The following is a 120,533-nucleotide window of genomic DNA, read 5'->3' on the forward strand; positions in this document are numbered from 1 at the left end:
GTATTAAAAATCTTGCATATTTTTTAAGGGTCTGGGAGGGGGGGGGGGAACGTGCCCCCCCCCCCTAGATCCACCTATGTGAATTCCAATACACTGCACTTTTACTTGAAACATTATTTTCTCTAATTTACTGAGTGAAAATTAATATAAAGATGAAATGTTTCTATAATGTGGGCAACAGCTTTTAGCCTGATTAACTCATTCATTTATGTCACAGTAAAAAACAGGCCAATTTTCATTGTTTTTCCATATCATGTTCATTCCACAATATGCCAAGCATAAGAATATTTTCCAGAATATTATGTTCTTCCTTACAATAATATGTATTATCTCAAACAGGCTTAGTTTTTCAAGTGCATCTTATTTTCTGAATGAAGGTCAAGTTCTCCCTCGTGAGTGAAGAAACTTTCATGAGGTCAATATCAGGGGCATTACCAGCATTGCTGGGGTAGAAGGGCATCTGTGGCGGACTAGCAGAAAGAGTTTAAACTGGCTTCCACCAACTGCCATGAGAGGGTGTTGGGGAGAGAGGACGAAGCAGTTGGGTGTGCCAAAATTGGCCCCAGCTTTTGGATTCTGCACTGCCACTTTGAATGTTCTTGTTAAGATGTGGGAGTTGGGCATTAGGGGTGTGCCAAATCTATTTTAATGCCAGTACTAAAGTAACCAGATGGTATTCAAATACACAGGCAGGTTCCTAAACACCAAGGCAAGTTCCTGGGTAGCCAAGCAGGTTCCTGAGGACTTGGATGGGAAACCAACTACCGAGATGAATTCCTAAATATCTCCCAACCCCCGGTGGGTACATACTGCCTGAGGGGAATGCCTCCATGAACACTGTTTTACCTTGATGAACACAACAAGTGAGAACATATGACTGCAAGAACACCGTCATCGCTCTCATTCAATTATGTGAATACCCTTAATATTGGCCGGGTTGTCTGCTGCCCATGGAACTCGGAATCCAAAAAGAATACCCAAGTTTCCTGAATTTTTATTTAACCGTGCCATTCTCTGAAGACTGGATGCTGCCTAGTCATGTTGCTTGACCAAGTGTCATCTTATTTTGGAGTCTCTCATTGCCAGGGGCCATAGAGGCTAATCGTATGAACATAATTGATTTCAATTTTGTTTCTCCATGGTTATTGTATATTTGTAGAGATTTTTTTAGTTTTATCCCACAGATGAAATCAGCAAAAATAAGTTTATAAATATGAGTAGAAATGCAATGATGCTTGTGTAAAATTAATTTATAAATTATTCACATCTGAACCAAGCTGAACAATTAGCTGGGTATCAAAATAGGAATTATACAGAATTATGTTACAAACATTTTTTAAGTGAATGGTGCAGAGAAAAAGTTACTATACCTATTCAATGTATTCTTGTAATAATTATAGTCTTATTTGATTGCAACCAATAGGGTGGTTTCCTATTATTTTTTTATTGCCTTAATCGAAAGATTATTACTCCTGGAGTACGTATTTCACACTTTTAGATTTTTAAATGACAATATCTATTTTTCGCGATTAAATGAAAAGTGAAAATTTTCAAGCGCACGAAAACGTGACGCTTAAGTATGAATGCCGGGAAATATCTCCGTACGTCGTATTTCTGGTTCCCCCTCCCGCCCGGTGAGGTGACCTTGAGGCGAGGCTTAACGGTGATACATCGCAGGCTGCTAGGGGGTAGCTGAGTACCTTGCTGGATGGTAGCGCTTGGCTTAAAAAAGGTTTATTAATACCTTATCAAACGAAGAAAACTTTCCGACCTTAGCCAGTTTTAATAGGTGATTATTAAGACATGTTTCCCTGAGCTCTGTGCCTCATGCATGCAATGGTAACCTCAGACGATGTATAACTCCTATCCTCTCGTGTAGAAACTAGGTCCCTGTGACGTCACGTGGAGTGGCATCGCATGGGCGCCAATCTGGCCTTTTTCAAATGAGGATAAAATTTGACCCTTGCCATTCGTCTAAACCGGTATTTCAAAAACCAAATAATTTGTGTATTATGAATACACTAATGGTGGGTAACGAATCGCAATCAATGCCTTTCGTTTTCTTTGATGAAGGAAACTACCCTATTGCTATTCTTTTTTAAAACTTACTAACATGTTGTGGTGAACAGGAGTATATATATATGAGGGCTACCCAGAGAGTAACAGAGGTTTTGTGATGGCTGGGACTAGCGCTGCTCTCTTAACGTCAGAGTGTTTCTACACCTCATGCGCAACCAATCAGGGTATCTTGTGCATCATGCCTATCGTATTTAGTATACAAAGGAATGCTAAAATGAGCGCTACAATTGAAAATCCTGCCAGTTGTCAAGTGCAAGCTATAGTAAGTTTTTTGTAGGTAAAAAAATCACAAATCAATTGAAATTTTTAGCCAGATTTGTCAGGTATGCGGTCAAGGAATAATCGCTCAGAAAATTGGTATGCGCAACGCAAAACAAGCATTGGGGAAAACTCAGGAAGAGTGTTTTGTTTTTCCACGTCAACGCTCGTCCACACATTGCCAATCGAAACCAAGAGCTCTTGGATGGTTTGGGATGGGAAGATTTCACTAACCCACCATACAGCTCGGATTTAGCACTGGGGGACTATAGGGATTAACACCTGTTCCCATCGATAAAGATTTGGCTCGCTACGCAACGATATGACACTGACAATGAACTGCATGCCGGTGTTCCTAAACCAGTGTTTGAACTAGCCGGTGGCAGATTTCTACAGGCAGGGTATTGAAAAGCTTACACCACGTCATGAGGAATGCCTAAATTTAAATGGCAATTATGAATAAAAATAGCCAAAGAGTTAAAATTCAAAGTGTATATTATAAAAATTGTTATTTTCACTTTTTTATTTTTCATTTCGAAGTGCCTGTTACTCTCTGAACAGCCCTCATATAATATACATTTATTTATTATTCACCTAGGTATACAAGTAATCATCTGCAATGGTGCAATGAGAGGCGGGGGGTTTTGGCGGTAAAACCCCCCCCCCCAGAGCCCAGACAATTTTTTAAAGTTTAATCTATTTTATTTAATTGGATTAATATTACTTATAGAATAGTGCAAGGATTTATGAAATATCCCTCACAACGCCGTAAAACACACCATTTTGAACCATTTATCTTAATTTTTTTCTGGCGGAGGGCCCTCACACCTCCCGCTTACCCTGGCAGGTATGCCATACCCCCAGAATCCCCAGTATTCCTAGCTGTGCCCCTGATCATCTGGGTAGTTATGTTTCTGAGTCCTCGGGAAACTGCCTGGGTACATATTTGAATACACACATTGCAAGTGGCAGTAGGTACTCAGGATTTGTGTGGGCGGCGGCGTAATGCAACCTGCTTTACACCAATGAACTCGCGGGTTGCATCCACTCAAGGATACTAAAAAATTTTGTGTCGATTCTGTCAAAACTACTGGCATATTTCACGTATTTCGAAAATATTACACACGTACTAGTGAGCATTAAAAATGAGATTAACACTATACAGAGTTTTTGAAGACTTAATATGATGGAATTCCGCATAAAAGTAAATTATAAGACCGAAAAATACATTTTGTATTATCTTGAGGTGACTTAATTTTGAAAATTTTCATTTAAATTAAAATTAAAGGTGAAATTTAATTTAAATAAATATAAATAGGCCATTCAGTTCCATGAAATGTCACTTGCCTTCTTCTCCGTGTCTTTCCACTTCCTCCACTCCAGAGTGTTTCAACGAAATGTTTTGAAAAGAAGTTACCTGAAGGTAATACAAAATGTATCGTAAGCGGTTGTGGTGGTGGCTCCACAGTCTAAACCAATAATGAAATACCGCAACATTTATCTACTAGGGTTAAGTTAATTTACAGGCTAATCAGATGGGTAACATAAAATATTCCATAAGATCCATTTCAAAATTCTTATCATTCATTGATGAAATGCACTCTGCATTCAAAATGAATAAAATTGTAGAAGAGTACAAAATATTTCTGTAATAGATATAAGAATATTCTAATGTGTATGAATAGTTACCCAATCATCACCACTACTGATACATATTACTAAAAGTGAAGACCATTACCCAGAAGTTCTTCTGGGTAAAGATCATACTTTTCCATGTGTCACTCCACCAGTAATTAATCAAGAACTGAATGTTTTTTTTCAGAGTACCGATGTATTACTACCCATACCCAACACTCAAAAGTGTGACCTGCCCCTATGAAACATGTAGATAATGATTGAGTTACTCTTGCAGGCATTCAAAGAAAGTATGAAGAAGTTGGTAATGGAAAATGCTTCAATGGATGACCTAGAAAATGCTCGTCAGGCTCTGAAGATACTATTTATGGATGCAAAATTGTGGAATAATGGCTATTCTGAAGTTGCTCTTGAAGGAAATATTAAAAGAAGGTCATCACAAAAAAAGTCTTCAGTTTTGCAAAGAAAAATGTCAGCATCTTACAAGTAAGATAAAAACCATTCATCATAGTTAAAATTAGCTTATAAACATTTGTAAAACAATTATTTTTGGCTTTCCCCTAATCAATTGTTTATAGAATGGCCAACTTTTCTTCTCCCCTGACAGAAGCATCATCAGGGCCAATGATCTCGCCCATGTTATGTGTCAATATATTATTATGGAGGCTTCCGTGGTGATTACTAAATTATAATGATTCCGTGGTGTCAGTATATTTATCTGATAATGAGAGTGTATTTTGTATACTCTAGACTGTGTTTATTGTTCTTGTAATCATTGGAAGCCATATGTCCGTGAACCTTTGTCAGTTATCTCTATTTTAATTGTTTTTATTGTTCGTTATCTCTAGGGCTTCTCTAAAATTCTCGTTTTGTAATATTTCTCAACACATGGACAGCACCTGTGAAAGTTGGTAATGCTCCGGCAACCTTGTAAGCAATTTTAGTATCAATTCCGATCCTGAGACAAATGATTACTTCTGCCCCCTGACGTGCAGCAGTAGCCTTTGTATTTACCTCTTATACTCAACCTAGTTATTATTACTTTCCTGAACCTTTTCTCGAATGAATTGATGTCATCAAATATTAATTCCGAGTGGGTAACCGCTTCTTTGCTAATCATGGACCTTGTACACAGGCCTTGTGATTTGTTGCCATTTGCACTCATCGGTGTCGTGTTTGTTACACCAAACGTTGGAGGATTGAAAACACACCCGATACTCTACACAGATTTATTTAACACAATGCAACGATACAACCTCGGCCATACGGCCGTACACCAGATATCCGGGAACACACACAATGCCACCTTGGTCCCAACACTTAAATTACCAAAAACAAGTGACACACAAAAACCATACATCACAATCTGCACAATTCCATCCCTCAATGTGCACTTCTCTCTCTGAATGACTAATTGAAGCTGAGCTTTGACAACGTGACCAATTCATGAAAAGTGAGCTTTGCTTTTTCTTTTTTCCAGAGAGTCCTTATATGAGGGAACTATGGGGAGTAGTCTTTGTGTCCCTCTTTCCCTTCCCCCCAACACATCCTTCTGATGAATTGCAATTTTGGGTATCAGAGAACAATCCCATCGTAACTGACCACATACATAGATAAAAACTCTGATTTATCTTTATGTTCTTGATTCAAAGATCAAAATCAATTATCAAAATGGATTAATATCTTAATCTCCAAAGCCACAAACGCTATGCACATGTGTGGCAACCAAAAAAATTCTGAAATTCCGTTTCTGCATGCATAATGAAATTACTAGTTATTAACATAAAAGGAGTTTGGATGCCATCCTATCCATAGAAATTAAAGAGCTTTAAAATGATGTAATGTGTTTTGAAATTTAATAAGTGGTCTTTCAGATATTGGTCTTGAAACTGAGGTGATGCTAATAATCAGGTACCTGCATAGGTTTTTTTCGTGTGATTATACCCTTGCATACAATTACCAAGAAAGTTTTTGATTTTTTTAAACAGGGATTTGGTCATGTGGCATTCATAAACCCTAAATTGTGGCTAATGCCTGGTAGTTGTCAAATTAATTAACCCCAAATAGGTCATAAAATATCTGTGCACCATAGATGAAATTGTGATATAAATTTTGTAAACTTGACATGCATTATCTCAGCAGAGAAGAAGAAGCAGCCAAAATTATTCAAAGGTTTTTCAAAGCCTTTTTAGAGAGAAGATTATTTCTCATTCTGAGGAATGATAAGCAATTGATTTTGAGAAATTTGGAATATTTGAATGATTTATTAAAATCAAAAAATGATATAAAAATATTGAGGTAAGAATCTGAGGTAATGCTTCAACATATTGACAGTAAGAGCATAAATATGGTTTTAGGTTAATTTAAAATTTAAGATACTAAATAATCACCAAAATGTATGAAAGATAGCATTATTTCATCTCTTATCATTACCTATTAATGATGTAAAGATACATACAGGAGATGAATGGAAAAATTATAATATAATTATATAATGGTAATAGGGCCTCAACAATCAATTTTATGAAAAGTAGTTTTTTGAAAATCAAGGATAAGTTTTTCTAGGACCATGGTGAATGAGGAGCCAAAACTAAAAGAGACTTATGGAATCATTCAAGACCTAGGAAATGAAATTAATGAGTACGAATGGAGAGGAGTGACATTTGACATTAGCAAAGACAGCTGGATACCCTTACTGAGATATGTATTCAAGTGGAATTCTGATCAGGCAAGAAAATAAAGAGTTTAGCTAAACATTCTTTGATTTTTAATTTCTCTCACACATGCCATGAGCCATGTTTTTGCTTTACAGGAAATAATGTCGCTTGTGTTCCTCACTTGCCCTCTGGATCACTGGATTTTAACAATAACTGACAATGATACAGGACAAGAAGTACAGATAATAAATAACACCTGCATTCCTTATCCTTACAAGAATAATGAGGTAAATCCTTAAATCCTGAATATAAGTTATCTCTACTTATTTTGGGGAAGCATGGTAGCTTATTGGGTAGAGAGCTTGGATGCTGATCAAAGGGTGAAGCTTTTGGACATCCACAAATGAAATATCTGTTAAGTCTGAGGAGATCCAGGAAAAAATAATCGGTTCACATATCCTTAATGTGTGAAATTCTCACTCATGCTAGTCTGTGGCTTAGTCTAGGTTGAGGTTGAAAGACTGCTAAAGTGAGTGAGTACTTTCCTAACGTATTATCAAGCTTTAGGGGTGGGTGGGGGGCATGGCACGCTGCTGCGATGCATTCCAGTCGGACACCTCTGCTATGTGCATTGTCAGTGGTCACTATGGGCCACCTTGGATAACGCCATATGTGTGAGAACTTAAAAATATTTATAAAATATAAACAACAAAATATTTCCCTTTCGTTTGAAATGGTATCCAATCTTAGTAACCTTTAAAGGTTTGAGAATTGCCTCTTTTGACTATGAAAAAATGTCATTTTTCCATTATTTATTGGAATATTTCATGAAGCATATTAATTTTGTATGAATTAATAATATTGTCACTAACAAGTGTTACCATTACATATATTTTAAGCTGATTTTTTTATGCAGCACTATTCATGGCTGTTAAAAAGTTGCCCAAGTTGACCCAATTTTGTGATTTCTAAGCAATTGTGGTATTCATGTTCAGCTTCTTATTCAGCTTAAAACTTAATTATCACCAGTTTTACCATATGCATAACAAGCCATATCAAAATAGCTATATTTTCAATATTTTAGCCGTAATATTGTCCAAATGATAGACATTTGAAAACTAACCATTTTATTCTCCCTTGTTATAATGGCCAATTTTGGTATTTTTTCAAATGGCAATGATTTCATGGAAAATTAAAAATGACCAATTTTAAAATCATTTGTAATGGCTTACAGCATAAATTTATCACATAAATATCCACAATTAGTGACCCAGAATCTCCTGCATGAATTAGAAAGTTGGAAAAACTGTGAATCACTTATAGTTTTTCTAAACTTTTAGGAATATCCACAATGGTTACCCGCACTTTTCATTGGGACCAAATGAAAATCTCAGAGATATAACTTTTATCTAACATTGAGTTTCAGTCCAACGGTGCTTAGGTGGTTAACTGAAGCTAGACATTTTTTTCTGCTCATATTGCAATATGATTGACTTATTTCTTTTTACAGAAAGGATATACTGTGTTTGCTTACGGGTTGGATGATATGCAGTCTTGGAGTTCTGTGCCTTGGAGAGTGAATCAAGTCGCTCCAAAATCAAGTCCACCCCTCCTCATCTGCCTCAATGATTTTTGGATTCCAGATGCAGAAAAACTTCCCAGACTCAGAGCTGATACTTTATGTGGTTACTACATACCAAGCCTACAAAAAAGGATTTGCAGGTACTCAACATCAAGCAAAGCATGCATCTATCCTACGATCTCAAATGTTACTTTCATCAAACAGTGATTCATATGTGAATATTTGATTGCTCTTTATTGGTTTACCGTTTCCCAAAGGCAATATTTTTATGTGTGAGTTTTCTTGCATGGCAGCTGTAGTGCATTTAAAAAAGTCCTAGCCCAACTATACCATCAAAAATGACCATCTCTAATCAACAAAATTACAATTTTTTCTAGAGATGGGTCGAATAGCAGATTTCTCGAACTCGAATATCGAATAGGAATATTAAATCATTGCTCGAATATTCGAATGCCTCACATTTCGAATACCTCGAATACTAAATGATGAATGCTGGAATGTTTGACTCGGTTGCCTATGCAGAAGGCAACACAAGATTTTGGGGAGTAATTTTGATATATTTTAAAGGATTCGAACTGGAATTTAGCAGATTAATGAAATATTTTAATTTTATGGAAAAAATTGGGCATATAATTAATTCAAATAACATCACTTTACCCCTACTCCTGCTGCCAAGTGCTAGCTGACAATCTGATGCATTTTGTAAAATATAAGCTCTTCTCCACCGGATTTTCTTCAATTATTTTCAGTCCATCTTTGGGAGTTCTCACGAGATAAGAAGATGAATTGGAATTGCTATCAGGGAGAAACCAAATATACTGAGAAAATATCCCTTGGTCTGGGACTGTAAAAATAAAGATTTATTGCACCACTCATAAATTGTAACTTGATATATGTTTTCGGAAAAAAATACCGCATCAACTTCCGAGAAGCTCTGCTGCTCATATCGAGTCTCGCCAGAATGCCAAGTCTCCGTCCTATTTTGACATATATTTCCTCGCGTAAAATGCTTAAATAAAGTCAGAAATGCGTCGCGTTTGGTCTTGTTCTTTTTTAAATTACACGCACGTTACTAATATTTCAATCCAACAAAGGCGTAATATCAATTTCCGAAAGTCATTGTTAGACACCTTTTGTGCTAAGAGGTGATTCATGCAGCAGTTGACCTCCAGAAACTGGAAACTTAGAAGCAGGTAGGCTGAAAAAGGTCAGTGGGTGAGAAAAAGGGGGGGGGGGCGAAACACATTTCTTTTGTTCTTGTGTAACTTGATATTTTTTTCGAAGCTAAGGTCTTCGTGATACGATCCCTGCATGAGCGAGGACCTTTTGTTTGATTTTGGAGAAGAGGAAAGAGTCAGAGTGGGTGAGGCGAGTGCTGAATGGAGGGGGATAGCAGATCGTGGGAAATGCGCCAATGTTACTATCCCACGGCACTGAGTTTCTCCTTATGGTAGTTTCATCTCCTGGAAAAGATTCAAACTAAGTGCCTGTCCATATTAGCCATAAATGACACATGGTAAACACTTCGTCTCATTTATACGAAACCTGCGCGAACTGGGGCCTTTTGTTTGATTTCGAAGAGGAGAAAAGCGTCGGAGGAGGAGCCGAGGGCTGATGGATGGAATGGGAAGCGGATTTTGGGAATTAAGCTATGTAGTTACCATCCCACGGCACTGAGGTTTTCCTGGTGGGGGAAACCAGGGATTTTCGGATTTTTTCACCCGAATCAATTTAGGTTCCCCGCGTCAAACTCTTTTCATCGCTCTAACCCGCGAATTTGATGTAGCTCTTCAACTTGCCTGAAACGGCGCTGCATGCACAAAAAAACTCTGAAAAAGACTAGAGTTCTCTACATTTTTCCGAGTCAACTACCAACGACGTGCGTGCGACAGTGTACGACGCAAAATTCTAAGTATTCGAGGTGGTACTTTTCGCATAACTATTCGAGACCTCGAATATCGAATACTTTCTAGTATTCGAGTATTCGCGGATACTATTCGCACATCTCTAATTTTTTCTTTCAATTGGCAAAATTACTCTCTCTTTTTATTCCATCTAAAATGCTGATGCACATTTTCCTTTTCTCACAGATTTCTTAATGTTCTCCTCCCTTGCTTGGGCTTCATTGCCTCTCATTGCCTCCCACTAACTACCTTCACTAAACGCCTTCATAATCCTTATTCTTAAAATAAATTTTCCTCGTTTTTTTCCACAGCTTCATTTCTTTACTTTCAATGTCAGTACATAATAACATTCTTTTACCTCCATTTATATGATTAATTTTGATCAGACATCATAACTATGTATGCGCGATATCTCTGTTAAAATAATTACATACAATTGAGAGTCTAATTTCATTGTTCAAATAACTACGTAGTATATGCTGGATTATACATCTTCTAATACTGCTCATACTCTCCCTTTCGTATACTTTTCCTAGCAAGAAACAACCAGTTTTTCAATGAAATCGGTGCCACAGATTCTTAGAATGCATGGCACAGAAACCAAGGTCAAAAGTACCAAAGAAATTATCATCAATGACCCATCTGACTTTTTTATTACAAATATGTTTTGGCTAGTCCATTTGTATGCTGCAAATAAGTGGCAATCCACATGTTCATATGTACTACTCCAAGGTTGCCTCAACAGAAGGACACCAGCAATTTACAAAGCAAATTATACTAGGTGAACTTAGGTGTGATTCGAATACTGAGCTCCTCTTAGCAATTATTAAAGTCCTTTATAGTTCAGGGGATAAAAGAATTCTTATTGCTAATTTTTCATCGAATTAATTCTCTAATTTTATTGTTTCTGTCAGACCTGTAAAGGAAGTAAGGTTCCATGATGATGCGTGAAATATGTACCTACATATGAATGTATGTCAGTTCAAAAGTATGTATTGAAATAAAAGGCTTGGTGTCCCTGGAAAAGGAACTTACAACCATACACTAAATGCATAATTTCATAATTAAGTAGACAGTGAGTTACAATGAAGAGCACAAATAAAAAATTTTGGCCATGAGGAGATGAAAGAGAGTAATGTTTTTGTCATTTAGCTAATTTTTTGTCTGCCTTCTGTGCTGCAGAAGCCATGTAATTCTATTTAAAAACTTCTCAATCTATCCATTTTGTAGCCATATTGAATTTGAGTAAAACAAAATGTGTAGGTATAAGAAAATTTGATGGAGCTCTGATGGTCTTTCAGACAAATGCTTAAAAGCAGCATTATACTTTTTTTTTGTGGCAATACGTAGTGGTTTGGACTGCAAGTTCCACCAGCTGTGGCTCTGCCCATTGTTACCTATTACGCATTGCCTTATTTGAAAGGGAGGCTTCTTTGCCATCCTTCTGTCCTTTGCCTACGCTTGAGGTTCTTTGCTGTGGTCCACCAAATCTGGAGGACTTAAGTCAGCAGAAGGGAGATTTTCCAAAGAGAGGACTTTCTGAAGAAAACGAATACATATATAGAAGTGTAAGCACATTAAGAATGCCACAACAGAAAAATTGTATTGTGTCTTGCATACCTTTATCTTTCCCGTTGAGAATCTAATGGCATTTTATAGGAAAAACACTAAATTTAGAGCGTCAACTGTCTCCTTTACGGATTATATACACACAGATACATATAAAAAGATGAAAAATGATATGAATTTGTGAATGCATACATGCAGAAGATTTTACTGTAAATGCATTCTTTCTGTATATTGCATTACAGTTTCCTCATGAAGGTAAGGGAAAGTTGTCAAATATCCCTCTGCTTCAACACATCAGATAGGGAAGTGGTATTCCAGTTCATGTTACTTGATGATAATATGGAAACAATTATTGATCAAGAAAAAGAGGGATTTTTAGTGATTCCAACCATATTTCTTGATGGACCAGGTATGTATTAGGCCAATCAAGTCATTTTTAACTGTAAATAAATTAGTGATTGTAATAATAAAGCATGCGATCAAAATTTAAGCAATAATTCAATTATCCAATCGCAAACTAATTTTACAATGGTGACACTCTCATCAGAGGATGAAGAATATAGAGTATATTCTGGAGAGGCAACATTGGTGAGTAACTGGCAACTTTCGGATTTCCAAAAGTCATTCGCTGAAAATCAATTTATTAAAGATGTTTCATCTTCCCAAGGTAAGTTTTCACATTTTACCTCATTGAGTTGTTATGTTCATGAATCATGTTCTAAAAGGATATACATATTGAATTTCTCTGTCAATGTAATTTATAAATGCAATGGACTTAAGTGCAGACGATAGAAATTGTTTGCAATTTGTTTCAATAGAAACCCATTTCAATAGTTTGGATTTATATGAGTTGGCAATTAATATACATATTAACCAAAACAATTTTCCCTCTCTTACTTGAATTAATTTGGCATGTTCTATAACTATATATAAATATGAGCAGAAAGGTCTGAAAATTATGCAGAATAAGCTCATTTCTCATACAATGCAGGGAATAGATCTACAATTTTTCCCAGAGCTGTACCATAGTAATTGAAAGGGTTATTTATGATTGGATTAATTTAATTTAATCGATTGTGAAAAAAGAAAAGTTAATGAAATACTGCATTTGTCTGAATATAGTCCCCCCTTATTTTCCAAAAGTGCCCCTGGTAAAAGTAGAGGGGGAACAATATTCAAACGCATTTTTTATATTTTTCGTGAAACTGAAGCCTAAAAATTAGGAGGGGGGGACTATATTCAGAGGGGGACTATATTCGGAGAAATACGGTATACACTTCTCCCTTTGAATGTCCAACATCACATAAATCGAGACCATCTATTCAATCAGAAAACACAGTTGAGCAGTCTTTGCCACACAATGGATCACAGGCAAAAATGCAAAGACAATCCCTGATGGAGGCAAGGCACACAATGGGAGAGCTCTTTGGAGAGCCACGCATTTCCTCAGATTCCATTCCAGCGACCTGGGCACTCGAAGTCCTTCTGAATTCACCACAGGCAAGTTTTCACTTCCATTAACCAGTGTAAATATTTTGTGATAGGAAGCTACATATGTATTCATATTGTGGATGGATTGCTGAATTGGATTCGTAGCTGCAGCTGAGTTTCTGAAAAAAATTTACCAACCAGTAGCCTCCAAACAATACGTAATTGGTTTACAACAGTGGCAATTTCTAAATTTAAATTAAAAACAACTGTGCACAACTCACGGCATTAGAGTCAAATGTTTCAAACTGAGACCAAGCTAATTTAGAGAAAAAAGTTTGTCTACATGTTGCATTATTTACCAAAAAATTAAGCTTCATTTAGTAAATTTAGATTACTAATAACCTGGCCTTCCAGTAGTGACTTTGTTTGACCTCTGGCTTTTGTTTTATTAACCCATTACCGGCCGAGTAAAGAAATACTTGAAAATATATAATTTTTTCTCTTCAATTTACGTAATAACATGCTAAATAAGGTAAATTGAAAATATGGGCCTTCAAAAAAATTTGCTTATGGTAAAAAAAAAAATGTTGCGTTTTCGCAACGTTGGCCGAATTCGGTATCTATAGGCAGTTATGCAACCCGCAATACATTACATTGCCGTCTCATAGGAATATGCTGTTTTTACTGTCGGATATAATCCTATACCTTTTTATGCCACGTGCATGGCAAATATTGTCATATTGGATAAATAAAATCCTTAGATATTATCTTTCCAGGGAGATGTTTTTGTCATTTGACCTAAATCCACTATAAAATAGACATGCTTTACGGTTTGAAAGAAATAGTCAAAGCGAAAATTTTCTCTGAAGAGCATGCATTTCACATTTTTCATTGACTTTAATTTAATCATTGCAGATTAAATTACAACAATTAATGGCTAATTATGAAATACTCAAGCATTTTGGGTGCAATGGAACATAAAATTTCGAACATTCATACATGGTTTGGCTTTTACACTGTTTCGGCAACTACTGGATTTTTTGGCCAAATTCGTCCTTTCATGCTTCACGAGTCCGCGATGAATTACATGGCCTAACTTTTTCGATGTTTATGGACGCGAATTGTATAGGAGTACGTCATCTACTGACTGATTCACTTCACTTTTTAGATGCGTCCCTGCTAGATACGATTTGAAGTCTACCAGTGAAATTTACTTCCGTTGCATAACCTGTACAATCTCCTGGCGTTAGTGCAAACACTGTTGATAAGCTAGGACCTTTTTTCCCCTAAATTCTAATGCGGTAATTTGCATTTGCATTATCAAGTAGGCCCACACCTCTCATGTATTTATCATACTCCCCAATAACACGTATAGTATTTTATTTTATTAAAATAGAATAGTATGTGAAATAGTATTTTCTTTTTCCTGCTGAAACTTTTCCCTGTGCCCAATGGAAGCGAAAAACTTGTATTTCTGTCTACAGGGACAATCTAGTTATCATTCCATCGAACAATACTAAGACCTTCGGCTTTATCAAATGTTTGTTTTCATGTTCCTCTCGGTTTCATGTCGATGGTTTTATTATATTCTATTAGGCACTCCCCCGTTATATTTACACGGATGGCTCCAGTGACAAATAATCCTTTTTCTTTCAAAACAATAAATAGTCTTCAAGATGAAAAGAAGTTATCGAAAAACATACGATGATTCGAGGGATCAGGGATAACCTTGAGAAATTCCAGAATAACGCTTGATTCCAAGCCTAAATTTCGATGGAAGTAATTTTCTATCATCTGGTTGAACCCTAAAACCGTCCGAATAACATAAGTATCAAAGTTAAAAGCAAAATCTGAAAAGCTTGTTTTAAAAGAACATTTATGCACTGCAGTGACCAAAGTAAGGTACCACTTGCTCATTATTTCAAAATTTATGCGCAAATATTCCGTATTGTAATAATTTTTATTTCAAGTCGTCAAATTGAGGTCATAATTTACAAATCTGTCATTTTTGTCCAGACAGGAATTATCTGAGAAGTGGAGATTATTTTTTATTTATCTATATGTTTTATATGTTCTATTTATCTATATATTTATTTATGTGTTTTGGTTCAATCATTTCCGAACCAAATCTACGCCTTATCGTCTGCATTCACCCAATATCCTGTTGTGGAAGTCGGTGATATCGCTGAATCGTGAAGTAAGGAAGGACTGATTGAATGGATCGGATTGAATGTACAAAGTTTTGTGTTCCATTGCACCCAAATGCTTTCATGTAATTCATAAATAGTCATTATTAGTTGTAATTCAATCTGCTGTGATAAAAATGTCAATTAAAAACTGGAAAATACGTTATCTTCTATAAAAATATTCACTTTGACTAATTTCTTTCAAGCCGTAATGCATCTCTATTTTATATTGGATTTAGGTTAAATAATGCAGCATCTCATTGGAAATATAATATCTAAGAATGTTAATTATCAAATATGACGATATCTGTCAAATACGAGTCATAAAAAGGCGTAGGATTATATCCGACAGTAAAAACGGCATATTCCTATGAGACGGAAATACGTGGTAATGCGGGTTGCATAACTGCCTGTAGATACCGGATTCGGCCAACGTTGCGAAAACGCAACATTATTTTCCGGATCTGATTTTCGCTTAATGTTGACTACCTGACGAAATATAAGCTTTAATATCTATTAATTGAAATTTCTACGTCCACATGGACGAATAAAAAACTTAATAAAGGGAATAGTTACTCTTAGGAAAAATTATTTATCTTGCATAACCAGAGACTAGAAAATTGACGCATTTTGAGTATTTTTATAAATATCGAAATATTTTTTAAATGTCATTATAATCTCACTAAAAATCAGTTTAAATACATTTTAATTGAAAAAAGCGAATTCTAAATGAATAAAATTCGATTGAAACATTTTTTTTGCATTTCTCAATAATGTTGCGTTTTCGCAACGTTGGCCGTAAATGGGTTAATGGCAAAATTGAGTCGAATTTGGAATCGTCAGTTTACCTGTTGCTTAATATTCAATCAAAATGCAAGGAACGATCTAGTACATATCGAATGTTAACAAGTCATATTAAATTTATATTCAGGGAAAATCAGCACAGAAGCAGGAGTAGGAAAAGGGGTGAGGCAAGGGTGTGCACTTTCTCCCATAATTTCGAATTTCGTATGATTAGTGCACTTGTTGCTTAGTTTTCCATCAAAACGCAAGGAATGATCTAGTACATATCGAATGTTAACAAGTCATATTAAATTTATATTCAGGGAAAATCAGCACAGAAGCAGGAGTAGGAAAAGGGGTGAGGCAAGGGTGTGCACTTTCTCCCATAATTTCGAATTTCGTATGATTAGTGCACTTGTTGCTTAGTTTTCCATCAAAACGCAAGGATCAATGAAGTTGCTCCAGAGTGGTCCTTATTTTTGAATTTTCTTTTGGTACGCCCCGCAGATTTGTTCCATTTGCTTTCAAAATCACCAAAATCATGACAATTATTTTTGCAATCGCATTCTGGGATAACGTGCCGCATCACACACATAGTTTTGAAATTTAGTTTTTTTTTGGGTGTTTTTTTGGTCATAACTGAAGATGATGTCACTCTCAAATTATTTTATCACTTTTCTGTTTTTTACCAATGACTCATTAGACATTTGTAGCGTATCACCTCAAATATCTTTCATTTCTGCCCTCTCTCTCGCAAGATCTCACAGAGGCAGCCAGAGTGAATTCGTTTTCGCATCTGGTTGCAAATTTCTAAGACATATTTTCCCGAACCAATTGGAATGGGAATTTGTTTTCTCCCTTGCAAAAAGGTCTTCAATAAATTCTAGGAGTAATTTGGTTAATAGTATTTCCTTTTCACTTGCTAATGATTGGTGTTCTAAAAACCCCCAACAGGTGAGCAGAGGCGTCTTGCGGGTAGCACGTATTGTAGACGTAGAGTTCACCCCAGGCTAATCTACAGGTATATGAGCATCAACACAATCAGTGTAGGGGAGTTAGTAAGCAGCTTGCAATTCTTTTTCCAAGGTACCAAGGTTTCACCCATGATTGAACCTGGAACCAGGGACGCCGACTTACAAAAAATATTGGGGGGGCCCAAACCGGGATCTTTCCCCGGAAAATTTTATAAGTAGTGAGTTTTAAGTTTTTTAAGCATTTTAGATAAGTCATATGATCAGCATTAGAGCCCCGATAACTCGAATATCGATATCTGGACACTCTGGGGAAAATCAACAAGCCTGACACATTTTTCCCTCACACCTGTAACGAATTTTTGAGGGACTCGGGCCCCATGGAGTCAGCGCCACTGCCTGGAACCTGTCATCAGATGAGCACTCAACCCATTATGTAACAGTGTACATAAGACATTTGCATGCTTCACTTAGTGGAATCACATAATGACATGCAGGGTGGAGGAAAATTTTGCCACGAACTTTAAACATTGGATAGCTGATGCCAATAGGAACCAAAATCACTGATAATGTTTTAGTCAAAAACACACCATTTTTAAACTACAGAAACTTTAAGCCAAGCGCTCCGATTGGCTGTGAGTTTACCCTGTTGCCGCATGCGTAGGATACATCGCGATCTCCGGCAGTCAAAGCATTTGAAGTCATGACTTGTCCAGAGCACCTGGCAACAAGGCAAACTAGCGGCCAATAGCATACAGGGGGCGAAAAATAACTTTTTACAGGATCAAATATGCCCTTTGCGGGAAAGTTGCCGACTTACATCAGGAGCTCAAAACCGAGATTTCTCAAAATTGGATATTATTAATCACTGGTGCCCGGGCCCCAAAGTTTAAGATTTTGCGAATATTCGGACTGAATTTTGATAGAAGATTTAGATCACTGCAACAAAGCCCATTTTGGCAATAAACAGTGATAAATATAGAATTTAAAGCTATATGTATTGATGAAGTTTAAAAGTTAACCAAAGGTTTTACGAAGTGTGAGAATAATCAACAAATATTGAGCATATGCATATGTGCCACACAAAATGTCTGCCTGGGGCGGCACGCGCTCACTCTTGGTGCAATATCTTCGGAACCTTAGGGTAAAAAAGAAAGATATTTTTGCAAAAATAATTTTCATGACTTATTTTCTAGCCAAATAGAACCAGTCTAGTGGGGGGTGGGGGGTCCCAAAAGAATTCGAAAACTTTAAAAATGAGGACCACCCTTAATGTCGTACATATTGAAAGTTAACCAGTCATATTAAATTTATATTTATGGAAAATTGCATTTTCTAATTATTTAATCTTCTGTCTAAATACCTTCTCCTAAAGTACCCCAGACAATTGTTCTAGCTACAGCATCAATGCACTGACCGATTGAGCATATTATTAATTCAAAGCTTCACAATTTAGGTACTTGTTAGGCAAACACATGAATGATGTCAAAATATGAAGACCACTATAGCATAAAACCCATAAGAGTTTTTCAACTAAATTTATTTATACTTATAAGTGACATGGAATTATTTTCCAAAAGGGTATTATTTTATAAAAAATATATATTTTTATATAAAAACCTTGGCAACACAACAAATGCAAGTTGTATGTCTGCATACGCTACCCCAACAATACACCAAACATGGCATTGTAAAAGAGCTAGTAGTCAGATATTACACCACATATGTGTTGCATTCTATAGACAGTTGTGCTTGAAGAAAACAAGGAAGATGATGACCAATTGAAGAGCAGCAAGAAAGAATTGGAAGGATTTGATCCTGGATTTATGCAGAAAAATGCTCAACTTTTCAGCAATTTTCAAAAAAATGGCATCACTGAGTGTTTAGGTGAGTAGCATTTATTTTTTATTTCCTATTAACGGAGAAAAAAAATCATTTTATGTGGGATATATCAATGCCACGATGCCCAAGAAACAAAATGCGTCAATCCATGCGAGTTCAACACATCACTCAAGCTGACGTAGTGTTGGCAAGTGTGACTCTTCCGTGAGAGCAGACTCATACCACACTGCACACCTGCACCCTGGGACTCTGTGTATATATGTATAGTTGTTACTGTCTCGGAGAGGAGGGGAAAAAAGGAGAGGAAGGTAGGGGTTGAAGAGGGGAAGGGGTGGGTGGGAGGGGTAATGAAGAAATAGGCAGAGGGACAAAGGAGTGGGAATTCTATGTAGAGGAAAGACCTCAGCCCAAACTAGGTATTTACGCAGATGAAATACTTTTCTACTTAGTCAGCATAAAAATGGTTATACCTTACAAATTATGATCAAAGAATAAAAATTGAGGAACTTTGTTTCTGGAAAGTTTAATTGACCTCTCAGCGACAATATAGGTTTGGAAAAAATGTGTTCCGAGTGAACTGAACTGCCAACAACACAAAGTACTCGGGGGGGAAAAAGGTACAGAGGCGCATGGAGTCATGCTGCACAAAGAGCTAGTGGTGCTTGAAGGGAGGGTTGCAAGTGGAGGGGGAGTCCCAAATCATTAAATGTGACATGCTCTGCTCCTTCTGTGGGGTCACTAATTTGTGCTACCTTGCTTTCACAATCATCATCATCATCACTGGTCAACAATCCTAGGATTGGTTTGATGCAGCTCTCCACTCAGTCTCCTATCAGCTAATCTTTTCACACCTACATATTTCTTCTCTTTCACGTCCTTCTTTACCTGTTCCATTTATATCATTTGAGATCTTCCTTTCCTGTTCTTGCCATCCACTTGTACCTTGATGATTGTCTTCATCAGGCCATAATGTCTCAAGATGTGGCCTATAAGGTTATTCCGTCTTCTTTTATGATCTATCGTTCCATGTTCCTATCTTTAACATACTATCCCCTTTGACCCTCCAGAGATCCGAATGGGGGACTAGTTTACCTCCAGAATATTTTACTCGAGAGAATTCCATCATGTCATTATATAAATTGAGTGGAGTAGCTGCGACTCTTCGGGATGATAATGTGGTGGTTTCCCCTTGCCTTCCACATCGCAGTACTACAGCCGTTAAAGTAAATGTTGCCACGCCTTTAGTGAAATGTGTGTCGCTGTACCGACCAGTATGGTCTCCACCTTCGCACATGTGAAGAAGAGCTGCTGCCCTCTCCCCCGGGTGATGAGAGGCATAATTGTTGGCGGTCCGCAGTCGCCAAGTCATGGCATTTTTATAGGTTTGGTATCATTTTATTGGTCTACCATACCCAACGGTAGCCCAATACCCCCTCAGAACACCACTGTCTTTTGTCAATGACTGCTTTTTCGACGAGAGAACTCGCTTATCTCGCAGCTAACCTATATATCTAAAGATCGACCCACCATCCACAACCCAGTGGATGCACTCGGTGGCTTTAAGCTCAGCTGCGAGGCTTGCACTGTACCCACCACTAACCTGGTTCTCTTCTATTCTTAAAAGTTTGGCATATTTAGTAACCCCTGTAAGTAATGAAAAAATAGTTTATAGCAGAATTTTATGACAATTTATGACAAGCATTTCAGTGCCATGGTCTTAAACCTGGTGTTTGTGGAAGATGTCTCTGAATTTTTTGACTAATTTGTACGATTTTTCTCGGAATTTTATAAATATTCCAATGTACATTTGTTGAAGCTATTTTTTTCATTTTAACTTTCCAATACTAACCTCAAGAGTAAAAAAAAGTTCCAACAGCCCAAGGAGTGAGTGTGGTATGTACAAGCGTGTTAATATCAACTGAAGCAACCTTAGCGAGGTCCCTGGCAAAGTTTCTCTTACGTTGTTGAGTGAATGTGTTTGTCTCAACCAAGGCAAACTGAAAAAGGTCCTCTTAACCCTAGCAAATTTTCCTTCGCATTGAGTGAGTGTTTGTGTCTCAATGGAAGGAACCTTAGAGAAGTACCTTCAACCCTTGCCAAGGTTTCCCGAGTTGCATGAGTACTTGCAAAGGGTTTCCGGTTGAGAGGCTGGGGTTGGTCACTACTGCAAATTCTCCCTTTCCATCAAACTGACACAGTATTTGTTTTGCTTGTACCTGTGCCGTGATCCCTAAGTTGCAGACATTGGAGACTATTTTCTGTTTTACAATTGAGGCCATAGAGCTCACCTTATCTGTTCTATGTCAGCTTCTAAATATTCAAACCGAAGGTAATTGGCTATAAAAAACTTTGATCTTAAATATCTCAAAATGCCCCTCATATAAAAACATAGACTTAATTTCTCCAGCGCATTGCACTATCCAGTGAAAACAATAGATGGAACATCAATGGCATGACCCTTGATAGAATTCAATGCTATGTGACAATACTATCAAAATTACATGTGAAGCACCACTCTTCATGATGTGCACTAGGCCGGCCCTTATTTTTCAGAATTGAGAAAAGTTATGTTTTCCTAGTCTCAAAATGATCCAAATGAGGTTCATATTCACATGTTAAAATTTGGTTACTTTAAAATAATGGCAACCCGTGCCCCAAGGGCCCTAAGTACTAAGGACCCTCAATTGAGATTTTTGAGGCCGAAAAAGTGCTAATTCTATGTAAAACGTAAAAGTAAAGCCCCTGAGGACCGATTTTTTGTTTGTTTTGACCTATCTCTAAGCGTTTACGAGATATTGTCCGTCGTAATGCAATCCACCCCCAAGGGCGCTACCCCGCACCGCGGCGCCGCTGAGGTACGGTCCGCACCACTTACTAGAGACTTCCCCTCCACCCCCTCCCCTACCTCGGCACAGACTTTGCTCCCGATGGCAAGATGTAGTCTTTGAAGAAATGTGCTTGCGTTAAAAAGAATTTAATTGCCTTGACAATGCTTCCAATCAAAGTGATCAATTTACTCGTATTTTCACCTGTCCATGAATTTCAGTACATATTAACCAAAACAAAATACATTTTCGTATTTCTAATCTTTCACTGACACCCCATATTTGGCATTTAAAGTGTATTTGCGCACGTTAGGGGCTGTGCCACGATGAAAATTCACATTTATTGTTAGTAATTTATTTTGAAAGCTCTCTTTCTTCTACGTGACTGACTTAAAATCTTGAATTAGTATCACCCCTCTCTCTGCACAATCATCTACCGCTTGAAGGCCCCGAATAATTTGCAAATCGTTCTTGTAATCAGGATGTTCATACCATTCTTGCGTGGGCACATCAAAGAATGCAGTTAATATTTCCAATGCATCAAATAGCCTTCTCGAATTAGTAGTGACAACATTTGATATAGATACCGTTTTCACGTCTTTACGTTTATAGAATGCCATCTTTGGTGGATCATATTTTCCCTCACGTGTCCTCATATGGCGTATCACATTTTCCTTTTCACACCCAGAAAAGGATCCGTCAAAGAATGATAGGCCTATGAACTCCTCATTCAGGTACCACAAGTGGTTTGAAAACCTTGGTGTACTCCTTTCGCTATGTCCAGGTTAACACTTTCGTAATTTTAGGATCTGAAAGTCACTGTTGGGAGCAGATGCAGCACAAGGAGCGGGAAACCACAACTTTTTCTTTTTTCTTGAGCATATTGAAATCTATTCCACCAATAACTGCATTTCGTGCTCCTATTTGACTGCATAAGAATTTTACTTCTTCATCCCACGCACATTTATCTGAGAGATTAACTGCGAGCGTCAAAAATTCAATGGCACCGCCCCTTGCAATATCAAACAAATCATCAAGTTTTGTTACGAAAGATTCTCTTCTCTAAATCTCCACGGTAGTTCCCACTCTCTCTTTATGTCGTTGCACCTTCATCCATTCATTGTGTAATGTTTCTAACATTTCAGTCACCTTATTTTCTGTAATTAGAGGAATTCTCATTTTGTTCCATGGATGAAACGCATTTCTTTCTGTTTTTCTCGCACTAAGTCTGATACATTTCAAACCCATCAGGTTATAGAGAAACACACATTACTTCTCTCACTGTGAGTAACTTTGAGCCAAGTATTTCTTCACTTTCTTTTTCAACCACTTCAATGTGCAATTTAGTCTTAATTTCATACTTTTTCTTGTTGGCCTATTCTTAAAATGAACGCCACGTGTGTTCATGATAAACTAGTTTTTTCACCACTTTTCTCCGTATATCCTAAAAAAACTTAGCACATTCTATCCTTTGCGCACCATAAATAAGAACTAACTATGTCTCTACATTGATCTACAAATGTGAACTGACTGCCTCGTTTCTTCTTCATAGAATATTTCTATCAACTGTTATGGCCCTGGAAGCCCTGCTCATTTCCTTCATTCCTTTATAATTCACAAACACAATTGTATCGAATACTTATAAAATTTTGTACATAAAGAGCACTTTTGAACAAACCATGCAGTAATTGTGCGCGGTCGTATGGTGGCAACAAAGTAAGGTTTAAGGGGTCGGTGCACAGTACATAGGACGGCGTTGAAGGGTTAAGATTGACATTGTATGCTTTAAAAACATAAATCATGACACAAGAGGAACTTTTCAATTCTGTACCACTAGCATGCAAATATTGCCAGCAGGAGCAAAGTCTGTGCCGAGGTAGGGGAGGGGGTGGAGGGGAAGTCTCTAGTAAGTGGTGCGGGCCGTACCTCAGCGGCGCCGCAGTGCGGGGTAGCGCCCTTGGGGGTGGATTGCATTACGACGGACAATATCTCGTAAACGCTTAGAGATAGGTCAAAACAAACAAAAAATCGGCCCTCAGGGGCTTTACTTTTACGTTTTACATAGAATTAGCACTTTTTCGGCCTCAAAAATCTCAATTGAGGGTCCTTAGTACTTAGGGCCCTTGGGGCACGGGTTGCCGTTATTTTAAAGTAACCAAATTTTAACACGTGAATATGAACCTCATTTGAATCATTTTGAGACTAGGAAAACATAACTTTTCTCAATAGGGTTGTTCACCAATTTTTTTTTACTGTCTTAAATGAAAGTACACACCGAGGGGATACCGGCGACAGTTTCAGCGCTTTTCTAACCAAAAATTTAATCCTAAAAAGGCTAGGCGAAAAGTGTGGAATCCGAGGGCCGGCTCAAACGCTCCGAAAGCGCACGAAGGTTGCCGAAGGCATGCTGACGTCACACACAGCGAACTTCTCGCGGAAGCCGTCAACCCGGTCGAAAAACCTGTGATCCTGCGTCAGAGAAGAAACAACGAGGGTGAAAATGGAGGAAATTAGGAAGAAGGCGTATATATATATTGCTTTCTACCGCTTTGTAATTCTACCACAATAAGAAATCCGGGAAAACGTTTTATTACTGTGCCTCTTAATTCTCGTGTGCGAAGGAAATGGTTAACTGCAGCAATGCGAGATGACCAAAAATATCAACGGCAAGACATCTTATTATTGCTGTGAAGATTCTTTTAATGTTAGTGTTAAATTTATACTAGATGCCAGCATCACAACGTCAGTTAACGTGATATTGTTTTACTTGCGGTCTTCCCAAATAAGTCGAACGGACGAAAACAATTTTAATTTAAGTTATTTGAATGGAAATAATTTACGAAAGATTAAGAACAATGTTTATGCTACTATTCAATGATCACCGAAGTTAATTGATGCTAACATAGTCTTAGATTTTTAATACACCAAAGATTGACACACAGTAACCAAACATAATGTTTATTGATGAAATATTCTCGAGCACATTCTCAGCCGAGAGTTTTGGAGTTGGTGAAAACAGTAATATAACTGACTTAATAATGAAGCTACCCCTAGAGGTACTTAGGAATACCTAATGATCCAATGTACGTCATTGATTTGCCCTCTGGAATATTTAAGATTGCCACTAGAGACATTTTCATCACCATCATCAAAATTCAATTAAATGACAGCTTGGAGAGATTAGGAGACCAATTACAAATCAGTAAGACAAGAGTTTTTCTACTATCCACGCAACTTTACCTCTTATTTCACATTGCTTAAAAAATTTAATATTCTTTCCGAAGCATAACAAACTTGATCTACCTTTGTCTTTTCAAGCCAATTACAGCAATGTACAGTATATAATTGAATGTTTTGAAATTCAAATTCAAAAGCCCTCTGATCCAATATATCAAGATTTGACATGGAGTGAGTATAAAAAATGTAATGCCATCAAGTATTTAGTACCTTGTGAACCAAATGAATTTGTAAATTTTGTTTCCCCTGGGTATGGCGGAAGAATAAGTGACAAAAATTATTTTTCCTGTGGTTTCTTCTGATTTTGTGCTCAGGACAAACTCTTCCTTTCATAGTGTATATATTATTCTCTTTTAAGTTAGATATAGCAAACTGCTGAATCGCCGTATTCTTTTCTGGCAGCGCTGAGATAGTTTTCAACCCTTATTAGGCCCATAATAATAGACCCATAGCGCACCCCGATTTTGGACGGCCGGCAACATTTCAATAGTGAACAATGGAAGGGCATGGGAGCTTGCACACTGACCGACCGCGCACCGGCAATGGTAACAAGTCTGTTAGCTACCGGCCAATGCCACTGCGGATCCCCTGCGCCAGCTCCACAAGCAAACAACTTATCTTTTGACCTGTGAAAATCCGGCGTGTGTGCAAGTAGTGCTTCACCGGTAAAATATCGGCCGGTATTTTACCGGCCGTCCAAAATCGGTGCGTGTGCAAGGGGCCTTACAGTAACATTCACAAGAATAAATACTGACAATAATTCGCCATTCCATATCATGATTCAGACAAATCTGCGACGAACAAAAGTGATTATTTTATGATAATAGTTTCCTTATGTCACCTATGTTTTTATAGGCTATAAATTATCAAAAGCCTTTAAAACTAAAAAACGAGCATTGCGTGACAGGGATTTGTGATATAATATGAAATGTACCCCTCGAGAACCATTTCAGCGTTTACTAGGGGATAATTCGAATAAAAATGGAAGCCAGGGCTGAGTAAATCGTAACAAAATTAAATATTTGATAGAAAATATACTCATAAGTACGATTAACATATTTAACAGTGCTATCATAATTAATATGCATTGACTCCTAACTTGCCTGCTTGACTCCTTGAATTTCCGGAGCGCTAAAAATGTCATTACTGCGTATTTAGATTTTTTTCTTGTCTTGACCTCTTCTTATTCATGATAAAAAATGAGCATCAGAGCACTCATTTTAGGTGGGGTAGTAGAATTAGCCCTCACAAAGCCACAATCCGAAGGCATTTCTCACCACGGCATCCACAAATTCAAGCACGGCACGGATAACGGCGTTCACCGAAAGCGTGCAGTCAGCGAAGTAGCTGTGTGTGACGTCACAGCCATTCGAGCCTAACTTCCCGCCGAAACTGGCCGTTTCAAAGACGCACAAATTTCAACGGAGCACCAAAGAAAATGTAATGCACCTATTGCAGAAAAATTTTCACCAATGTGAATTGTTAGCCAAAACTCACCGTTAGCATCTACTTAAATGGGTAATTTCGTTTGAGGTTAACACCCCTATTCTGAAAAATAAGGGCCGGCCTAATGTGCACACAAGTGTGGGTCTGGTAGACATAGGCATGCGTATGGAGGGTACTGCAGCACCCGTGTGCAATCTCTGAGGGAGGCAAGGGAGGAGCCTTGAGGAGCTGAACAATCTAGCGTAAAATTTGAGCTTTAATTTAAAAAAATCCAATGTAACAAAGTAGTGTAGCCAGTGGCGCCGACTCCATGGGGCCTGAGGGGGCCCGAGCCCCCTCAAAAATTCAAGGAAATAATTAAGTTGTATTATGCCTTGTGAAATCACAAAAATATATTGATTTTTTGTTTCCCATGCTTGACGATAGTTACCTTTTAAAATGAATTCAACAATGAGTGTTGAAACAAATAATTATAAGGTTAAGCAGGTTAACTGAATCAAGTGGTGTGAATCATGGTAGTGTTTCGGTGCTGCGACACACTTTCAATTAAACCTCTTCCTGGGGCAAGACCTCCGATATGGGCCCAATATTTTTTATAAGTCGGCGCCCCTGAGTGTAGCTGAAGACACTTTTAACAAGACAATTTCTATTGCCGAATTGCAGAAAAAAATATTTGCTTCATAATCTGCTTTTTTCTTACTGTATGTGTAATTTTTTTAGGCTACGGTTTTCAAACAGTATAATTATATGCACACTCTTTATAATTGCCAATTCCCTTCACATATCATATGCTCCATTAGTTTTTGTGGAGCACAAAGAAAACTTTTCGAACTGGAGAAAGAAAAGGTCTAACTCACAGCATTTGCACCAAAATGCACCATTTAACCCCTTGTAAGTGTCACGCTGACTTGTATTCCCACCATGGTTAGCTGTAGGGCAAGCAGATACATAATGCCTTCCTCCCACCCCTCCCTGCATCCGGTGAGGAAGAGCTAGGAACTGCAAGCTGGCCGATGCGTTGGTGGGAAGAAGACACGACGTTGGGAGTTGGTTTGGGGACAACATGACAAATGGTTGTATCTGAACGCAAATAAAGAGGAGTTATGGATAAGACCAGGAATTGGTTATTGATTCCTTAATTCCCTTCCTTGCATTCCCTCTGCGGCCTCCGGCAGACCCGAGAGACTTACACCCTTTCTTAACCCTTAGACTGCAGGGATGTTTTTAAACGTTTTGTTTTCTGGGTTGGCCGTGGGGAGGATTAAGCAGCATTAATTGGCGATCCATACAGTGAGGGAGAGAGCGCACTTGGGGTCAACCAGGGGGAGCAATAAAGATTTTGGGAAACCAAAGGAGCTGGTTGAACGTTCAAAAACATTTTTCCACAGTCAACCTATAAAACGTATAAAAACGTTCACGGAGTCTAAGGGATAAGTCTAAATATCCTCACACTCTCTTGTGTCAATATATTGGCAACTATGTATTAGATTTATAGGTAAGAGTAGTATTATTTGAGTTATGCTTTGAAGTTGAGCAAGTGAGGAGGTGAGGCGAACTGGCAGGATGTCCTACCTCAGAAGTTGCATGACATGAACTAACAAATGGTAATGAGAAAACAATGCAAAGGACACGACCGAAAGTGGCACTATGTATAGGGTTTGGGAGCATGAGATTTGCGTACATACTAACTTTGGTTGTAATCCGTGCAGCTCTATGAAAATGCATAGCAGACAGACAAACAGAATCCTATTTAATATACATAGATTTTGTCATTTTTCATATCAAATTTAAGGGAGTTTCTGAAAAACTTTTGAAAAAGATTTTTCATGATAATTGGAATAGGAGCCATGATGCCAGTGAATTTTACCACCATTAACATGGCAGGATTTATACGACAAAGAAATTTATTTCTGTTAATTTTTCCTTTGATTCATACCTTTTTCACTAAATTTGAGTTAAAGTAGCGTTCGTCATTTCTCTCTACTTCTATTTTGATCTTAAAAATTTCACCACTTATCTTGGATTGTGCTGCATATGAAATATGTCTGGAAAAATGACTATTTTTGTAAGGAATTTATTTTCCACATCTTGTAAAAAGCAATGCAGTACATAGTTAAATCAAAATAAAATCTTTCAATTCATCTCAAATACTTTTGCACTTAACTACAAAAGGGATTCAGCATGTGACTTTTTCAAGGCCATCATCACAATACATTCTAAAAAGTATGTAGTGCACAATGCCAGTTAGCTTAAGAAATCTATTATGAAGAGATGTATACTTGGTGATAATACAAAATTTTTTTACACCGCTACAGAAAAGATTAATTTTGGTTTCAGAATACTCGAAAAAAATACCAACCAAGTTTCAAGGTGAATTACCATATTTTGAGGAATTTCATGAGAAAGACAGTGATGATGGAGCTTCTGGTGACATGACTTCTACAAGGGTTTCATCGGCAAGAGATCACAGAGCAAGCTCTACTCAGAAAAAATCATTTCGATTGAAAGAGAAGAGAAAGGATTCTGAAGGTGTGAATGAGGAAAATAGCACCATGAGAAGTCAAACCACAAATGCCTCAGCATCTGAAAAAGGAGATCCAACTGATGGAGAAACAGATTTCCTAGATAACCTGTCAGAAATTTCAGCCCCAAGTTCTTCAAGGAAAGCTGAAACTAATTTGCTTCCAGATAATTTAACAGGCCACAGCTGTAATATAACCATGGATGATATTGCCGGATATCCAGAAGTTTTTGAAGATAACCGAAAAAGCACATACATGTATTTCTCTCCAACTAGTTCAAAAAAGAGGGGTGAGGGATTTGAACTCAAGCGAAAGTCAACAGATGCAACATTGTATGATGCAGCATTTGAAAATAAGGCTGAGCACATAAAAGAGGAAGCAACACACAGGAAGGATTCTGTCATTAGTAAGACAGGAGAGATAGTACAAAGAGTGAGTACGTCAAGTGGACATCGACGAGATTCCTCCAATACTGAGACTCTTGCAGCTGGAGATACCACAGCCAAACGCACTAGTACACTAATGGAAACAGGAAAGATCATTCCGAAAAGAGTAAGTACATCAAAAGGACACCAACAAGAGTTCTCGAATGCCGATACCCGTGCCACTAGAGAGACCTTACGAGAACGTACCAATATACTCAGTAGAATCACCAAAGAGTCATCTACTGGTGAGCCACTCAACAAAGAAGCCACAGATGTGGTGGAGGATTTGCCTGGAGGAGAAGATGAGGTTGATGAAGACGGTCGATACAAACGTTACTACATCAAAAACTATGACTCTGCTTCCTCCTCCACAACAAGTGAAGAACTGAGCGAGGAAAGCTTTGGAAGACAGAAAATGATGACCATCGATGACTGGGTGAGTTACCTCATCGATCATTTGCTTCTAGTCTCCTTTCCCATTCAATATTACCATAGCTCTCCTGTTTAAGTAAACACCTCATCGAGATTTCCTTCAGCAATGAGCTTGAATAAGATTCCTTCTGTCTTTCCACCTTCAATTTTCCCAACTATTCTCTAATTTCCAAGCTGAATTTTTTAAAATTTCCATCACTTAATATCAATGGCAAAGCAGACATATTAAAGCATTGTTTGGAAAAATGCAGCGACATTTACTGTGAAATGAAATCAAGCAGTAACACTGAAGCCATGTTGTAAAAATAGTAGAAACAAAGTTAAGTAGCTCCAAGTCTGCGCTGCCTTGTGCTGCTCACCCAAGAAAAATGGCTAAAAAAACTGCTAATTCTACACTCAAACACACCAATGCTTCGCTCGTTGCATTCAATCACAATTATCATATCTTTGCTTTGCCTCTGTAGTTTTTCCCAGGCTACACTTTAATTTCCCTGACCAATATGACACCTGTTGAAACAAAATTCACTAAAGAATGAGTATTCACAATGTTACTGAAAATGCCCCTGTTTTCAATATATGTAGTGTCATCTTCAAGGGCTTACTGATAAGGAGCATTAATGAAGTACAACACCCTGATTTCAATGACATTTAACAAGCTCGTAGATTACTTACAGAGGTACAATATCTTCTGTGAAATTTTACACTCCCTTATGTGACCTAGGAGTTAATTAGTGATCAAAATGTGCAAAACCGTTATCCACCTAATATGGTGATGTCACACTCACTGTCTCCACGAGCAACAATCTTCTGTGGGGAGGGCCGCTCCTGGCCTACGGAGTTAGTTGGACAATGCAATGCCAAAGTTTTGTCATTCATTCACTAGGATGGCGCCACAAGCTGAAATCCATCATTACTTGAAAACTCAAAAATTTTTCCCATTAGCCTCCTTGATTTCAAGATAGTATCATGACGAGCAATTTCCTTGCTTCCTTAATCATTGCATAGAATGTAAACTTGCCCATGCAATGGATTATTATCTATTTTTAAAAATTATGATCCCAGCTTCTAGACTCCTAGGTGACAAGGGCATGTTAAATTTTACAGAATTTATTTTCTCCCTGTAGCCCACAAGCCCGTAACATTTCACTGAAATTGGGGCATTACACTGCCCTCACGTTCCCTCCATTTTTTCACAGGTTTTATTGCCAGCTTTTCCTGGAATTATTCATAATGCTGACATTACTAATCACTGGATGCTCAGCTGTCACATAAGCATTCCTTGGGGAGCGGAGAATGAGTTTGCTTACGACTGTTTTTTTTTTTATAAATGCTCATATGTATTTGCTTACATTTGGGGGTAGGGGTTCAAAATGGCAAACAGGTGCTCATGTTGTACTTGAACGATCCCTTATAAATGAAAACAATACATTACTTGTTCCTCCAATTCATCTCATGATGTGATAAAGTTTGCTAAGTTTTAGATGAATTACAAAATTTTCATTGTTCTTTTTTCAGGTTGAAATTCAGAGAAAAACAACCTTAAAACACAAACGTTTTAAGAAGAAACTTCATAAGCTTTTTACGGACATTGACGCTCTTGTTACGGCACCTTTTAATCATCATCTTGAAAAATGGAACATATACATGGCTAATGCTCGGGTAAGCATGGAAATGAGAACTTGAGCAGATTTTGTGACTCCTCAATATCACTCCAAGAAAAAAGTGGAAAAAAAATTCACAGAAAAATTACGATGAATTAGGAATATAAATTAATAGTTCCGTTCAAAAACAATTTCTTTAGTTCCCATAAGAGTGTAGAATCATGTTTCAGTACAGCAGTGACCACTAAACACAATATTTTCCAAGAAAAATAATATGATTGGAATGGTGAACAAATCTTAAGTATCAATTCTGAAACTTCAGGTTTGGCACCAAAGAGATATCATAATCACTGGAATCCAGAGAATTTCTTATCCTAGAAAGAGAAATCTAAACCTGCATACGAAAAAATTCATATAAAATTTTCAACATGAGTGACTTAAGTCCCTCGTTAAATTAAAATATGTAAGTGGCTTTAATGATGCCTGATAATGCTGATAAATGTTGCAATTCTAAATACTGTAACTACAAGAAGTTTGGTCATCATTGCCTCCACAGGTCAACAAACCTAAGGACGGTTTTACACAGTTTTCCACTCAATTCTCCCATGAACTCATCTTTCTTTACTGGGGCATTTCTTCTCTTTCATATCATTCGCTACTCATCCATTCCATCTCAGACTAAACCAACATTCCTCAACGAGGAGCTAAACTGGGACCTACAAAGATGGTTAGCAAATGCGGAGAGCCACACCACACACAGCAAAATTTAGGCAATGCGCTAAACCACAATGTGGTACGCAAAAAACGACCTATATTCAAACTTAATACTCCACCCCACAACTCAACTAAAGAGCAGAATTGTTCTCACTAAAAGTCAGGGGGAGCTATTGTAGACTGTTAACATACAAAGATGACCTCCCACAGAACAAATGGCGTAAACAAATATTCAGGCTAAAAAATTTTTAAATTCATCTTTAACTTCAGAAAATACCCTTCAAACCTTAACTCTAGTATTCCTTCTATTAGTACCTCACAAAATAAATGAAAACGAGCATAGATTTCACAAAATAAAACCAGATAAAATTTTCAACAAGTGTGACCGAAGTCCCTTTTAAGATTAGTACAATCTATATAAATATATAATGTAATGTGAGTCAGCCCGCCTAGAGCTGAAGGGCCTGGAGCAGGCATGCATTTGGGCTTTCCGTGCATTTCCTGCACCAGAAATCAACCACTCCCACTAAAGCACAACCAATCCCCGTCAACCATTTTTCCTCCCTCCATTTACATATATCCTCTGCTTTGCACCCTTCCTTCTACCCTCACTTTTCTTCCTCTTCTCACTTGAGAAAGATGGGCTGTCTCTCATCAAAAATTCGAAAGATATAACTATTCCCCGAAAGTTCCATCCTTTTATTTTTCCTCTATTACTACTACGTGTTTTTATGAGCCCACCCTAGGGCAAGAAGTTCAATTAAACCATTTATATATACAAGTAGCCTTATGTATGTAGCTGTATGTAAGTGGCCTTGATGTAGAAAATTTCAACTCTACAATATGATAAGCAGTAACATTTACAATAACTGCCTTGGGTGAAAATTCCACTCGACCGAAGATGGAAACATGGGACTTTTGGATTTCTTTCGGAGTTCAATTGATCAGCTCATTCACCTGAACAGTCAGAGACCTGTCATTCGATTCTCCATAGCAATTAATGTGAATTTCTCCACCTTTCACACGGCTGAGTTTAAACGATCCACTTGTACCACCATATGGAGTTTTAACTCTGGTATGGACCACAGGTGATGGTCTTGATTTCCTTGCATACCATCCTTGATGGACAGCAGGAATATGGACAGGATGGCATGCAGCACTATGAATCCTGATACACTGTTCTGCAAAAAAAATAGTTCAAAACATGCCTGGCTACAATTTAGGGTGTTTCTGACTAATTTTGGGTCACTGAATCCAAAAATGACCTCTGTTTTTTCTATCACCCTCCATTTTTACGCAACCCCTAATTAGGGAAAACAACCACTTATCTAAACTTATCACTTCTCAAGGGATTTTTACTAATGTTATCTGCTTCTGATTGAAAAACCTGACGTTTTAAGGCTATCGGGTTCAAGAGAGAGACAAACTGAACAGGGGTTGAAAAGATTTGTGGGGTGAAAATTGAAAAAAAAAAACTTAAAAAAACATTAAAATAACCATTTTTCTTCGTTTTTTATGACATATGATAAGGTTGCTAATGGAAAAGTTTTTAAGGGATGAATACACTGTTCACCCCCCCTATTTTGTAAAGGATCACTATAATATAAAATATAATAGGGGAAGGGGAGTATACGAATAGTATAGGAGGGGGTTTAGGAGGTGGTATAAAGAGCTGCCACAAAAATCTGAGCACAAATCAAATTTGTCAAAATATTATTGTAACAGCTTTTGAGGGGCTCATGATTTGACTTTGTTGTCCTCCTTACTAAGTAAGAACTGATACCTTTCCATTAAGTACCGTATAAGCGTGTGTAAGAGGCGCACCCCTATTTTGAGGATCGAAGCTATAAAGAAAAAATATTTTGCGACATTTTTTTAATCCTATCGTGTGGTGTTGCAGACGCATGCCTGGAATTTCGACAGTTATCGAAATGTCCTCTTTCAGTACTATTTGGAAGAGGAAATTTTGATAACTGCAGCGGCATAAGAGGGAGTAGAAAGAGTTCCGATCCTCTCTTTGCATACGCCATCGCTCTACGTTGCTTGTCCTACTCACGAGCAATTTTGTTTAAAAGCTCTCGCAGGAGTATTGCAATAGAATTGCAGCCGTGGAAAATTTTAAGGCAAAACACGACAGGCAAATGGCATGAGCTTTCCCAAGAGATTGAACAACAATCGGGGCAATCTCAGCGCCGTAGGATAATAACCACGTCGTAGATTTAAGGCCACTTGCACACACACCGATTTTGGACGGCCGGTAAAATATCGGCCGTCCACATTCCAATAGTGAACAATGGGAGAGCATTGGAGCTTGCACACGTACCGACCACGCGCCGGCACCGGCGAAATGCCGGTTAGCTGCCGGCCATTGTCACTGTGGATCGCCGGCGCCGGCTCAAAAACATAGCAACGTATCGTTTGACCGGTAAAAATCCGGCGTGTGTGCAAGCATCGCTTCGCCGGTAAAATATATCGGCCAATATTTTACCGGCCGTCCAAAATCGGTGTGTGTGCAAGGGGCCTAACGGAACTACACTCGGCTCTCCATCAGCCAATGCCTCTGCCGTTTTTTTCCTTTCCGAGACTCCACAGGAAAATATCAAGTTACAGGGGAGCAATGGAAACGTACTTCATCCCTACCCCATTTCACCAACTGACCTTTTTCGGTCTACCAGGTTCAATTCCCCGAGTTTCTGGAGGTCAAATGCTACGTGAGTCACCTTCTGAGCTCGAAGATATCTCGATATCTTTCAGCAATTGTGACACGCACGAGGTTCTAAAAAGAATTAGACCTAACGCGACGTATATCTGACAGCATTTAAGTTTTTTGAGCTCTAATTGATTGACACAAAGATTTATAGCTAAAATAAGGCTACTAATATTCAACATAGTCCAAACAGCACAATTTCGGAAGAAACAAGCGTAGCATAAGCGCATTCAAACAAGACGAGACGGACTGGAAACTCAGGCAACGCAAACTGCGTATATCACATTGCTTCGCCTTCGCCCCTTAGCTTTAAAGGCAACGACGTCACATGCAAGATCGGACGTGTTCTTCCCTTGCTCCTTCGCTCGTAGCTTTAAATACGGAGGGGAGGGAGCGCGCTCCTTCCCCTCGACCTCTCCTTCAGCGCTCTTCACTTATAAGCATTTCCGATTTCTTCTATCCACCATTAAGTCCAACAATGAGCACACTCGTTCGAAATTTTTAACCGCAGGTTTTGACACCAATATTATACTATATGCAGTATAAATGCAGCGGGATGCCCACTCTTGGCAATAAATTTATCGCGCGCTCCGGAGCGAATCGCCCCGCGCGATCTTTTCAATGTTCACCTCTTGGGTACCGACGTGACGGCGCGATGCTTGCAAGAAATTCAAACAGCAGCATTTTAAAAATACGTCACTAAGGGAGAAACTCCCCTGCCTGCCGCTTGATTTTGACCCAGGGTTTCAGATGACTGACTCACGCTGAAAACCAAAGCCACTCAGTTCCCCTTGGACTTCCGACCGGTGAAGGGGAGGGGGGGAAGATAAGAAGTTTATGTAAGAGGCGCACCCCCATTTTCGGCTGCGATATCTGGGAAAAAAGGTGCGCCTCTTACACGCGCTTATACGGTACATTGGAAAACGTTGGGAAATACATTGTAAATACATTGGGAACAATTTGGAAATACACTGTAAAAGTTAGTCACCACATGTTTTGACATTCTTGGACACGTTTTAACGTGTCTTCATGTGTCTTGGCAGTCGTACTTGCTGATGCTCATCTATGAAATAAACCAGTGGTCTATTCAGTACGCCACACTCTTTCCTGCGTGTCGGGTTATAATCTTCCAAGTTCTTTCTTTATATTTCTAGCATGTGTTGGATTTAGTGTGTTATTTTGTGAGCGATAGTGTTTTCTTGCGATCATTCAGCGATCCTGCAAAAATCATCCCAATTCATTTTGTAACACCTATGGAGATTTAGTGTTTCAAGACCAAAGGAAAGCGATGACTGCAAATGTGCGGAAATCTAGTCAACTTTATCTCGGGTGTACAATTGGTGACCAAGACAAATCGTGGGCCCCTAAATTCTGTTGCAGTGGTTGTCATAGAAGTCTTTGTGAATGGCTAAACTGGGGAAATCGTTCCCAAATTTTCGGAGTGCCAATGGCTTGATTTGAACCCACTTGCCATTTAACGAATTGCTAGTTTTGCGACACCGACATTATGGGTTAAAAAAAAACATTTCTGAAATGGTTTATCTGAATTTACCGTCAGCAATTCGCCCGGTGAAGCATACTGATGCTATTCCTATCCCTTAAGCTCAAGCTACTAGCACCCTCGATGATTCTGATGTCTTAGTGAACGAAGCTACACCGGAAGTGGAAGCAGGCCCTGGCCATTGAGATGAATATTACAGCCCTGATGTAGAAGAACCCCAGACTAGCCAAAAAGGGCACCTCATCCCTTAACACAAGCACCTAAGTGATCTAGTACAAGATTTAGACTTACCAAAGGGTAAAGCACAACTTCTTGGCTTGCATTTGCAGCTGTGGAATCTTTTGGCCGATAGTGTGAATGTTTCTTACCACAGAGGCAGACAGTCAACCCTCACTCAATTTTTTTCAACGGATGATGAAAGTGATGACCTGATTTTCTGCACTGATATTGAAGGACTGATGAGGGAATTAGCGATTAAGAATGATCCAGATCAATGAAGGCTATTCATCGACTCGTCGAAGACAAGGTTAACGATTGTTTCACTGAACAACTGCCACGATTTACCTTTGGTTCTTGTTGAATATACCACTTTTTTTAAAGGAAACCCATATTCCAGATTTTTTTGGCAGCTTTTTATACCACCTCCTTAACCCCCTCCTATACTACTCGTATACTCCCCTTCCCCTGTTATATTTTATGTTATGTTAATCCTTTACAAAATAGGGGGGGGGGTGAACAGTGTATTCATCCCCTTAAAAACTTTTCCATTAGCTACCATGTCATATATCATAAACAACGAAGAAAAATGGTTATTTAAATGGTTTTTAACACGTTGCGTACCGGGGTATTTAAATTCCTAGGAACGCCGATTACGGGGGGAGGTGTTGAGATTGGAAATATGCCTTTGGTTTAAACATGGTTAAATAGCTTGTTTAGAATATGACTTTATCCAATCAAATGTTATGATGCATCAATTCATTATGACTAACGAACCACAAATGAAAACGTACCAAGGAATACGTATTGTATGCTTTAAAATTGCTTAAGTTGACGTTGAGAATCTTCGCCATCCGTCCGCAACGTTCGGGAAAAAAATGACGAGAATTCTTGCCATCCGTACGCAACGTGTTAAATTTTTTTTTTTCAATTTTCACCCCCTAAATTTTTTCAACCGAAGTTCAGTTTATCTCTCTCTTGACCCTGATAGCCTTAAAATGTCAGTTTTTTCCAATCAGAAGCAGATAACATTAGTAAAACTCCCTTGAAAAGCGATAAGTTTAGATAAGGGGTTGTTTTCCCCAATTTAGGGGTTGCGTAAAAATGGAGGGTGATAGAAAAAAACGGATGTAATTTTCGGATTCAGCGACCTAAAATTAGTCAGAAACACCCTAAATTGTAGCCAGGCATTTTTGAACAATTTTTTTGCAGAACAGTGATATCCATGCTATCGTATCAATGCGAATGGATGAGGTACTAAATTACCGTTAATTTACATCAATAGAATCAATCTCCTATATTATTTTTACTGTATAGATACCTTTTTCTCAACTTAAACGCAACCAAACTCTACGAATGAGGTACCAAAATGCACAGAGAACATGCGACGGCATATCTTACTTCCTAAATATTGCTATTGATTCCTAAAATTGGTTTTTAAATAATTAAAAAAAACAAAAAAAAAAAAACGGGTAAATATTCCTGACATTAATGGCGCACAAACTGATACATTTGTTTATTTGCAACAATATCTGGCATTCTTTAAATAACTTTTATCAAAATGCGGCTGATTCCACATTCAAGTCTCCTGTTGATACGTAAGTGTGAGTCATCATGTGTGTTTAACAGAGGATAGTGTAATTACTTCCAATGTTGTGTTTAAAGAGGTGATCTGACCTCAATTTGCACATGAACATTACAATTAAATTTGTGCATGAGACCCTACCTTTTTTTCTACATTTTAAAATTAGAAACGCGCCTATCCCTCTGTGGACCTGCATTAAAAAGAGTAGGGGAAGCCCGCTGGGAGCGGGTGCAGCATGCTCGTTTAATTAATAATTAGACTTTCCAAAGTGGAAATTCACCTATTATTGAAAAACAACCTATTTTCAAATGATTTTACTCATCATTGATGTGGCTCTAGAAAATTTGCCCTCAGTCAATCCCAGACAGAGCAATGAGAAAAAAATGTCTTCATCACAATCTATCGCCCATCAAAGCACACTTTTTCATGAAGCTCTCATTTCACCAAAAATTAGGCTTTCACATTTCTGGCAGTAGGCAGAATTAAAAGGAGTTATTTTTGAAAAATGAATTTTAACTGTTCACATATATACAAAAGAACGACTTAGAAATTATGATATTTTCCAATTACTCATATTCAGCAGCTATGTTAATTTTCTCCCAAACATTGAATAAGTAAAATTACACTTAACATGAATGATTTCAGAATGCAAGCAAAATCCGAGCAGCTTAATTGCCACTCCTAAGACCTGCCACGTGAACTCAAAGCATACTTTCTTCCGCAGAGGTCATCCAGTGAAGCACTCTCGAGTACTGAACAGCCACTAGACGCTTACAGAAGAGCTAAGAAGAAGTTGGAGATAGCAAGGAAAGAGAAGGTTAAAGAGGACATGAAAATCATACGCACACTCAAAGGGGGAAAATCAAAGAGGACGAAAGACGAGAAAAAACCAACAAAAGAAAAGAAAGAAAAGGCTATGAAGGACCAGGCAAAAAAAGCGAAGCGACGTCCCTAAACCCTTAAAATGTGTCAATTCATCCTTAAGAGACATTTAAAAGGGCAATCACTGCTGTAAGAGAGATTTTATTTACCACTGGTGCTAATGTCTATATGTAGTCATTCCACTTGTAAAATATTAATGAGATAGTACATGTTTTCCAGTGCTTCAATAACTTTGCTTTAAACTCAAGTGTGAGAAATCATTTCAGGCACAACTTGGTGTAAGTTGCTATCATTCATTATGAAACACAGTTGCAATATTGTACACCTTAGACTATAGCATAATCCTACATGGGTTTTGGCAGCTCACTGCCATTTTCTGGGAACAAGAATTGAAATAGTACGTGAGGCCGCCACCCAGGCTCCTCGCCGCGTGCCCCACCATCTCCCAGCTTGCCTTCCACATCTTGCCTCCGGAGAGTTTTAATGACCCCCATGCTTCTCTCTCCCCTACTTTCACCACATATAAAGAGTCTTCCACTATCACTATCGCATTCTGAAGGTGATAATCAGTTCTGGGAAGTAATCGATTAAGAACAATCGGAATCCTTTTATTGATTACTTATGCAGTAATTTGTACTAGTAATGATTACTTTATTATGATATGTCAAGTTTTATTAGTAATTTAGTCCTTCCGGTGAAAGAGGAATCAAAGGAGGAAACTTTCATTATAATCATTCCTTGCTCGAGATCAGCAATTCTTTTGCTAATTTACCTAGGCTTACGGATAATTCACGCCCCCGAGTACCATAATTAGCTTTAGACACTATTTATGCTGTAGCCTACTTATGATGGGTACAGAACATCAGTGGTGCAGCGAGGGATAAACCCCCAAAACCCCCCAAGAGCTCAGAGAAATTTTAAAATTTAATCCATTTTACTTAATTGAATTGATATTACTAATAGAATAGTGTAAGGATTAATAAAATATCCCTCAGAAAGCCGTAAAACTCACAATTTTGAATCATTTATCTTAAAATTCCGCAATTTATTAATCTCACACATGCCACTTATCCTGGGGTGTATTCCATACCCCCAAACACCCCGGTATTAGTTGCACCTAAACCCCCCCAGCCTTAATACATAGCTGCACCCCTGCAGAACATGACACCCCTTGTGTTGATACAGCAGTTAGGATTGTATGTATTGCAAGTGAAGTAGCTACTTCAGCAATTCCTATGACTCAAATATTCCATATTTTACTCCTAAATTCAACAGTTGGCACATCGTTTCTAGGGTGGACAATGTTACCAAATGTAATGGTCCATAATTGTAATTTTACTGATTACCTTTGTCAGTAGTTTCTATTCGTCATTGATTCCTTTTTTACAAAGTAACTGCAATTCAGCCCAGTTAGGTACTTTTCCTCAATGCTTTCACCTGTACACTCTTGATAATACTGTCCACAAAACATAAGACTGGGCCAAGGTCCTCTATACCCTTTTTCTGACCTGTTGGGGGCTGGGCGGTAGAGAGAGCTAGTAGCCAATCAGAAGTGCTGCCTCTTCCACCCCACTGCTCCCTTTCGCTTTTCCCCTCCATATGACCGACCAGCGTTGCCAGGCTGTGGAAATAACTGTACGTGAGGCGGAACGAGCACGATCTCTGCAGATTAAGTTTGGCAACACTGTGAGCTGGAGTGCGATGTTCACTGCACGAGTGTCGGAGAGAGACAGCGGCCTCCTACACCCTCTCACGTGCCACTCTTCTGTGATTGGCTAGGAGAGTGGGTGGGTCTCCAGTGTATTCAAGGTCACCCACCATCAGTTGGGACAAAGGGTATAGTACACTCATTATAGGAAAAACGGACTAAAAGGAAAGCAGTCCTCACAGCAGCCTCAGGGAAGAAAAACATGGGCAGGATGTACATTGTTGAGTTCAAGTGTGCATACTGGCAATACATGACTTTTCTGAAAATAATTTGTTTTTCTCTTGATTGTTTTCTCGTGTCCTGCCACTCTGCCTTTCCCAGGCTCGTTCTCTCATGCTGTTCTTCCTCGAGTTCTCCTCTATCATCCTAAAGTACATACATACTTGCACATACTCATCTCAAATTTGTACTCCTTGGACTTTACTTCAGTTTTACCCTCCATTGAATTCCTCCCCTAAATGCACCATTTTTTTACGAAGTGGCCCATCCACCAACGGCCCCTGGTGTTGCTTTCTAGTCCCCCCCCCCCCTCTTTCTCCTCCTATTCTTCGCTAATCCTCATTTCTCACCCTATTCATCCATTGGGTCTTCACCGTCTACTGCCAAACACCAAAAGTCTCAAGACACTTTTCTGGTCAGTTTTTCCTGAGAGCTTACAAAAACATAATTCTCGCAAGATCACTATGCACAAGTGGGAGTGGAATTGGCAGGTGCCATAGCATCAGCAGATATCCACCCCAGTGCACACGCAAGGAATTGTCAGCACAGATTATGCAAGAATACACATTAATAAACTCGTATAGATTCAACAAGAAGGTGGTGGAATTTTCCCCATATCTCTCTCCTGCAGCCATAATCAAACCGATTCCACAGTATTTTCTTCAACCGCTCCACGAGTCCCGACATTAATTTCTTAGGTAGTCAGGAAATAAAATGAGTGTGTAGCTAAAAAACCATCTTTATAATTAGCAGAACATAAAAATACAGGGAAATGTAAGGAATTAAAAAACTGAATACATTAAAGGAATGAAATACATGCCATCTTGCAGCATCTTCTATGCAGCAGCTTCTGGAACTGTTTGTAAAATAATTTTTCTCTTGGCATCATATGAAAAGTTGTTCATCTTAAAAATCCTACTTTCATAAAATTGCTTGACATCATAGATGTTAATTAGGCGGGCCTGAAAAATTTGGAACACCAATTATGCAAGGAGAAAAACATTAATTTGGTATCATTGCAATAAAATATTTATCCAACGTTTTACTTACCCGATCTAATAAATCTTTTTCACTGACTTCAATGACAGTGGCATTTGTGCCTTGGAAGCATCTCAAATATGATATCTGGTCCAGAGTGAGTTGACGAAGTATATAATAAAGTAGTTCACTGTGATCTTTCTTATAAGACAAATATTTCTGGAATGCCTGTAATCATGAAGTGCAGAAATATAAGTTTTAGGCTTCAAAGTAACACTGCACAAAAACTACAAAAGTAAATGAAGTAATTGAATGCATGAGAACAGCCTAAATATGTATTAATTAACAAGATAATGCATAAGGTAAGACTGAAATATCTATTTATTAATTGGGTTTATTTTTTCTAAGTCAGAAGAAAGTATACAGGGTAGCAAAGGAAAAAAATATTAATTATTTGAATTCAAGTTCAATTTGTCAAAGAGTGGAAGACTATCATACATAAAACTACCGTATATACTCGTGTAAGCCTTGTATCCCGTGCATTCCCATTTTTGAGATGGCTTGTGAGGAAAAAAATTTCTTAGCACTTTTAGGGTGTGGTCTATCATAGGAACTCATGATTCATTGGTGAACTGATAAGGGAGGGAACTCGGAGCTCTATCCCTTCGAACTCCCCATCCCACTTTCATTTTTAACAAGAAAACTGATTCCATGCTTAACAAGCTTCAAAAAAGTCAAAAATACACTTTTGTCTCATTTTCTTTGGAATTTTGTGCGAAACACGAACATTTCAATCAAATCAACATAACTTGTAATTTGGCAAAATTCATTGTTTGACACCTTTGGGCCCAATAGGTGACTCATGTTGCAATTGACCTTGAGAAACAGGCAGTTTTGAAGAAGATAGGCTGAAAAAGGTTAGTTGGCGAGAAAGGGTGAACATGTTCCCATTGTTCTTGTGTAACTTGATATTTTGTTCCGAAGCTAATGATTCAAAGGTGCATGGCTTCTACGAGCAAATACCGTATTCACTTTCAAAATTTCTTTGACAAAATCTTTCAAAGAAATTAAGCGCTTGCTTTTCATTAACAGTGAGAACGGGTAAATAGACCATGTTAAATTATTAATGGTTTTCATGGAACAAATTATTTTCTTAAGGAATGAAAATAGAAATGGCATCACATACATTTCTCATGGATTTCATTACGCTGTACTTCTGTGTCTCCACAAAGCTCTCCAAAACCATTCGTATGGCCATGTTGACGTCATCTTCCTGCACATAATCCCTAAGATGCATACGAGCATTGGCCTCAGCCATTCTAATCATGCTCTCAATATGTCGAACAGTAATGGGTAAACTGCCTGTCACCTGCAACATAAAAATAAGAGCATTAAAAATGAAAAATAAACACAGAAAATCTACTCCAGTGAAACAATTACAACTTTGATAAATACAATTAATATGTGACCAGAGACCAGAAGTGTCATAGACTGGGGAAAGATCATTCACAATTTGCAAAACATTTTATCGACATGGGGCACATTAGTGACTTCATCCCTACTATTCTTCACTTTGAGAATAAAGTGTGGAGGTTAGACGCCTTGGAAGAGCTGGAAATTTTAAGCCACAGGGAGTCATACCTGGTTAACGACCACCTACACCCTTCTCGCTCCCCCCCCCCCCCCTCAACTTTCCCCCTCACTCATCCACCCACCACACCCACAGTGACGCCTATGCCATTTTTCTGAACTGATGGTGGCTGGGTGGAAAAAAGCAAGTAGCCAATCAGAAGCGCTGCCCCTTCCACCTCTCCGTTCCCCTCCATCCCCTTCCCTTTTCCGCTCCGCTCCCCTCCATCCGGCCGAACAGCGTTGCCAGCCTTGAGAATAACGGTACTTTCGGGGGCGGCGGTAGATTCTCGGACGAACGCTGAGCTATTCGATTTGGCAACACTGCTAGCTGTAGAGCGATCTGCACTGCACGGAGTTCGGAGAGAGACTGCAGGCTCCTACACACTTTCTACTATCGCTCTGCTGTGATTGGCTAGAGGAGTGGTTGGGTTTTGAGCGTGCTCAAATTCAGCCGCCATCAGTTCAGAAAAATGGTATAACATAGCTCCAAACCCAACCCCTACCTCCCCCTGACCAACGGCTCCCGGAAATTTCCCCACCCAACCTTATGCTATGTATATACTGTCAATTTACCCGAAATTCTTCACCTTGATAATGTTACGCTGTTACAAAACCATGGTCGGTCTAAAAAAATAACCATGTGGCCTCGGTGGCGGCGGGGTAAAGTCCTCGACTGCCAAACCGAAGGTCGCAGGTTCGAGTCCCGCCTGGGTAAGTTACCCTTATCCAGGGCATGGGCGTGTGTGAATGTCCTTCATTGTTAATTGTTAATTACCCATTGTAAAGGCCGTAAATGTGCTGTTTATGGGGTAATGGAAATAAATAAATGTGGAAATAGCAAAGTTATTATTCCTTCTATTCCTACTTTGATAAATGTTTCCAAACCAGTTTACAGACAGTATTGACAAAAAAAATATATAAAACCAAGAATGGCACAGGGCTTCAATAAATGTAGATTGTCTGGAGTTCCTAGCAATATGTAGGACACCACTGGTTGAATCGGATCGAATGCAGTATTCGTTCATGAATGGCTATTCGACTGGGTTCCCACTCTCACTAAATTATAAAAATTCATGGTTTTTACCAGGTTGTCAAGGTCTAAATGTCGTCAAATTCAGTCTGTTGATGAGCCATTTTAAGCAGAAATATTGATTACGTAACAATCACCGGCTGTCTGTTAAGTAAAAATTTAACAAACGCAACAGATGCCGAGAAAGCAAACATAGCAATGAAAGTACTACATCTCTCTGATGACGTCACCTATCGCTAGCAAAATTATGTTCCAGCAAAAGGCAGTGAGTGGGAAAATGGAGTGAGCAGAGTGGCAGCAGGTGAAGTGATCAAGTGTCCATTTTTTTCCCTGAGTTAATGAACACTTAGGTTACTGGTCTTCCAAACACAGGCTTAAGGTCTATTTGTCGTCATGGCCCAAGGATCAATAATTACACTTCAAATATAAGTGTGCAGATCAAAACCACCGTTATAACTGCGGTGATAATTGAAAAAATTAAGCATAATTTCTTGAACTATCTCTTCTCTTAGCAAGTACGCTCATCAACAAGAACACACACATGAAATTTTCACAAGATTCAATTGAATCTATTGTGCAGTGTGTCTTCAGTGAATGCACTGCGGACATTAGAATCACAACTTGGTCGGGTGACTGATTTCACATAATTTTTTCAAGTTTCTTTCCCCATCCTCATATCAATGCTAGACACTTTCTTCATTAAATTAAATCTGATGGTGGTAAGTAAACGCTAAATAGGAATGGACTACCTTATCTTTCACTGTTTGAATTTGACTGCAATGATTGTGGCGACTGACGACACGAAGTTATTCTCCAATAGGATGCTTTTCTGAGAATGTTTATTATTGACTTTTTTCACTCAACTATCGATGGGCAGCCTTAGTTAGCCCAATATTTACCCAGTCCACTACTTTCCCCTTTCAAAAGAGGAGGCCCAATACTAATTTGCAGTTCACCCATATATGCTTTCTTTATTCCATCCCAAGGTCAGTTTACCAGGAGAACAGTGCAAGAACCAAATAAGTGTTTCCCCACAGATTTCTTCAATTGGTGGATGAGAATATTCTTTCTCTGCGGATTAACATCATGGGAAATTGTAATGTAGGTGTCAGGGATTCCATATGAGGCATGTGGATAGCTATTAGAGTCAGTGTTTTATAGATGATATTCATCTGCTGCTATTTAATATCAAGAAAGAATGTTAATCAAAGTTTTGACAATTGAATGACAATCCCTGACTATTAATCACTGTTAAATAAGACATTGTAAGGTTTCCACTGAATTTTATCATACAAGATATTAATCATTAGCTTATGATGGACAAAAAATCCCTGTAAATTCACAACATAATTGATGAGCACAGAAAAATCCAGCAGGAAATCCTCAGTGGTCGACTCCAACAGAATAACACTGACAAAATAGTCCAAATCCAGAGGAACCGAGAAATTTTCGCATCAACTACCATTTTGTTGATGATAAAAGATTTTCAGTTTGCAAATATCAATTCAAGGTCCAACCATGTTTCAAAAAGACGAAGAAACAAGGCGAGTCAGTTTTGATCAGCACTTCGATAAGCAACTTTCCCCACCTCCGTTAGAGAGGTGGGGTAAAACCATGGAATAAGACAATGCATGCTGCTGCTAACATCATGTTGAATCACCATTGACTTTTAAGCTTACTAGCAAAAAGATTCCCTTATTTGGATGACCTTTGGAAGCCTACATGTGCATACAGGATGCTTTTTTTATGGCTCACTTGGCTGTCATTTTCCTGTAGCGTAGAAAAACATTACGTAGCCAGAATTTAACATGGGTCGGTTGGAATTAATAAGAGTGAAAATTGACAGGTAATTTTCATTACATTAAGGGCCGCAATCAGAAACCATGCTTCAACTGTAGCGGCGCGCTCCGCTGAATGCTATATCCAGAAACCTCACTACTCCAAATCGCTCCAAATTGGTGGGGGGCAGTGTTGCCACATTTATTTTGGGCTAGGTTGATGACGTCGACGAATGTAGGGACATTATGTGCCCCCTAGATGCGAACATCGAGAGGAACTAAGGGCAATAATTGAATAACGAATGTCTCAACGTGACTTCGTTTGTACGCAAAATAGAAATGGGATGGAAGTAGAATTTCGGAGTAGGAGAAAGATTTGATTTTAAAAGTAAATATTGATAGGAAAGTTGTATTGGAGTGCAAGAGAACCGATGCTATGGGTCTTCCTTTAATGATTATGGCATGGAAGAAGGTGGAGGTTGAATTTAATCGGCACGATGGCATAACGAAGGTAAGCACATAAGTAGGCCATAATTTGTAAAATTTCTGCAGAAAATCTTTTGTCTTGTTCTTCAAATGTGAATGGAAATTATTGATAAAAATTTCTCTTTTCTAGTGGTGTTCATGGAATTATGGTGTCTTAGGAGATGCAGTATCTCACACGGAATTTATTCTTGGTTCCATGGGATTTTCCTGGTCCTTCAAGTTTCTACTGTGAATGTGGTTCCGTTCATTGTGTGAAAAGTGTCCCTTCAAATCGGCAAAGTTATCATTGAGAACCTGCTGGTACATGCTGATGAATCTGCGTGCTCAGAAATCTCGCGACGTGTACCAAGTGTCTCGACAGTGTCGACCGCCGATGATTGCCGGCTGGCCTCGGCTCTGCCGCCGGGGAAAGCTGGTCGATGCCCCAGGCCCCGCACGCCGAAAATGTACCAAGCTGGGTGGAAAAGAGTAACCTCATCAAGTTTTGTTTAGGACACCCAAGTTTCGGTGCTGACTTTATTGATGATTTTTTTAATAAAATGTTTTCATCTTTTACAATTATTGTCGACAACGCGAAATGGAAGGAAAGTGAGCATTTTTTAAATATAGTGCCGTTATTAAGTTGTACGGGTCGTCGCTGCCGATGTTTCGCTCTAATTACTTACTTCTTGAGTTCGCAATGTGTATAATTTGATTTGCGAAGTTACAGTCAGTGTTTTCACTCCCGATTTTCTTCGTGTGAACATTTCCTCTACAATTTTATTTGCAATTAGTGTTAATTAGATTTGTGAAGTAACAGTACGTGTCGTGTTGATCTAGATTTTCTTCGTGAGTACTTTTCTTGGACAAGTGTTCTTGTAAAGTGTGATCATTTTATTTGTTGAATTGAAAGTGAGTTTTACGGCGTTAATAAAGAAAAGTTTGTGTACTCAGTATTTCTTGTGATGGTATTTATTGCTGAATAATCCTTGGCGTCACTAGCGCAATTCATCATTGTGGTTGACAAATATACTCGTACAACTGTCGATCGTATTGGTGTAGTTGGATATATCAGACATTGCCGTAGTATAATAGATATATGTATTGTATTTTAACTAGAGATGTGCGAATAGTATCCGCGAATACTCGAATACCTCGAATATTAGAAAGTATTCGATATTCGAGGTTTCGAATAGTTATGCGAAAAGTACCGCCTCGAATACCTCGAATACTTGGAATTTCGCGTCATACACTGTCGCACGCACGTCGTTGGTAGTTGACTCGGAAAAATGTAGAGAACTGTAGTCATTTAGTGCCCGCAGCGCCGTTTTACGCAAGTTGACGAATTACATCAAATTAGTGGATTTTAGCGGTGAAAAGAGTTCGACGAGGGGAACCGAAAATGGTCGGGTGAAAAAATCCGAAAATCCCCGATTCCCCCCACCAGGAGAACCTCAGTGCCGTGGGATAGCAACCTTAGGGCATTTCCCACGATCCGCTATCCCCCTCCATTCAGCACTTGACTCACCCCTCTGACGCTTTCCTCTTCCCCGAAATCAAACAAAAGGTCCCAGCTCGCGCAGGGATCGCATTACGAAGACCCCTGCTTCGAAAAAAATATCGAGTTACGAGAACAATAAAAACGTGTTTCACGCCCTCCCCCCTTTTCTCACCCACTGACCTTTTTCTGGCTACCTGCTTCGAAGTTCCCCATTTCTGGAGGTCAACAGCTGTGTGAGTACCCTGGGATACTTACATTAGCGCATTTCCCAAGATCCGGTATCCCTCTCCATTCAGCACTAGCCCCCCCTCTGAGGCTTTCCTCTTCTTCGAAATAAAAAAAGGTCACAGCTCGCGCAGGGATCATATTACGAAGACCTTAGCTTCGAAAAAATACCAAGTTACACGAGAACAATAGAAACGTGTTTCGGGCCCTCCCTTTTCTCCCCCACTGACCTTTTTTTTCCTACCAGCTTCGAAGTTCCCCATTTCTTTGGAGGTCAACCGCTGCATGAGTCATCTATTAGCACAAAAGGTGTCTAAGAATGACTTTCGTCAATTGATGTTACACCTTTATTGAATTGAAATATTAGTAATGTGCGCGTAATTTCAAAAAGAATAAGACCAAACACGACGTATTTCTGAGTTTATTTAAGCATTTTACGCAAAGAAATAAATGTCAAAATACGACGGAGACGCATTCTGGCGAAACTCGATATGAGCAACAGAGCTTCTCGGAAGTTGATGCGGTATTTTTTTCCGAAAACATATATCAAGTTATAATTTATGAGTGGTGCTATAAATCTTTATTGTTACAGTCCCAGAAAAAGGGATATTTTCTCAGAATATTTGGTTTCTCCCTGATAGCAATTCCAATTCATCTTCTTATCTCGTGAGAACTCCCAAAGATGGACTGAAAATAATTGAAGAAAATCTGGTGGAGAAGAGCTTGTATTTTACAAAATGCCTCAGATTGTCAGCTAGCACTTGGCAGCAGGAGTGAGGGTAAAGCGATGTTAGTTGAATTAATTATATGCCCAATTGTTTCCATAAAATGAAAATATTCATTAATCAGCTAAATTCCTGTTCGAATCATTTAAAGGAAATCAAAATTACTCCCCAAAATCTTGTGTTGCCTGCTGCATAGGCAACCGAGTCAAACATACCAGCATTCATCATTTAGTATTCGAGGTATTCGAAATTCGAGGTATTCGAATATTCGAGCAATGATTTAATATTCGAATTCGAGAAATCTGCTATTCGACCCATCTCTAATTTTAACATCCAAAGATGTACGTGACATTCATTATGAGATGAATATCATGTGCTATTGTAAACGGACCAAGAAGCATTATGCCATTTCCATAGACCCTTCCCTTAAACTTTAACTCATCATTTTTGTGACGACATAAATCACTATAGGTAAGTTTTCACGTAATTGAAAATGGTTTTAAATGGCTCGGAACTGACATTACTTGAACTAGCAGTAACTGAGTATGGACGTAGCTGACTGGAAGACGGCTTTGTTGCTATGAGTATTTTACGCAAATTTTGGATGTCAGAGGCACAAATCTGGTGATTGCAACTTTATTTGGGCACTTATATATATATATATAATATTTAGGGATGGGTCGAATAGTAGATATTGCTCGAATATTCGAATACCTCGAATACTAAACGATGAATGTGAAAATGTTTGACTAGGTCGCCTATGCAGCAGGAAACCCAAGATTTTGGCGAGCAATTGTGATTGCCTTTAACCCATTTACGGCCAAAGGTGCGAAAACGCACCATTTTTTAATTAGTTCGTAAAAAAATATCTACTCCGTTATTTAATAGTTTTTCCTTGGTAAATTATTCATTAGATGAGAACCTTATTTTTAAAACCATTTTCTTTTAAAATTTTGACGTGATTATTTAATTATAAATTTTCAAGTTTACTAAATAACATGCTCTTCGAGGGCTCTCAGCTTAATATTTTTTTACGAGTGTACTAAGAATATTTATGAATCCTAATACTAGTATCATAAATGTACTATCAATACTTAATTACTCAGATTTTTTAAAATCAAATAATATATTTAGAGATGTACAATTTTGACACTTGTATATAATGGTGCGTTTTCGCACCTTTGGCGTTTGGGGGTATGGCAGATTAGGACTGAGGTACCGTACCGAGAGACAAATCTAGCAAACCTTGGTCACTAATATTGTACGCCACCCTGTAATTATTCGGTGAATCAATTTAATCATTGTTGGGTTTTTAAAAACCATAAAATGTATTTTCTTATCTTATTGGTCTCACAGCTGTCGTCTTCTAAAATGTGGCTTCATTTAGTCATTGCGTACTAATGAGCATCTCGATTCCCCGCCACGAGACCTATCGATTTTTAACCGTGTGTAAGTTTCTCAAACAGCGCTGGTCGTTCAGAAACGGATCACTACTATGCACACATCAATGGATCTCAGCTTCCAACTCAATAAGAAAACTTCAAGAAGTTAGTCTCATAGGTCTATACGTATTCGTTAGATATAACGGGTGTAACTGGGTGATCCCACAGCTTCAAGATCAACGTTTAAGGCAACGTTGGAGTGAAAAAAATTATCTTTTTAATTGCATCAAATTTTCCGAAACTACTGTAGATGGATAATAAAAGAAGGTGTGTGTCCACCCAAGATATCTTGACAACTCTGGAGGAAACCCTGGATTCTGTGGATGACGCCACGGATGTTGTTTCTATACCACTAGACGTTACACTTGACTGATGAAGAAGACATAGATGATAACATATGAACTGCGAAGCCGATTAACAATGACATCGCGGTAACATTGGAAACGCATCGTGGCGATGGTATAGTGGAGCACCGGCTGAGTGCGCAAGAAGAAGAAGGAAAGCCATCAGAGTACCAAAAAAGATATCCAGTTGTCTGATAAAAGGGACTAATTTTCCAAAATGGAAAAAGGATATTGATGTAATTTTTTTTGTCGTCCAATATCTAAAGAGAAGGAATATGACGAATAAATAAGACGTGAATTTGGAGGTATGTCTCCATCTGACATTTTCCTCCTGTTTCTTGATGATGAGATTTGGAGGAAATGGTATATTTTTCAAAAAAGTTATGTTACTGATAGCAATAGGCATCAGTTACAATTAGTATTGCAGGCTTGAAAAGTTTCTTGAGATTTTTATTCTCTCTGGGTATCATATGCTCCTGCAGCAGGACGTATACTTGTCTAAAGATATTATAAAGATAAATGGGTTGAATTAGTTCGTCAAACTATGAGTAGAAAGAGATTAAGGAAAATATCAACCTTTTTCTCGACAAATCGGGCAAATTTGCAAAGCTGAGACCAATATTTACAATTTTGAATGCTAATTTTTTCTCATAACCTTTCTATAGATGAGCAAATGGTCCCGTATTTTGGACGCCACTCAGCGAAAATGTTGATATAAAATAATCCGGTTTGATTGGGGTTCGAATTATGGTGCCTTTGCTCTTCAGATGGTTACCTCATCCAATTTGTTTTCGTATGGAGGGGCTAAATTAATCAAATCCTCATGGAGTGAAGGTAGGATTAGGAGCTATCATTGTTTCACATTTCTTGAAAATAATTCCCGATATTATTCAGCATCGGTTATTTTTTGACAACTTCTCTTATACATGTTCCTTGTTCCAAACACTGAAGGAAAGGCGATCCTTTGCAACTTGAACCACTCGGGTAACTGAAAAGTGCCCGCTTGAAGACTCTAAAACTCTTGGAAAAAAAACCCGAGGCTCAATTGTTTATGCTTTTGACGAGGAATCTGAATTTTTCTCGGTCAAATGGAATGAATCCTCTGTTGTAATTGTGGCCAGAAACACATTGCCAATTTACCATTTGAAAGAAAAGACATAACTATTCCCCAGATTTTCGTCATTGGGGATTACAATAATCCCATAGGTGGAGTATATATCACGATAATACAAATGCGATTTATAGAATCAAAATCAGAGGGAAAACGTGGTATGGCCTTATTTACCAATTTACTGGAAAGTGTGTTTACTTATTCATGAAAGATCTATGGGAAGGCTAGTTGGCTCAAAATTTCTCCAATTGATCTCTCTAAGATCATATGGTGCACTAACGTCAATCAAAGGTGACCGATTTAGTATTGGCAATCACTAAGACATACATGCAGAAGGACCATCAAATCCGAAAAAAGACAAACCTTCTTGTAATTCTTTACTGGCAGACACTAAAGAAGATAATGCAGGTCATATTATCGAGAAAAAGGTATCAAGGAAAAGGTGCAGGTAATGTAATAGGCACAGTGCATATTTTTGGGTAAAATATAATGTGCCTTAATATCCAAATAATTTTCATAATTTTCATTAATAAAAGCATTTTGTTCTAGTATGAACCGTTACTTAATGATTTTAAATACTAATTTATGCGTTTCTATGTGTATATAAATAAAACACAGGAAAAGAAAAAGATTTTAGTTTTCCACGGCATGTTAACCGAAGTACCCACATTCCGCCAAAGGTGCGAAAACGCACCATTATTTTTCTGTAATAAATAAATTTTTTAGAGCCTCAAATTTTTCAAAATTTCTTTTCTAGTATCTATTAAGACTAAATATGATGATAAATTTAAAAATTTCTACCGCATATTAGCCTTGGCCGTTAATGGGTTAAAGGATTCAAACAGGAATTTAGCTGATTAATGGAATATTTTAATTTTATGTAAACAAGAGGGTAGTATCCTTCATTAAAGAAAACAAAAGGCATTGATTGTGATTCGTTACCCACCATTACTGTATTCATAATACAGTAAAACTTCGATTTTACGCACTTCGATTTTACATCAAGTCTCGTTTTTACGCAGCGGCACTCAAGTCCGGCCGGAAAGCATAGGGAATTGCAATGGTGAAACTTCGATTTTACATTTTTTCTTGATTTTACGCAGTTTTTCGATTTTGCGCAGCATAACCCCAGCCCCTAAGAGGTCGCTAATCTTGATTTTACGCAGTTGTCTTTCGGCTTGTTTTGAAAATCCGACTAGAGCAATATGCAGTTAGGTTATTATTTCGTCTCAATGAGTTGCAGAAATGATTACAGGAACGGTTGAAATGACATCGCGCTGTTGAGCGTGAAACTAAATACATCGCGAATCTAATTATTGCTTCCCCGTGAGCCCTCTCAGTAATATTTCAGGCTCCATTACGAACGCGAATGTCGCTCTTAGTTCAAATTCGCCGTAGAAGGATATCGAAACCTAAAACACACGGCAATCGCCATGTATGCGTAACTACTTTTGATTAAGACATGATCGCTGGAGATATTAACATTATCACCTTTCGTTTATTATTCGACTTATTGATCGATGCTGTTTATATCCAGAATTATGAGCTACGGAATATCTATCCCCAACGCAAGGCTTTCTAGAATTTTGCCAACGCTATGTTTTCCGTCGCCCCAGCGAAATATAACGGCGAAATGAGTCGTTGAAAATACTCCCGTGCCAAAATTTTGGCTTCCAAGGTGATCCAAAAAAGATGTACTTCTTCTCAGTACTTCTAGTATGGACGTAAGTCGATGGTGATTCAACACGATGGTAAAAGCAGCATGCATTGTCTCATTCCCAGGCTAACCCCACATCTGCGGGACAAATGGAGGCGAGGAAAAATTGCTTGCGCTGCGCGCTTATCAGAACCGACTCAACTTGTATCTCATTGTCAGACGGTTTAAGTTAAACATGGTTGGAACTTGAATAGCTATTAGCTTAACTCCGCTAGGTGGAAAGCGTTTTAACGGAACGGGAGTTAATGCCCTCGGAGAATAACTCGCGTCGTCAATCGTCATGTAATCGTTGAAGTCAAATTCAAGACGTGAGTGATAAGGCAGTCCCTTTAAACTCAGGAATGGCTTAGCACCATTAAATCGAAATACAAAAAGTGTCCGGTGTTGTTATCAGATAAGGGGAAGCAAAATATTACGTGAAGCTGAGTCACACGGCTTGAGAGTCGAAGGTACCGGCGCTGAATTCGCGGAAGAATGCCGACAGAGAAGCTATTCCCGGAAGAGTCAATCTACTAATGCTAAAATTTCATGGGGAAATGCTTTTTTAATGCGTATAAATTATAAAGAAGGAAAATTTTTCAGGACTATTAGTCATTTTTTATTCATCACGGGTGGCATGACGGCAGTTGCGCGGTCATTTTAATAGCTCACTTAAAAAAAGTGATCTAAGCACCGCAAAAATCTGAATTTCCGAATATCCCGGGTCCTGTGTGCTCCGTATTATCTATGGTATGCTATTTGGAGGTAACCAACAACTGGGGTCATTAGCGCCATGAAGTAAGGGCTGGGGGGATAGGAACCCTATGTTGGCATTAGCCAGGTTGTAATGATAAGCTCATAAGGGACCAGGACTTAACTTCCCATCTGATGGACAGAGTGGTGCCCTCCATATTAGACTCAAGTAGGGATAGGGCCATCTCTGATAAGTCTCTGCTACTGCCAGGACTTGAACCCAGGCCCACAGGGTGTAAAGCCTTTGTGATGTATTAGCAAAATTTTGCTCCCTGTTAATGGGGTTAATTTGGATGACTATCCTCAGGTATCTCATTTCTTCAATCTCCAATCTTTTTTTGTCTGCTGGTGGTTACACGGATATCCTGAAAACTGCTTTTAATGAGAATATTTTCGAAAATTAGCTTCTCTGCGACCATTTAGTATCACCATTCCGAAATTTCTCCTAGGTAACAGAAGTAATCTTAGTGCCAGAAATGCTGGCATTTCAACCATTTTGTTCAACCATGGGAAACACTGTTCAGGAATGCAAAGTTGTTTCTCTTAAGGTAACACGTCATCTTTGGTGTTGCTTTTGAGTAAATAAGATTATTAGGCTTCATTTTCCGAGCAATAATGAGCTAGTGTTATCCTGAAAACTATACTCCTCCTCAATACCAACTCTTGATTTTACACACTTTGATTTTACACAGTGCCCATATTTCGGTCCCTCCAACTGCGTAAAATCAAAGTTTTACTGTATACAAATTATTTCGTTTTTAACGAGCGTTTAAAAAGCATTAAATACGTACTTCAGGAGTATTAATATTTCGATTTAGGCAATAAAAAATAATAGGAACGCACCCTATTTGAGCATTACGCCAAAATGTTAAGCCTCCGTCATATTTCTTCTTCTTCCCGGTATTTATTTTGCTGCGTAAAATGCTTAAATAAAGTCAGAAATATGTCGTGTTTGGTCTTATTCTTTTTTAAATTACGCGCACATTACTAATATTTCAATCCAATAAAGGTGTAATAATAATTGCCGAAAGCCATTGTTAGACACCTTTTGGGCTAGTAGATGACTCATGCAGCAGTTGACCTCCAGAAAGGGGGAAATTCGAAGCAGGTAGGTAGAAAAAGGTCAGTGGGTGAGAAAAGGGGGTGGGCGGGAGACTCGTTTTTATTTTTCTCGCGTAACTTGATATTTTTTCGAAGCTAAGGTCTTTGTAATACAATCTCTGTGCGAGCTGGGATCTTTTGTTTGATTTCGGAGAAGAGGAAATCGTCAAGAGTGGGTGAGGCGAATGCTGAATTGAGGGGGATAGCAGATCGTGGGAAATGCGCCAATGTCACTATCCCACGGCACTGAGTTCCTCCCTATGGTAGTTTCATCTCCTGGGGAAGATTCAAAATAAATGCCTGTCGTTATTAGCCACAAAGGACACATGGCAAACACCTCTCATTTTATCAAAAGATGGATGTGGGAAAATGGTCAGTGGGGAGAAAGAGGGAAGGGTGAAACGCCATTCTATTATTTTCCGCGATTCTATTATTTTCCGGTAACTTGATATTTTTTTCAAAGCTGAGGTCTTCGTAATACGATCCCTGCATGAGCTGTTGCTATCCCACGGAACTGAGGCTCTCCTGATGGGGGACACCTGAGATTTTCGGATTTTTTTCATCCGATCAATTTCGGTTCCCCACGTCGAACTCTTTTCACCGCTCGAACCCACGAATTTGATGTATTTCGTCAGCTTGCCTAAAACGCTGCTGCATGCACTAAACGACTAGAGTTCTCATTTTTCCGAGTCAACTACCAACGACGTGCGAGCGACAGTGTATGACGCGAAATTCAAAGTATTCGAGGTATTCGAGACGGTACCTTTGGCATAACTATTCGAGATCTCGAATATCGAATACTTTCTAGTATTCGAGTATCCGCGGATACTATTCGCACATCCCTATTTTAGATTTTTGGTCTGACCCAACCCAACTTCAAGTAGCAAACAAATTCTAAAACAAGTATTTAAATGAATAACTTAACTCATTTACCTTTAGTCATTATGAAATACAATAACAAAACAAAAACCCACACATTATGAAACTAGGAATCATCATATGCTCATTGGCCATTAATGCCTGATAAAATTCATCAAGATGATGCAAAAACATTACCAGGGACTCCTGCCGTAGGTCACTGTACATTCGAGCAACCTTGTCTTGGTCCATGTTTTGCAATTTCGGATGGACATTTTCTCGGGCGTAAATCAGGTACTTTTTGAGCAGCTCCTGTGGAATGGGCTCTATTTTGGAAGGCACTTCAGCATCTTCGGCGAGTGCTTCATCCTCCAACGTAGTGCCATCTCCGTCCCTGTGAGGAGCAGGTGTCGTTGGGGCAGACGTTGGATTTGTAGAGCTTTTGGTCGGGTGATGCTTAATGTGCGACCTCACGACAAACCGAGCCAGCCTCTGGTCCCTCATCGGATCCACCTCATCTCGCACGACACACAGAATGTCAAACCGAGACAAAATTGGATCAGACAAATTGACCTGCAAGGAGGACACAAAAAAATCATTCAAAATACCACAGAGGAACTGAAAATTCACATCAATCGCTAGGACAAAACAAAAGAGAAACATATTTTGGCCAAGAGTAAAGTCGGGGTTCGTGACCCTTTTCGAAAAAAATGAAAACAGCCATAGGTACGGAAAACATAGTTATACTCATTAAGATATATGAAACTATGAAATTTTCATTTGAAAGGGAGCAATTGGAAAAACTGAAGCAGCAAAATTTCAATAGAATATACTTAACAGCTTCAAGCATAAAAAATAATTAGCATAAAAGTGGAATTTCCCAATATCAAGGCTCAGAAATATTTTTTTAGATTAAAATTATCATAATTGCCTCTAACCATAAATTACCAACAGATCCATGACGAAAGAAATATTAAACTATAAAATATCAGAACTTACCAAAGCAAAAAATGTACCCAAAGTTGCATGGAAGGCATTGAAAAAAATGTAAGTATTATCAACTCAATTACTTTGACAGAGATCTGAGCGCTGGTCAGCAGTAAACATTTGAGAGGTCAATTATAATCTCATGAATTAAAATAACTTAATTTCACAGATCTAAAATTAAGACATACTTACATTTTCAGAGAAGGTCATTGATGCATCATATCGACCTCCGATTGGATTGGCAGCAGCAATCACGGAACACCTTGCTTGAAGGGAGGTGACAATTCCAGCCTTAGATATTGAAATCGACTGTTGTTCCATGGCTTCATGAATAGATGTCCTGTCTTGGTCGTTCATCTGCAGAAGACAATTTGTGCCATGCCATCAATTACTCCTTCAGCAATCATTTTTTTTAACAAAAATGTTTGTTTGCATAAATTACACAGCCAATATTTGTCTGAATATAATCACAGTCAAACCAAGGGCATGGTTCAGGTCAACACAATAATATACACTTGAGCAAGTTGAAAATGAAGCTGAGGGTGCTGATGATTTACTTCACTACAGAAGGACTTTCTTGTACAGCGGATTGGTTTCTGAGCTTTCATTTGTAATAAGGTTTATTATAAGGATTAAAATAAACCTTTTAGATAAATCACTGAATGCCATTCACCATGCCATAGCATATTGAATAACATGGATCACAGTCAATATAAGGGTCATCACCAACAGGGGCGCAGCTAGGAATTAAGGCTGGGGGGGTGGGGATTTAGGTGCAACTAATACCGGGTTGTGTGGGGGTATGGAATACTCACGAGGATAAGTAGTAGGTGCGATATTAATAAATTGTGGAATTTTAAGATAAACGGTTCAAAATGATGAGTACGGCTTTCTGAGGGATATTTTATTAATTCGTACACTATTCTATAGTAATATCAATCCAATTGAGTAAAATGGATTAAACTTAAAAATTTCTCTGAGCTCTGGGGGGGTTTTAACACCCAAACCCCCCCCACGCTGCACCACTGATCACCAATAAATCAAGTACAGTAGAATCCTGATTTCACGTTTTTCAGGGGGGACAACATTTAAAACACTAAATGCGGAAAAACACTACATGAGGACCTGCCTTTTTTCAGGTTTTAGGGTCTGTAATGACTGGAATTGCTTTGAATGAATAAAAAATATTATTTTAAGTAACTAAAAGGTGCGGCATGCAGCAAAAAATTCATTGATTAAGTGTTCTCTGCCCAATGATGGTTGGATAATACTTTTCAGGAATCAGCTAAAAAAAAAATGGGTAGTAAAAATAAGTAATGAGAGGATGACAATTGTTTTAATGAAATATTTTAAGAAAATTATAATATGCATCAACTTAAAAGCATTCCCACACGGAATATTATTATTATGGTCATTAGTCATTCCATTTTTACGCATATTTCAGTGGTCTCGAAGAGCTTTTAAAATTTTTTTGTAAAAGTGACATGTAGGTGACTATAGCATTTCTAATATAATAAAAAAAAGGTGTAAGTAGGCACTCCAAAAATCGTCATTACATCAATAAAGATGAGTGAAATAAACAGACAGCAGAAGATCCCTAATCCCGAATTCTAAACTACCGAATATTTAGTAAATGGGAGGTTTTCTGGAGTTTTGCCAACTTAACGTTTTCTGTTGTCTTGGCGAAATGAGGGATTTATGAGCCTTTAAAAAGCCTCATGTGCACACATGTTGGATTTCGAGGTCATCCAAAAAAGGAGAATCTTATTTCTAGTATGTGTACAAGTCGATGGTGATTCAACTCGATGATGAAACCAGATTCGTTGTCATATATCCACAGCCTCATGCAGGTTGAATGGAGCCGGGAGAAGTTGCTTACACGGCACGCTGATCACCTTGACTCCGACTCACATTGTTTCTCGGCAACATCTTAATGAAATTTGGTTGGACCTTGAATAATGATTAACTAAACTCTGTTAAGTGAAAAGGTTTCATCTTCAACAGAACTGGATTTCATCTGAAAAATTGCCAGTGCCTTTGGAGTTTGGCAATTTCGTCAGGGTTATGATGTCGAAGTCAACCACCATGGGATACCTGCCGGATTTTCGTATTTTTCCGCGCTCATCTATTTTACCGTGAGTATGCAGTGCTTTTTTTTCTAGCATGAGCGATTTATTAAAAGCCATTTAGAGTCATGGACCAAGATGTTCGTCAAAACTCCAATTGTCATTCTCTTTTCACATAAATTAGCACCAGAAAAATGTCTTTGAATCGACAGCGATATCAACCAGCCGCATGTCGATAAATGGGCTCCGGGATACCTAAATTACGATGTAAAATAATGTTGTTGTGTAGGGAAAGAATGCCCTCACTCACGATCATGACAGGGAAAACACTTCCTCGGTTCTTTCGCTGTTCCTCTGCGGAAACTGACCTTGGAATGGAATATATAAAGAATCTTCTAGTGAACTGCGCAAATGATATTGGGTCTCCTCTTTTGAAAAGAGAAAGTAGCCGACTGGAAAAATATTGGGCTAACAATGGACTGCCCATAGGGAGTAGAGTTGAAAGGGGCATAAGCCATTGATTGAAAACATTACGAGAAAACCATTATTTTAGCGGCCCTCGGAGGATAACTCGTGTCATCAGTCGTCATGTATCATTGAAGTCAAGTTCAAGAAGTGAAGGATAAGGTAGTTTGAAGTTATTAAGGGATGACTTATCTCCATTAAATCGGATCTGATACAAAAAGTGCCCAATGTTTGGATCAGAAGGGGAGCAAAACATCACGAGAAGACAAATCACCCAGCTTGCGAGTTGAAAGTTCCAAGGCTGCGTTCGCGGAAGAAAGTAGTTGAAGAAGCGTTCCCCCGAATATTCTATTGACTCTTGGTAAACTTTCATGAGACTCTTCTTGTTAATGAGCAGAAATTCGAAGATTTGGATAATCATTTACATGAACCGTCATGTAAAATGTTAAATCGGGCAAAAAAATCTTGTGCGGGAAAAATTTTTACGACCATAAATGTGGAAAAATGCAAAATGGGGAGACACTACAAACGGTAATTTTTACACTGCCCTAATAGGGAATGAATCGGGACCCAAAAAAATAAACGCTAAATGCGGAAAAATGTTAAATGAGAAGACATTAAATCCGGATCCGACTGTAATTATATTGGAGTAGGATAATCCCAGATTTCATAAAGTACCATAATTATTCACCACTGCATTTACTTGTTCCTACCCAAGAAACAGAAAATCATTTTTCGTAACCTTAGCTTGGGGTGACTTGAACATAATGTAGACCAGCATTATCACAAACTTACATGCATACTTCCTTTAGCTGCCTTGATGTCTTTACTTCACCATTCCATTGTTACAACTATGAGAACCGAGTGAAGAGGGGCATCGAACCAACCTTACGATTGATGACTGCTGACGAATGCAATTTTTTATTCCGACATGTCTTCTTCTATGCTTCATGATTTGAGTTATCGAAACACAGAAGAACATGGAAAAAATTAATACACTTCTACTCCAAGCATGGCTCCTGGTAAGAGCCACATTTGGAATGCAAGATAATCGACCCATGGGTTCTGCAATCTCACATTAACTGCTTCCTACACTCACTTTATTGCTAATTCATAAAAAAGCCTTAACTCAGTTACAACATTCCCTCCCTGCGTAATGCTCACTACAGCCAAACCGTCTTTGCCTCCTTCCCATCTCGTCTCAGTGTTTGCTCTCATCTCTCACAAACCCATTTCTTTTCCCCTCCATCCCCTTTTTCTATACCATGTTAACCCCAATTATCAAACAATGATTTTAGTCTCTCCTCATCTTCCTTCGTCAAGGCCTGTTCATCCACACAGAGCCGCTCCCCAGGGCAGACACTACACCATACAAGAAGCCCCCCAAAAAAACCAAATACAGTAAAATCTCTATGTGGTGAACCTCTTCACATCATAAACCTCCATACATCATAGCACCCCTACAGTCCTGTCTAATTTACATGTAAATTTATAGGCAAACCTCTTTGTAGTGAACCTCTTTATACCGTAAAACCTCCACTTATCATACCAAGGAGATACCCCCGAGACGGCCTTACTTCCTCCGCAAATCATACCATTATAGACCATTAATGCAGCCGCGATTACATACATGGAACGACATTTTCAGCGATAAATGTTTAACCCTTATTTTTTTTCTTATACACCTTTAATGTGTGGTAATTTTCATATTATTCATTAGTTGTGGCTTTTTGGTTCCAAATGAGAGCATACCTAACTGTAAATAAGAAAAAAGGTATCCAATTATCGTAATCATTTTAAGTGACTGTTGAATTAAGAGAGATCACGTTGTTTTCTCTCAAATCATGGCAAAAATCATGCGATAGCACTCGCTTTTTGTAATTATTAAATAATAAATATATGTTCACTGATGCATGCATGAGTGTTTCATCATCATTGGTCAACATGTATTTAATTCATGTAATAATATAATTCCTGTATGTATTTAATTTAATAATGTATGTCAAAAAAAATCTGAACTCATTTGACCTAAACTGTGAGATACACCAAATAAACACCCGACAAAAACATGATATACATATTGAACCGAGGTCATCTAAACTTGCTAGTGAAGGACCATATCATAAAGGGGCCAAACTTTTTAACTTACTACCACCAGATATTAAAGCAATCCAAAATAGCAACTCATTCAAGCACAAATTAAAAATGCTTATATATCAAAATTCAATTTATTCACTAGATGAGTACTACGACTTGTGTAAAAAATATGTTAACAAAAAGAACTCGACACCTTGCAAGCCATAACATGTATATATGTCATCTGTCTTTCATGTTTTTATCTCATGTGTTGTTTGTCCACTATATGAAGATTTCTATGTTACATTTGTAACCTAACAGAAATAAAATTATTATTATTATTATAACAATCCTAGGGGGTCTATTCTCTAACTCGAAGCGCGGTAGCTTTCTGGTGGAAAGATGCTTAATTAAGCTACTTGCTCCCACTTGTATTCTCTAACGCTGAAGCTCCGGCGAAGGGAGCTTGCAGAAGCTACCGGTAGCTTATTAGGCTCCAACCCTTATTCTCTATGGGATTTGAAGCTACTTCCGTAGCTTCAAACTAGCTACCACGGTAGCTTCGCGAAGCGCGCCCTCGAACCCCGCGCTTCAGCTAGCTACCATCAAAATACATAGGGAATTCCCATAGGGCCATGGGAATTCCTATGAACCGCCGTGAACCAAGTGGCGCGTGTCGCTAATGTTTTGTTCTATCCCATCAGTCTTTCTTGACACGGCTAGCGATTGAGTGGTAAACAAGAAAAGTGTTGACTAGTTTTGTTGTTTTGCGTAATTATTTTCTTTAATGAGGTCGGGAATGCTGCGTAAATTATTTGAAGCCTTCAATTATTGTATTCTTAACAAAGTAGTGGGCATGAGTGACAAATTTCGTGACTAAACCTATATGTTTCGGAGTGAACTATCGATCGCGTTAACTAGTTGATTTCATTATTTGGAGAAGAAAAATGTTACTTTCAATCATTTTATATCACGTGAAATCTTATTGTGCATGAAGTCATTACTAGTGAGAAGAAAAACCCCGAAAACAGTGATTATTATTGATGTTGCGAGAGACTGTTGTAGTGACGGTACAAATTGATGCGTTGAAATCATTACCAATGCCAATGTATCCACTGCACAGAGATGGATGTCTTATTTTTGCAAGTGTTTATACATTTATGATTAACTTTACCGTGCATTATTAGCAACGATCTTTGTTGTGAAGTGATTGTGTGAAGAGAGTTTAGTGTTACATAGATGCAGACCGGAGAGAGGTGGATATATTATTGTGTTATAATGCAATGTAAGGTGTTTCATGATAGTTATTAATAAATTTTTTGCTCTTCCAATGAGTAAATGTGTTCATGATATCATTCTGCTTTCATTTGTGTGTCTTTGGCCGTATATACGCATTTAATTTCAGTGCCGGTAGTTAAGTTGGTGTATTTGTTTTGAATTTTGAGAAAGTGTAGCCATGGATATTCCAGAAGCCCACGGAGGAAGTCATCACAAAAACAATAATATAATATGACTTTAATATTGGGAGAAGGAACTACGTTTAATAGGTTGTTTTTTCATAATGATGGTCAAGTTCTAATGAATCGCCCTCGCTTGCAATAGTGCAAGCTTGGCGGTTGGCATATAATACTTATTCATAAAACCATTTAAATATTAATTTAGCCGTCGTGAGAACGGCACGACAGTAGAGTTTTGTGTAAATATCGTTTGAAGCATATTGTGAGCCTAAAATGATTGCTTAGGCCAATCTGAGTGAAATGACGTAACTTTCAAACATAATTTTCTCCACCTTCCCATTAACTTTGTTGAAGATATTCCCGAAATAATATACACTTATCGTATGCACATGTTATTGCGATATTCTCTCGCAGTGCAAGAAGGAACAATCTCTGCACAGAAACAGTTGGTCATCAAAATTTTTGCATCAAACAGGCAAAAGCATAAGGAGCGCTGAGTGTAAAGTTCTCGGGAATTAGAACGACAATGTGATAGCATTGGTTTAATGTGTTGGTAGTTTACTAACATTTTCTCTTCATTATATTTACATGGCCTACATGATTATCAATCGTGACATAAACTGCTGCATCGATCGAAACTATTGAATTGATATAAAAGCCGCTTAGCCAAATATAATTATTTCTACGTATTTCTATTATTATTCGTATTTCTATTATTATGAAAGCTGAAGGCACTCAGCATTTCGTAATTTACAAAGCACATTAATTTCAACTAGAAGAAAAAGTCAGCCGAGAACGACTACATTATGATTTTCCCGCAGGTTACGAAATGAAACGAACGATTTCATTGGTTCTAAGAGTAAAATCTGAGTTCGCACGAAATATTTCTCATACCCCATATCCGGTCTGAGAAAGCTACCAGAAATTCTCGGTCTGAGAAAGCTACTCCCTGTTAGAGAATAAGGTTGGTAGCCAATTCTGGTAGCTAGTTCGAAGCTACCACGACGGGAGCTTCGAGTTAGAGAATAGACCCCTAGGATTGGTTTGACACAGCTCTCCACTCTATTCTTCTAGAGTGTTTAAACACACAAATATAATGGTTTAAAAGACAGTTAGTGCCTTTCATTTCCAAAGGATATGAAAAAAATGGTGCCTATCACTAAAACCTCTCTATAGTGAACCTCCATACATCAAATTGCCCGAATTTTGGTCCCCTCCATTACGATGTAAAGAGGGTTTACTGTAATAGTATTGTTTGGGTCAAGTGAAACTAAGGAGAATTTGCTTGACATTTACTTGAAAAAAAAAAGCTAATCATGGCATACCTTGTCAAATTCATCAATCAGACAGACACCTCGATCAGCCAGAACAAGGGCTCCAGCTTCTAGGGTCCATTCTCTTGAAGCGACATTGCGGTGGACGTGCGCTGTCAAACCGACAGCCGATGCACCTTGACCAGTGGCAAAAATTGCTCTGGGGGCAACACCTTCCACATACTTAAGAAACTGGGATTTGGCCGTGCCAGGATCACCACAAATCAGCACATTGATGTCTCCGCGGACTTTATGCTTCATTCCTGTGAAGTTCATTCAATAAGAAGTCAAAATTTAAAGCTGAGAAAAGTGACATTAGCACCACTTTAAGCAGAATTATCTACAGCCACTCACACTTTAAAATAAATTTATTAATCCATATTAACATTAACTGAGGGGTCCAATTACAAAATGCTTAAAATCTTTCTTGAAATTGAAAATTCTGTCATGGCAACAATTTTAATAAAGCTGTTATTTACTGAGTCTACCAGTCACTGGATGTCTCCTTTAATTGAAGAATATGGTTGACGGAAGCCTGAGATACTTGCATCAACAATCTGTAGGACAATAATGTTAATATAGCACACAGAAAATTTAATAAATGCCATGCTGTCATAATGAGAGTTCACAACCGAATTACTTCCACTATTCACAGTAGTTTGTAATGCAGAATGATTTTTTTAGGAAGTAAACAGGAAGTGTGGTAGTACCAAATCCACTCAATGCAACAGATAAAGGTTAGTAATGAAAGTAATTTTGACCAATTCTTTTCTAATGCAAAGGAACAATTCTTAAAGATATGAAATCTTCTCAGGCTTGCGACAAGGTCAGGAACTCCAAGACTCCTTGTCCAGTTCCTCATGTTCCAGTGCAACATTTCTCCATTATCCTCAGGGCTGCCAAGAATTCAGGCTAGCCAGCTAACAATTCAACAAAGACCAAGGGATAACCATGAGCAAATCATGGAATCCCATCATAAAAATGTAAGGTACAATCATTTCAGGCTCCACCAATCAAGACCACCTAGCAAAAAATCACTGACTTGAACACCTGACAACAAGCCCTGAGGACAAAGAATATCCCGCCAAAATATATTATTGGAAGTCACAGAGAGCTGAATCTGAAGCCCGAGAAGATTTCAGTGCATCAGTTCACCGGAATACATCATATCCTCATTTCTATTTGGCTTCTTTACCATATCTAAAAAAACTTGTTCTCTTACCTGGATTCTTTGGTTCTCCCCCAAACAATGACAATGCTAGGGCTTTCTTTATGTACCCATGGCCATAAATAGATGGAGCAATGCTGGCAGCAATCCTTTCTCCCACATTACGATCCTTGGCAAGGCGCGTCACAGCAGCAACATCTTCATCGGTCAATGCTTGAGCTGCAGCACGAGCATCCCGCGCCTCAACGTGATTTGCCAAAATGACAGTTGAAAACACTGGGAAGCCATGCTCCGTGTTAAGGGAGCCATCGTATGAGTGCGTGTAAATGCCCGTGATGTCCACTTCATCACCAGGCTTACACCTGTCACACAAGTCCCCAAGTAAAATACATTCCTTTGATCTGGGGATGCGACCAGCGGGAACGCGCCCCGGACATTCCTGGAGGGTTACCTTTTGATAGTTGCGATAAAGTGTTTGCTCCATGTTGACCTGAAAACAAAAAATGAAAATATTGTACCCTACATGTTGAAAAATAATAAAGTTAACATTACGTACATCTATCTTAAATTCCTCCCTATACGTCAAATAGGTACCAAGTACGGAAAACCAGATTTTGTAGCCTCTGAAATAATGATTAAAGCAACTATGTTTAAATCCACAGAATTATTTACTTGGGACTACCACACACCACTGCATCATCAACAGGTGCATACCCACTGATACTAGTAGTACTGAATAAAAAAATTCTGTGGGTTTGAACATCGTTGCCATAGAGGCTTTGAAATTAGATGTCAAATATAGGGTATCCATTGGAATTGATTTTCAATCATTACTTTATGAAGAAGCAGCACAGCACAGAAATCGTTCAAAATTGTATGGTACTGGTGGAAGATGGCATCACTTGATATGCTCCAAAGTCAACCTGTTTAAACATTCGCAGCTTAATTCAAGCCTGTTCCAGTTTTTGTTCCCTCTTTTAATCTTAGCCTTGACTTCTCTTCTGCTGCATCCTGATGTCTTGATTTTCTTTGTGTTTATTTTCAGCTGATATGTATTTACCCACTACCCTATCCATATTAACTGGTTTCTTTATCAACATCCTTCTCTGTCTCTGCTACAATGGCTATGTCATCGGTTACTCTTGGCATGCTAGTTTTTTCTCTATGGATATTCACACCCGAGGCCTTCCCTTTGATTTCATTAATGGCTTTCTCAATGTAAATGTTGAAAATTATGGGTGACAATGCCCAGCCTTGTCTCACTCCTTTCCTAATTCTTTCTTCTTCACAGCAGGGTCCTGATTTTACCAACGCTCCTTGGTTTTTGCATTAACTGTGAATGATTCTCCCGTCAATGAAAAGAACATCAATTTCTTTCAGGATTCCCAGCTTGGCGTTTCAATCCATGTATTCTAATGTCTTCCTTAAGTCTACAAACGTACCAAAAATAGGCTTGTTCTTTTCCACTCTCTTTTATATGGGTAGCCTAAGGGCCAATATTGCTTCCCTAGTGCCTTTACTTTATCTGGATCCAAATTGTTTCTCATGCAAGTACTCTTATGCTCTTCATTTTATTCTTCTATAGATGATCTTTGTCAGTATCTTCGACACATGCGTTGTCACGCTTATAGTCCTAAAACCTTCACAGTTCTCCGCTCTTTTCCTCTTCAGAACTGGGATTATACTGTTCCTTTCACAGTCCTTTGGTGGAGCATAATAAGTTATACGCTCAAGTGGTGGTAGTAGCAGTCGTTTTTCAGTCCACCACTGTGGTGAACATATACAGGCCTCTTTTTAATCAGATCCTCGTCTGATTCCCGGGTTACCCTATGGCTGCATTACAACACTAACATAACCAGATGGATCAGACTTTCGAACAAGTGAAATTACATCAAAATAATCAAATACTGGATTCTGTTAATCAAAATCTGGACGGAAAAGTTTCCAAAAGTACTTCTGATCACTATATGTCTAAGTTCTATAAAAGTTCTCAAAAGTACATCCATACACTAAGTCATCACCATTGGCCAATTTAAAGCTAATGATTGCTCTCTTCAAATCATCAAAAAATCAATGCAAAACATCTCAATCAACAAATAGTCAGAAAGAAGGTAAATGGTTCTTCAGCTTCCATCAATCATAATCCCCCCAGCATTACGAATCTAAATATTATTTTCCAAAATATCCAATGTCTGAGTAACAAAAAACATCTGTTTCAAATGAATAATTGCCCACCCGTAATATGTTTGACAGAACACTGGCTAAAGGACAATCTTATTGAAGTATTAAAACTGAAAAATTATAAATTAGGGTGTCATTTTAGCCGTAGTGTAGCCAGAAATGGTGGCACAGCCATTTACTTAAAAGAAAACTTGAATAGTATAATATCTCATAACATCTGTGAACTAAGTGTTGAAAAAAAATTTGAGATATCAGCAATCATGTTAGATAACCCACAGATGTGCACCATCTGTTGCATCTATCGTTCGCCAACTGGAGACCTAGATGTTTTCTTTAGCAAAATGGAAGTACTACTAAATAACCTTCTCCAACAGCAAAAGTTATTCATATTGGGTGGAGATTTTAACATAGATCTTCTGAACTGATCTGCACCACCCAAGAATCTACGAGATTCAAAGATATGATATTCTCATTTGGCCTAAAATTCCTGATCAATGAACCAACTAGAATACAGGGGTTATCTGCAACATGTCTAAACAATGTACTTGTACCAAATTATGTAAATTGTACCTCTTTCCTGACTCCTGAATACCTCTCTGATCATTTGGGCATTATTGTATAGTTAGAGCCATACATTGCACAAAATAACAACTGTAGATTTACAAAAAGAGTACCCTTAAATCAAAAGAGAGAACTTGAATTAATTGAATTCTTTGATAAAATGCAGTGGGAGGAGGTGCACGAGTGTGACAATGTAGAAAGGAAGTATGATATCTTTTTCCAAAACTTTCTCGATGCAGTAAATTGTATTTTACCATATGTAACATACAAAAGTGCAATTTTGAATAAAAAGAGTTATATAGACAGGGAATGTTACATTTACAAAGACCATGTACAGAAATGCTACTTACAACATAGAAATAACCCTGTGGACCAAGAGATAGAGTCTGATTAGAAAAAGGCGAAACTGGACTACAAATTGCTTTTGCAAAATAAAAAGAAGTTTTTTTATTCTACAAAAATTATGTTAACAAATAATGTTACCAAAACCACATGGGAAGTGATTAAAGAAAATACGCAAGTGACTAGCCCAAATAAGAACATAATCGCTGAAATAGAATATAATGGACTAACCAATGACCCACTTGAAATTGCAGAAAATTTCAATTCCTATTTCGTGAACCACACCAAAGATCTTAAAACAATTTCTGGAACAGCAATCGGAGATTTAAAGAATTCAAATACTCCTACTCCTAATTCAATATTCTTTGAAGAAATAACAGAAAAAGAAGTACTTAGTATTATAAACAATTTAAAGAACTCTCAAAGTAATGATATATATGGTATCAATTCAAAAATAGTAAAGGTGGTAGCAAAAAAAATAGCCAAACCCCTAACGCACATATTCAATAAATGTTATGAAAATGGTATCTTTCCAAAAAAATTAAAAATTTGCAAAATTATTCCAATACATAAAAAAGGAAACACCAAAGATATAAATACTTATCGGCCTATTTCACTTCTGCCAATAATTTCCAAAATACTTGAAAAAATCATTCATAAAAGATTAATTAATTTTTTAGAGAAATATTCACTACTTTCTGAAAACCAACATGGCTATCGAAAAAACAAATCAACAATAACAGCTATGTACGAAGTCTTACAGGAGATAAATGATCAACTAAACAATGACAAAATAGCCATAAGCTAATTCCTTGACCTCACTAAGGCTTTCGATTGTGTCAATCACAAACTCTTACTAAATAAGATCAAGTACTTAGGCATAAGAGGAAAAACATATGAACTGCTCGCATCTTATATGGAAGCAAGAAAACAATACGTACAAATAACTACCTCACACGGTATGGCTATCTCATCGGCTTAAGACTTAACCGAGGGCATCCCTCAAGGATCCATTCTAGGACCACTAGTGTACCTAATTTATACTAATGATTTTTTTGACTACATGAATACTATGCCATCCACCATGTATGCCGATGACACCTCAATGAGAATATATACTACAAACATTAATCAGGCAACAGATGAAGTCTTGGAAACCATAAGCAAAGCCAAAAACTGGTTTCTAACAAATGACTTAATAATTTATGACAACAAAACCCAGTTATTATATTACTCCGTGTCTAATTCCTTGAAACAAAAAGAAAATATTGTGAGGCTCAATAATAGTTTACCATACATCAATGTTGACAGTCTCAAGTTTTTAGGCTTAAATATAGATACTAACCTAAACTGGAGTAGCCACATTAATAATATTTGCAGTAAAATGAATAAAACTGTATTTGCTATGAGAATAATCATGGAAACCTGTTCTAAGACAGCAGCATTAACATTATACAGTGAGTCCTCGTTTAACGTCACTTACCGTTCCTGAAAAATGTGACGATAAACGAAATGACGTTAATCGAAGCATAATATCCCATAAGAAATAATGTAAAAAGTGAATATCGGCTCCTAGACCTCACAATTTCTACGTGAAAAAAAATGTTAGCGTATCATATCTGGGACATTTTTTACGATAGGAATGCCAAACTATGGCATAAATACGTGTTCCTGCCTTCATCGACGACAATAGCAGCAGTGACGTAAATCCTTCTCCATTTTTGTATCTTCCAGCATTTGCTTTTCGGCTTCGCTATGGTGGTCGCCCGGGCGAGCGTCACCTGGGCATCATCATTGCTGAAACATCGTCACAGTTATGGGAACCAAAATTATTGTGAACACGGCGAAAAAAGTGACGACAAAAACTCCGAGTTCTACACGGAAAAATACCTCGAAATCACTTTTTAGGTTCCTGAAAACCATTATGTCAAGTAAAACCTTGCGCACCTACGCAAGAATTCATTTTGCAGAAATTTTTGCTAAAACCGTAATCGCAATTAAGAATAAACACACCGTTTTACACTTCGTTTGGACTGACTGTATTACCGCCCACAAAACGAACAACCTGCAATGCCCGCCGCTTCGCCTTTTTTTTTCGCGCAAAATTTAAAAGACTTGACGTTATTGCGAAGCGTAGGTGCGATAAACGAGTGATGGTCTCAAAATTTTCATGACGCTATCGCGAAATGACGTTAAATGGGGTGACGTAGAACGAGGACTCACTGTATCATGCTAACATGCACAGCCTACGACAATATGGCATTATATACTGGGGACAAGCCTCAATGGTGTATATAGAGAGATTATTCAGGATCCAGAAAAGAGCTACAGTCGAATCCGGATTTAACGTCTTCGCATTTAACGTTTTTCCGCATTTAGCGTTTATTTTTTGCGGTCCCGATTCATTCCCTATTAGGACAATGTAAAAATTATCCGTATTTAGTGTTTCCGCATTTTGCGTTTTTCCGCATTTATGGTCGTAAAAATTTGTCCCGCTCAAGATTTATTTGCCCGATTTAACGTTTTTTCATGACAGTTCATCAAAATCTTCGAATTTATGCTCATCAACAAGAACAGTCTCATGAAAGTTTACCAAGAGTCTATAGAATCTATCGGGGAACGCTTCTTCAACTGCTTTCTTCCGCGAGCGCAGCGCTGCGACCTTCAACTCGCAAGTAGGGTGATTAGTCTTCTCGTAACGTTTCGCTCCCCTTCTGATCCAAACACCGGGCACTTTTTGTATCAGATTCGATCTAATGGAGCAAAGTCATCCCTTAATAACCTCGAACTACCTTATCCTTCACTTCTTGAACTTGACTTCGATGATACGTGACGACTGATGACACGAGTTATCCTCCGCTAGGGCCGCTGCAATAATGGTTTTCTCGTAATGTTTTCAATTGATGGCTTATGCTCCTTTCAACTCTACTCCCAACGGGCAGTCGATTATTAGCCCAATATTTTTCCAGTCGGCTACTTTCTCTTTTCAAAAGAGGAGACCCAATATCAATTGCACAGTTCACTAGAAGATTCTTTCTACAATCCATTTGAAGGTCAGTTTCCACGGAGGAACAGCGAAAGAACAGAGGAAGTGTTTCCCCTGTCATGACCGTGAGTGAGAGCATTCTTTCCCTGCGGAACAACATTATTTTACATCGTAGTTTAGATATCCCGGAGCAAATTTATCGACATGCGGCTGGTTGATATCGCTGTCGATTCAAAAATATTTATCGGGTGCTAATTAATGTCAAAAGAGAATGACAATCGGAGTTTTGACGAACTATCACGGTCCAAGACTCTAAATAAATCGCTCATGCTGGAAAAAAAATCACCGCATACTCACGGTAAAATAGATGAGCGCGGAAAAATACAAAAATCCGGCAGGTATCCCATGGTGGTTGACTTCGACATCATAACCCTGACGAAATTGCCAAACTCCAGAGGCACTGACAATTTTTCGGATGAAATCCAGTTCTGTTGAAGATTAAACCTTTTCACTTAACAGAGTTTAGCTAATCGTCATTCAAGGTCCAACCAAATTTTATTAAAAGCTGCCGAGAAACAAGGCGAGTCGGAGCCAAGGTGATCAGCGCGCCGCGTAAGCAACTTCTCGCGGCTCCATTCGACCTGCATAAGGCCGCGGATATATGACAACGAATCTGGTGTTATCATCGTGTTAAATCACCATCGACTTGTACGCATACTAGAAATAAGATTCTTCTTTTTCGGATGACCTCGAAATCCAAAATGTGTGCATAGGAGGCTTTTTAAAGGCTCATAAATCCCTTGTTTCGCCGAGGCAACAGAAAACGTTAAGTTGGCAAAATTCCAGAAAACCTCCGTTTTACTAGATATTCGGTAGTTTATAATTCGAGATTAGCGATCTTCTGCTGTCCCTTTATTTCACTCATCTTTAATGACGATTTTTTGAGAACCTACTTACACCTTTTCTTATTATATTAGAAATGCTATAGTCACCTACAGGTCACTTTTACAGAAAAAATTCTAAATTTCATCGAGATCACTTAATTATGCATAAAAATGGAATCACTAATGCGCACAGTAATAATCCGTGTGGGAATGCTTTTAAGTTGATGTTTATTAGAATTTTCTTAAAATATTTCATTAAAACAATTGTCATCCTCTCATTACTTATTTTTACTACCCATTTTTTTTAGCCGATTCCTGAAAAGTATTATCCAACCTTCATAGGGCAGAGAACATTTCATTAAAGAATTTTTTGCTGCATTCAGCACCTTTTAGGCACTTGAAATAATATTTTTTATTCATAAAAAGCCATTCCAATCATTACAGACCCTAAAACCTGAAAAAAATGGCAGGTCCTCATTTAGTGTTTTTCCGCATTTAGTGTTTTAAATTTTGTCCCCCCTGAAAAACCTTAAATCAGGATTCTACTGTATACGGGTCTTAAATGACCTGAAGTCATGTGAATCTTGCAAAAATTATTTCATCAAAGATAGAATTCTAACTCTTCCCTGTATTTACATACTTAACATAATTATATTTGTTAAAAATAACCCTCATCTGTACACACCACATTTGAGTTGTCACAAATACCAAACCAGACATCCTAATAATTTTAATAGTATATTCCACAAAAAAGCATTTTATGAAAAAAGTGTACTTTACACAGGAATTCAGTATTTCAATAAGGTACCAGACACAATAAAAACAATGAAAGATAATAAGATATTCTCTTCTGTGATTAAACAAATTCTTTGTAAAAAGGCTTTTTATTCACTAAATGAATTCATAAATGACAAAAATGCCTTCACATTATAGGTATAATTATAAACCACAGGATTTTGAATCCGAATATTTGTAGGATGACAATTTTATAATGTAATATTGTATTTTGATTGTAATGTATATTGTGCCTTGGTGTACACCATAGTGCATATATCCTTTACTGACTTTATGTACTTGATCATTGCTATTGACTTGCCTTGTAAAATTGAAGGTTAATAAATTTATTATTATTATTACATTATTATGCTCATGCTCATCATATGTGCATAATTATGAACGCCCATCATAAATCAGCTACACTGGTAATATGAAATTATTAACACTTAATATGCATCAACCAATGCCTGGCCACACTAATTTTTTTGGATTCCACTACATTAGCTCTAACTCAATCATCCCAAACCACGCCATGTTTTATGAAGAAGCTCATCTTAATTCTGATAACATTTTGTTTAATGGAAAACTTACCATAAAAGGACCAGTGCTCTGACATTCTGGACAAGATCCAGGCTTCACTTCATTACTCTGGCTTTGAGCAAAAGGTCCAAGAACATAACCACACTTATTACAATCATATTTGACAACTGAAAGTTGTGGAAGAATCCCAGTGCTAGCTGTCACAACTCCCACAGTCCTCACCAACTGGTTCAAGTGAATTTTCCTGAAAAGGTTGAAAATATTCCGGAATCACTGGTGATATAAGTTGAAAATGCATAAAGAAGATTGAGGAGGCTCTGAAAATAGACCCAAATGGTATAATGAAGTTGTAACTCAGTAAATCATCAGCCCCTTCATCTATGCAATACACCCATGCCTCGCTTAGTGCAATTTCGATTATATGGTTGGAAAAAATACCCCAGTGACGCCAACCCACGCTCCTCTCTGTAATTACCTCTGGTTTTTCCCCTATCCCTTCCCACCTTCTCCCCTCCCGTCACTTACCTCTCCCCTCCCCTTTCCCCTCCAATCACCTGACCACAGAGTATATATCCTGGCAAATTCTTATGTGCATCACTAGTCTTGAAAATGGTACAGTGTAACCGAAACTAGTCGGCAATAAAGTGTGTGTTTTGTAGAAAAGCAAAGTAATTTCATTCCAACCACATAATGGAATTCTACAAAGTAAAGGCCTCAACAATTCAGTGCAATTTCGATTGATACAGCGCAAATTCGTTTCTCAGGGAAACATCACAATGCAGGGTAGCCTAATCAAATAACTTTTACGCTCTCATGATAAAACGTGAACTTGCGCTGAGTACACACGAAATTGCAATCATTCTACACATATTAGTAGTATTGCATGCCTCAAATCTTCTTCTCTCTCTGTTTATATATCTCTTTGTTTACACATTATTCGAAATCCATTGCTGCGCAATGACCAAAAGCATTGCTCGACAAGTGGTCCAGATAGCCGGCCTACCGAAGTAATTTATCTCGTCTCCTTAACAGAATGACATTAGTTAATTTAGATGATTAATTAAGTGTGGAGCTAGTGAAATGAGTTTTTTTTTAATCAATACGGTTTGAGACGTAATTTTTGCAGTCATAGATTATTGGGCGATTGACTTCCACGCAGAGAATCTATGCCGGCTAGGCTAAAGCCTTCAAGCGGTCATCGGCATTCACCCAAGTGGGAGAAATGGAGTGGTGGCCAAGTTGTGCATGAATGGCATCAACTCGTAAAAGGGTCCACTAGAGAGTCTCAAACACAATGGCTTCATTCCCTTCTAGCTGTTGTAGGCCTTCTGCATCTTAGGAATACAGTGAAGCAGTAGGAGGTGCTCAGCAGCAGGAGGTGATTTCAATAGAGCCATACAGAATAAAAACCAAGAGGACAATGGCAAATTATAGGAATGCAGGTAGAAAAATTAAGAAGTTATCAATAAAAAGCATAAACCTAGAAGAGAAATTGAAAGTGATCAATTGCTTTGAAAATAGAGAGTGTCAAATCAATATTGTGCGTTTATAAGTTTAAACTCACGACGTCTTATTCTGAATAAAGACGAAGATAAAACATCAGTGACCTCAGCCACACCAACTTCAACCAAGCAGTCAACAATACGAGAAGTTCATTGTGAATCTGTACAAAGAGACAAGGGTGGCAATCACTCCCACACATTTAGTGAAAGCTCCGGTTGGTTTCAGAATTTTAAACAGCAAACAGGTATTTTCAGTTGCAGTGATATCTGGTGGATCTGCAAGTGCTGATAGCGCAGTCACCGCAACATTTTCTGATGAACTCCAAGCTGTGATTGAATGGGCCTCCTTTCCCCATCAACTAGTTATTAGTGTTGATGAGAAGATATTGTTTTGGAAAAGAATGCATCTCGTTCATTCATTTTCAGGGAAAGAAAACCTGAGTCAGGTTTCAAAGCATTTAAAGACTGTTTCACGTAGCTACTAATGCCTCGGAGGACTTCAAATTAAAATGATTTATCATTCATAAACTCCACTAGCTATGAATTGGTATTCAAAGTAATATTTGCCTGTCATTTCGCTGAGCGACAAAAGCGCCTGGGTGACACAATAATTGTTATTTGACCGGTTTGAAAAATCGTCAACTGCCGGCAATGCATTACATACCCCTGAGATAGCATATGTTAGCCCATCCGCACAACTGGAGGGAATTTCAAAAGCACATACAAATTTTTTTTAACGTGAATAAAAGTCTTTGAATGCGTGCCTACTTTCTTTAAAGATATTTCAAAATATAAACGTTACTATAAATATGGTTTTTAAGGCTATTTACAGGAATATATATGGTTTATAGGAAATTTGATACTCAACACCTATGCTACCAGGAACGCATCCCTAACTTCCCAATGCTAAAATGCTCACATATAACACAAACATCCCTTGCGCTAACCGAGGCATGAGTGTAAATGTATTTCCACTGCATTGCAATTTTCGCAGAAACACAACGCTCCATTTCCAATGCGCAAAAATTTCATGCATTACAGAGGATACAACTTATCTAAAATAGCAAAGCATCATTGAGGGGTGGGGGAAGAAGGTGATGTATCCAAAAGCATGTTACCTGAAAGTTCTCAACTCTTCAATAAGAGGTAATTCTGATATCCGGACGTGTATTTCAGACGATACACGCTCGTACTGAGGATAGATGTTCAGCACAAGTTCTTTAGCTACTTCATCAAATATGGCCAGCATTTCCAAGGGTGCTTCTGGAAGGAAGTATGCCAGAATCTGCTCTTTGCAAGCAAGAATAGGAAATTCAACCACAAAGCTGGACTGATTACCTGAAAATGTCAACAATTCAGAGAAAAATATACATATAATGATTTTAAAGATGGGCACCTCGAAAAAACTAAATGTTTCCAACGTTTGTAAAAATCTTTTTTCATTTGGCTCAAAAAGAACATGAACAAATGTTTTTCAGTGACTTGATAGAATATATTTTTCATAAAATATAGTGTCAAATTAGTACCCTGAATGTAATTACCGTGACTGCCATGCCTTTTAAATACGATCAGCTTCTACCGTAAGATCCTTCATTAATTCCTTAATTACCAGTCCCCAAGATTGACTGCCTGACATGTATTTAATAGTTGCCATACATGACATTGTAAATACCTTATGTAATAATTCCACATAATAGACATCCATGTTCCACATCATAAATAATACTAGGAAATTATAGCATATAAGTGTATATTTCTTGGGAATAATATAAATGATCAGAGAAGATGAGGAGAGAGAAAAAATGTAAATAAACCGTTTTAAAAGAAAAAAAAAATGTTTTTCATTTGACACTTTAAAACATCCAAGGGGGAAAAAAACTGTTTCTCTGTATCACTAGATTTATTGCGCAATTTAAGGGAAATTCTTAATATGATTAATCAGAGATTGGACAATTTTTCAATCATCTCATTTTTTGCACAATGCGTTTTGTTGATCAATACAACATTCACAAATGCACTGTTTCACCATTGATCTTGGTAGTCCATGGCAACAGCTATATTTATCACACCATCAGAGACATCATCCCCTGTCCGCCACACAGTTTGAACCATACCTCTCCCACCACCCAACTGACACTCCCAAGTTCCTCTCGCTCCAACATCTTGCAATTTTTCCACGGCTGGCAAACCCTTTCAAGCACAAGCCATAAAATGGATCAACACAAAGGAGAATAAGGACTTCCGAATAAACTAAAAATTCATCCTGATGATCTATAACATGGCCCCACAGTAACAGTGACAGTGCAGTGGTACCCTCAACCCCCTCCTCACCCCTTTCTTTGAAAGACTTAAAAAAAAACAAGAACCTTTCTCCAACTACCCTCTAGATAACCACTCTCCGACACCCATAACTACCCTTACCTATAACCCCTCCCCTTTAGTAAAAACGAACCAACTAAAGGAAGAACTTAGTTAATTACAGAGCACTTGTGAATGTTGTAGGCAAGGAGACTCAATTAAAGGAGGCTCGAGAAAATGGCACATGACCATTACATCTGTTGCTGCTTCACACACACATCATATGATCATAAATATTGACCGCATGGCGGCGCTTATAGGAGCTTTATCTTGTTCAGTGTGACTTTTGCCATTGACTGAAGTGGACTCATGATCACCATCTACAATCAGTTTTTTTGCAGTGATTTTCTTAATGAGTCATAGATTAGGTTTTTTTTCAGCTTTCATGATGTGACCTAACATGAGCTGCAGTGAACCTGGGAGGAGAGGATGCTATGAAAGTCAACCGAGATGTAATAAGGAGTTGGACATTTGTCTTCAAGGAGAGGGTGAGTGAAGTACCTATTTAAGGTAGAAGGGTTTGGTGGAATTCTTTAAAATTAAAACACAGGTCTCCTATTTAAGAGCAGGGTGGCGAAAGGGGGATCACTGGTGCATTAGATATGAATTCGTCCCAAAAAAAAATCACCAATTCAATCTGAACTGACTACCCTGTGATTGTCAGCAATGATTTTACATTGTGATCGATGACAGAAAAGATCGGAAAGTTCCATTTTAATTTAAAAATTGTCTTGCATGCGTTAAATGTGTGTTTGATATGATTTATTGGCTCAGTTACATATTAATGCAGTGTATTTCCTCATGAAAAGTTGATATGGATGACTGGTAGCGCTGCGAGTGGCAATTTTTGAAAAAATGTAAAGGCGTGTGGAGCAACAATAAATTCTAGTGACAGATATCAGTATCCTCAAGTGTCATATTCACGGTTATAGCATACAAAAAAATTCATCATGCACAAATAAATAAACTGGAAAATTGTGCTAAGTCTAACTTAATAATTACAGAGGAACCTCAGGATCAATTATACCCAGTGAAGATTGGAAACAAGTTTCTTTTCTCATACACATTAAATACACACTATTTATTCACTTACTCTCGCACATTCGCCTTATTCGATCCTTGTATATGTAGTGTCCTTTAGGATTGACGAAAGTACGCAAGAAACTTTTGAAACGGTTGGCAATTTCAGTCCTTGGTCCCAGCATAGAAACCCACTCCTTCGTAGAATAACCTTTTGTGTCCTCTAGATTTTCAATTGATTCTATGAGCTGTAAAACATGAAATTGTGATCAAGATTACATTATTTTTTAAACCAAAGGAATTAATGAAGGTGTACGCACAGTACGCATACCTCTGCCTCGTCCACATCCCCAGTTGCGGCCTTGTCTTGCATCCGACGTTTCCGACGGGGCACATCCTCATCATCACTGTCCTCTGTTTTAGAAATAAAGAAAGAAAATTGAAACAACATAAAAGCAAAGGAGGCGAGCCTGAAATTACAAAACCTTTCATCCCAATGATTAAACAATGCAATAATGAAAACTACGAGCAATGGTACTAACCATATATAAGTTCTCGATCTCCTCTCCTCATGAGCAGCCCAGCCTCACGGTCGCGCCGCCTCATGGCCATCTCAGCAGCTGCTCGATCCGTCTGAGATATCACGTCGTAATCGTCGTCGTCCACCACGCTGGCTTCATAGCGATCCAGGGATGGTCTTGGAGCATAATCTCTGCAAACCATGCACAATAAATTAGGCAAGCACTAAGGCAAAAATTATCACATTAATAATTGAAAAGGTAATCACAAAATAGGAAGCATACTTCTTGCAATTAAAATTCTTCAGTGCAGTGAACATTAGCATTCAACTAATACACTGTTATACGAATTTTCTCAGCCCCTAGCCATTAGCCCTGAAAGCAAAAGCTTATGCCAGTCGACAGTTTTGCTTGGGACAGACCTCCCAGCAAGACAAACAGTTGAATATTCTTCCAATACTTCGCAACAATGTATGCTTAACCCCTCACACTGAAAAGACGAGTCTAGCTCATCATGAATTTTCGATGCCAAACGGCTTAATGACGAGTGTATCTTGTCATCGGATTTTCATAATGTTAGCACTCTTTAGAGGAACAATTTAATTATTTTGAAAGCTTAACTACGCTAAAACATTCATAGTATACAAAAATAATTCATATTTCATGAAACATGACGCATTGGAAGGATTAAAATGATTTTATTCGAGTAGTGATAGCTATGTTCTCCATGTATAATAATCACATTATATTCCACGGTTCTACGTTGATTACAAATTATAATTTCATTACCTATCATTTAAAAGAGAACCACAGAAAAAAATAGACAATATGAGCACGATATTCAGAAAATTAATTGAAGTGGAAGGGGTTAACTGCTGTGCCTGAGTAAGAGGCATATATACCTTCCATATTATTTCTACCGTATAGATACCTTTTTCTTAACTTATACGCAACCAAACTCTACAAATGAAGTACCAAAATGCACAGAATTTATCAGAGAACTGCGACGGCATATCTTACTTCCTAAATATTGCTATTGTTTCCTAAGATTGGTTTTTAAATAGTAAAAAAAAAACCTGTAAATATTCCTGACGTTAACGGCGCACAAACTGATACATTTGTTCATTTGCAACAATATCTCGCATTCTTTAAATAACTTTTATCAAAATGAGGCTGATTCCACATTCAAGTCTCCTGTTGATACGTAAGTATGAGTAATCATGTGCGTTTAACAGAGGATAGTGTAATTACTTCTAATGTTGCATTTAAAAAGGTCCTCTGACCTCAATTTGCACATGAAAATTTCAATTAAATTTGTAAATAAGACCCTGCCTTTTTTTCCTACATTTTAAAATTAGAAACGCACCTATCCCTCTGTGGACCTGCATTGAAAAGAGCGGGCGCAGCACGCTCGTATTGTATTAATATCGGAATATTCCTTCCCTCATCCCCTTCTCACCATTTGGTACGAGGTATATATATGTGCTAAACACCTCAGAAAATCCAACACATTATGTAATTTGGCATGCCGGCCAATGGCAAGCCTCTCCCCAGAAAAGAGACATGGACAATGCAAGGGGAGTCACCTACAACAGTGACTACTTTCACAAGTAAAAAATAATTCGGAAAACTTAAAAAAATTACATAAAACCAGTAGAATTTCCATTACATAATAAAGTTAATCTTGTGCAATTTTTATGGGATCATTATTTTCCTAAATTCAATTCCCAAAAAACAAGCGTAAATCTTAAACAAGGGTGCACAGTACATGACAATTCATATAAAATAGGGCTAATGAATTGAAACTAAAGAAATACTTAAAACGTACGCTTCCATGTTGTCGCCAAACAGCTCCTCGCCATCCTCTTCCTCTTCTTGCAGGGCGCGCTCTTCATCGCCCCCCCCTCCCCCAATCAACTCACTCTCATCTTCAAACGGCTCGAGATCTTCTCGAGGAGGCGATGTCATCGCATACCTCTCAGCACCCTCTGATGCAGCTGGGGACGATGCATCACCGTTTTGCTAGTCAAACACAAAACATATTTGATTACCACTCCATAAATAATTAATATGTACAAAAATAAAACAATTGTGCATGGAAAAAATTAGATCTTTACACAAATGAAATAAATCCTCTTTAAAATTAAGAACTCCAGTTATACTTGGTAATCACATATAATGATCCAATTACACAGCAGAATTCATGTTTTATTGTAGGCATGTACTGTCTGAGTTGGACTAGGCTCACCTAAGAAGTAGATTATTAGAAATCACAGAGCTACGGTATAAAAACACCGTACAACTGGCAGGGCTGAACTATAGAGAGAGTACTGTAAAGCTCTATCAAGCATTTGATTCACAAAAGAAAATCCATAAATGAAATAAAAAAGAAAGATTATGTGCATGAAGATAAGGGAAGAAAAATACGTAACAAGCGTTAAGGCCGTTTTACACTGAGCACGGAATTGTGCAGGTTAGAGCTGCATTAATTTCTAAAATGGCGTGGAGTTGCACAAATGCATGAACGAAATTAGAACGGGCTATTTTGCCGTCTCGCATCCACGCATTCTCGCTTGTGTTCTAGGAATTCTAGTTGTCAGATTGTCTTGTTTCTAGTACGTCAGATTGCGCAATTCCATGTACCGTGTAAAACGGCCTTTACATTTCGTAGCTTCTGTACATGAATTGGGCAAGATGAGCCGTGTGAATACAAGGAACTACGGTAGACCACTTACAATCCATTGTCCTCCAAAGTTTATTTCTTTACCTCACTCAATAGATTTGTTGATTGAAAACTAAATTTTGATATTAACTAATGTGAGGGCAGCAGCCTTGCTTATCCCTTTACCTGTTCGCCAATGCACATTTTAACAGCCGCCTTCGGGATTTTGTACACTTCCTTTATTTGACTCCAATATCAATATAGTAAGAATATCCATCTGCTAATCCAATTTAACCCTGTCATATGCTTTTCCAAATCTACCTTTTCCTCTTTATCTTCCTCTAACCACCGTTAGTAGCTCAAGAGTTCCCCATGTTCCCTTCACTCTTTTTGAGACAAACTTCTCCTCTCTAACATTATCTCCCATTGTTTCGAGTACTCTTGGGTTCGAAGAACTAGATATATATTGGAATAGTTGAGATTCAGGGACTACGTTTGTTTACATGTAATAAATGGACAAATCTACTAAGAAAAAGAACTATAATCAATATTTTGGCTGCATGTGAAAAAAGGTACAGTTATTCTCCTGCTTCTGCAGCTAAGTGGTTCGCACCAACTTTCCATTTTCCATGCCTCTTGGGTCACGCCACGTCCAAATCAGCCAGGCCCTCACACTCATTGGATTGGCCCCCTTGGATTTTCATGAAACTTGCTACAGACACTCATTTTGGTATGAATAAAGATTGTGCATAATTTTAGTGTTCTAGTGTCAACAGTTTATAAAATATGAGAATCGGTTATGACATCTAGAGTGCCACAACATGAATGCATGGTGATTTTTACTTTTATCCTTATCTTCTTATCATATGATTTTTTTCACAGGAGCCTTTGCTCATACATTGATGATTATTTAAAAATGAAACATGAATTTGCATTTGCATGGCCATTTTCTGTGGATGCAAAGAAAAAAATGTCCCATTCCTGTAGGAAGAAATGTCATGTTTTTTTTGCAGCTAAAATGGCATAATTATGCAGAAATTGGCTACCACCAGATACCTGAATGCAGTAAAAAAATATTAGTGAAGTGAACTAATATGAGCATTGAAAATAAGATTGAAATTGAAGAACAAGAGAAATTTCGTTCCTTTAATTGAAGCAGTGAGGATTCCTGAGAAAATGCCTTTGACATTAGAATACATTCATTCCTGTTATGCTATTACATTTGGTTTTGAAATTCTCTTTCCTTAGCCTAGGATTACAATAAATGCAATAGTTTACCAGGGCCCATATACTTGTTTATTCCAAAAACAAATACTCCTTTAGCTCAATTACTGCCAATAGCATGAAATATAATGCTGGAAGGGTACAAATTTGGGTAATGAAAATTAGCAATTTTATCTGGTGACAAGTATAATGGGTAGTTATTCAGAACAGTAGTGCGGGACTTAAGATTTTTTCTCAGGACCTTTTGCTAACTCATTGATAATTATTTGAAACTGAACCATGAGTTTGTATTTGAATGCCGGCCTCGGTAGCGGCGGGGCAAAGTCCTCGCCTACCAAACGGAAGGTCGCAGGTTCGAGTCCCGCCTGGGTAGGTTGCCCTTATCCAGGGCATGGTTGTGTGTGATAGCTGTTGTTTCATGTTATACCCCCCTATGTAAAAGGCCTTAAGTGAGCTGTTTTTGGGATGATGAAAAATAAATAAATGGCTTTCTCTGGGGATGCATACATTTACAGGCAGCTCTTGAGCCATAGAAGTTCACAAATGAAAAGAGGAAGTGTTTGTGTTGCACAGTAAAAGGGGCCCCGGAGTGAATGGATGGGCCTACAGGTGCTGTGAAACAGGGTGGGAGGAATGGGGATGGGTCATAGATAAGGAGGGGGTTAGGAAGAGGGTGGGGAGGAATTACGGGTTGTGGGAGGGCTATGAGTGGAATTGTTTTCGTACATTATAGTTTTCTGCACCTCAATTTATTTCATGAATTCTAATTTACCATCTACTGCAATTTCGGTAGTCATATAGCCACATTATTTCAGGGAAATATGGCTGAAGATCACAGACAAAACCAAAATTTTAATACATTCGAGACGTTATCTTATATTTTGGGTGCCACAACCTTCGATCGACATAATTTTTTAGAGTTTTATTGGCAATATTATTCATTTATTACTACATCACCGAAACCAGCACTATTCGGCCTTTACATCGGGGTTTTAGTGAGGACATATATTTAACGTACGTATACCACCATCCACGCCCAAAGGATAAGGGTAATTTACCCAGGCGGGACTCGAACTTAGCGACCTTTGGATTAGCAGGCGAGGACTTCACCCCGCCGCCATCCGAGGCCAGCAAGAGAACTTACTATGAGAAGAAGATGATACCACAAACTTTGAATGTGGCCCTAGTGCCTAAGAATACTGTTTAGAGAATATTTGGCTACACTTCAGTTCGCCGTATGCGATTCAATAAAAAAAATGGATAGGCACAAACTGACCAAAATTTTCATAAAATACAACATAAACATTTCAATATATACATATTCGAGGCGAAATTCGCGTCATCATCTTTTTTAACAAAAAGTAAAGGGCACTCTCGGACCAGAAATATGGATAGCGTGGTAACCACAGGTGGCCATGATATCTCATACCCTCGACTGAATCCCTTTGTATGCCTTCAATTTTCTTAACTTCGAGCGAGTGAACGTAACAACAATAAGACAACTACATAGCGGATAACAGAAACAATCGTAAAGAAGAAAGCAAAAACACATTCTCACTTGTAGCGTCTGCTAAACAAACTTTACATGCATGAAATAATAACACCATTACCGTTGAGAATATGGCCTGAATATTCTACCTAATATGCTCGTAATATCTTGGCAATTAATTATTTTCCACGGGCAAGAGACGGAAAAAAATTATTTGAGCGCATGATATCGATTTAAAGGCTTGAATACATAAACATTGAGAATAAACATTAAAGTTGAACTCACCGACATCCTGATAATTGAGACACTCGCAAACTTTCCGATACAGTGAAAACCGCGGGAAAATTTGCGCTGGGTGCGCTCGAAACGTTTTAAAAGTACGATGCCTGCGCTTACAACAAACAAGTGAGAGCAGATAATGTCTGGCTGATCAATTGTAAACGTATGTGTGTTTGTGATGTTTAGATTCCTCGATTTACTCAATTTTGATATTCACATTGGTTCTTCAGTGTAATATCTTGAGGTAAACTGTGTGCTTTTAAATGAATTTTGAATGGATTGCATGAGTGCCAAAGGTAATCCTCGTGGAGGTAATGAAGCTACACGATACATCGGTGTACGGCCTCAGAAATCGCACGGGCCTCACCCAGTTCTGTAAAGTTGGAATAATCTGGTAAGTTTTTACTGAGGTTTGTGAATCATGTGTTATGGATTTCCGATATAAGAGCGTATTTATTCGCTTTTCTTTAATATATCGGATGCATTGGTAATTTTTTCTTTGTTTTTACCCGTAGGAACGTAAAATGATGCGCTTAAATTTGAAAGTTTTATTACTCGTATTATGTGCCATCGTAATTTTAATAACACTGTCGCTGTGGGCAAAATGTGGCGATCCTCTCATTGGAAAACATTTATATTCTCAAGGCTGGAATGGAAAAAAGAGTCATAGTTTACAGGTAATTTAACTAATTAACGGAATATTTCGTTAACGTCTCATGAAGGACCAACTTTAATTTCTTCCATTACTTAATTGCAGAGGTTGCAGGAGCAAGATGACTCTTATGTTGGAGAGCCCGCTGATCGAGGGAATAATGATTTACAAGGCTATGAAGAAATTGATTGTCATATCAATGGGGAATATAGTGTAAATTGCCGGAAAGAAGGGGAAGAAATATATGTGCCGTTCTCATTTTTGCATAAATATTTCGAGGTATAATTATCCTGAGCACGCGCTTGAAAGTTTTTTCTTCTGATTTATCCTATAGTTTTCTTAAACATCTGTTTTTAGTACTGAGCAAATAAATAATTAACGGCGCTGTCGTAAATTTCAGGTTTATGGAAAGCTTGCAACATATGATGGTTATGAAAGATTTGAGTGGTCGCATAGCTACTCAAAAGTGTACATACCCAAGGGCAAATATGATCCCAGAGGAGTATTTATGTATTTTGAGAACTACAATGTAGAAGTACGTGATCGTGTGAAGTGTGTGAGTGCTATTGACGGTAAGTAAACAACAAAGGAGGATGAGAAACTATAGGAACCTCAGAATCATTTTTTCAACTCCAGAGGTTACTACCACTTCCACATTTTTTGTGGGACCTCATCCCTCTTGTACTTAGATGTAGAGATACATACTGCTTTTATTCCAGCACAGTCATAATTTTACTTATCAACCTCTTGAATTATTAATTATTGTGTTTCTTTTTGGAGGTTACGGAAAGGTTAGAGTGAGCACTAATCTTGGCAAATATATGTGCCGAAACTTTTATGTTTCCTGGGAAGTGATTGGGTAATGAGGATCGCACAGGTTTTGCAATGGGGTCCTACGCATGGGCTAGCTAAAGTGTTGGTTTGGTGGTTTTAAGGATGAAAGGCAAATTTTGTGGCCGTCGTGAAGGCTTAAGGATGGGCAATAAGTGAAGATTTTTCCAGTGGTGAGGGCGTTAGAAAGAAGAGGAAAGAGGCTTTCATTAATTCTATTCAGAGCTTGCACGACAGGGAAGTGTACGACTTACCTTTTAACCACTCGTAAAGTAAGAAAATGTTATGTACGATCTTTAAATGTATTTTTCATATTGCAAATGTGCAATTAATGCTGTGACCTCGTGTACAGTTGAATATGTACAGCCCATGGGAACCAGAGATTTCGTCACTTTCAGGCATATTTACCCCACGAGTAGTCAAGGTTAAACTGGGAAGGAAGGCAACAGGGGAAGTTGAAGCAGGGGCGAAGGAAGCAGAGATTGCACGAGTCTATTGCCTGCCTGCATAAGCAGTTTGCTGGATTATATGTAGCAGGGGGAATATGAATATAATCTCATTATCACGGCTAAAAAGATTGTGGTTGGGTGAAGAAAGCTATCAATGAGTCCGGGAAGCACTCTAAAATATCAGACAATGTGCATAAATAATAATATATATTTTTTGATTTATGTAAATCATGAACATAACAAGAAATTACAGTGAAAGTTTGGATTACCCATGTTTTCCAACTATTCGTGCCGCCTCTCCCCATCAATATGCTGGATAGTCTTTGGGAGTTTACTTTGTATACCAAGGAACAAATTTCTGCTTACCTCTCAAGCATAATTCACAAAATGAATCATATGTATACATAACAGGTTTATGTAAATTACTTTCTTCCACTTCCCGATCACAAAGAGTTAGATCACTTTCTACCTTTTTCATGTATGTACATACTTTGGTGCGAAAGATCCACAGAGAAAAAATCATTCGCCTTGACCGGGATTCGAACCCGGATTCCCCGATTTCCAGTCGAGTGCTTTAGCCAGTTAAGCTACCGAGGTGTCATTCTTCACACTACGGATGTCCGGTAGTGTCCGAAAATATCCACGGGGAAGAATGACGCCTCGGTAGCTTAACTGGCTAAAGCACTCGACTGGAAATCGGGGGATCCGGGTTCGAATCCCGGTCAAGGCGAATGATTTTTTTTCCGTGGATCTTTCGCACGATTGTGCATTGCGGGTGACTCCCGTAAAAGTTATCACCGCAGCTAGTCCCGGTATACTTTAAACTATGTACATACTATTGTTGTTCCATCGAGGTCAGAGGACTGGACCTATTTGCCTTGGGCTCCTCTTTGATCCCTAGAAAATTCTTGGTGATGTCACGGCCTCCTTAATTTGTTTTTTGGAAGGTCTCCAGCAGAGTCTTGATTTTCAGAGTGTTTTACGTTGAACAGTAAATTAAGGCTTATGCAGAACTTTGTCCCTTGGAGCAAGTCTGTGAGTTGGTGGGTGAGTGTGGTTTTTGTTTTGCATTGTTGGTATATTTTCCTTGGCATGAGTGCGATCTGTGCCGTAGGAGAAACCTGAGCGTGTGCATGGTCGAGGCCTACGCAGATCCTGCCTCTGGACAGGGTGGTCATCAGGCTTAAATTTTTCCCTGTGCTCCTTCGTGAAGGCCTGCATTGCAATTGAAACTCCTGGATTGAGGAGATTGCTCTTGTGCATTGTAGCATCTATCATCCCTTTCCTCTTACCTTTGTGAGTGGCAGTGACCAGCCACCTGTGTCAATAGAAAAAAATATTTAATTTAAGTCACAATGCTCACGCGTGCTGGCTCACCTTGGCAGTGTGCTCCAAGGGGCATATCTGCTCAGGGTGAAACTTACTGTGAGTGAGCAAATGCATCAATTTATTTCTAAAGTTGTTTTATATTTCTGGAGTTATTTGCGTTGATATCCTCAATTGCCTTCCTTTATACCTGATCCTTCCTTAATGTCAATTGTTGATTCATGCCATAAGTTTTGCCAAAGAAAAAATTAACTAAAGATGCTGGACTAATTGTTTGTTTGCAGATGAGAGGTCTTTTTATCCTGACCATTGAAATAACTATGTCAGTGCCGTGTAGTACCTAACATGATGTTTCATGAATGTTTATTATCTGACAGGTGTGCCTGTGTCAACGCAGTGGGAAAGTCAAGGCTATTATTATCCAACACAGATAGCGCAATTTGGGTTGGCTCATTACAGTAAGAACTTGACAGAACCGGAGCCGAGGAGAATGACTTTGGAGGATGGCAATCGAGTGTTGGCTCAGTGGCAAACGCAGCATTCTTCATCTTTCTCTCGTGTCCTGGATCCATCTCTTGATTCCTATGTGTTGAAGTTCAACTCTGCTGGTAAGTGAAAATTCTTTTTGAAAGGCTAAAATATTTTTAAATTCGCAGTATTTGTTTCTTTTTAAAACACACTCTTTTTTGTGCAATATTTCTGTGATTTGCTGAAATCAAAAAAGAAAACCTGTCTGTATTGTTCTTTTCTGAAAAGTTGATACATTTATGTGCAAAATTTTAGAAATTAAGATTGGACAATAGAAGAGTAGAAAATATATTTCCGGGCAGAAAATTGTGTAATGAACCAAATTGTGACACATTTTATTTCACGTTACTTTAAATAATTGCTTACTCATTACAGAAGCTGTATCACCATCAGGTGTAAGCCTTAAATTGGATCATGTTTTGGATTTTGTTCTCAGTCTCGATCTGAAAATGAAAGGCAATGGCAGCTTTACAGTTACCCTTCAAAGTAGAGAGAAGAGAGAAGTTTTTCACCTGCATTACATTTGCTCAGACCTACTCATTTCTGCTGAGGTTGGTATTTTATGAATGTGATCAAGATTAGGGATTGAGTATTGAACTAATTGTGACACAGTCCCCTTGCTTAACTCATGCATTAATGCAGTAACTCAACCATGGAGTACGTTACCTGCTATTATGGAAATTCTGTTCACACGAAGGACACATTTGTCATGAAAAAATCATTTGGCTTAGCTGGGATTATGTTAATTTGATGCAAATACTTTGTCTTTGCGTGAGTCACTGCATAAGAAGTCACTTGTTTCATGTTGTGCTTTAAAAATTCCATTTTTTATGTTTGTCCACTATACCCTGTATTATTAGTGACGTGATGTGGTCATTATTATTCATCATCATCATTAGTCAACAATCCTAAGATTGGTTTGACGCAGCTCTCCATTTCTCTCTCCTATCCGCTAATCTCTTCATAGCTACATATTTATTCTCTTTTACATCCTTTATAACCTGTCCTATATAACTCATTCGGGGCCGTCCCTTGCCCTTTTTCCCTTCCACTTGTCCTTCAACGATTGTCTTCATCAGACCATCGTGCCTCATAATGTGGCCAACTAAGTTGTCCCTTCTTCTGCTTAATGTTTTTAGGAGGCTTCTCTTTTCTCCCACTCTCCTTAGCACTTCCTGGTTACTCACACAGTCAATCCATTTTATCTTCATCATTCTTCGGTAGCACCACATTTCGAATGCTTCCTCTCTTGACTTCTCTGCTGCTGTCAACGTCCAAGCCTCGCTTCCATAGAGAAACATACTCCATATGTAGCATCTGATGAATTGTTTCCTTACTTCTATGCTGGTATTTTCAGCTGTAAGAAGATTCTTCTTTTTGTAGAAAGCCCTCTTCGCCTGCGCTATTCTACTGTGTACCGTATAAGCGTGTGTAAGAGGCGCACCCCTATTTTGAGGATCGGCGCTATGAAGAAAAAAAATTTGCGGTATTTTTTTAATACTATCGCGCAGTGTTGCAGACGTTCGCCTGGAATTTCGACAGTTATTGAACTTTTCTCTTTCAATATTAATTAGCGGTAATAGCGGCATAAGAGGGAGTAGAAAGAGTTCCGATCCTCTCTTCGCATACGCCATTGCTCTACGATGCTTGTCCTATTCACGAACAATTTTGTTTAAATGCTCTCGCAGGAGTATTGCAATAGAATTGCAGCCGTGGAAAATTTTAAGGCAAAACACGACAAGCACATAGCATGAACCTTCCCAAGAGCTTGGACAACAATCGGGGCAATCTCAGCGCCGTAGGATACTAACCACGTCGTAGATTTAACGGAACCACACTCGGCCCTCCATCAGCCAATGCCTCTGCCGTTTTTTTTTCCTTTCTGAGACCCCACAGGAAAATAGGAAAACATCAAGTTACAGGGGAACAATGGAAACGTGTTTCATCCCTACCCCGTCTCACCAACTGACCTTGATCGATCTCCCAGTTTCTGTAGGCCAAATGCTAGGTGAGTCATCTACTGAGCCCGAAGATATCTCGGTAGCTTTCAATAATTGTATGACACGCACCAGGTTCAAAAAAAGAAAGAGATCTAATGCGATGCATATCTGACAGAATTTAAGTTTTTTAAGCTCTAATTGTTTGACACAAAGATTTATGGTTAAAACAAGGCTACTAATATTCAAAATAGTCCAAACAGGACAATTTCGGATGAAACAAGCGTTGCATAAGCGCATTCAAACAAGACGAGACGGACTGGAAACTTTAGGCAACGCAAACTGCATACATCACATTGCTGCGCCTTCGCCCCTGCGCTTTGAAGGCAACGACGTCACATGCGAGATCGGACGTGTTCTTCCCGTGCTCCTTCGCTCATAGCCTCGTAGCTTGAAATACGGAGGGGAGGGAGCGCGCTCCTTCCCCTCCATATTTCGTTGCTTGCTTCGAAGACGGAGGGATCGCGCTCCTTCCCCTCGACCTCTCCTCCCGCGCTCTTCACTTATAAGTATTTCTGATTTCTTCCATCCACAATTTAGTCCAACAATGAACACACTCGTTCGAATTTTTTAAAGCGCAGGTTTTGACACCAATATAATTTTCAGTTGCAATAATCCTCATATTAGCGTCTGAAGATGATTTTTGGAAAATCAGGTCCTCAGCGTAATGGAAATTACTCGGCAAGACAGATATTGACTATTAACTAGGTATGTCCTTCAAAAATACGCGTTTCTTTACTTTTGATAACCGATTACTATATGCAGTATAAATGCCGCGAGATGCCCAATCGTGGCAGTAAATTTAGCGCGCCCTCTGGAGCGAAAAACCCTGCGCGATCTTCCATGTTCGCCTCTTGGGTACAGACGTAACGGCGCGATGCTTACAAGAAAAGCAAACAGGAGCATTTTGAAAATACGTCACTAAGGGAGAAACTCCCCTGCCTGCCGCTTGTTTTTGACCGAGGATTACAGATGACTGACTCACACTGAAAACCAAGGCCACTCAGTTCCCCTTAGACTTGCGACCGGTGAAGGGGAGGGGGGGGAAGATAAGAAGTTTGTGTAAGAGGCGCACCCTCATTTTCGGCTGCAATTTCTAGGAAAAAAGGTGCGCCTCTTACACGCGCTTATACGGTATTTCTTTCTTGCTCCGTCCATCGCTGGTAATTCGCAGGTAAGAGAACTCGTTCACCTCTTCAAGCTTATGCTTTCCTAGGTTGATGTTTGTTTTAGCCTCCTCTCTTTTGCTGCAAACTAATATCTTAGTCTTCTTTTTGTTGATTTTCAGCTGATATCTGGCCATTGTCCTTTCCATCTTTGTCAACGTCTTCCTTAAATCCTTCTCTGTCTCGGCTATGACTGCTATGTCATTAGCAAATTGCAGCATACTAATTTTTTCTCCGTGGATATTGACACCCGAAGCTTTCTGCTTGATTTCGTTGATGGCTTTCTCTATGTAAACATTCATTATTATTAGCATCGAATAAATTAGGCATTGTGCAATATTTCTACAATAGTTATGTTTTGGTACTTGAGAATGTTGTAAGGAGACGTGTCTTGCAGAAATAAATTTTGTGGAGATATTGTGGAATGAATAATTTAATCAATAATTGTCCACTATATTTTGTTTCCCGAGCTGCTGCAAGTTGAGATTTGTTCAGGAGTGAAATTTCTCTTCCAACTTTAAATGTGCTTCTGTCATTTAGGTCAAACTATCATCTGACTTATTGGACAAACAGCCAGGAAACCAGAACATTTAGAATCCACAAGACTAGCATCTGTGGCTAGACCAGCACTTTGAAACTAACATTGCTCTAAGTTTTCCAGTAAAAGTTGCATTGGACTCTGTGTATAGAGAAATGGTTATTATTCAAAATTGTCAAGTCCCAAGTCAATGATCCCTTTTTATTTCCTGAGTGATCCATTGGCATACTTTGGCGGTGAAATGATCTCTATTTATTTGTTTTAATTCTTAAACATTTAGTGAGTAAAAAAGCGAAATGAGGCTACTCGGGCAATGTATCTTCTCTTGCAGGATCGTCACGTGTATCACGGAATGGGTTGTCGGGGCGAGTGGAGGCACCTCACCCGAGACCTGCTTGTGGATTTGCAGAAGGGCTTTCTGCACATGGGTCGCAAGAGACGGCCTCTCTCAAGATCCAAGATTAAAGTGACTGGATTCACAATCAGGGGATCTGGGTTCCTGGACAACCTCACTCTCTCTTCGAGTGAGCACATGGCTCAATTCTATGATGCTGCCCGATGGTTTGTGTCGAGGCAAGACATTGGTGGCGGCTGGCCCGTTCCCGTTCGCAGACGTGGCGCCACTGCCAAGGCAGCTGACCTTGTTCCCGACTGGTATTCGGCAATGGCTCAAGGTCATGCCGCTTCAGTCCTTGCGAGGGCCCACCACCATTCCGGTGCTTCTGATCCTCGATATTTGGAGGTTAGAATTTGGATATTTCCTAGAAGTGGACACATCCTTTCCTTAAAGTTACAAAACTTTTTTTGGAGATCTCTCTTTATATCGTGAATTATGTAATCACCTTTTAGAGATGAATTATGTAAACTGCTACAATTGGATTTAATTGTAATGGTACTTGAGGTGTATTTATGCAACTTTTGTTAAAAAAAGTTTCACACTGGAGTTTTACAGCGGAAGATTTTCTTAGCCCTAAGATGATGACAATGTGACTACATCCCCGAGTGCCCCGTCCTCTTGAAGAGTTGTAAACACTTGCATGCCCATTTTGCCTAATGTAGCAATGATTTGAACCCTCAAAGGAACTCAGATATGCATATACTGCCAATATAATTCATTGTCTCTGGCGTGACTTCATGGAATCGACTTAGCATAGTGAAATGTGCAGTGCAACCTCGACAAAATGAGACCCCATGTTGCTGAAATAAACGAAGGCCAATGAAACTTACAAGTATGAATTTATTGATTTAACATTCTCAATAATGACTGCAAAACATAAAAAAGAATGCAGAATTTTTTAATTAAATAAACTTAAAGCACAGCATCACCTTTTCACAAATGTCACGCTAACAGCACATTACCTGCCTCTAGAAGCATCATAGCAAGAAACACCCCATACTGCAAGGGTTTTGTCTGGGAGTAGGTCATAAAAGATTTCTGTTTTGTCTGCGTTATATCACACGGGGAATACGTCTTAAGATATACCGCTAGGATCAGAGTCTTTTCTTCCATGGCTTCAGATTTACACCACAGGCATCACCAGCTATTATGAAGGGAGATAACGCTTTCGTGCTTTAAATTAGTATAACCAACCTACTCAACACTTGAAGTTGTCAATTCTCAATCCATCACTGAAATACTCTGCCATATGCCCTTCCTCAGTTTAATTCCCGCAGACTGAAGTTGGCAAAACCACCCGGAAAAAGCTAAACTAAGCTTCTAACTCTTCATGTTCTGCATTCCTGCGTGGCAGACCTAATCTTCTCTTTGTTTTTTTTTTAATTGTGAAGAGGAAGATAAATTAAATACTTCACTCTCGTATTGCTCTATTATTTCATTTTCTGGCTTAGAAGTGTTCTATGTTTTTTGGCCATGATCGTGTCTACCTTCAAATGCACACTTTTCATGTAACTCACGGACGTGCAGGTATGCTGTCGATTGCTTTCTCCCCCCGGAGGAACAAAAGAGGATTGAGCATTTGCAAATGTTAATGCCACAATATTTTCACCAAAATGAACTACTTACTTATCGAACGACAATTTACCACGTGAATTTGAGACTAAGCACTCCATGTTAACTTCATTTCTAACTGATAGCCAGCAATGATAGAGATTAGGGACTCTTGGTGAAGGTTTTTCGGCGATGGAAACTCTCACTATGGCGAGTGTCAACATCAAAAGGGCCTCGTAAAAACAAATTTTTTAATATGCTAATCATAGGGTCAATTGACGATGCTTCTATCATAATGGCGGGGTCTCGCAATAGCCCATACTCGCTTTAATGTGGCGATATTATTATATAATTATATCACAATATTATTATTGAGGATATAATAGGTAGGAATAATACTCATTAAGTGAAATAGAACTGGATCCGGGGATTGTGAAATGCATTTAATTTTTTCAGTATTTGGAAGACGGTTTATAGGGTTGTGACCTGACAAAATTTGTGATCGCATATTTGCTTCTGAACTTGAGAAATGCAGTCCATCTCCTTCCCTGGGGAGTACAAGCGACTCCAAACCTCTCGGGTTCTTGCACTGGGCCTTTGTTCAGCAGCAGGCATGCGAGCGTTAATGCCTCTTTAAGGGCTCAGCTATGTTATCACATCAGCATCAACTCTGGACTCTAGTAGATTTGCTGCAAAATTTGTGGCTCTTACATAATAAAATTTTGCACATTTTGAAGGCCTTGATTCAGCTTCTGGGTCAAGAATTGATGAATTGAGTCTGCCATTTGCTGATGCTTATGCTTGATATCCTAAGATCTTTCCAGTGACTGTTTTACTCTCTCACCAGGCGGCTCTGAGGGGCCTGGGACCATTTCACACTCTGAGCGAGCACGGTGGAGTCCTGGCCAAATTCATGGGCATTCATCCGTGGTACGAAGAGTATCCCACGCAGCCGCCTTCATTTGTTTTGAACGGCTTCATCTACGCCCTCCTGGGTCTTTATGACTTGAAGACGGTCGCCCCCCCGGGAAGCGCAGGAGCCGAAGAGGCTGGCAAGCTGTGGTCTCAGGGTATGGCATCCCTCAAAGCCCTTCTAATGCTCTTCGACACAGGTTCTGGGTCGGTGTATGACTTGCGCCACTTCACAGTGGGGCAGGCACCCAACCTTGCACGTTGGGACTACCACGCAACACACGTCAACCAGCTGCTCTTGCTGGCCACCATCGACCCCGACCCGATTCTCTCAAAGACTGCCGAGCGCTGGGTGGGCTACATGAGTGGAAAGAGGGCATCGCATAATTAATGAGCGCAGCTGCGATTGTTGTCTTTATTTTCGTGACGAGGCCTTTGAATGCACTTTTGACGATTTCCTATTTATTCTTGCCAGGGACTTGTTGTTTATTTTTTATTTTTATTTTCTCACAATTATAGAAATTTATTTTTGTTTTGGTTAAATGTACTTAAGTGATATTATATTTTCCTGAGCTTTTATGCTCGCTGAAGGGAATAAAAATTTCTTTTCATCTTGCCGCCCTCAGATAAGATCCATGTATTACATATCCTTTAATTTGGAATTTTAGAAAATCATGTTCCTATGTAGCTATTTTTACGTTTTATTCCAGTATTTTGTATGGGTGGAGCCAATGTGTGAAATGCTGTCAAGATTTTTTGCTGTTCCATAGAACGTATTTATTGGCAAAAAGTATTTCAAACTGTGTAGTTATTGAAGGAATATCATGAAATACTCTTTACTTAGCTTGAAACTTATCCCACATGTATGTTTATGTAATATATGAGGGTGTGCTGATGACTTCTAAATTGAGTTTATTGTGAAAGAATTTTTTACGTCTGTTGTTATCTTTCACGAGTTTATTTCCAAAAATTCTGTTTTAAGGAAGTGGTGGGTGACGCTGAGTACTTCCAGTTTCTGGCATCCAGCATGCCTAAATGTGACAATAATGGTTGTAGACTTAAAGAGTTATTGAATGGGAGTGTGGTAGATAGGCAGCTTACAGGGAGTTAGCACTCCAGTTCCTCATTGTATAAAATGACCCTGTCCTATTATTGCACTGTGTAAATGGAGGTCGCAAAGCTTCTTCAATTATACATCTAATGTTTATATAATGCCTCTGTGGCTTTCTTTCGTGAGTGAGACCAAAATGGAAATTGCCTCAATTACTATGCGGCTAATCCGTTCCTTCCATGTTCCTTTGGTCGTTCTATTGCTCTTCAAGTGGCTGAAGGGGTGCTGGAATTCCTGTTTGCTTGCAGGAGGACTATGTCCGTGGCAGAGAAATAAGAGGTTTTTGATGGCTATATATATTAGAGAGAGTATATGTTTATGAATGAACAGGTTGCGCAGGTATTATTGAATCCATAGAAGGATCACGTACGATGAAGGGAATAACTTATAATAACACCAGTTTGATGACGTCATACAGGAGCGGATCCAGGATTTCTCTCTGGGGGGGGGGCACAAGCAAGGCCGTATCCGGGATTTTGTTCTGGGGGGGGGGGGGGGGTCACAAATGTACCTCGTAATACAAAACAAACGCAATGATAGTGGGACCGTATTGAAAATCTTGCATATTTTTAGGGGTCTGGGGGGGGGGGGGGGCACGTACCCCCTCCCCTCCTTAGATCCACCTATGACGTCATATAAGAGTCATTTACCAGTATTCAACATTTACATTTTGTGTACGGATTGTTTACAATATGAGTGTCATTTAAAAAGTCCTTAAAATTTCTGAGAGATTACTCTTGTAGTATCATAAATGAATTATCCCCAGTGAGCAGCACGCATAACTTGTCAATTTTTAGAGCTTAGCTGTATCCATTGCATAGTTTTGTTGTTGTTTTTGATTGAAGTAAAAAACTTTCAATGTTTATAAAAATGGATGAAAGTGAATTTCAAGTGGTGAACACACAAAATAAAAAGTTTTTTTTCTGTTGAAAAATGACAAAGTTGGCCCAAAATTAATTTTTTTTCTGCCTTTTTCCGAGGACTTATTGAATGACCCTCATATATACATTTGATGTGTGAGAACTATAGTATATGGCTGTGAGAGAGGTTGTTGGTGTATAGTGTTGACTATTTCAGAATTCCTGGCGGAAAACTCATGCTAGTGCTTGTAATGTTACTCGTAGAACTCGGATCATGGTCAGGAGAGTGTTGTTGTTCAAGGTGCTTCAAGGATCTAGTTTTACTGTTCTTGGGAGTATTGATTAATGTGCAAGTTTCTATGTCTTCCTGTTACAGTGGTTACTTTTCTGGAGTCAGTGAAGTTATTTTATTGGCCATGCTCTTGCTAAAACTATAATTTGAATTTTGAATGCAACACAGTTAATTGCAAGTTTTATCTGTGGAATCTTTTGGCTGAGGCGTATATTTTTATATGAAAGTATGTTTTCTTATCACCCTTGGTGGCATTCTCTAAGTATTAATCAATCTTGAGTATGACATGTTCTTTCTATGTTTTCTTTTAATCAGGTGCTGTATTTAAATTAGCTAAGTAGATAGCTTTGCTATTGAATTGAAGCTAGAAAATATTGGTCCCTGTAGAGGAAAATCAATTTCTGTTGCTATGTCTTAACTTGTGATTGTAGTCGGAAAACATGTGGAAGAAGTAGCATTATTTTGTGTTGTGACTCGATTTTGTCTCTTCTTTTTGATTTAGAAACTCATAAATGTGTTCATCCCAAATATCGGAATTTTTTAGTGAAACAGTGTCTGGTAATACACATTGTGTAGTGACATCGGGAATAGAGGGTAGGCCGTGAACTAAAGCCCGCACATATATGAGAAAATGAGTTTTACATAATCCATGCGACGGCGGCTTAGGGTTGCCAGGCTACATGTTGTCTGTCTCAATTCAATTGCTGTCACAGTGGTGAGAGATATTTACTTTATTGTTAACATGGACAACTATTCCATTGATAAACATGGTGGTAACTCTGGGAGAATTTAGCAAAATGCACGCTCTTGCATTTAAAAATGTGATATTTTGATTTTCTTAATTATTGTTTATAGGATTTATTGTTTTATCTGGTCGCTGCTTGTGAGAAAAAATCAGCAATGAATCAGGTGATGACAGTAAATGAATATCCAGAATCTCGTGTGGACATTGGTGGCCAGAACAATAAACATAAGCGATGTATAGTAATGTTTTTGTGAATTACCACTACAATTCTATTTCATGTTTCATCTCATTTTGGGTGACACAATGTCCCTCCGATATTAATGGCTCTGCATAACGTAAATTTAGGATGTCATGTACATACATATTACACTGTTAAGGTTTTGGACTTACATTTGTGGATTCAGTATATGTATGTATAGGGAAATGAAATTCACTTTTTACGTTCCACGCTGAATATTTATTAAAACCAACCATGGTTTCAATACTGTCATATCATTAACGGTCTTATTATTTTGAAGTTTGCTTTTATGTATGTGGTGCTAGAGGAAATGTGCTTTTGAAGTTAACCCCACCCTACACGTTCTGCATACGGCAGGCAAGTAACACCATTTTCCAGATTCAGAGACAGGCTAAATGACAAAAAAACTGAAGAATTTTTAGGTTAGAGAATTGGTGGGATTTTCAGCTGCTTTATAGGAAATAATGTGCTTATGTTTCACGAGTAAATATGGCATTGAAAATGCTATGATTTGCTGGTGATAATTTTTCTTCTCCCTCCCACCCTTGTGAAGGAATCTTCGCAACGGTGGGAGGGAGAAGTGAGCTTCCCTCCCCCTCTCCTCCCTACTTGTGTATTAGATGCACTCTGACTGTAGAGAATTTACCAGAAGCTGAAGTCGTACTTCAAAACCCAGGTCGTTTCAATGAAGTTATTTATGTGGAACAAGAAAGTCAGTCTTATCATGTACATGGTGAATCAGTCCCATTAAGTCACGCCAGAGACGGTCGATTAAATTTGAATGATTTGCATTTTTTAATTTATCTATGCGTCATTGATCGATTTGCTGTTGTGGCTTTCCTGTGGAGGGGAGAGGTTCATTCCAAATTTTGCAAATGCAGTGTACTTCGTGTTCTGGTTACATTTGAACGAGCATTGCAACTCTAAATATGTGCTACTGATATGCTAAAATAGCTTGAGTTAAATCATGGCTTGGATGTAAAATCCCATGGCCTTGTGTCAATGAATTTAGACTATTTGGTGACTTTCAAGTGATATTATGGCAATCAGTCATAGTTTTTTCAATAAAATCATTTTGCTGAGGGCATTTTGTTTCTCAGCACTGAATAAAGAATGGCAAGTCATGCTTTAAGAGCGGTTGATGCTGGATGGGAGGCTAAACAGTCTTCAACGCACTATCCATACCAATTCAAATTGCTCAACATGAGTGCTTGTAAACTCTTACTTATAACTTGGTGCTAAGGTCAGACAAAAGGTTATGGGTACCTAGTGATGCACTTATTAAAATAAAGCCAAGAAATTCAGTCTCTAATGGTAACTAAATATGTTCTTTGTCTTTTCATTATAACATTTGATTGCTTTTTTGTTACAACCTTGCAAGACCTTGTGTTTTGATTGGCTGATACCAAAATAAACAGTCCTCTGAGTGCTTCATGGACCATTTCTTCCTACCATGAGTAAGGGAACATCTCTCTACTGCTTTTAAATCTATTCCTTTTTTCCTTCTGTAATGGATTTTTTTCATTACTAATCAGATTTAGGAGTTTATGTAATGTAGAGTTGTTACTTTTGATGTTGCTGTCATAGAGTGCATTACTGGTTGACACCAGTTTTGAATTTTGAGTTTGATATTCTTTGTTGAATTGAGCATCTATTATTTTGCCTGTATATCCCATGAAGTTGGTCTGTGTTGAATGAATATGTGAAGTATATTGGAGGGTTTAATTCATTTTTACTCAAAATCACTGCAATTATCATTCAGCGTCATTTGATCAGAGGTGAAAATGAGTCAATGAGAAATATTTAGGAATAAAATTGCTTTTTGAAAGAGCTCTTAATTAAGTAAAGTAAAAACCTATTAAAATCCACAGTGTTATTGAGTAGTTATCGTGGGGACTTACATATCTCCTAGGGAAAAAATACCCTGACAAAGTTTTTACCATCACTTTTGATCTGTAAGAAATTAAGTTTCCTGGTTGATAGCACGATTTTCTACAATTTTAATTCAAAATTGTAACTCATGTGATTTTTTTTCACTGCATAATTTGGCGATGCAATAACAGCAGCTTATCTCCTTTGATCTTTATTCGCACTGGTCACAAGAACAGTGGTCCGTAAAATAATGCTTCTTCAATGCCTTTGGAATGTTCAGTTTGATGTGTAAGGGTTTCAAGGTCTAAGGTTGACTCTTGGGTGAATCGATGAACCTTGTGCAATTGGAAGATAAGGCGCTCAGTCTGAAGAGAAAGTGGGGCTAAATTTTTGGCAAGACAGAAAGAAGCATTAACGTTGCATTTTGGATAGTATGACCATTCTGGTGACCAGTGCATGGAATACCGGGGCAGGCAAGCTGCTGGTACATGTTATGTCTTCAACTTTTGTGCTGAAAAGATGTTGACGATATGGCGTTTGAATTTTTCTCGTCAAAATTAGGAGGCCAGGAAGTGATATTCCATCAGATCATCTTAGTGCATATTGCGAGATTGGTATGCATCCTCCATCTCTCCCTATGCCACTTCCCTGAGTCTACCCTTCCCTCATATACTTCTTCATCTGCCCTACCGCTACTTGTCCCTTGGTCTTCCTCTGTGGGTTTTTCCATCCATTTCACCTTCTATTACGTTTCCCGCACGACTGCTGTGTCGCATAACATGCCCAATCCACAGCGTTCTTGTTTGACGCACAGTGATTCATGAGTGTCCTTTCTTACCCTATTCTTCCATACACCTCCTTGCTTCTCATCCTTTCCATCCATTTTATCATCGTCACCATCCTCCTCCAGCACCAGATCTTGAAGGCCTCTATTCTTATGTTTCTCAAGCATAGAGGTGGCCTATAAGCCATGAATGTCCCCTTTGCTTGGGCTATGCCATTAGATGGAAAGCCCATTTTCAGGTAGCCCAATTGTGGTGGCACAAACTTTGTTGCGATTTCCCCCCCCCCCCCCCAATAGCGCATGCATTTGGCACTTCATTTACTGTCATTGTGAAGGAAACGATTTTTTCTTGATGGTTCAACGTGAATTGTAGATTCAAAAAAGGTGCCAGATACCATCCCATTTGGAAACAATTTATTTTAGGTTTTCACCTTTATTTGATCATCAGAATATGTATATATGTAACACTATTTCTGGTGAGTTTCTTTTCCGTTTTCACCTCTAGGATTTTGTGTGGTGTTCAGTTGAAAGACTTGCGAACTTTCTCTCCAACACATTTTGTCTATTTGTTGATCCATTTAATTCAAAGGGTTACAAACTTTAGAGCAGTAGTGTGGCAATAGGAAAAATATCTTTATATGCTGGTTAGTGCATAAACTACTTGTTGGCCATTTACTCTATCTTTCATAGAGACATTTTCTTCATTGATAGCTTTTAGTGTTCTGATTCATGCCTTCAAGTGCGCTCTGGTAACCTCTTAGTTCATCTTATTTCTTTGCCATTGTTTTAAGATTGATCTTCCCATCCTCTTAGTAATTTAAATTAGTAAATACACATATTTCCGAGGTAGTTTCCTAATGCATCAACCATTAGCCAATCTGTTTTTCAAAAGTCAGCCGCACTGCTACACATGTGGTCTCCTTATACAAAACGTAGGTGCATGTCAATTAAACCATTATTAATGGTTGCTAGTCATGTGACTAAATGTCTTTTTTGAGTAAGTAATTTAGGAAAAAAAGGTTGATGTCAATAATAAAAATGTGAAATCTTTAACCACCTTATAATAACTGTTGAATTGTGTACATACAGTCTGTCAGTAGACAGAGAATGATAGAAGGTTAGGTCTATCTCTGAACTCCAAAATTATGACAATACGTAGAAGCTTTGATGCAGGAAAGACTGTACATAGTTTCTCTCAAGTGTGATAGAGTGTTGGTGGCTCATTCATTGATGATCGCTTTTTACATTTCTTTCAGTATTGTGGTAATTTTTTACATAGGTGATTGGTATATCAAAGGAATTGTAAGATTGCTGTGTAAATGTTAACCTTTTGTTGTGTCAAACGCTGTAGTGACTTAAAAATGAATGGCTTTCACGGTGTTATAGAAAAACAAGTGCAAGTCCGGAGTGAATCTGCAATTTGCATTTCTTATCGAAGCTATGCATGTCTTGTTATTGTTTAGATATGCTTATTTGAAAAAAAATCTTCTAATGTATGGATGAATGAATGCATGGCTGTGATTGTATAAACAGTTTTGAAATTTATTTCTAATGTGACTGTGACAATAAATAGTGGTACAGAAATATATTGCAGGGTACATGTGGTGAAAATACTTCTGTGGTTTTAACTCGGCTGTTTTTTTTTTGTGAATACTGCCTTGATGTACTGATCAAAAGCCATTCATTTGGCTTCTTTGATTGCATTTGAAATTTCTTAATTGCATTTTGGTCTAAATCAATTGCTACAATAAATCTGTAACAATGACCAGCGATGGTCGGTATGCCTGTTTTTGTGGTAAATTGCTTTGTGCTTTACCCTGCCAGTTCAAGAATTTTATTTTACCTTGTAGGTTGTCTTCTATTCAGATTTGGAGACTAACTACTGTAATTATCATGGATGTACTTGTATTTTTGTGGTATTCAATTTTATTAAAAAATATTTTAATTTGATTGGTTTGAATGGCCAAGATGGTTTTTCAGTCCAATAATCTCTTTTCTGTTACATTTGAAAATATTTTGACATAGGGAGCTACCTGACCACTACTGACAATATTTTTATGGTATGCTTGTATCTTGTACCATTTTTGTATCATGCCTAAACTGATTTCTTGCCATATTTCTGATATAAATGATTTTTTTATAGCTTCTTGTAGCTACTAGGGAAAGGATATGTGTTTTGTAGGATGATAACTTTTAAATATGGTGCCATGGAAAAAGTTACTTGTTGTCAATTCAGTTTTATGTACGTAATGATGAAAACTTTTATCTGTTGCCAAAATATAATTCTTTTTGTCAAAAACATGCAAGGCCACTCACTAATTGAAACACCTCATTTACTAAAGAATTCCATTTTCTTAATTTGCATCTCGTAAAAACTATTTTCTTTTAGGCTGTCTATAATGTGGCTATTTGATGAAACTGATGCATATCAGCAGGATGTTTCAATGAATACATCAACATTTTTCCTTTGTTTTTGACTCAATTTTATTTTTGAAGTATTTACCAATTTTACGTATGCATGGGAGTGAATTGACAACAATATATTGTACATCTGCTTTTGGCTGTTTAATAGGAACTATAAAAATGCATTCCCAGTCATCTATCTGTTATGTGTGGTGACAGTGGAGGCTGGATTTGCTAAAGAAATGAAAAGATATTAGTGCAACTATGCATTTAAATGTAAAATAAAGTTGTTGTATGAAAAATAAAATTTCTCAAAGAATTATTAGAGGACATGCTCATTTATATCAAGTCCATATCCAGGTGGACCTCAGTAGAACAGTAGAACCTCAGCTGAATAATTTTTAGCTGTGCAACAAAAGAGGATTTGCCAGGTTTTAGCAGGGCCACTCATATGGGAATAGACTGCCCTGGGTCACAAAGTTAAAAGAGGCTGATAATGTAGATTAGTAGAAGTTCAAATGCTGTTTCTCTTTGGGGGACCTCGCACCAAAAACTCTAACCTGGGCCACAAGAAGCCTGTGGCCGACCCTGGGTGTTGGTGCAGTTGAGGACCTCAAATCGGGAAAGCTAGGGAGCAGAGGGTTTCTGGTTTTTCTGGTCTTCAGCAGGTGGAAAAAGTGGACGATTGGCGTAGCAATTGGCTTGTCCTGTCATTCAGACATGTGGATGCTGCTGTGCGTCAGTCAGAAATTGTGAAATGCCGTATATGTCTGAATATAGTCCCCCATTTTTTTTCCAAAACTGCCCGTGGTAAAAGTAAAAGGGGGGACTATATTCAAACGCATTTTTTAACATTTCCCGAAACTGAAGCCTCAAAATTAGGGGGGGGGGACTATATTCGGAGGGGGACTATATTCGGAGAAATACGGTATTCAATGTACACCTCACAACTAAAGTACGCAACCGATGGATAGCAAATGTACAGTCTCAATTCTCTCAGCTGTGTGAAAGGAGCAGAGGTCTAGCTACATGTGAATGTGTGGAGGGACTGTCTGACAAACAACCCATAGAAGAACATTCGTCGCCTTAGATGGATTCAAGTACACTACATTGAAGGAGGCAAAAAACTTGCCGAAAAAGTCAACAAATAATGACTATAGCTTCCGCAGCATAAACTCTATGTACTTTATACTGGATGACAACACGTAATAAATACCTCTTTTTCTTCATGCTCAATAGCTTTGGTTGATAGCATTCGTTGCTAGCAGACGTTGCGATGTCTATTGATCCCTTCCTTAGTGTGACAGTAAATCTGAGCAAATGCGTTTATATATTTTGTTAATCAATTAATTTATAAATGCATTCAGGCTCTTGTGCTTATATTTGAGATCCCTATGTCCCTGCCTAGGTTCTTAGCGTGTACTAACTTCCTACTCGTCCCAGAGCAAGGTGTGGAGAGTGGTGCCATGAGGTGGCAAGTCGAAACACTACCCAGAGGAATTTTCAAACATTCTGGATTTGAGGTCCTCAACTGAGCAAACATTTCTAAGGCAAGTCACTCTCAACTGTACGATCTTCCTGAAAATGTCCAATAGAGTAGGCATACAGTGAACTGTCTCAATTCTTATTTGAAGCCTAGTCTTAAATCAAGGATTATTTTCAGCAACTCAGCCTCACCTTTTTGCTTTTTAAGAATTCTTGGTATATTTTTCATATTTCACCCAAAAAGCACAAGATAAGGTTTATTTATTGAACTTTTGCCAAAGAAGCTTGCAAAGCATTTCTTTAATTTATGTTTTTTAGAAAAAATATTTATAAGTTTTCATATTTTGTAAGACAATTTTTTGCATACATAGGTGTTCTAAAATGCAATAAATAAATAAAAACTTTTAGTCCGAGAATCATCTCCTAAACCCCAGATATTTTAAAATGCAATGTTTGCCAGTTTTTCTTGAAAGTATGGTAAAACTAGGCTTCATTAAATAAGACTTTCACTTGTACAAAGGATTTTCTTTGGATTTGGTCTGTCCGACATCTGAGGTTCCACAGCATAGGTATCAAACTTGCTTAAAGGTCTCCGTTAAAAATTTACTTGAATACCAGGGCAAATATAACAAGAAAAATATACTACTACTGATTTTATCTGTCTTGTGTGTCCGGCATGGGTCTTTCAAGATTGAAGAAATACACACACTTTGCAAATAATGTTTTCAATTTTTCTGGAGACTAGATGCTTTACACGTTAACTATAATGAATTTGGATTGGACATACCACACCACAAGGGAACCTCATCTCCAAATGGACAAGCATGATTTGCAAAGGTCACTTGTGCACACATTGGGGTTTAGTAACTCTGTGTACTCCGCAATTCAGATACTGCTATCTAACGATATAGATTGACCCACACATTAGCCAATTTCCCAGATCAAGGTTCATACGGGCCAGGAGAATAAAAATCAAGACAGGAGGCCAGGGAAAAACTTCCGAGGGAAAGTATAAAGGTGAAAATATCTATATATACGATATGGAGTTGAGTGAGGAGTTGCCGTGTTTTGAGTTGAGGCAAGGAGGGCATGTTTGCATTCAGTCAAAGAGAGAGAGGAGGCGGCAAAGATGAGGATATTGGCACAAAGTTGAGCAGGCCTGCCTCAAGGCCAAGACCCCAACAACACACATTTGGATATACATATGTATTTATATTGTATTTTTCATGGGTCACATACATATGTATTTTTGTTATGTATTACATCTGTAATACATATGTATTATTGAATGTATTTCCTTTGTATTCATACATATGTAAATGTGGTCAAAAATACACAAAAAATACAAATATAAATATCGTGTAACACGTACCACTTTTACATATGTATGAATACAGAGGAAATACATATGTAAATGTGGTCAAAACTACACAAAATATACATTATGTATATTTCCTGTAATTTTTGAGAGGTGGATTTTCGTGGCAGTGTGAAATGTTCATAAACATTTTTTCCAAAAATTATATGTTCACTGCAAACGCCAGATTTCCTCATTTTAATGATCATTCATCCATTCGAATTTATACTCGGAAAGCTTAAAAATATATCATATACTGGTCGATGTGAGCAAGGGTAGTATGGCGGCCATATTTATGTTAATTTGTAAATGCACGCGAAATACAGACGTATTACATATGTAAAATTCAGTTTCCATCCGCGAAATATACACATGGAAAAATGGTTCACAATACATGAAAAATACAAAAAATAGTTCTTGCACAGAGCAAAAGTAAAAGCGAAGTTTAATTTTTTAAACAATATTTTAATATTACTGCTTAAACAAAAAAATTAAATTCTCAATTCTACGCCTCCACTGTCGCAATAGCTATAGGGAAGTGAGTGGGAGTGATACATGGTGATACAGTTATAATCTCGTTAACAGTGCTCGGCATTTCGTTCGAGACTACGAGAACGTGCTGTAGGAGGAACTCCGGCTACTGATGTAGTTAATTTTATATTTGTTTGTATTATTATACGTATTGGAAGGATTGACATAGTGTTTTAATCCTCGTTAACCGGTGCGTGTGGATTGTGTGCTCAACCCGAAGCATATGTTTTGCTGGAAATCTGCTTCAATCCCGCACGTTATTGCGATTCGTGCAAGCCAACTCCAACAGTTTTCTGTCACTGGATAATTAAGGTAAGGTATGATTTATCTTTTATTGTGGGTGAAATGATTGATATCACTGTAAACCATGCAACTAGTTCTCCAGTGTTTCCCGAGAGTATTTTCGTACGCGTATTCTTCAATATTTTGACTACAGATGTGCTACTGCACGATTAAATCCTTCTATTTATTAGTAATTTGGCAAATTTACGTCGCAATTATATTGTACGCCTACATAGACTACATTAATTATGTTATTTGAGTATATTTGGATACAAATATTGGCGCAATATGTTGACCATGGGCGCAATGGGTTACAATTTTTTCTGCTCTTAATTAAGAGCAGAAAAAATTTTTTAAAGTAATGTTTTCGTTCACGTTTGAGTTGTTTTATCGCTGTTTATTACCACAACCCACGGTATTGTAGTTCTTGCATTCCTAGTTATCCTATGCTTTGTCATAACATCTTTTACCGTAGACTTATCAGCGTAGCCTTGTCACTAATAGATTCCCCGAAGTTCCGAACCGTTTTGCCCACTACTTCTAATTATTTAAGGAACAAGAAAGTATTGGTCGTGTAGCATCGGTTCTCTGAAAGCAAAATGTAATATTTCTTTCATCTTGAAATGCAGTCAATCAAGGTGCATGTCGTCATTATTATCAGCACAAGATAAATACTTAACTTTCATGCGAACGTTTGTCATTATATGTAAGATAAAGGTGCGTATAGGGGCCAAATTAATTAATTATAATTTTCTTTTCATGCTCTTTCGCGCATACCCAGCAGGCGACGATGTAAATAGCTTGGCCTGGACAAGAGGAGAATGGATTACGAAAAATAACGACGACGCAAAGCCAGAAGACCAAGTGGAATTGTTAATACTGAGGTAAGGTTTTAGGGAAAAATTATTTTTATCCATAATGGAGAGGTTTCTTAAAGTTAAGCCTGAAATTATCGGTTATATGAAATTTATTGTTTTAAAAATTTTATATCACAAGTTTATCTTTTTTCTGTGTGAATGATCCGCTACTAAATCATGGTACTAATATAGTAGTATCATGTACTAAATAAGCTTATGTAAGATTTACGACCGCTACTGGTCCGTCAGAGGAAGTACAGGGAACAGAATTGAAAGATTTTGTGAGATAAAGACCATTCTTTTATTGATCCCCAAGTTGATGTTGCTCTCTCTACATCTCGCACTTGACTCCCTGCTGCCAAGCTGCTTAGACTCCCAAGTCCACCTTAGGCGTCCCCACGTGATCGGTATTCACCTCTCCGATTCGTTGCCATCGCCGTGGCATGTGAGGCTCGTAGGTCGCTGATGTTGCAGTACCTATTGGTGGGAAAGGAGCGACCGGAAACCAGAGGGATGTGCAGGTAAGGTGCAAGCAGAGGAAAAGAACGGAGAGAGCGTGGGATGCTTAGGTAGGTTCCTTCAATATGAAGAGCCAGCATCCGGTCTCCTACATCGCCTTCCCGCAAAACAAAATTGGACACACAGTGGACAATTTTTTTTTTTAAGAAGACATTCAAGATGAAATACCACAATAAACCCAACACTCAATAAAACGTCTGTAAAAATCATACAATCCCGTAATACATAATCATTCCGACCCTTGATCAACAATACAAAGATTAAATACTAATAAACCCAGCATCAACAATATTTCATTAAACAATGTTCAATCTCACAAGACACAATTTATTTCTTATTATTACGTGGTCGTAGGTTATATGCACCTTCGGCTCTCTCCTCGTTCACCACACTTTCTGCTGGCACATTTACACTAACGTCCTCGTTCTCTGAGCGTGGTCCGGCTTGGCCAGCCGCTCGCGACCTCAAAGGGTAGGGAGAGCGCGCGGGGAGGGTTGGTGAGATAAGGGAATTGTCGTCTGCGTCGGTGCTCCCGCAGTCTCCGCGGCCTTCCGCGGAATGTGCTTGCGCACGGAATGGGGAAGCAAGGACGTTGGTATCCTCTTCGCGGTCTTCTCTGGGATGTGCGTACTCTTCCAGATTATCACTCTCGCTGGTCAGGGGACTCGCTGGGGGCACTGATGAGGTGGAGGGATAAACAACACTGGGAAGGGGAAAACAGGGGGGGTCTTCCACACTTGGACAGGGCGCACAGCTGGCTCCTTCGTCCTCCGTCGTCTGGGTTTTCCGTGGGCGCCCTCGACGTCGCTCCTGGAATCTGCTAGTTGAAGTGGGAGGGGAAGTACCATGATATGGTTTAAGCCTATTTTTGTGTACAACAACATTTCGAAAGGGAAGCTTCAGCCGCACATTTGTGTCCGAGAGAACTTCAATCACTTCGTATGGCCCCCTCCATGGGCAATGAAACTTCTTAACTCGGCCTGACTTAATTTGGGCATCACTCAAATACACATACTGCCCACACATGTACTTCACATCCCTGCATTTTTTATTGTACTGAATCTCTCGTGTTCTCTGCGCACTCCTACAACTATTGCGGCACTTCGACCTCAGATCCATCAGGATTTTCCGAAGACCCGTAACATAATCGCCGACAATCTTTTTACTCTCTCTGTCCAAACACTCGAAAGGGGTTTTCATTGGAAACCCGAATACAACTTCATGTGGCGAACATGTTGTACTACTATGCGTACTACTATTATATGCTGTAGTTGCATATTGGAGTAATACATCCCAGCTATTGTTTTTAGAGTTTACGTAATGGCTAATCATAACCGCAATTGTTCGATGAACCCTCTCAATTCTCCCATTGCATTCCGGATGGAAGGGTGTTGTGCGTAACTTCGTAATCTTCAGTAATTTACACATATTTGTAAACAGTTCAGACATAAAATTAGATCCCTGATCGCTCAAAAGCTTACTTGGCACACCAAATTTCAAAACCCACCTATTCACGAAAGCCTCAGCTACAGTCACTGCCGACTGATCCGCCAAGGGGACCATGACCAAATACCGCGAAAAATGATCTAATATGGAGAGAATGTATCTGTTTCCACTCTCCGTCACGGGTAGGGGTCCTACCACATCGACCGCTACGAAATCAAAAGGGGCTTCGGCTTCAGGTGGCTTCTGCAAAGGCGCTCTCGTTCTACCATACGGGCTACGGCGATTGCATGACACACACTCTTTCACCAACCTTTCAACATGCGCTCGCATTTTAGGCCACCAATAGAGAGATTCTATTCTATTGAATGTTGACTGCGCACCTGCGTGGCCAAACAAAGGGTGCTCATGATACTGTCTGAAAACATCTAATCTCATTATCTCCGGAACCACTAGTTTCAATCCATTACGCGTATCTTTGTATAAAAACCCTCCCTTTTCTTCGAAACCTTGTGATGAACGCCACTGTTTACACTGCATATCCCTTACTTGCATTTTTGCTACGTCATCATCAAATATGGTGTCGACGAGCCTCACTTTACGACTCAAACAATCCGCGTTCAAATGTTTCTTCCCCGGTTTGTGAACAACGGAATAGTTATATTCGCCGAGCTTTAACGTCCATCGCATCAACCTACTAGATGTTGAAGGGTGTGCTCAATAGTTTCTTTATGTCTGTCTGCTATGATCCTGTATCGATTGTTCGATACTATCGATTGTTCGATACTATCGATTGTATTGGATGTTGTCGATTGTGTGCGCGCGCACTTCCGGTGCACGCTAGTGTTCTCTCTGTGTGTTCGCGCCTAATGTACCATTGAGTTGTATCCGTTTATATCCGAATATATCTTGTTGAACTAACGCTGTGTGAATCTTATTACCACTGCCATAACTCCTTATAACAGGTTATGGGCCCAGGGATCGTGCTGTGTGGTGATAGACGTTAGTGATTCGGTAAATTGGACATAATAGAAAAGGCGAGACCATGGCGGATCAAGATGAGTTGCTGGATTCGGATAGGCAAATGAATCCAATCCTGAGCAAGGATAATTACGAATATTGGAGGACCATGTCAGAGGCGTCGATGATTTTTCTGAACTGCTGGGACGCAATCAACCCCGGGCTGAGTGCTGACGAGTTGAAGAGACCAGAAAATATGCGCAAGGATAACAAGGCTCGCGCATACATTTTCCGGCATGTGCGCCCGGAGTACCTCACAGACATCAGCCATTTGAGGTCAGCCAAGGAGTGTTGGGACACCTTAGAAGAGATTCATGGGAGGGCTACATCCATGGATATAGCTATGTGTCTCCGAGAGCTGGGTAGCATTGAGAAGACAGAGGCGATGGACATCTCAGCGTACACTGGGAGGATACAGGAGCTCTGCGGTAAATTAACCAAAAACGGCATCGTATTCCAAGACCACGTTGTGGCCTCCTTTATATTGGCGGGACTCGTGAAGGATCCACAGTATTCTACGTATGTGAGAATAACAAAGATCAATGAGAAACTGACGTCTAGGGCGGTGAAGGCAGACCTTCTGCTTGAGGAGAGAAGGATTAATGCTGCGGAGTCCTCTGAACATGGCAGTGCGTTGGCAGCGCGGAAGTTCAGCAGGACGAGAGCAGCCAACAACGGAAAGCAGAGGAGCACTGCTGATCAGAAATGCTATAAGTGTGGTAAGTGGGGCCACATTTCTTACCAGTGTGGGGCGCCAAGGGGAGACAAGTCGGAGGAAAGAAAAGAAAAAGGCGAGGGGTCACGGGAGAGACAAGAGAAAGGAGGGGACAAGCCGAATTTTAAAGGACTCATATCTGCGTTTGCTTTGGCTTGCTCCCAAAGAAAGTGTGTTAGTTACCTAGATTCATGTGCTTCGAACCACATGACGCCAGACCGTCACCGCTTCCTTGATTTCCAACCTGCCACCGGAGAAGTAAAGATTGGAAAGGGACGTCTGGCCGTGAAGGGGAAGGGAACTATTGTCATCAAGTTAGCAAACTCTTGTGGGGGCTGGACCTTGTCACTATCAAATGCTCTGTGGGTTCCTGAGTTGGACGTGAATCTTGTGTCTGTCAGACAGCTGGCGAAGAAAGGTGTACAGACCGTGTTCAGATTAAATGAAGCTATTGGAGAGCATGATGACGGTGATGTGTTGTTCAATGCCTTAGTAGAAAATGATGTATATTATTTAGAGACTGAGCCAGATGAGAGCTACGTCGCAAATGTTTCTGTCAACGATGAGTGCAATGGTGGTACAGAAATCGAAGTATTTCAGGCCAAAGCCTTCAAGAGTACGTTGTGGCACGAGAGATTAGGACATCTCCATGAAGGTGCTATGAACAGAATCCCAGGTCTTGATCTCAAGAAAGAGGATTCCAAAAGGGACGATGAATTATGTGAAGTCTGTGTGAAGGGTAAAATGACTAAGTTGCCATTTCCGAAAGTTGCTCATCACAATTGTGAACGCCCTTTAGAAATTGTCCACAGTGACGTAAGTGGCAGGGCACAGTGTCAATCGTTGGGGGGAGGTCATTATTTTGTGACTTTCATTGATGATTTCTCTCGATTCACAAATGTCAGGATAATCAAGAAAAAAAAGTGAAGTATTTAAATGCTTTAGAGAATACCAGAGAGAGGTTGAGGCTCAGCATCAGGTGAAAATAAGTGCTTTTCAATCAGACAATGGTGGCGAATACACAAGTGTTGAGTTTGAGAATTATTTGAAGGCTGAGGGTATTCTGCATCGGAAAAGTGTGCCTAGAAACCCCGAGCAAAATGGTGTGTCTGAACGTGCCAATAGAACACTAGTGGAAATGGCAAGGTGTTTGCTTATTCAAGCAGGGCTTCCTGTTTTCTTGTGGGCTGAAGCAATAAGTTCAGCATGTCATATCAGAAATTTGTGTCCATCGTCTGCAATTGAGAACAAAATTCCCTTGGAATTATGGAAAGGAGAGAAGGCTGACATCCAAGGGGAGCTTTCTAGATTGCGGGTGTTTGGTTGTAAGGTCTGGTATCTGGTGAGTCCAACTGGAAATAAGTTTGACTGTAGGGCAGATGAAGGTATTTTTGTGGGATATGATAGAGAAGTGAAGGGGTACAGAATCTATTTGCCAAAAAGTAGGAGTGTCATTATATCATGTCATGTACGTTTTGAGGAGAGGGTGTTCCCGTGTAAAGAGATGTGTGAAATCACTCACATTCCAAGGAGATGTAATGATTGGATATGGCATGTGGATGATGAAGGGACCTTTGACCCGGATGAGCCTGAAGTCCAGAGTGATGGTGAGTATGAGGAAGGAGATGATGATTTTTTCTTGGAGAACTTGATGAATGGAGATGAAAATCATGAGGGGGTACTTGACGATGGGGTTAACTTGGGAGTTGAAAATGTACTTGCTCCTAGGAGGTCTTCCAGACTTCGAAAAGAAAAGACTCATTCTTGTTGTGGGAACATTGCAATGATTTGTAGGGCTCAAGATCTGTGTGTGTCCATTTCTGTAAATGATGCCTTAAGGGGAAATGAATCTGGAAAATGGAGATTAGCTATGGAGGCTGAATTAGAGAACCTTTACAAAAAGGATGTCTGGGACATTGTCAAGAGACCGTTAAATACAAATGTGATCGATTGTAAGTGGGTTCTAAGTATTAAAAGGGACTCAAACAGACCTAAGGCTAGACTTGTAGCAAGGGGATTCTGGCAGAGACCTGGGGTGGACTTCACTGAAACCTTCAGTCCAATTGTAAAACGCAGAACATTGAGGATTTTACTTGCTCTCTGTGCTGAGAATGAATGGTGTTATGAACACATTGATGTTGAGTGCGCTTACCTGAACAGTGTCTTAGATGAGGACATATATATGGAGCAACCTGAATTTTTCGAAATTGAGGGAAAGAATAGGAACCAATATGTGTGCAAACTAAAGAAAAGTCTCTATGGGTTGAAGCAAGCAGGGAGAATGTGGTTCAAACACATAAACAATATTTTGAAGGGTATGGACTTGAAACCTTGTTTGAGTGATTCATGTGTATATGTAAATGAAACTAAGGATCTCATTGTGGCTGTGTATGTTGACGATTTTTTGATTGTTGGGAAAAAGTCTATGATTGAAGGTTTTAAGGGCAAGATTAAAGAAAAGTTGGATGTCAAAATGTTGGGCTCTGACACCCAATTTCTTTCTGTTCATCTACATATGCCTGACAGTGAGACAGTTGTGTTCGACCAACCTGCCCAAGTGAGTCAAATGTTAGAGTTATTTGATATTATGAATGAGACTGGGGTGTCAACACCTTTAGCTAAGGAGTGTGAAGCTGGTTTTGATATTGATTGTGATGAACCCTTTGATAAAAAATTGTATGAACAAGCTATTGGTCATATAATGTATGTTGCCACGGTAAGCCGTCCAGATGTTGCATGTGCCATAGGTAAACTAAGTCAAAAGTGTGTAAATCCTACTTTGTCTGATTGGAGAGCTGTGAAGCGTGTGTTTAGGTATTTGCTCAAAACGAAAGAGTTGAAACTTGTTTATCGAAAGACTGGGAAAACTTTAAGGGTGTTTTGTGATTCAGACTTCGCAGGTTGCACAGTGGACAGAAAATCCAGGAGTGGGTATGTCTTTATACTGGCTGGCAGTGCTGTGTCTTGGTTGTCAAGGAAGCAAAAGATTGTGTCTCAATCAACATGTGAGGCAGAATTTGTTGCAATGCAGGAAGCAGCTAGAGAGGTTGTATGGGTATCATCCTTGTTGAAGGAATTAGGGCAATCCTTTTACTGTCCTCAACCATGTAAGATTTTTTGTGATAACCTGGGAGCCATTTCATGGTCCAAAGACGAGGTTGTTGCTGAAAGTTCAAAGCATGTCCAAGTGCGTTACTTTTATGTCAAAGACTGTGTATCCAAGGGTTTAATAGTTTATGTGCACATCCCAAGCTCTGAAAATGTAGCTGACATTTTAACCAAAGGATTAAACCGTATAAAGACTCAGAAGTTCACTAAAAAATTGGGGCTGCAACTATGAGCAAAGGGGAGTGTTGAAGGGTGTGCTCAATAGTTTCTTTATGTCTGTCTGCTATGATCCTGTATCGATTGTTCGATACTATCGATTGTATTGGATGTTGTCGATTGTGTGCGCGCGCACTTCCGGTGCACGCTAGTGTTCTCTCTGTGTGTTCGCGCCTAATGTACCATTGAGTTGTATCCGTTTATATCCGAATATATCTTGTTGAACTAACGCTGTGTGAATCTTATTACCACTGCCATAACTCCTTATAACACTAGAGGGGTCCTTCATACTGAAAAGCCATTTCAATGCTGCGTGATTTGTCACAATTTTAAAATTTTTCCCAAATAAATAAGGCCTCCAATGCTGAACACTCCAAATGATCGCCAGCAATTCTTTTTCAGTCGTGGAATAATTGATTTCCGCGGTATTTAGTTGCCGAGATGCATAGGCTATTGGATGCTCCTCTCCCGCGACCTCTTGTGATAAGACGGCCCCAAGCGCAAAATTACTTGCATCCGTGGAGAGAATAAAGGGTTTGTTAAAATCAGGGTATACAAGCACAGGGCTACAAGTCAGTGCATCCTTCAAAACACCCATTGCGTGTTGACAATCCGGTCCCCAGATAAACGCTGTCCCCTTCTTCAAAAGCCTTGTAAGGGGCCTGGCCAGCTCGGCGTATCGATCGACAAAGCGTCGGTAATAGTTGGCTAGACCGAGAAAAGATTGCAACTCTTTCACATTCGTTGGGGTTGGGAAGTTTTTCACCGCATCAATCTTTCCCGGGTCGGGCCGCACACCCTTTTTCGAAATAATATGGCCGAGATAATTTACCTGTTCTAAGGCAAAGTGGCATTTTTCAAATTTTAATGAAAGTTTTGATTCCCTCAATTTTTCGAAAACTCGTCTCAATCTCTCGGAGTGTTCTTTAATTCCGCTACTGAATACAATAACATCATCTAAATATACTAAACACTGTAAGGGTTTTAATCCGCGGAGCACTCCGTCCATCATTCGCTGAAAGGTAGCAGGGGCATTTCGCAAACCAAATGGCATTCTAGTGTATTCGTAGTGCCCACTCTCGACAACGAAACCGGTTTTAGGCTGCGATTCAGGGTGCATGGGTATTTGATGATACCCGCTGGTCATGTCTAAGGTCGTGAAATATTTACACCCCCCCAAATAATCAAGAGTATCGACGATATTTGGAATCGGATAGACATCGGGTGTTGTGATGGAGTTCAATTGCCGAAAATCTACACAAAATCTAAAATTTGGCTTCCCATCTGTGGATTTCTTGGGCACGATAACGACTGGTGATGCCCATGGGCTCTCACTAGGTGTAATTATCCCAGCCTCAAGTTGCTCTTGCACAAATTTCTCTACCAATGGCTTCTGATGGTACGGAGTGCGGTATGGGCGACGATATATGGGCTTTACCTCATTAGTAGGTATGTGGTGGTACGCGATATCTGTCGCAGGTAGATTTTCCTTATGACTAAAAAGGTCACAAAACTCCTCCAGAACAGGCCTCAACACATTCACCTCATCAGGCGATAGGTGACTTAGCTTGTCAGCAAAATTTAATTTATCGGTGACATTTTCTATCGTCCCTAATTGGCCAACTCTTACCACATCACTTTCGCCCGCCAACCCTGTAACTAGCTCGTCTACCGTAGCCAATAACGTCCCCTTTGGGAAATTTAATTCCTCTGTCCCAAAATTCGCCACTTGAAAGATAACAGAGTTATCTTCGCCTACGCCGCTCAAACTACGAGCCACGGCACAACCCTCAACATCCGGAATTATGGGTTCCACAATAACTTCGTGACCCTGAAAGGAGGTTTCACTTACAATTGTTGTTCTAATTATTTTTTCGCTACGCGGCGGCACAGATATAGGATTTGCTAACCTCAACTCTACATTTTTAATAGTTTTTTCGTGTCTTTTAGAACTACTGTCCTTCTTATTAGGGCTAATCTCGTCCTTCAGGTCCTGTTTCTTCTCTACTAGTTCCCCTGTTAATGGCCAACTATTTTTGCCAACAAAAAGTTTACTCCCACTCACATCAATTGATGCCCCATATTTCTTAAGAAAATCCAAGCCTAAAATCCCGTCAAATTCTGCAACTCGCTCAACCACTTGCATATTTACATCATACTTCACTGCCCCCACAAAAAAGGTCACTTCTTTCTCCCCGTAATTCCACATTTTTCCCCCAGCAATACCCAAAATTCTGACCGCAGGTGCTCTGATTTTGTCTGTTCCACATACAGCGCGCCTGATTAGGGAAATCTGAGCCCCCGTGTCTATAAGCATTTTACATTTTCTTCCTAAAATATTAACTACTGCCACCAAATCGCATGAATCCCCCCTACTGCCCACACGAGGTAGGATTACACTTACCAGGGGCCGGATTCGGCGGCTCTTCCGGCCCCAGCGCCGTTTAAATCTCCCGCCTGTTGGACCCCGCTGCGGCTCCTACAATCACGGGCCAGATGATCTCCCCCTCCGCAGATAAAACAGCGCCTTCCTCGGCTGCACTGCTTGGAAAGGTGACCGGGCTGCCCGCAGTTGAAACAGACGCGCTGGCTAGGGGCATGGAATACTCGGCGGGCGGTTGGTCCATCCCTTGGTCCCTCCGCCGGCCTCCTCTCAGTCTCCTGGATCCGGATGGCGTTAGCGATGGCAGCATCGAAGGTCTCAGGGGCAGTCAGTCGACACTGATGGCCAACCTCCCCAGTTAGCCCACGTAGGAACGTGTCGAGCGCCCGCTGATCCGCCTCGACACGTCGCTCCGCCACTCGTTCTGCTGGGCCCTCAGTGGAGTAGGTTCGCGCATTTATCGCCCGCACTCGGTCAGCGAATGCCTCAATGCCTTCGCCCGGTGACATGCGGAGGTTCGACAACACCTCCCGGAAAAACCGCGCGCTCTTTTTGGAGCGGTACCGCGCCGTAACGAGAGCCTTAAAAACTTCGTACGAGTCTGCCTCGCGGCATTCGTCTTTACTACGAATGAAAATATTAGCGTCTCCGAGCATACGCAGCTTAGCGACTCGCAATCTATCGGCATCGGACCATCCACCGAGATCTGCGATTCCCTCCAACTTTGAAAAGAAGGCGTCGACATCCTCCTCGACTTTTCCCGAAAACTCGCCAACCGCCGTGAAATATGCGAGCTGTGGTCGAGTTTCTGTCGCGGTTGCCGCGCTGTTATTCTTCAGCCTCTTATTTTCCGTTTCGACCACGCGGAGTCGTTCGCACAGTTCGTTCATGGCCTGCTGGAGCTCCACCTCTCGTCCACCTAAACTGATTCGAGAAGACATGGTCTTATCTTCTGATATGTATCCTCCTCTGACTAAAATCCGACACTTCTGACACCAATGTAAGATTTACGACCGCTACTGGTCCGTCAGAGGAAGTACAGGGAACAGAATTGAAAGATTTTGTGAGATAAAGACCATTCTTTTATTGATCCCCAAGTTGATGTTGCTCTCTCTACATCTCGCACTTGACTCCCTGCTGCCAAGCTGCTTAGACTCCCAAGTCCACCTTAGGCGTCCCCACGTGATCGGTATTCACCTCTCCGATTCGTTGCCATCGCCGTGGCATGTGAGGCTCGTAGGTCGCTGATGTTGCAGTACCTATTGGTGGGAAAGGAGCGACCGGAAACCAGAGGGATGTGCAGGTAAGGTGCAAGCAGAGGAAAAGAACGGAGAGAGCGTGGGATGCTTAGGTAGGTTCCTTCAATATGAAGAGCCAGCATCCGGTCTCCTACACTTACCAATGGATGCACTTTTTCCTTGTTAATTTATTTAAAAGTAGTCATATGATCTTTTCTCATATTTCTCATTCTTAAGAGAAAGGCTATTAATTTTGTAAAATGAAAGCATATCCCCAAAATATCTGATTTCTCAAAGGACAAGGTCAAATCTGTGCTAGCTGGGACCTCGACATAATTGGTAAATGAAAAATTTTAAAACTTATGTCTGGAATCTAGCAGGGAAGCCAAACTTTCATTTGCATTCAGAATACAGAATTAGTACTAAAATTACAGACTTCACATAATACTGACTGCCTATATGAATTGAAAAAAAAATTGAAAGGCCTTGAGCTCCTATTCAGATCTTACAAAAAGATATATTTTTGCATCACTTTTAAACTTGACTTCTTCTTTTCCCCTTTCAGGAAGTGGCTGATGGTGCAGAGTTGGTTTCCTGAATCCAGGTTTCTTCTTGTGCAATGGGTTACAACGCTTGTTCCGTGCTAATATTTTTTCTATTTTCCTACTCAAACCATTGTTTGTACTTGATTTATCTTTGTGCCATTTTTTTAATCTAAGTTTCACCTCCTGTTTGCTGGTCCTTAATGCTTGTTAGCAATGTTCATGGCCATACTTGTTCTTTGAGTGAATTATTTTATTTTTCTCTTTGAATAAATGTTTTATTATCTGTATGTTCTGGTTTCATTATATTTATTCATCCATTTGATCCATATTGATATTAAGTGGATGTGGGTCAGAAAATCAATATGTATAATTCATGTACGAGGGCCTGCAGATACGTATGTATTTTACATGTAAGGGTATTCATATTTCCAATTTGTAATACGCACGTATACATACATCCTGAAGGACTTTTGAGCCACTTTTACGTGAAATATGCAGACGTAATACGATTGTATTCCATCTTATACATATGTATATTTCATGTATGGGTATTCAGATTTCCAATTTGTAATACGCATGTATACATACATCCATAGGGACTTTTGAACCACTTTTACGTGAAATATACTGATGTAATACGATCGTATTCCATCTTATACATATGTAATTGGTCATGTATTTTTTGTGTAATATTGATGCAATACAGATGTAATACAAATGCCGTGTTATCTGGGGAGGGTCAAGCTAGCAACTGAGAATGCGGTAATAATG

The 120,533-nt window shown here is 38.8% G+C and overlaps 3 protein-coding genes across 4 annotated transcripts; 2 read left to right on the forward strand and 1 right to left on the reverse strand.

Moving 5' to 3' along the window:
- Positions 1 to 4,253: 4,253 nt before the first annotated feature.
- On the forward strand, positions 4,254 to 39,203 carry LOC124158477. Of its 2 annotated transcripts, none has more exons than XM_046533598.1 (12): positions 4,254 to 4,458; positions 6,112 to 6,270; positions 6,538 to 6,700; positions 6,785 to 6,916; positions 8,140 to 8,351; positions 11,927 to 12,093; positions 12,232 to 12,351; positions 13,015 to 13,184; positions 18,798 to 18,942; positions 28,743 to 29,788; positions 31,300 to 31,443; positions 38,833 to 39,203. In XM_046533598.1, the coding sequence occupies exons 1-12, from the start codon at positions 4,265 to 4,267 to the stop codon at positions 39,061 to 39,063; spliced, it is 2,883 nt and encodes a 960-aa protein (XP_046389554.1). In that variant the 5' UTR covers positions 4,254 to 4,264; the 3' UTR covers positions 39,064 to 39,203. The 2 variants fall into 2 exon arrangements, with proteins under 2 accessions (XP_046389554.1, XP_046389556.1); XM_046533600.1 differs by having other exon boundaries at positions 6,115 to 6,270.
- Positions 39,204 to 41,640: 2,437 nt separating this feature from the next.
- Positions 41,641 to 85,494, reverse strand: LOC124158478 (DNA replication licensing factor Mcm2). The gene is made up of 14 exons (XM_046533601.1): positions 85,418 to 85,494; positions 81,586 to 81,779; positions 79,782 to 79,951; positions 79,571 to 79,653; positions 79,313 to 79,487; positions 76,980 to 77,199; positions 74,411 to 74,603; positions 66,143 to 66,578; positions 64,933 to 65,183; positions 57,736 to 57,900; positions 56,755 to 57,129; positions 43,082 to 43,264; positions 41,968 to 42,123; positions 41,641 to 41,879 (listed from the first exon to the last, which is right to left on the reverse strand). Exons 1-14 carry the CDS (start codon positions 85,421 to 85,423, stop codon positions 41,754 to 41,756), a joined length of 2,733 nt encoding a protein of 910 aa, XP_046389557.1. The 5' UTR covers positions 85,424 to 85,494; the 3' UTR covers positions 41,641 to 41,753.
- Positions 85,495 to 85,565: 71 nt separating this feature from the next.
- Positions 85,566 to 97,333, forward strand: LOC124158479 (D-glucuronyl C5-epimerase B). Its single transcript, XM_046533602.1, has 8 exons — positions 85,566 to 85,805; positions 85,927 to 86,088; positions 86,169 to 86,342; positions 86,464 to 86,635; positions 89,047 to 89,277; positions 89,573 to 89,748; positions 93,230 to 93,640; positions 95,694 to 97,333. The coding sequence occupies exons 2-8, from the start codon at positions 85,936 to 85,938 to the stop codon at positions 96,147 to 96,149; spliced, it is 1,773 nt and encodes a 590-aa protein (XP_046389558.1). The 5' UTR covers positions 85,566 to 85,805; positions 85,927 to 85,935; the 3' UTR covers positions 96,150 to 97,333.
- The last annotated feature ends 23,200 nt before the right edge of the window (positions 97,334 to 120,533 follow it).

Source organism: Ischnura elegans, chromosome 5 (genome assembly GCF_921293095.1).
Source record: "Ischnura elegans chromosome 5, ioIscEleg1.1, whole genome shotgun sequence".
NCBI classification, from domain to species: domain Eukaryota; kingdom Metazoa; phylum Arthropoda; class Insecta; order Odonata; family Coenagrionidae; genus Ischnura; species Ischnura elegans.

Excerpts from the sequence above, each read along its gene's own strand:
- LOC124158478 (XM_046533601.1), bottom strand. Across the intron at positions 79,654-79,781 it reads AGATCGAGAACTTATATATG|AGGACAGTGATGATGAGGAT; the intron begins GTTAGTACCATT and ends TTTCTAAAACAG. Across the intron at positions 79,488-79,570 it reads GGGATGTGGACGAGGCAGAG|CTCATAGAATCAATTGAAAA; the intron begins GTATGCGTACTG and ends CATGTTTTACAG.
- LOC124158479 (XM_046533602.1), top strand. The coding sequence starts at position 85,936 with ATGATGCGCTTAAATTTGAAAGTTTTATTACTCGTATTATGTGCCATC. Across the intron at positions 86,636-89,046 it reads GTGTGTGAGTGCTATTGACG|GTGTGCCTGTGTCAACGCAG; the intron begins GTAAGTAAACAA and ends ATTATCTGACAG. Across the intron at positions 89,278-89,572 it reads GTTGAAGTTCAACTCTGCTG|AAGCTGTATCACCATCAGGT; the intron begins GTAAGTGAAAAT and ends TACTCATTACAG.
- LOC124158477 (XM_046533598.1), top strand. The coding sequence starts at position 4,265 with ATGAAGAAGTTGGTAATGGAAAATGCTTCAATGGATGACCTAGAAAAT. Across the intron at positions 4,459-6,111 it reads AAAATGTCAGCATCTTACAA|CAGAGAAGAAGAAGCAGCCA; the intron begins GTAAGATAAAAA and ends GCATTATCTCAG. Across the intron at positions 8,352-11,926 it reads CTACAAAAAAGGATTTGCAG|TTTCCTCATGAAGGTAAGGG; the intron begins GTACTCAACATC and ends ATTGCATTACAG.